Consider the following 144,179-nt stretch of genomic DNA (forward strand, 5'->3'; position numbering starts at 1 on the left):
AAGACCACCATGTTTAGAGTATCTAAGGCTCAGGCCATGGGAGCTTCCTCCCCTAAGAGTAGGGAAGACTGGGAAAGGAAGAAAAGCGTCCCTTTCCCCTGTACCATTAATAATAATAATACCATCTATTCTGAACTGGAAACCACTGAGAATAAGTAAAAAGAAAGAGTAAAAAGAATGAGTAAAGGGGCAGCTAGATGGCACAGTGGATAGAGCACTGGCCCTGGAGTCAGGAGTACCTGAGTTCAAATCCGACCTCAGACACTTAATACTTAACTAGCTGTGTGACCCTGGGCAAGTCACTTAACCCCAATTGCCTCACTAAAAAAAAAAAAAGAAAAAAAAAAGAATGAGTAAAAAAAATGGGAAGTTTAGTGGTGGGGGCAGCTCAGAACTGACTGGGTAAAGCCCAGGATTAAGACAAATGCCATGTCCCTAGATCAGTTTTGTGGGTTGGCCCATTATAACATTGAACCCATGCAGTCCTTGCCCTCCTATCCTGTTCATTTCTCCAAAACTCTCATTACTGTCCCTAAGCAGTTCCATGGGAGAACTGGGGCTCAGGGAGGTGATGAAATTGGTATAAAAACAGTAGCTCAGGGGGCAGCTAGGTGGCACAGTGTATAAAAGCACTGGCCCTGGATTCAGGAGGACCTAAGTTCAAATCAGTCCTCAGACACTTGACACTTACTAGTTGTGTGACCCTGAGCAAGTCACTTAACCCTCATTGCCCCCCCCCAACAAGTAAATAAATAATTAAATAAACAAACAGATAAATAAAGAAATAAGTAAATAAATGAATGAATAAATAAATAAAACCCAGTAACTCAGTTCACTATCACAGCAAAGTTATAGGGGCAGGAAAAAAAAGAAACAAGCATTTGTTAAACTTCTTCTGTGTGTCAGGAACTGCTAATCATTTCACAAATATTATCCCACTTAATCCTCCCAACCACCCTGGGGAGTAGGTGCTATTACTATCCTTATTTTATAGATGAGGAAACTGAGGCAGAGAGAAGTTGAGTGACTTGTCCAAGGTCACCCAGCTAGTGTTTGAGGCCGAATTTGAACTTGTCTTCCTGACTCCAGGCCCAGCTCTTTATCTATTGTACCCCGCCCCTTTACAGATGAGGAAACTGAGACCCAGAAGGGTGGGACAACTTGCCCAGGATCGTACCACCAGTAACTGTTTCTTAGCCCTATGTGCTTTATGCTTTCCTCCATATCCCAGTGCATCAGTTTTTCTGGTGTGACAATAAGGAGAATGGTCTCCAACTCTAAAGACCACAATTTGAATTCCAGGTCTGACCCTTTTACCATCTGGGTTAACTTGGATTAAGAGCCAGCTTCCTCTCTTTGTTTCAGTTTTCTTATTTGTAAAATAAGAATAATGCAATTCATTCTATTTATTTATCTATCTATCTATCTATTTATTTATTCATTCATTTATTTGTTTGTTTATTTATTTTTGCAGGGAAATGAGGCTTAAGTGACTTGTCCAGGGTCACATAGCTAGTAATTGTCAAAGTGTCTGAGGACGCATTTGAACTCAGGTCTTCCTGAATCCAGGGCCGGTGCTTTATCCACTGCATCACCTAGCTGCCCCGATTCATTCTCTTTAACTGACATGGTGATTGCAAGGAAAATGTTGGGTGAGCCTTAAATCTTCCAAGAAATGTCTCCTGGTAATTATTGCTGCCCAGAATCATGCAGCCCGTTGATGTCAGTCCTGGTGCTAAAATCAGCTCTCCTGACTGCCCTATCTTAGGACTGTACCCCAGGAAAGAGAAGAGGTAGTGGAGAGGCAACTACAGAGGGAAGAGGAAGAAGGGTAGGTAGTGCCCGCACCCTCCCCTCCTCACCTTTGGTTATCTTGATGCCTTCGAGAGCGGCCTTTAAATTCTAGAAAACTCATGTAATCCAACAGTTCCTTTTGTTGCCTGTGGGGATCTGAAGTCATATTCATGTAGGTTTCAGAGGGCCTAAGACCCCAGCTTGGACTTATCCCCCTATGTTCCCCCATCTCCCCAGAGCTCAGGAAAGGCTGGACACTGTGATAGAAAAACATCCTTTTACCTTTCTTGCCCCATTTCCTGATCTGGGTGGCTTCTCCCTACATCTGTCCAGGGCCTAGCCCCCTGTCCAGGTCCCAGAGGTGCTCAGGCCCACCCTTCTACCTACCTCCCTTGCCCCCAGGCTTTGTGAGTCTTTCACAAAAACAGAAGTGCACGTGCATGCACTTGCATACACACACCGGGCCAGAATCTGACTTTGATCCCTGGCCCTAGCTCAGTAGGTGAAATGGGAGCTGGCTTACCTTCCTCAGCCCAGCCCCAATCAGCCAGAAGGCACATGAACAAGAAGGTCCACTTGGGGAGCGTCATTACTCCACAGTCCCTGTGTTGCCCCTTTGACTCACATGCTTCAAAGCTGAAACAGATATTAGACATCACCTAGATCAACCTTCTTATTTCACAGAGGAGAAAACTGGCCTGGAGGACAAGTGATTTATCCAAAGTTTCACTACTGGTTAGGGACGCACGTGCTAATTATTTGTTTTTGTTGTCAAGTCCTCCCTCTATTTCCTGCTCAGGGAGCCACAGTGTTTCAGAGTGGGAAAGAATGTCAAGTATCCAACACATTAATAAAGAATCCCCCCCTAGAATAAAGCTAACGAGTGGCCACCCACTCTTTTCTTGAAGCTCCTGAATGAGAGGGAAACCACTACTTCCAGAGGTAGACCACCCCCCTTCCTTGGAAAGTTCTAGCTGCTAGGCAGATTTTCCTAACATCAAGTTCAAATTTCTTTGAAACATTCACCCACTGCTTTTGGTTTTGCCCTCCCACACCCCAGGGCAAACAAAAGGAGTCAAATCCCGCATCCATATGACAGTCTTTCAAATACTTGAAGACAGCTATTCTATCTCCCCCAAATCTTCTCTTCTCCAGGCTAAGCAATCCCATTTCCTTCCACCAATCTTTTTTTTTTTTTTGATGAGGCAATTGGGGTTAAATGACTTGCCCAGGGTCACACAGCTAGTAAGTATAAGGTGTCTGAGGCTGGATTTGAACTCAGTTCCTCCTGACTCCAGGGCCAGTGCTCTATCTACTGTGCTGCCCCATTCCACCAATCTTTTAACTGTCATCATCTTAAGGCTCTCCATCATCCTGGTTGCTCTCCTCCAGATGCACTTCTTCCTAAACTACGGTGAGCAGAATGGAACATAATACCACATAGGTTTGGTATGGCCAGAGTAAAATGCTGGGTAACTATCACCTCCAAGTTCCTAGAATTTTTCTTTTCTTTTTTTCTTTTTTTTTTTAAGTGAGACAGTTGGGGTTAAGTGACTTGCCCAGGATCATACAGCTTGTAAGTTTTAAGTGTCTGAGGCTGGATTTGAACTCAGGTACTCCTGACTCCAGGGCTGGTGCTCTATCCACTGCTCCAACTAGCTGCCCCTAAATTCCTAGAATTTATATCTGTCTTAACACAGTCCAAGATTGCATTAGATTGTTTTGGCTGCCATTTTCCACTGTTGACTCATATTTGAACTTGTATCCCATTATACTCTCCTAAATCTTTTTCTGAAACAGCAGCTATTTAATCATACCTCTTTCATTTTGTCTTCTGATGCCTCACTGTGGTATGAGGTGACTGTATTTCTGAAGATTATGAACCTGGGATGCAAATTCTAGAAGATTCTACAATGCTGGAAAAGCTTCAAGTAATTTCCCAGTGACCATGCTAGGAAAGTACCCCATTCCTCTGCCCACTACTGGACTTTGGAAAAAGTGAAAGCAGTCTTGGGGGTGGGGAAGATAACACTTCTACCCTTCCTGGAGGTTGTTACCTTTCTGGGGACACATGCCTCCTTGATTCCAGTGACTGTCTTTCCCCCAAAGTTCCTTGCCTTCTCAAATTTTCCCAAGGCTGAGTTCCCATGGGAGGAAAGAAAGTGAGACCAGTAAGGATGGGAATAAGGAACAGATTTAAAGTATGGTGGGCTACTACTCTGTTAGGGGAGAGGAAGGGAGAGACTTTCAGGAATCTTAGGCCTTCTGAGACAGGGGCCGGGCCACCCTAGGAATACATAATGTTTCCCTGAGCATAGGAGTTCTCATGACTGACTTCCCTGGGAGGAGTTTTATGGCTCATGGGAACATTTCAGGAAGGACAGAGAAGGGGAGGGAGCCCATTCCTGAGTCTCCCATCTCAGGAACTTTTTCTTTCTCTGAAAGCTTTGTCATCCCCAAAATACTTAAACTTTTCCCAGGAGAAGCAAAGTGGGGCAGTGAACTTGGAGTGAGGGTGTACCTGGAAGAATGAAGGGTCCTCTTCTCTATTTACCTATTTATCTTGAGTCCCAAGATTATCAACTACTAATTGTTGTTCTGAAAGGGCTGGCCACCTTTGTCCCCTGTGAGAAAAGCTAGATTCCAATTACTCAGTTACAAGTGCTCAACTGAAAGAAAAACTGGGTTAGAATCTGGTCTGTGTTCTGACACTAACTCTGGGACTCTATTTTCTCTTGTGTAAAATGAGGGAGTTGAATAAGGTAGACTCCAAGTGCCCCCCAGCTTAAACCACCTGTGAGTCTATAAGTAGACTCCCTTTGACTCTACTTAGCTTATCCTTACCTTCAGAAAGAGATGAATAAAGAACATGGGTAAATCACATTTCCTTTCTGAGGTCCCTCTGTAAAATCAAGGAGTTGGACTAGAGGATCCCTAAACTCTCTGAGGTTGTGGGTGGCAGCAGGGAGATGGCCCACCATCATCACCTTTTCCAAAGACATCCAATTTAACTGATGTTAAACTCTCACCACAATGAAGTGGCCAAAGAAACCTAGAAACTGCCTTACAAGCAAACACGGTCTTCTTGCTAAATGCACAGATAAGGGCATCATTGATTTATAATATAAATTCACTGCAAAACATTATGATATGGGGGGGTATTCCTAGTAATATTCCTTCACAAAATTTGCAAAGCAAAAACGAAACCCATGAGGGGAAAAATGAACCTGAAGAAATCTTGATGTGAGATCAACTTAAACCAGATCATTGATGGCAAGAGCCAGAAGACAGGACAACAAATGGGTGGAAAATAAATTGATTTTACCAGTATTTATTGATCTAATCTTATCACCAGTGACTAGAGCTACCAAATTTAGATTCTCAAACAGCACAACTCAGTGTGCTCTGTGAAGTGAGGAAATACAACTGAATCTAACTATGTGTACAGATATCCTTGCATGCCAAAAGTGGCACAATTTTTAATTCAGTTAAAGAAACAATAAGTGAAAGGCCTTGCTCCATGTTCTGAGGAACAAAGAATTGAAATTAGACAGTCTATCAAGGAACTTACATTCTAAGAATTTCCAATTCAAATTTTTGTTTTTTCTCTCTTTTTGGATACTGACCTATTAGTGGTATTACTAGGTCAAAGAGTATGCATGGTTTTATAGCTCTTTGGCCATAGTTCCAAATTGCTCTACATAATGTTTGAATAAGCTTACAACTTCACCAAGGGTGCATTAATGTCTCATTTTCTCCATATCCCCATTTGTCATTTTCTTCTGCTGTCCTATTATCCAATCCAATAGGTATGAGATAGTACCGCAGATTTGTTTTGACCTGCAATCTTTCCAATCAGTAGTGAATTAGAGTATTTTTCATATGGCTATAATAACCTTATATTTTCTTAGAATAGCAGGATGCTATCAGAAAAATCTGGAAAGATTTACATTTGCTGATGCAAAGTGAAATGTACTATACACAAAGTAACAGCAATATTATAAGATGATCATCTATGAATGAATTAGTTATTTTCAGTAATACAATGATCTAAGACAACTCTGAAGGACTTATGAAAAATGCAGTCCATCCTAGAGAAAGAACTGATTGTATCTGAATATAGATGGAAGCATAATTTTTTAGTTCCTTTTTCTTAGTTTTTTTCTTTTCTTTCAAAAACTGACTAATGTGGAAATATTTTGCATGACTACACATGTATAACTTATGTTGAATTGCTTGCATTCTTAAGGAGGATGGGGAGGGAGGGAGGAAGAGAATTTGGAACACAAAGTTTTAAAAATTGACATTAAAATTGTTTTTACATGTAATTTGGGAAAATGAAATTCTAAATTTAAAAAAACAAACAAAAGAAGAAATTTCCAATGACCATCCTTTTAGTAATAACCTCCTGGCCTATTAATAAAATTATTAAATTACACACAAAAAAACAACCAAAAAGAAAAGGTTATTTAAAGAAAGAGAAAACACTAACAATACAATTGAAAGGATTAGGGAAGGAGTCACCAGAGATGGTAGCACCAAAGATGAGCAGTGAAGGAAGATGAGGATTCTGAAAGGAAGAAATGGGTAGGGAACACATTCCAGTCATTAGGGATGGCTTGAGAACATGAATGGAGGTGGAAGAAGGAATATGGAACTCAGGGACCAGTTCGGTTTGGTTGTAAACTGAAAGTGCATGAAGCACAAGTACTATGAAATAAATAGAAACACAAGTCAGATCCAATTTATGGAGAGCCTCCCTTGCCAGTCTTAAATAATTTGCATTTTATACTAATAGGAACAGGGAATTATTAAAGGCTTTTGAGCAGGAGAATCATGCACATGCCTTAAGAAAATTATTTTGGCAGCTGTGTGGATGATGCATTGAAGAGAGGAGATGGTGGAAAAGAACATTTCAACTAGCTGTCTCCCATACCTTGAATTTTCTTCTGGCTTCCTTCAAGTTCTAACTAAAATTGTACCTTCTGCAAGAAGCCTTTCCAGGGATAGCTAGGTGGTTCAGTGGATAAAGCACCGGTGCTGGATTCAGGAGGACCTGAGTTCAAATTCAACCTCAGACACTAGCTGTGTGACCCTGGGCAAGTCACTTAACCCTCATTGCCCCCCCAAAAGCTTTTCCCAACCCCCCTTAATGTTAGTGCCTCCCCTCTGTTACCTCTATTTTATCCTGTATACATCTTGTGTGTACATAGTTATTCTCCTGATGTCTCTGCTATTAGAGGATGAGCTAGCTCATTGAAAGGAAGGACTGGTTTTGTTTTTCCCCATTTCTTTGTATTCCCAATAAATGCTTATTGACTCCTTGGTCTGGCTTAAAAACATTCTGACAAGGAATTTATGTTTCACCAAACCTTGCATGACCCCAAGAAGTTAAGAACCTCTGGTCTAAACTAATCTTTAGTAGAATTGGTGATCTCTCTGTTGTTCAAAAATCAGTCAATTGGCACTCATTAAGTACCTGCTGTGGGCAGCTAGGTGGCACAGTGGATAGAGCACTGGCCCTGAAATTGAAGGGACCTGAATTCCAGTCTCACCTCAGATACTTACTAGCTGTGTGATCCTGGGCAAGTCACTTAGCCCCAATTGCTTTAAAAACCAAAACAATCAGGGCCATCTCCAGTTTTCCTGATGTATATCTTGTCATTGGACCCAGATGGCTCTGGAGGAGAGAGTGAGTCTGGTGACTTTGCACAGCCCTGCCTCACTTAAATCCAATTCGGTGCAAGTTATGACATCACTTCCTGATGTCATGGTGCTCTTCGAGATCAAAGGACAAACAACAACAAGAAGTACCTGCTGTGTGCTGGGCACTGTGCTAAGGCACTTCAATGACTTTCTGTTGCCTAATATGAAAAGTTTTCATTCCTTTGCCTGGCATTCAAAGCCTTCCACTATCAGGGACTGCTCTAACTTAGCTCATCAGACTCCCTTTCATGCAGTCTCTGCTCGAAGGAAATTATCCTCTGCACCCTATCCACACACACTGGGCTCTCCCACCTCCACAGACCTTTGCTCAAGTCTCCTGCTCCTGGAATGAGCTCCCTCAATCAGTCAATCAATAAATAAACATTTATTAAGCACTTACTATTTGCTAAGCTCTAGGGATACAAAAAATACATAGGAAAACCAGTCCTTTCCCTCTAGGAGTTTATAATCTAATGGGGAAAACAAGCAAACAAATGCATAAAAAACCAACTATATGCAGGATAAGTAGAAAATAATTAAGAGAGGAAGGCACTGGAATTAAGAGGGATTGGGGAAGGCTTCTTGGAGAAGGTGTAATTTTAATTGGTACTTAAAGGACTCTAGGGAAGTCAGTAGTTGGAATAGAGGAGGGATAGCATTTCAGGCATAGGGAACAACCAGAGATAATTCTCAGAGCTGAGACATGGAGCGTCTTGTTCAGTGTCACTGGATAGAAGAATATGTTTGGGGGAGCAAGGTATAAGAAGACTGGAAAGGTAGGAGGGGGCTGGGTTATGAAAGATATTGAATGCCAAGCAGAACATTTTGTATTTAGTCCTGGAGGCAATAGGGAGCCCTGTATTGAGTACAGGGATGACATGGTTGGACTCAAGCTTTGGAAATCTTAGGAAAATCACTTTGGTGACTAAATGGAGGATGAATTGGGGAGAGACTTGAGGCAGGCAGACCCCACAGAAGGCTATTAAATGGTCCAGGAGTGAGGTGAGAAAGGCCTGCAATAGAGGTGTGACTGTGTCAGAGGAGAGAAGGGGGATTACTCAAGAGATGTTGCAAAGGTGAAATCTACAGGCCTTGGCAATGGCTTGGATATGGGGCGGGGGGTGGGGGGTGAGAGATGGTAAGGAGTCCAGATCAATTCCTAGTTTGTGAGCCTGAGGGACTGGGAGATTGGTGTTGTCCTCTACAATAAAAGAGAAGGTAGAAAGTGGAAGGGTTTGGGGGGAAAGATAATGAGTTCTGCTTAAGAAGTCTACTGGGCATCTGGTCTGAGGTGTCTGGAAGGCAACTGGAGATGTGAGATTGGAGGTAGCAGAGAGGTTTGGGGTGGAATAGGTAGAATTGAGAATCAGCATGGAGATGGTAATTAATCCATGGCACTAATCAACTGTGAAAGACTTAGCAACTCTGATCAACATAATGATCCATTCCAAAGGGCTCATGATAAAAAAAAATGCTGTCTACCTCCAGATAGAGAAATGACGGACTCAGAATGCTCTCTTGAGTGGGTGGCAGAGATGAATCATATGAGTCTCAAAGGAAGAGAGCTTATTGAGAAATGAAGGAGGGGGGAGAAACTGGAAGGGCCAGTGGGGAGAAAGGATTTTTCCAACTCCCCAGCTTCAATCAGTTAACCAAGGGATATGAGTGAAGGAGCAGCTAGGATAGGAAAGGGTGGCTAGGGAGGCTGGGTCATCAAGGGGCAGCAGGGTTTCATTAAGAGCTAGTGGATCAGGCGGCAGCTAGGTGGCGCAGTGGATAAAGCACTGGCCCTGGATTCAGGAGTACCTGAGTTCAAATCTGGCCTCAGACACTTAACACTTACTAGCTGTGTGACCCCGGGCAAGTCACTTAACCCCCATTGCCCCACAAAAAACAAACAAACAAAAAAAGAGCTAGTGGATCAAAGGTGCAGGAAAGGAAAAGATTTAAGATGAAGGGATGTTTGTTACCTATGGAACAGGCATCCCAGAGGGCATGGTGGAAGGGCTGGATGGAGTTAGGATGAAGCTTTGGGGTGGGTAGGAGGGCTGAGGGCAATGTGAATGAGGAATCAGGTACGGAAGGGGGTTTGGATTTTGGATTCAGAGTCACTGGGATGTGAAAATTATGACCAGGCATGAGAATTTTCATTACCAGATGAAGGATCCCTGCTCTACCCTCAAAGGACAAATACTGAAGGAGATGAAAGGTCCCACAGCTAAAGGGAAGGTTGCTCTTTTTTTTTTTTTTTGCGAGACAATGAGGGTTAAGTGACTTGCCCAGGGTCACACAGCTAGTAAGTGTCAAGTGTCTGAGGGTAGATTTGAACTCTGGTCCTCCTGAATCCAGGGCCAGTGCTTTATCCACTGCAGTGCCACCTTGTTGCCCCCTAAAGGTTGCTTTTCTTTGCACTGGGGGGTTCTCCACACCCTGATTGGGAGACTGGGCTGGCAGCAGGAAATGCCTTGTGGTGGTACAGGTGGAAGTGGTTAATTTGGGATAGATAACAGACATGCAACACCTTCCCCCCACCTCCCAGCAGCCTTCCTCAGGGGACCCTTAGCACAAAGCAACACCAAATGGAAGGCTCACACATGGTCTGGGAGCAGGAAGCTCTCTCCTTCTTGTTGCCTGTTGTACATTCTCTAAAGTGTAATTTAAATGCCACCTCTTCCAAGAAGCCTTCTCTGTTGCCATTTTAGATAAGACATCCCTCCTCTAGCTAGCCTTGCATACACTTTGTCCGGTACCTCTCTGATACACTTATCATGCAGTATCGTGCATTATTTGTCTAGGTCTCATCCCCTTCCAATAGACTGGGGAAATGATACAGAGCACTCAAAGGTCTGTAAAACAATTTCTCTAAATATATTATTAGATATTATATTAGCATAAATAATATATGATTATATTAATATACAATATATAATTTTATATTAATATAATTGATAAATCGATGTATAATCACCTATTATGATATAATTCTATGTTAATAGATTATATATTTATAATATATCTATATATAATCTCATTTGATCTTCACAACAACCCTGGGAGGGAAGTGCTTTTTTTAGCCACATATGTGACTTGCCCAGGGTCACACAATTAAGTAAACACTTGACTCCAAGTCCAGCAGTCTATCCACTGTGTCACTCTCTGAGGGCACAGACTGTCTTCTCTGGACTTTCCCAACCCCACAGCACAGTACCACGCTTACAGTAAGCACTTCATAAATGCTTTTCAAATAAAATTGCTAGACCTGTTGTGTGTATAGGAGAGTTAGGCCTCCTGCATACTCATTGAGTTTCTACCTGACAAGTCAAAGTCCCTCAAAGCAGGATGCTCCATCCCGTCTGGAGTCTCGGACCTGACTTTGCTTCCCCTGAGAAGTGGCAACTTAAAATCCTAAAGGGGACCGGGGCCTCCATTCCCTCAGAAACAAATTCTCTAACATCCAGTGGAGGTGGAGAATAGGTCATGGGGAGGAGAGCCACAAAGGTCCAAATAGCTTCTTGGCGCTGCCCAAGAGTTTGGGTGATGATGCAAGAGGAAGAGGAGGCAAGGAGCCAGCCCCGGCCCATCCTCAACTATAAGCACCTGGAGTCCATGGATCCCGAAGGGATCCTCAGATAGAATTCAGGGGTTCTTTGGACTTAGATGGGGAAAATGACGTCTCTCCTTTCCTTAACCCCTAAATGGAAGGAACACTTCCTTTCATTATGCCAAAGCATGATTCTGAGATGGTTTCCATAGGCTTCATCAGGATGCCATGGGGGTCCAGGACACAAAAATGGTGAAGAACCCCTAGTCTTAGGAGGAACATGAGCAAGGAAGCAGAAAAATGTGGGGTCTGGTCATGAAAGCCCTTCGGGGAGCAGAATAAGGAGGGGGTTCTTAGGATTGAGAGTGGAAGCTGGGTTGGGGGGGGGAGGGGCTGGAGGACCAGACCTTTGCAAGTTGTGGGACCTGAAAAAGCAAGTCACTGATCCTTTGTCAGCCTCAGTTCTCCCATCTGTAAATGGACATGCTAATAGCAACTCTTTCACTATGCCGTTGGGAGGAGCCTTTGCAAGCCTTAAAATGCTATTTAAACATTAGCTAACATTGTTGTTGTTGTTGTTGTTGTTATTAGAGTAGGGAGGGAACTTTAGATAGTCATAGAACCATAGGTTTGCAGCTGGAAGGGACCAAAAAGACTGTCAACTCTAACCCCTTCATTTTACATAAGGCAACTGAGGCAAGAAAGGTTAGGCGACTTGCACAATGTCACACAACTTGTAAGTGTCTGATGTAAGATTTGAACCCTGGTGGTTCTAACTGGCAGACCAGTGCCCTATCCACTATCCACTATCCTACAATGTTATTCTAGTCGAAGTCTCTAGTTTTCCAGAGAAGGAAGATGAGGATGAGACATGCCCAAGGACACCTAGCTAATAATTCTCAAGGGCGGGAATTCAAATGCATGTCCCCCGATTCCAAATCTAATGCTATTTTCACTACACTGTGCTGCCTGCCTCTACAAGCACCCCCTCCTAGGAAGGGACAGAAAGGAAAGGGAACTCCACCCCCGACCTTGCAGCTGGGGAAATTGAGTCAAAAGAAGAAGTGACTCATTAAGTGACCTCTCCAAATAGAAGCTGTGGTCCTTACCCTTTAACCAGGATCTAACCACAGACCTTCACTTCCTCATGGTGTTTGGAGTTCTAGTTCTCATCTGAGCTAGAATCGTTTCCTGGAAACCAAACCTGTAACAGACCCCAACCTCTTCCTCTGAGGGACTCCTCTCATAGGCATTTTTCTGGGTGACACACTTTCTCATTTTAACTTGTAACCCTTACTTTATGTGTCTCACCATATCCCTTAAGGGAGCAAGAATATTTTCTTCCTTTTACAGATGAGGACAACTGAGGTCCAGAATGGTTGAGTAAATTAGAGTTGTAATGAAGGTCTGCATATTGTCCTGTTGTCGATGCTATTCATTGCTATTTCCCCCTGAGTCTGGAGGAAAAATAGCAATAAGTCAAATAGACAAGAGGATAGTTAGAGAATATTAGAATTGGAGGGCATTTCAGAGACTTTCTAGTCCAATGCTTCCATTTTATAGATGAGGAAACTGAGGTGAAGAGTGACCTTAGAGGGGAAGCTAGGTGGTGCAGTGGATAAAGCACTGCCCCTGGAGTCAGGAGGACCTGAGTTCAAATCCGGCCTCAGACACTTGAAACATACTAGCTGTGTGACCCTGGGCAAGTCACTTAACCCTCATTGCCCCACAAAAACAAACAAACAAACAAGATTGATCTTAGAATATAGAATGTTAGAACATGGAATGTTTTAGGCGGAAGGTACCTCAGAGACCATTTATTCCAAACCCCTTATTTGACAGAATAGAAAGCAAGCTTAAATGAGGTGGAGGTGGGGGGGGGCTGTCTTCTACTCTGCCACTAACCCCATGGGGAATTATGGACCAGGCACTTTTCTCTGGTCTTCAATTTCTTCATCTTTCCAACGAGAATCGATAATCCAATGCCACCCTTCCCATAGGTCTGAGAGATTGTGGAAGTGAGACCACTTTGCCAAACTTGCAGCACAGTGATACAGCAAGGTCACACCCAACAACCACAAGGGTAAAACCTAAACCAGTACCAGAGGCACAAGGAAGTCTTCTCAATGACTGGTACTTATTTGGGCATTTGGCAACTCTGTACCAGCAACTGAGCTGAGTGAGGGGGATTGCTTGGGGTGGGGAGGGGAATTAACAGAAGGTAAAGATGTGGTCCCTCTGACCTGGGGAGCTTTTTAGCCTAGTTGGGTTAGGGATATTAAGTAACAAAATCCAGCTGGAGGACAAATACTATAAGAATTCAGACTAGAGTAGACAGGACTTTCTAGAAGAGGTGTGATTAAAACAAGGCCTTGACCTTGAAGTTTGGTAGGTTTTAGGTAACTTACAAGGTAACTTTACAAGGGCTTTGAGCTAGAAGAGACATTAGGATGTTTCTTCTAGAAAGGATTCCAAAGCACCAAATATTAGACTAGACCATGCCTCAGGGATACTCACATTCAACCCCCTTGTTTTATAGGTGCAGAGGCTGTAAATTGTACTTGAATCCAAATGACTCTAAATCTGTCACTCCAAACCATAGTAGATGAGGAATATTAATTACATCACAAGATTGGCAGCCCATAACTACCCATCAGGCTCAGACTAACCCCACCAAGATCAGTTAGAGGTGTACCAAGGAGCCCCAGGCAACAATTTAGATGGAAGAAAGACAATGAATGGCTTTGGTGTCTAGGGAGCAGGATCTCCCAGGACAGAGCACTAAGGGTGCCCTCTGTCTCCCCAACCCTGAATTATTACCAAGCCCCTGGTAGTTCAGAAAGAGGTGAAGCATAATGAGAGAGAGAGAGGGGGGGGGGAGGGAGAGGGGGAGGGAGAGAGAGAGAGAGAGAGAGAGAGAGAGAGAGAGAGAGTGCAGAGATGGTAGAGGCTAGAAAGATGGGGAGACATGAAACCACACTGACCTGAGTCTTGGGGATGAATGTTGCTTCTCCTGCCAATGCTTCAACTCAACTCTTTGAGTTTTTCAACAGGAAAGAGGAAGTCAGCATTTCAGCTGCAGCTGCTAATTGGTCTCATCAAGCAACATTCACTGTCAAATAGATCCTAGGACCCACTTCTCTTTTTGCCTTGAAGCCGGTAAATGCTTCCCCTAAGAGAGGCAGAGGAAGGGGAAAATTAGAGCATCTGTTCTTCCTTCTCCTTTTTGTAACTTGGATTGGGCTTCCCATAACTTTAACCCTGGTTTGAGTCTATGGGTTCAAACCATCCCTACACGTACACTTGAATGTGTGAGTTTAGGTGTTGTAGTGAAAAGAATGATGGGATTTGGGTGGTAGCAAAGAATAGTAAGCAAATTGGGTAATTATTGATCATTAGAGACGATCTCCTTAAAATTGCATGTCCTCAATTAAAATGACCTAGAAATTGTAGCATGTGAGTATAATGGATTTTTATTGTGCAATAAGGAATTGATTAATATGAAGAATTCATAAAAGGAAGGGAAGAGGAGGAAAGGCAGTGAGCTCCCTAACTCATGACGCGATCACTCCAAAAAAAATCCAAATAACGCCATAGGAAAATGCCTGGAGCAGCAAAACTCACAGAAGAATGTGCTGAAATCATCTTCTAATCAAGAACGGCTTGGAAGGTCAGAAGGAGGGGGCTGCTGTGCTAATACAGGAGTCAAGCCCAACCACACAGTCACCCTGATACAGATCCAGTCCCAGGAAGGCCTCACCAGAGAAGCAGACCCCCAGAACCTCTGAATCAGCTGACGTGCCAGTGTCATCTGGAGCTAAGCTCACAGTCTGGTGAGTGGGCTGAGCCCTGGGCAGGGGGGAGACTACAGGGATCTGTGCTGGTGCTGAAGCAGAACTTGGATTTTACACCCCTACTGAGAACCAGGAGGTAGGCTCGAGTAGTAGTGGCCCAGGTGGGGGAGGAGCACAGGCTCGTTGGAGCTAACAACCACAACACACAAAGCTGGTTGATTAGCAAGTTGGTCTGGGGTCATCTAAGGACTAGGGAACAGGCCGGGCAAGTGAAGAACCTGATCCTCCTTAAATCGTACCACCTGGGACTTCTTAAGCTTGGGACACTGCAGCCTGGAAACAGTGCCCCACTTTAAGGAGCTAAAAGTCAAGTAAAAAGAAAGACAAGATGAGCTGACAGAGAAAGGTGAGGACCATAGAAAGTTTCTTCAGTAACAAGGAAGACCAAGGGGCACCCTCAGAGGAAGATGTCAACGTCAGGGCCCCTATATCTAAAGCTTCCAAGAAAAATATGAATTGGTCTCAGGCCATAGAAGTGCTCAAAAAGGACTTTGAAGATAAAGTTAGAGAGGTAGAGGAAAAAAATGGAAAGAGAAATGAGGGTGATGCAGGAAAGACATGAGAAAAAAGTCAACAGCTTGAAAAGTCAAATTGGCCAAATGGAAAAGGAGGTACAAAAGCTCTCTGATGAAAATAATTGCCTAAGAATTAGGATTGAACAAATGGAAGCCAGTGACTTTATGAGAAACCAAGACACAATAAAACAAATCCAAATGAATTAAAAAATAGAGGGCAATGTGAAATACCTTCTGGGGAAAACTGCTGACCTGGAAAATAGGTCCAGGAAAGATAATTTGAAAATTATTGGTCTACCTGAAAACCATGATCAAGGAAAGAGCTTAGACACCATATTTCAAGATATTCTCAGGGAAAATTGCCCTGAAATTCTAGAAGAAGAAGCTAAAATAGAAATTGAAAGAATCCAACGATCACCTCCAGAAAGAGATCCCAAAAGGAAAACTCCTAGGAATATTATAGCCAAATTCCAGAGCTCTCAGATCAAGGAGAAAATATTGCAAGCTGCCAAAAAGAAAGAATTCAAGTACTGTGGAGCCCCAGTCAGGATAGCACAAGATTTAGCAGCTTCTACATTAAAGAACCGGAGGGCATGGAACATGATATTCCAAAGGGCAAAGGAAATGGGATTACAACTAAGAATCCCCTACCTAGCAAAACTCATCATTATCTTTCAGAGGAAAAAATGGGACTTTAATGAAAAAGAGGGCTTTCAGATATTTGTGATGAAAAGACCTGAACTGAATGGCAAATTTTGCTTTCAAATACAAGACCCTAGAGAACCATTAAAAATTGGAGCTGGGGGACACACCTGGGGTTTTACAGTGGGCGACTGTCTTGCGTCTGAGGCCAGGTTTTGGCTGGGATCCCCCTGGGTCCAGGGGTGATGATTTGTCCACTGTGTCACTTAGCTAGGTGATGACATCTTTAGGGTTAAATTGAGGGATGAAGGGAATTCACTGGGGGAGGGCAGAGGTGAAATCCTACATGAAAGAAACAGGAAAAGGTTTATGGAGTGGGGGAAGAGATGGGAGAGAAGCAGGGCAGTAAATGAATTTTACACTCATCAGAAAAGGCTCAAAGACCTTAAACTCATCAGAGCTGCCTCAAGGAGGGACTAACAGACACACCCAACTGGGTGGAGTAATCTGTTTAATCTGGGCAGTAAATGAGCCTAACACTCATCAGAATTTGCTCAAAGACCTCAATATCATAAGAATTGGCTCAAGGAGGGAATAATGTACACACTCAATTGGGTGGAGTAATCTCTCTAACCCTGCAGGAAAATAGGAGGGGAAGGGGATAAAGAGAGAGGGACAAAAGAAGGAAGGGCAGAGTTGGGGAGGGGACAGACAGAAATAAATCCCTTTTGAAGAGTGATAGGATGAAAGAAGATGGATAATAGAATAAATATCATGGGGAAGGGAATAGGATGGAAGGGAAACACTTAACAATGGTAATCATGAAAAAAGAGAAAAGGGGGGGAAATTGTACAAAAAATATTTATAGCAACTCTTGAGAATTGAGAATCAAGGGAATGTCCATCAATTAAGGCATGATGGAAAAAGCTGTACTATATTATTGTAGTGGAATGGTCTTGTGCTACAGGAAATGACAAACAGGACGATCCCCGAAAAACCTGGAAAGACTAATGAACATCGATGTATAGTGAAGTGAGCAGAGCTGGGAGGACATTGTGCATAGTGACAGCAGTATTGTTCAATGAGCAAATGTGAATGACTTAATTATTCTCAGCAGTGCAATGATCCAAGACAATCCCAAGGAACTAATGAGGAAGCTTACTATACACCCCTATAGAAAGAACTGATAAAAAGAACACTTGTGGATTGTACATTAAAAAAAAAAAAAGGAAGGGAAGACATATATAAGAATGCAAGAGTGAAGTGAGTCAAACCAGGAAAACAGTATACAAAATGACTATGAAAATATAAATGAAATGAACAATAAAACAAAACTGAATGCTATGTTATAATGACCAAGCAGGAACCTGGGGAAGAATTGAGAAAATGAACCTTTATCCTTTTATTGAAGAGAGAGGGAACCTAGGGTATAGAATGTTTCATGTGCTGTCAAGCAAAGTTATTGTAGGTTCCAGTTTTGCTGAGCTAGTTATTTTTAAAATATCTTTGTTAAGGGGCAGCTAGGTGGCACAGTGGATAAAGCACTGGCCCTGGATTCAGGAGGCCCTGAGTTCAAATCCAGTCTCAGACACTTGACACTTACTAACTGTGTGACCCTGGGCAAGTCACTTAACCCTTATTGCCCTGCAAAAAATAAATTAAGTAAGTAAATAAATAAATATCTTGGTTATTATGGAAGGCTCAATGGAAAATGGTAAGGAGTATATATAAAATGAATATGATATAAAAATAGTGAAAATGAAGAAATAAAATGAAAATGAAGAGAGCTAAACTCGGGGTCAGGAAAGACCTAGGTTCTGATCCTATCTCTGACCCTAGCTGTGTGAATGTGAGCTCACTTAACCTCTCTAAGGTTACTTAAGCTCAGAGTTAAGTAACCACCTCACTTGCCCTTGAGTCTTAGTTACCCTATCTTTAAAATGGGAATAATAATATATGGAGTAAATGCCCTTCCAGGCTCTTGTGAAAAAAGTTCCACTGGAACTTAGAGATATAGCACTCTACTAAGAAATAGAAGAAATTACCTCTAGACTCCCCTACCCAACCCCCAAATCCACAGAGTCCTGCAGAGATCCTAGAATAAATAAGCTAGGCAGGTCAAGGGTGAAGAGCAATGAAACAACAAAGTAGGAATCATTAAATATGTGATTAAAAATTAAAAATAAAAATACCATCAAATTAATAAGTAAACTCTGGAATTATTTTTTAGAAACTTCTAATAAAACAAAGTTAGATAACCTGATTTTTTTAAAAAGAGAAGGAAACCAAATTGTTTATATCAAAAAAAGTCAAAGCAGAACTTACAGCAATTGAAGAGGATATAAAGGAAATTATCAGAACCTATTCTGCCCAGCTACATGTCGACAAAACCTTTAACTTAGAGGAAATAGCTGAATACTTACAAAAATATAAAATATCCATAATAATAAAAGAAGAAACCGACTATTTAATTTTTTTTTTTGGCGGGGCAATGAGGGTTAAGTGACTTGCCCAGGGTCACATAGCTAGTAAGTGTCAAGTGTCTGAGGCTGGATTTGAACTCAGGTCCTCCTGACTCCAGGGGCAGTGCTTTATCCACTATGCCACCTAGCTGCCCCCTTAATTTTTTAAATGTCAGAAAAAGAAACCAAAGAATCCACAAACGAATTCCAAAGAGAAACAAATCTCTAGAAGTCAGGAGATTTATAAGTTAATGCTATCAAAATTCAAAGAACGATTGATCCTAATACTCTGTAAGTTGTCTTCAATAAGAAGACACTCTTCTGGGGGCAGCTAGGTGGCACAGTGGATAGAGCACAGGCCCTGGAGTCAGGAGTACCTGAGTTCAAATCCGGCCTCAGACACTTAACACTTACTAGCTGTGTGACCCAGGGCAAATCACTTAACCCCAATTGCCAGAAGAAGAAGAGGAAGAAGAGGAAGAAGAGGAAGAAGAGGAAGAAGAGGAAGAAGAGGAAGAAGAGGAAGAAGAGGAAGAAGAGGAAGAAGAGGAAGAAGAGGAAGAAGAGGAGGAAGAGGAGGAAGAGGAGGAAGAAGAGGAAGAAGACACTCTTCTAATCTCTTTCTATAGCACAAACATGGTCTTGATACCTAAACTAGGGAAAGAAAAAGCAGAAAAAGAAAACTACAGACCAATATCCATAACTAACATTGATGCAAAATTATACACAAACACACACACATTAGCAAGCTGCCTCCATATTAGAAAAGTTGTGTTAAAATATATTAGAAAGGTTATATACTGTGACCAGACATTTATACCAGAAATTCAGAGTTCTTCCAAAATAAGGAAGTTTTCAGTTGTATCCAACTCTTTGTGACCTCATTTTGGGGTTTTCTTGGGAAATATATTGGAGTGGTTTTTTGTTTCCTTCTCTAGCTCATTTTACAGATGAGGAACTGAAGCAAACAGGGTTAAGTGATGTGCTTAGGGTCATACAGCTAGTAAGTATCTGAGACCAGATTTAAATTCAAGGTGTTTTCCTAATTCCCAGCCCAGTGCTCTATCCACTTTGCCACTTACCTCCAAATAAGGAAGATTATAAATATAAGAAGTGTAACGATTGGAATAATGCCACCTGCTGGATACTTACTGTAGAAGAGTTCTGCCCATGAAGGGAAGGTCTTTGAGGGCAAGACCAGGAGTCAGGAAGTGACGCGGACTAGTGGGAGGAGGAAGGAAGAGACTGGCGCTCAGTCTCGCGCTCTTTTTCCTGAGGACGCTGGCGGAGAAGGGAGCTAGAAATGTGCTCTCCCTTTAATAGATAGGAATCTAGGCCTTTTTCTCTCTCTTTACCAAACTCTTATTCTCCTTAATAAATGCTTAAAAGTCTAACTCTTGCTAAAGCTTATAATTTATTGGCGACCATTCATTAGATATTTTAGACAGACTAGCTAGAATTTTAACCCTTAACAGATGGCTGACCACGAAGAGGAAAGCTAAACTTCAGTCTTCTTCTGATCTTCTGGTTGGGTAAGAAATTTCCCCTCCCTTTCCCTTTAACTGCTAAGTACTGGTGTACTGGCTGTGTTTTCCTTTAAATTTTTTTCGAATGGACCTTTTAAACTCCCTAATTACCCTATTTTTGATTTTAGTCTGTTTAACCAGAGAAATGGGAGATAAGATCATGTTAATGCTTTGTTTTTGTGGATTTTCTATTTTTCTTTTTATTTTTGTTAAAAGAGCCAGCAACTTACTCACACAAGGAAATATCTCTCCCTCTCCCAACCATGCTTTTTCAGAGAAACCTGAAGAGATTCCTGCAGCTTTTCCCAGTTCTAACACTAATTGTTGCTCTAATTTTGCATGCCTGGAGGCAATGACCCACCCTCTAGAAGCTTTTAATCCCCTAGCACCTGGAGGCAAAGTGGGGGAAGAGGAATCCAGGCCTGAGTTCAAAATCAAGTCTGATTCAAATTGTGCTGGTCCCTCCCCTCCTCTCCAGACCCCACCCTCTACTCCTCCCATGGCCAAGCCCATTGCTTCCCCTGCCTGGGAAGTCCAGAGATCTAATGCTCATGCGCAACTTTCTCTAACTACATTTGCAGCTTCAGGCTCAGCCCTTCCCCAGCCTGGCTGTGCTTTTGAGACAATCTTAGAAAACTCTTTAAATTCCAGATATGCTCGTTTTGTTCATAATTTTGCTAACCTGCTTTTGTCTTTAATTAGTAATCTTATAAAGCATTTGTATGGTGAAAAGCCCGACAGACAATATAGAGGGGTTAAAGAAGAAAAACTTAAGCTGAATAAGAATGACAATCAACATAGTTCAAGACTCTGCTTCTTTTGCCATGGAAGGGTCTATATTTTACAGAAATGTAGAAGTAAGCAGCAAGGTACTGATATGAGTATTGGGGATTTTAGATACCGGAATCAAAAGTGTTCTGAATTCACTCAGAGTAATAGTATCAGTTCAGAGGTTACATAGGATTTCTATGCTATTACATATACATTTTGAAATTAATGGTATGGGTTTATTTTCATAGAGATTTTCATGCTTTTGAGGTTGTGTTTTATACTTAGTTTTTAAAACAAGGAGAATATTTGTAAAAGTTTTTTATAGTCATGTGATCAAGTTTATATTTTATAATACTCTTATTAAGTTCATATTCATTTATATTTCCTTAGTTTGAATTTCATTGTCTTTTATTGTTCCATGTGTATTTTCTTCTATTCATTTATCTATCTAATTTTGAAACATTGCAAGATGGTTTTGTTTTTATTATACAATGTTAATTCTAGGAGTATTGTGCTCCCATATTCTGAGTTGTTTGTTTTTGTTATTTTTTCTCAACTGATTATTTGATCAAACTCTTTGAAGCATTTCCCTGGCAAATTGGTTGCCATGGCAAGTGTAAAGAAGTATTATTTTTGATAAGCATATTCAAAAAAAAAAAAAGAGGGGAACATTTGTAAAAGTTTTCTTTGAGATTGTGTTGTGCTTTAACTTGTATTTAAATATGTTCAGATTTTTCAAAAAAGTAATTGTATACTAAGTTAAAAAAAAAGGGTATTATTTGAAATTGTTGCATAATTATATATTATATTTTGAGTCAAGACGTATTCGCATTTTTTTGCAATCATTTATTATCCTCATTTTTAAATCCATATGAGACTTGGATTATGGGAATTTATCATTTAAGACACTAATTGCCATTATTCTGAGTTATCAGATGCCAGTTGGCCAAGATGCCATCCAGTCACAAGAGGAATACATGCAAGAGCAGACACTGAACTGTCACATGAGGGGAGACATGCATGAAGTCAAGGTATGGCCGAGAGAATGGCTTTTGACAAATGTTGAGGTTGGATTCTCTTGGTTTAATATTTTATTTTATTTTTCCCCACAATATTGTACAGATGGCTGGAAGTATTCATCCCACCCATCTCACTCCTACACCTGGCTTCTATGCTCCCTCCTATATGCCTGATGCCATGGACATCTTAATCCCATGGATCTGATTAAGTCTGACTCAGTTTCCTCCAATATGTTCGGTGGCATGGACGTATATTCCATCCACCTATTTTAAGCCTGGCATACTGTATGGGCAGTACATATTGCTCAAGTGTGGGAATGCTCATATCCCATCATTTCTCTGTTCTTTTATGGTAACCCCCATAATTATCTCAGGTGTCATGATAAATACAGTGTTGAATTTGGCCTTGACACCTGTTACCAATTATATTAGATTTTTAAATTTCTCATAATGGCATGAGGATAATTAGGCAGATGATGCAAAAAGTGATAAAACAAAGATAAAAATTATTTTTATTAATTAATATTGCAGCAATTGTCTTCTCAATTACCCTCCATGAGGGGGGACTATAGTAAGATTATAATTTTAAAGAATGTTTCAATTTTTGTTTTATTATATGTTTCATGTGTAACAACTAAGATTCTGAATTCCCTTAGACATGTTTTTGAGAACTTTCATTGTTTGATTTGATTATTGACAAAGCTATTTTAAAGTTGTGTTAAGCTCAATTTTGTAGGAAATTTTCCTGGCTGATTACCAGCATCCACACATCAACCCCTGAAAAGACTTCGATTCTATGACTACACCTAGAGGACATCTGAGAAAAGACTTTCAGAGACTTTAAATGAACAGTTTTGATTTGTTGTTTTTGTTGTTTTTTTTCTCTTTCTGTTATAATATACACCATCTGTAACATGTATTCTCTGCAGAGGCCCTCCCTTTGCAAGACTAATGTCAAAGCGTCGGTTCATGAGAAAAAAAAAATTGCCCCTCTGGACAAAACTTTCCTCTCTTCCTTTTCTATATTGTTGTTCACATATTATTAGTTAGCAATAGTTATTATATTCTTTTTACTGTTCCGTCAAGGAAACATTTTGTTTCTTGAGGAACAACAGGGGGGACTGTAACGATTGGAATAATGCCACCTGCTGGATACTTACTGTAGAAGAGTTCTGCCCATGAAGGGAAGGTCTTTGAGGGCAAGACCAGGAGTCAGGAAGTGACGCGGACTAGTGGGAGGAGGAAGGAAGAGACTGGCGCTCAGTCTCGCGCTCTTTTTCCTGAGGACGCTGGCGGAGAAGGGAGCTAGAAATGTGCTCTCCCTTTAATAGATAGGAATCTAGGCCTTTTTCTCTCTCTTTACCAAACTCTTATTCTCCTTAATAAATGCTTAAAAGTCTAACTCTTGCTAAAGCTTATAATTTATTGGCGACCACTCATTAGATATTTTAGACAGACTAGCTAGAATTTTAACCTTTAACAGAAGACATTGTAATAATGTACATAATAAAAACTACTTGATTCAAACAATAAATTCTGACAAGACAAAATCTAATATTTGTTTTTATTAAAAGCTCTAGAAATCATAGGAATGGTGGATCTTTCCTTAATACATCAATTAGTATTTATCTAAATCCTAGAGCAAACATTTTATGTAATGGGGAAAAGTTGGAAGCTCTTATAATAATATCAGAGGTAAAGAAATTATGTTAATTATTACCAATACTATTTAAAATAGTATTATAAATGCTGGCTATAGCAATAAGATAAGAAAATGACATTGAAGGAATAGGTAAAGAGCAAACAAAATTATCCCTTTTGCAGATGGTATGATCACAAAGAATCCTAGAGAATCGACTAAAATTAATTGACATAACTAATAACTTCAGTAAAGTTGTAGGCAGCATCTACCTATAATTAACAACGCCCAGCAAAAAAAATGCTAGAAAGAGAAATTCCATTCAAAATAACTATAGAGGGGGCGGCTAGGTGGCACACTGGATAAAGCACTGGCCCTGAATTCAGAAGGACCTGAGTTCAAATCCAGCCTCAGATACTTGACATTTACTAGCTGTGTGACCCTGGGAAAGTCACTTAACCCTCATTGCCCTGCCCTCCCCAAAATAATAATAATAATAAAATAACTATAAAAACTACCAAATATTTGAGAATGTATACACTAAGATTCTGTATGAATCTAACTATAAAAGCTTTTTACAGAAATAAAAAGAAATCTACATAATGGAGAAACATTAATTGCTCATGAATAAGTCAAACCAGTAGGACAAAAATAAACATATTGCCTAAATTAATTTACTTATTCAGTACTGTGCTAATCAACCTTCCCCCTCCAAAATTTTTATAGACCTCAAAAAAAGGAATAGCAAAATTCACTTGGAGGAACAAAAGTCAAGAATCTCAAGGATGATAATGAAAAATTGGGACAGAATGGGGTGTATTAGTATCAGATCTCAAGCTATATTATAAAATAATAATCATTAAGACTGATACTGGTTGAAAAAGAGAGACCTGGGACAGCTAGGTGGCGCAGTGGATAAAGCACCAGCCCTGGATTCAGGAAGACCTGAGTTCAAATCTGGCCTCAGACACTTGACACTAGCTGGGTGACCCTGGGCAAGTCACTTAACCCTCATTGCCCTTAAAAAAAAAGAAAAAGGGGGCAGCTAGGTGGCACAGTGGATAAAGCACTGGCCTTGCATTCAGGAGTACCTGAGTTCAAATCTGGCCTCAGACACTTAACACTTACTAGCTGTGTGACCCTGGGCAAGTCACTTAACCCCCCATTGCCCAGCAAAAAAAAAAAAAAGAAAGAGAGACCTGTCAGTGAATAAGATCAGGTACACAGGGTACAGAAGCAATCAAATATAGACCTTAGTGTTTGATAAGCTCCCAAATCCTAACTAGGGCAACTAGGTAGCTCAGTGGATAGAACACTGGGCTTGGAATCAAGAAGACTCATCTTCATGAGTTCTAATGCAGCCTCAGACACTTACTAGCTGTGTAATCCTGGGCAAGTTACCTCACCCTGTTTGCCTCCGTTTCCTCATTTGTCAAATTAACTGGGGAAGGAAATGGCAAACCACACTCTAGTATCTTTGCCAAGAAAACCTCGAATGAGGTCATGAAGAGTCCGACACAACTGAAATGACTCAACAACAAACCCTAGTTACTTGGGAAGGACCTACTATTTGACAAAAACTGCTGGGAAAACATGCTAGCAGTGCTTCACTATGCACTTAGAGTTCACCAGTTCTCTGTCTGGAGGTAGATGGTATTCTTCCTCATCACATGCTCAGTGAGCAAAGTCAGGGCTTAGTCAATGCCTATTGACTGATTGATTCAAGTGCTAGAATTCATCTAGCCATTCCCCCAAATAGTGGGCACCTCCTTTGTTTCCAGTTAGTTCTTTGTTGCTACAAAAAGGCTACTAAGAATATTTTGGTGAATGTTGGACTTTTCTTTCTCGAATGTTCATTTTTACTTTATTTTTCTCTGGATGGAAATGTTGGAATTACAAATTACCATGTGTAAGAAGGGAAGCCTCCAAGGAGCAGGAGAAAAAAAATTGTTGTGGAATTTGATAGTGGAAAAGTGATGAATAGTCACTGCAGAAAATGGTGAGTATGCCTGAGGCAAGCCAAGTGAGGAGACATAAGTGGACAAGAATGCAATAAGATAAACTGAAGCTGTCATTGTCATCATCAAAGACTTTGGTGATACTCATTCTGCTTGCGGAGAAACCCAGTCTTGTTAGAGCCATGAGTCTTTTGGAAGAGTTGATTACCCAAACTTCCCTCGAAGAGAATGCTGTGGTACACATTTAGAAAGATGGCTGAGATGTTCTTTACTGTGGTCTTATTATTCATTTCTGGGCTACTGAAATATTTTATGATCAGATGCTATTCTTTCCCTGGCTTAGTTGCTATGTGAACAACCGACTATCCAGAGTTTCGTTAGCTTCAGAAATTCTCAGTTTTCTGTCAGTGTTGGGGCAAGTGAGCCAAAGAGGAGAATTAGCATTAAAAATCCCCGGGACTTGAACCTGAATCCATGAGGGCACAGAATGGGTGGGTCTCTCAGCCTATAGTTCAGTTGAATTGAACTGGACCTGATTTCTAGTCCTGGTTTTCTGACTAACTGAGTAACTTTGGATAAATTGTTTATGCTCAGTTTCATCATTTTAAAAATGGGATGTGGTGTGGGGAGGGGAGGACTATAGTTGGAAGGAGACTAGATTTCTAAGGTTTTATACAGCTCCAAATCTTATGATGCTGCGTCCTTTGTCCTGGCTGTGGACAAGGATCATCCTCCTATTCCTGGATCAGGCTCTAGTGCATGGGGCTTCTTGGTGTATCCCCAACCCCTAGCCTATGGTCCCAGTTCCATGCTCATCCTGATCAGTGGATTTATCACCACCCAAGAAGCTAGGATCTAGGGTTGAGGGTCTAAGCCTTCAGGCATAGGTATCTGATACTTCTCTCTCCACCAAGTACAGAAACCATGCACTTATTACCCAAGCTCTTACCCTGCAATGATGGGCTGTAAAAGAAAGCCTACAGGTCATTCTTTTCTTTTCTTTTTTTTTTTTTTTGGTTAGGCACTTGGGGTTAAGTGACTTGCCCAGAGTCACACAGCTAGTAAGTGTCAAGCTTCTGAGGCTGGATTTGAACTCAGGTCCTCCTGACTCCAGGGCCAGTGCTCTATCCACTGAGCCACCTAGCTGCCCCACTACAGGTCATTCTTCATGCAAAATGGACCAACCTCCTCATTTTACAGATGAGGAAACTGGGATCCAGGAAAGGAAATAATTGATCCCAGATGACACATCTTAATTAGTAGCATAAGCCACCTTGGGAAGTTAAAAGTTCTATAAAAATTTAATCAGAAAAACCTGGAAAGAGCCATATGAACTGAAGTAGAGAGAAATATACTGTATACAAAATAACAGCATTACTGTAAGATGATCTGCTGGGAAGCACGTGGCTATGTTCAGCAAGGCAATGATCCAATATAACTCTGAAGAACTTAGGAAAATTCCAGTACATCTACAGAGGAAGAACTGATGGTATCTGAAAACACACTGAAACACTTTTTTTTTTTGACAATTCCTTAATCTGAAGTTTTGTTTTTATCTGTTTTCTCTCACAACCTAGCTAATGTAGAATTGTTTGCCATGACTACTCATGTATAATTTATGTTGAATTGTTTGAGTTCTTAGGGTGAGGGTGGGAGGGGAAGGAGGAAGAGAAGTTGGAACGCAAATTTTTTTTTTTAATTGATATCAAAATTTGCTTTTACATGTAATTTGGAAAAGAAAAGTCTAAATATTAAAAATTAATAAATAATTTAAAAGACTTTCTTCTGAGTCTTAGAAAGTTAAAAATAAATCCACGATCCCAGTTTTTTTATATTCCCAATTCATCTAGAGCAGACCAGCTACTTCAGATATTGCACATACCCTCAGAAAAACCCAGAGGAATGAGGTATGGAATGAATCTTAGCCTAGCTTGGTTTCATTATCCTTGCCCTGATCTCTATTTTTGTAAAAGAGAACATGTAAGAGCAAGACTGGGGGCTACCTAGAAAACCAGAGAGGAATGTCTTCTCCCTGGGTGGGAGAATAAAAGCATTGAAGAGGAAGAGGAGAAGAATGTGGGGCAAGCCTCAACAGGGCTCCTTTCTTCTCTTTCCAGAACTAGTCAGTTCCGTATTCCACAAGCTTCACTCCTATTCCCTGCAGCTGAATCTGGCCTTTTCTCTCTCCCCTTTCCCACATGTCTGGGAGATTTTAAAGAAATAAGAGTTGACAATGGGAAAGGCGTGAGTGGAGCAGGAAGGGGTTTGTTATGGGATATTCAGGGAGCATCCTGGAGGGGAGGGCAAAAGCCTTGGAACAGAGATTGGTGGAATGGGAGAATGACAGGAATGGGAGGGACCTTAAAAATGGGCTGTTAGTATCACAGAACAAGGAATGTCAGAGCTGAGGAGGAAACTTCTAACCCAACCCCCTCATTTTTACAGATGGGGAGAAAGGAAGCAATTTGTTCAAGGTCATTGTATCCATGGAAATGGCAAAGTGGTTGGGAGCAGATCCCAGAGCTCCTGACTCACAGCCTACAGCCCAGGGCATCCAGTGAAGGAAGGTGTGGGGTGTGTGTGTGTGTGTGTGTGTGTGTGTGTGTGTGTGTGTGTGAGAGAGAGAGAGAGAGAGAGAGACAGACAGACAGACAGACAGACAGACAGACAGACAGACAGACAAGACACAGAGACACACAGAGAGGGAGCTGTCCAAAGGTTCAATGGGCTGCCTGAAGATGAAGCAAATTTCCCCTCATTATTGGAGGTCTTCATGAAACTACTTACTGGCCACTTCTCAGATAAATGGTAGAGAAGGCTTATTTCTCAGGGATGGGTTGGACTGGCTAGCCCCTGAGTTCTCTTTCAACTCTGAGATCTTGTGCTTCTATGGATACTGTGTTTGTTTAAGTGGAAGACTCTTGGGTTTCCCATCACTATACACAAACAAGTCAACTGGATCATGTGGACACTGATTTCCAGATGCCAGGCTGGTACATTTGTTGCTTGGTAGAGAAATGAGTCGGTTCTTTCCTGAGCTGAATCAAATGCCCACAGATGAGCACAAGCACTCCCCCCCACCACCACCCAGGGAAACCCTCAACATTATTTCAGCCTATGGGAAAGCCGGGAGCAGTCCAGTATCTTCTCCCAGGAAGCCTAGAGGTGCTTATATTAAAGCTCTTCACAATCGGACTACTTTGCTCTGCTCTCATTCTTATTCTGCCTTACTCTCCTCCATGTACCATGAATGTCCTGAGGTCACTATCTGGCCACAGGATACACATACACATACATATAATACACACACATACATACACAGAAATTATATATAGAGAGAGAGAAAGAGAGAGAGAGGAGAGAGGACATACATTTTAAAAATCACATACAATTATTTATTTATATTTTCTATATATCCTCTCTCACACATGTGTGCATATATCCACACATACATGTATGTGTGCACACATTCATTCATGCACACACATACATATATACACAGGCACATGCACACATACATATCCACATATCTGGCCACAGTCTGTGGCCAGACTGTAACCTCAGTATCTCAATTTCCTAGTTCATATAACCCGGCCAGTGACCTCCTTAGGGTGGGCTACCCTTCTGTAGTCTCAAAATCATTTCAAAACTTGCTAACTGGGCCTTTTCCGCTCTAATGGGAAAGGTCAAGCCCCCCATTCTCAGGCCTGAGGAGAAGTGTCTGCTGGAGCAGACCTCTAAGGGGCTGCTCTGAACACCTGCGGAATTCTTTCCTTCTACGTTGGTACCTGTTAAGGTCCATTGCTGGACCAAAGTGGGCTTCATAGATGAAAAAGATGAATAAGTCCATGGTGAAAGCAATAAAGCCCCATTATTTGGTCTGTATTATAGTCCCCTAAAAGGGAAGGGAAGACAGGAGCCATACAGGAAGGTCATTGAGACAATCCACCTTCCCCCAGTGTTAGGTTAGGACAGTCCACTGACTCCCTCACTCTTAGGTAGGAGCTGACAGCACCAAAGTAGGACAGGAAGGGGAAAGGGGAGGGATACAAGCAGGAATGCTGCCAAGAAGCCCCTGACATGATGGTGTTCAGGCTCCTGGTTCTGTTCACTTCACCCTGCATCAGTATATATATAATTGCTTAGGTTTCTCTGAAAGCATCCCCTTCATCATTTCTTTTAGCACAGGTAGTTCATTGCATTCATGCACCACCTTTGGTTCAATCATCCTCCATTTGATGGGCTCAGGTGTTTTAGAGGGAAAGAAAGGGCCACTCAACATTTGGTTGTTTTCTTGGCCATGAAGCTCAAAGGGAGGGAGTAAATCTTTTGGCCCGGAATAAAAGATTCCAGATTGGAGGTGAGGGTGGCCCAGAGAAAAGGCAGAGCACAAAGAGAGGGGTACCAAGTAGAACAAGGATATGTGGCTTAGAAATAGCCTTGAAAGGCCAAGTCAGAAAAGAGTTCTGGGCTACAATCTTGTCAATCCTTGATACTGGGCCCAGACACAGAGACAATTTTGGACAATGGACAACTACATTCTTCCCTTGCTCAAGGACCAGTAGTGGCTCCCTGTTGCTCATGAGATCATAGAACTACAGCATTTAGAATGTGATAGTCCCTCTATGATCATCTAATTTGATCCCTCTGTTTTACAAAGGAAACCAAGACACAGAAAACTCATCGGCTAAACTTTCCTGACAACTAATCTCTCTTACCTTACTTTTCTAGGTTAAAGAATGAACTTGAATGCTTAATTCCCTGTTGACTTTAGTCTCTAATTGACCCTGTTTGCCTCAGTTTCCTGATCTGTAAAATGAGCTGGAAAAGAAAATGGAAAACCACTCTAGTATCTTTGTCAAGAAAACTCCAAAATGGAGTCAGATATGACTGCAAATGGAAGAACAACAACATATTTTCAAAGTTTATCTGCCCAACTAAGTCTTTTCCACTTCCCACGGTGCAAAGAATTGGGCTGGTCATGTAGTAGTAGTAGTAGAAATAGTAGTGGGGGCAGCTAGGTGGTGCAGTGGATCAAGCACTGGCCTTGGATTCAAGTGGACCTGAGTTCAAATCCGGCCTCAGATACTTGACACTTACTAGCTATGTGACTCTGTGCAAGTCACTTAACCCCAATTGCCTCACCAAAAAAAAAAGAAGAAGAAGAAGAAGTAGTGGTAGTAGGAGAATGAGGAGAAGATGAGGAAGAGATAGTAGAGTAAAAGAAGTAATAGTTTCATAGTAGTAGTGTCCTCATCATATTGGTAGTAGTAGGTATATGTAGTAGTAGAAGTAGTTGAAGAAGTAGTGAGTGATGTAGTAGAAGTAGTGGTAACAATGTGTAGTAGTAGTAGTAGTAGTAGTAGTAACAGCAGCAGCAATAGTGATAATAGAAGTAATATGGTAGTAGTGTTGTAGTTAAAGTAGTAGTAGTAGAAGTAGTAGTAGTAGTATATTAGAAGTTGTATTGTAATAGTAGTAGAAGTAGTGGTGGTGTATAGTAGTATAGTAGTTTGTTGTAGTAATAGTATAGTAGTACTAGTAGAAGTAGTATAATAGTAGTATAGTAGTAGAAATAGTAATATTATAAGTAATAGTATAGTAGAATTAGAATAGTAGTCGTGTAGTGGTAGTAGTAGTATAGTAGTAGTAGAAGTAGTATAATAGTAGTGTTGTAGTAGTAAAAGTAATAGTAGTGTAGTATGGAAGTATCAGAAGTAGTAGTATATTAGAAGTAGTATAGTAGTAGTATTGTAGTAGTAGTAGTGTTGTAGTAGTAGTGTGTAGTAGTAGTGTAGAAGTAGTAGTATAGGAGACAGCTAGGTGTCAAAGTAGATAAAGCACCAGCACTGGATTCAGGAGGATCTGAGTTCAAATCCAGCTTCAGACACTTGACACTTACTAGCTGTGTGACCCTGGGCAAGTCACTTAACCCTCATTGCCCTGCCCCCCCCCAAAAAAAGTAGTAGTATAGTAGAAGAAGCAGTATAGTAGTAGTGTTGTAGTAGAAGCAGTAGTAGTATGTAGTAGTAGTATTAGTGATGGTGGTGGTAATGATGGTAATATATACATATATATATGTGTGTGTGTTTAAAAGCTTACAAAGCACTTTATATACTTTTACATTTATGTTTCATAACAAGGCTACAAGTACCCATATTTTACAGATAAGCAACCTGAAACTCAGAGAAATACCATAAATGATTAATAAGGTAATAAATGTCAGAGGCAGGATTCAAACCCAGTTTTTCCTGATCCCAAGTCCTACAATATCTGCCATGCCATGTTACCTCTCCTTAATTAAAGACTCAGTGAGTATCTGATTTGATGGGGCAGAGTAGGTGAAAGAAAAACGCACGCTCAAGCCCCAGCATCCCTGGGTTCTGAGCCCATACCCTGGCAGGGGGCAGCAGGCCGTGGTGTTCTAGGGGTGGTGTTCTAGGTTGACAGGAGGAAAGTTCGTCTCCCCAAAGACAGTGAGCACTGACTGAAGGCAATGGACTCATGGGATTGAAGGATATCAGAGCCAGAAATGACCTTAGAGCTCAATTTGACCAAGTCCCTTCATTTTACAGAAGTGGAAACTGAGTCCCAAGGAAATTAGGCAACTTGACCAAGGTCACACATGTGGTAAGTAGAAAAGCTGAAGTCTGAAACCAGCTTTTCTGGGGACTTCCCTATTACAAAAACGATCCCTCAGAGTTCGTGCAGCTGTGAAGTTTTGGTTCCCAGGAGAAATCTGATTTGATACAATGCTACAAACATTTATTAAGGTTCTATTGTTTGCTGTGCATTGTGCTAGGCATTGGGGAGAGAATAAACCTTAGATAAAACACACTCCCTCCCTTCATGGAAGCTACCCAGTCTAACAGAGTCTATATCTGGCAATAGCTAGGTGGCTCAATGGCTAGAGCTCTGTGCCTAGAATAAAAAAAAGAACTGAGCTCAAAACTGGTCTCAGAAACTACCAGCTGGATGACCCAGGACAAGTCACTTAACCCTGTTTGCCTGAGCTCATTAGGAGGCATGCTCTTGCTTGACAACTTCACATCTTGTTTCTTCTGACTTCTTTTCGGGCTGAGCTCAAATCCTACCTTTAGTAGGAAGTCATTCCCAGGCCCTCCAGCTGACAATTACCTTCCCTTCTCAGAATGCTATCCATCTACCCTGCATATACCATATCTCTACCTCTACCTCTACCTCTATCTCTACCTCTATCTCTACCTCTACCTCTATCTCTATCTCTATCTCTATCTCTATCTCTATCTCTATCTCTATCTCTATCTCTATCTCTATCTCTATCTCTATCTCTATCTCTATCTCTATCTCTATCTCTATCTCTATCACTATCTCTATCTCTATCTCTATCTCTACATATCTATCTATCTATCTATCTATCTAGAGAGAGAGAGAGAGAGAGAGAGATTTCTCCTTTTAGAATCACACACATGGAGGAGAAGGATTGGTTTTGCCTCCCTTTTAATCTTTGGTGCTTAGCATCATGCCTAGACTGACTGACTGAGCAGGGGAGAGAAAAAGCTATAGAAATAGGGAGGGAATAAAGAAACCCAGTTCTGTTTGAGTTTCAAGAGAAGATGAGACAGTTCTCCCTATCCCATACCTGCCTGGGGCAACTCTATCCCTTTTCCCAGAAGCACCTGAAAAGTCAGGAATTTCATCTTCTAAAATGCTTTACCATTTTGTAAACTGACAGTCCGAGGATACAGGCCAGTATGATTTAGTGGTGAGAAACCTTGATTCTGATTGCTGTTCTGACTTGCTGTGTGACCTCGTACAAATCTCTTAAGCTCTCTGGACCTCGGTTGTTTTTTTTAATTCAATTAATTCCTGCCCTGTCTACAGATGATCTGACTCAAGGGGTGACAAGATAGCTCCCTCAAGTAGTTCAAGGTTTCTCTCATGCAGGGGATTAGACTCATCCTCTTTGGTCTCAGGAACAATGAGTAGAAGTTACAAAGAGGTCAACTTAGACCTGATTTGGGGAAATTTTCCCTAACAATTAGAGCTATCTAACAATGATTACTTCTAGGAGCGGTGGTGAGTTCCCTGTCCTTGGAGGTCTTCAAGTAGAGGCTGGATGACCATTTGTTAGGGATAATAGAATTCCTTTGGTGGATGAGTTGACCTTAACTGCCCTTTCAGTCCCTTCTAAACTCCCAGACTGTGATTCTGAGCACTCTCACCTCCCGTCATCCTGATGTATATCTTGACACTGGAACCAGATGGCTCTGGAGAAGAGAGTGAGGCTGGTGACTTTGCAGAGCCCTACCTCACTGAAATCCAATTCAGTGCAAGTCATGACATCTGTCATGGTCCTTTTGGAGAATGAGGGACAAAGAACAACAGCTGTCTGGACAAAGGGAAGGGGAATCAAATCAAATATGGGGAGCTGACCAAGAACACTCAGGGAGTGTTAACACACACGTGTCTATTATTAATTAGTTAGTTAATTACTTAATTAATTAGTCTCCCTAACTTCTTTCTCTCCTGCTCATCTGATCATCCCCATCCCCATCCCCATTCACAAATTTGACCTGCTGAAGAAGGTGAGAATACAGGAGACTCATGGGTTCTCATTCAGCCCTTCATCCAGCAGGGGGCACTGCCTGCCAGAGAAACCTTACCTGGTCACTGGAATATAGGAACCCTAGATAGACCCCAGAAAGCCAAAAAATACTAAGAATGGGCGTTTGTATAGATAGCTTCTTAAGGTTTGCAAAACACTTTACGTACAAGGTCCCATCTGATTTTCACGACTGCTCTGTGGCAAGTGCTGTAGAGATCCTAATTCCCATTTTACAGATGATAAAACCAAGGCTCAGAAATGTTAAGTTGACTAGAGTTATACAACTACTACGTGAGTGGGGTTCAAACCCAAATTTTCCTTACTTCAAGTCCCACCATTAATGCCTGGCAGACACACATGGCAAGGCAGGTATGCTCACCCATAGTTCCCATTTCCATCCCCAAGAGTCAATGGCTTCCTTTTGGCAGAAATATATGACAGAAGTAGACATGGGCTCACTCACATGACCAATGACAATGTCACTTAACTCTAGTTAGAAGAAGGGTGCATGGGGCAGCTAGGTGGTACAGTGGATAAAGCACCGGCCCTGGATTCAGGAGGACCTGAATTCAAATATGGCCTCAGACACTTGACACTTACTAGCTGGATGACCCTGGGTAAGTCACTTAACCCCCATTTCCCCTCCAAAAAAAAGAAAGAAAGAGAAGGAAAAGAAAAGAAAAAAGAGAAGAAGGGTGCAGGAGGTTGGATGGGATTTCCTAAGCAGCATGATCCCAGAATCTAGCCTTCTAGTCAGAGAAAAAGGAATGTGCTGGATAGGGTAGTGGTCCGGAGGGAGGGGGGAATTGCCTCAGGGGTACCTCCAAGTTCTAAAGATGATGAATCCCACCTTCTATCCAGAGACAGGAAATTTCTTGAGTAGTGTGCCTCTTGGAAAAAGAAGAGGAACTCATGTATGTCTTATGGTGCTGGGTAGAGAAATGTTAAGGAACCATGATCAGGGAGAACAAGACTCATGGAAGACATAGGGCTGATGGGAAGGGTTACCTATCTATCAGCCCCAAGTGTGTTTCCCTTTCAGGAGAAGTCCAAATCTTGGTACCATGAGTCTTGGTGGGGGTGGGGGGTACTGTTGTATGAATGTTCTAGGTTTATCTGTTATATATGTTTTGTTATATAATCTGATTAATAAGCATTCTTCATCTACTTTGTTTATTCTGGGTGAATGGTTAGGCCGGACTCTTTTTTCATTGTGATAGGTCTCATCCAGGAGACTTCTAGGGCTTGATGTGAATAGGACAATGTCATGTATAAGCAAGAGTTTCAGGGGCACCTCACCCTTTATAAGGAATCCTGCCACACTCCTTCTGTGGTCTTTCTCTCTAAATCATAAGGGGGAGGAAAAAGAGGATGGCAATTTCACCTACAATGAGGAAAGAACTCTATTTGTGAGACTAATATTTCCATTAGTGGTAGTTTCCACATATATGCCTGTAGCTGTAGAGACAATAGAGAAGGTGGCTAAGGAGAGTCCCTAACCTTATAAGAGTTTCATCCCGAGGTAAGCTGGTGGAAAGAGGAAGTAGGTACAGGGGAAGCAATGTGTCTACCCCTAAAGGAATCCAAAGGGAAATCCATCTGGTGCACAGAGAAACAATCTGCTCCTCACCCAACACACACCCCTTTTCTCCTAGTCCTGGCTTTTAAACAAATTGTCTTGTCCTTTATCCAGAAACTATTGATTCACTTCAGGTTATTAACCTCTGTGCTTATACTTTTTCTTGTGAATTAACTTTGAGCTGTCTGAGGAACATGCCCACTAAGTGACCAAGAGGTTTGTTATTCTCCAGGGGTGCAATTATCGCTGGCCACTTCCTTATGCCTCATGGATAGGAAAGCTAGCTGTGTCTCCCCTTTTCCCCAGATTATCCATTCCTCCCAAGTTTCTACTGATGTACTTTCTTCATATGAGAGTGGGAATAAATGGGCAAAGAAGAAGGAGTACAAGGTGATGGGTATAATCTGTGAATAAATGAAGCAAAATCTGGGCACTGCTGACTAAAGCAATAATTCAGTGTTATTTTTTCTGCTTCTTCCAAAAGGAAGGAAGGAAGGAAAGAAGGAAGCATGTATTAATCACTTACTATGTGCCCATCTCTTAAACTTTGGGAAATTCAACTACAAGCAAAAAGAAAGTCCCTGACTTCAAGTAGCTTACATTCTAATGGAGAGAGACAAACAAAAGGAAGCTGCAAAGTGTTGGGGGGCAGTATAGAGATGGGACAGCTTAGGTGTATGATTTTAAAGTCTGGAAAATCAGGATGAGGCCAAAGGGAATGAAGACTGGCCAACTTGAGATTCTGCACAAAATGGAGGCCTTGGGAACACATCACCAATGTGAGAAGCACGTAAGTATTGAGGAGGGATATTCCAGGGTAAGAAGTCCCCAGAGATGGTTGGATATTCCAGAGAAGGTCCCAGGAACTGAGGGAAGAATTGTAGCAAAGCTCCAGAGGAGTGGGAGTAATTAATAGTTGATACTTTCTTTTCTGACTTGGAGTCAACAGAGAAGTATGGTGTGTCTGATGGGTCAGTTGGGTCATCTCAACATACTTGGCTCAATCAGTGCCCCAAACACTCCCATTTGGTGGCAACACCCTTGGTAATACCTTTCAGGGCTGTTGTAGGAAGGGCATAGGAGCAGAAACAAGTTCCACCCTGAAATGTCATATGTTGCCAAGATGGAGGATGAATTCCACACTCTCTAACTCAAGACCTAACTTCTCTTTCAATGTCCTTCTCTCATAAATCTCCACAAAACAGCCTCAAAATCCCTTGTAATGCAACATTAATGACTGGTGGATTCTAGGGAGACATCACTCTTCCTTATAAGGATGGGAATATAGGGTTATGTGGGCATCCCTATGATTTCAGCTATCAACTCTACATAGAAAATTGACAAATTGTATCTCTAGTCTGTTTCTAAAGTGGATCGTGGAATCACAAAGGGGTCACAGAGGTCCTCTAGTCCAACACACAAGTCAACAAGAATCCCCCCCTACAAACAATGGTTCTTCTTAATCCACCTCTCCAACTTCCTAATGGATGAGAGCATCATGATAATAGAAAAAGAACAGACTTTAGCATCAGCAGACCTGAGTTCTAATGCTGTCTCTGCTATATAATAGGTGTATTGCTTTGGTATGGTACAATGGAAATGGTCCTGATTCTGGACTTAGAGGACTGAGGCTCAAATACCACTTCTGATGCTTGCCAACTGTGTGACCTTAGGACAATCTGGGTCTATTTCCCCTTCTGGAAAATGAGCTGTCTGTACTAGATAGATAACCTACGTAGCCCCTTCTAGTTCTCAATCTATGAGCCCATGGGCCCTCTCTGGGCATCAGTTTCCTCATCTGAAAAATAAGCATATGGGATTATGTAATCTCTAAGGACTCTTCCAGCTCTAGTCATATAGCTCCCCTCCTTCCTCCTCTTCCTCCTCCTCCTCCTTCTCTTCTCCCTTGTTCTTCCTCCCCCTCTTCCTATTGCTTCTCATTGCTACGTTGAAATTTTACTTGATTATTGATGACTGATCTGGGAATTCCCTTCGCTTCCAGTAAAATGAAGCACATGCCTCCCACCCCATTTGAAGAGCTGAAAAAGCATCTCTGTTCTTCACCTGAATGTAATTCAAAATCAATATATCCCGAACTGAGTTTGTTATCTTTCCCCCTAAATCTGATGCTTCTGCTGACTTCACTATTCTGTCAATGACACCACCTTTGATCTAGTCTCCCATGATCCTATTCCTGTGGTTATCTTTGACTTCCCTCTCCTTTCTCACCACATCAATCAGGGAACCTGGTTCTGGTAACTTCATTTCTTTTACCCACACACCCTTCTTTTCCCCTCACTGCCACCACCCTAGGTCTAGACCCTTATTCCCACCTTCCTGGAGGACTGAAATAACCTTCCTAACCAGTCTCAGCTCTCCTTTCTCTTCCATCAGAGTCCTAGAACCATTAGGGAATAATCTTTCTTACACACTGACCTTCATATGCTATTCTGCTACTCCCAAGTCTTCTGTGGGTTTCCAATGCTTGCAGAATAAAGTTTAAACTCCTTTGCCTGTCAGTTAAAACCTCCACCAAATGAGATAAACAATAATAACTGATGTTTATACAGTGTTTACTACTTTATAATGATTATTTCACTTGATCCTCACAACAACTCTGGGAGGTAAGTGCTATTATTATCCCCATTTTGCAGTTTGGGAAACTGAGGCAGAAAGAGGTTCAAGTTCTTTTATCCAGGCTCACACAGCTAGTAGTTCAAAACTGATGCCAGATTCAAACTCAGGTCTTCCTGAATGTAGGAATGATGCTTGATCTGCTGTATCACCTAGCTGCCCAAATTTGATTAAATGATCAAATGAGACAATATTTGTAAAATGTTCAGCACATTGCCTGGCATATAATAGGTGCTTAACAAATGCTTAAAAGTAGCTAGGGGGCAGCTAGGTGGCACAGTGGATAAAGCACTGGCAGTGGATTCAGGGGAACCTGAGTTCAAATCCAGCCTCAGACATTTGATCCTTACTAGCTGGGTGACCCCTGGGCAAGTCACTTAACCCCCATTGTCCCACCAAAAAAAAAAAAGAAAAAAAAGCCCCCCCCCCAAAAGCAGCTAGGTGGTATAGCAGAGTCAGGAAGACCTGAATTCAAATCCAGCCTCAGACACTTCCTAGCTGTGTGACCCTGAGCAATTCACTTATGTTTACGTCTGTTTCCTCATCTGTAAAATGAGCTAGAAAAGAAAACAGCAAACCACTCCAGTTCCTTTGCTAAGAAAGCAAATAGGTGAATCATATCACATGAAGAGGCAACAAAAGACCTATTACAATAGAGGGAAAGAAGGAAAGGGTGAATATTATTTCAACCTTACTCTTGTCAGATTTGGCTCAAAGAGGAAAAAACATACACACTCAGTTGGGTAGAGAAACTTATCTTACCCTATAGGGAAGTAAGAGGGGAAAGGGGAAAGAAATAGGTGGGGCACTTATAGAAAGGAGGGCAAAAGGAGGAGGGAAAGGGAGAAAGAAAAGGGATGTGGGGCTGATAGAAGGGAGGGCAGATTAAGGGAGGTGGTGACCAGAAGTGGATTCAGGAGGACCTGAGTTCAAGGGATGGAGCAAAAGGAGAGAGAAAAGTGTAAAGAAGGGGAAAGATAGGATGGAGGGAAATACATAGTTAGTAATCATAACTGTGAATGTGAATGGGATGAACTCTCCCATAAAATAGAAGTGAATAGCAGAGCGGATTAAAAACCAGAATCCTACAATATGTTGCTTACAAGAAACATGTTTGAAGCAGAGAGATAAACACAGAGTAAACATAAAATTCTGGAGCAGAATATGTTATGCTTCATCTGAAGCAAAAAAGTGTGGGGGGTGTTATATAGTTTGGGAGGTAGAGATGCTAGGGGGTTGCTACGGTGAAGCAGGAGTCACTACAGAGAGAGAAGTTAGAAGAGGGGGCTTTCAGTTAGAAGGAAGGGTCACTACAGGGAAAGGGGGGGGGAAAGGAAGAGTGAAAGGGAGCTGGAGTGAAGGAGAAAAAGAGTGAAAAGGAGAGGACTGAGAAAGTTGCAGAGGACTGAAGTTGAACCCATCTAACTGAGGTGTGGCTGCAGTGGCGGCAGCAGCCAGCATACCCTCAGGCAAGAGACATGCAGGTGGCAGGAGAGAAAGTTTAAAACGCAGTCAGGTCATATTTCTTGCTTTATTCTTATTTTTAAGTTTATTCTCATAAATAAACCCTTTGCTTTTAAAATTGTAAGACGCTTCCTAATCTTTTTCTTATCAATTTGGGAGAAGCAGTTGTGGGAATTTATAAACAGCCCATACTAAATTAAAAGCAGTCATATAGTCAGCCAGGAGTTCACAGATTAGGGCCCAGTTAAATAAATTTTACATTGAACGGCAACCACGAAGGGACTTGAGAGCCAGTTATAATTTTTCAGCTATAGATATATATTTTTTCAGATAGCTTACAGTTATACATTTTTCAGATTAGTAGTTATAGTTAATATTTTTTTTACAGAGGCAAACAGGGTGAAGTAACTAGCCCAGGATCACACAGCTGGTAAGTGCTTGAGACTAGATTTGAACTCATGAAGATCAATCTTCCTGACTTTAGACCTAGTGCTGTATGTACTGCACGACCCAGCTGCCCTATTCAATTGTTGTCAATATATACCTAATTAATTTAGTTCTCCTCTCTTCTTTCTATAACACTTCAGGTTTTGTTTTGTTTTTTGTTTTTGTTTTTAAATTAGGCCTCCCTATCTTGCTCAGTCTGACTTCCTTCATTCCTGACCTTAGCCACTCTCCTTGGGCAGCCTGGTGCCCTCCCTCCCCACCCTCCACTCTTAGGGGCCCCAATCATATTGGTACCAAAAATTTTTTTTCTATTAGTGCCAAACTTATTGGATTTCATTTGGACACTCAATTAGCTGATCCATCTGCACTTCAGAACTCCTGGACTCAAGCAATCCATAGCCTTGGCCACACCACTAGCAGGCATTACAGACTTAGAATCTATATTGTGCGATCACCTTAAATTAGAAGCTTTAGCACCAGTCTTTGGGCATTACAGATGAGTAAACTGAGGCTAAGAGGCTTACCCAGTGTCACATAGCTAATAAATGTCCGAGGAAGTATTTGAACTCAGATCTGTCAGATTCTAAGTATTTCTTGACCTATCTAACCAAGAACAAAAAAGAGAATTGTATATGTAACCAAAACTTGTTTTAGTTTTTTCTTTTTTCCTTTTTTTCTTTGCAGGGCAATGAGGGTTAAGTGACTTGCACAGGGTCACACAGCTAGTGTCAAGTGTCTGAGGCTGGATTTGAACTCAGGTACTCCTGAGTCCAAGGCCAGTGCTTTATCCACTGTGCCACCTAGCTGCCCCCCTTGTTTAAGTTTTTTAAAGTGAATATTAAATTTAGCAAGATAATAAAAAAATTTCCCTTTGCATCTATTTCTGAAATTCTTTTTGTTTTCTTCTGTATACTTTTATATTTTATTGATCTTCCTCTCTCTTTACTTTCCTTCTCTCCCCTTCTTTTTTCTTTCCCTTTCTTTATTTCTTTCATCCTTCCTTCCTTCCTCCCTTCCTCCCTGATTCCCTCCCTTCCTTCCCTCTTTCCTTTCTTCCTTCCTCTCTCCCCCCTCCCTCCTTTCTTTCTTTCTTTCTTTCTCTGAATTACTTCCCATTAATTCACTCACTTCCTTCTAACCAATAAGCATAGTTAAGGTTTATATCCCAAACATATCCCCCAAAAGAGAAAAAGACCTATTTCTACAAAAACATTTATAGCAGTTCTTTTTGTCATGGCCAAGAATTGGAAATCAAAGGAATGCCTATCAACTGGGGAATGGATAAACAAGCTGTGGTATATGATAGTGATGGAATATTATTGTGCTATAAGAATTGACAAAGCAGGATTGTTTCAGAAAGATCTGGAAAGACTTGTATGAACTGATGTATAGTGAAGTGAGCAGAACCAAGAGAACATTGTGCACAGAGACAGCAATATTGTTTGATGAAGAACTGTGAATGACTTAACTATTCTCAACAGAACAATGACACTCCCAAAGGACTATTGATGAAGCATACTATCCACCTCCAAAGAAAAAACTGATATTGATGGAACACAGACTGAAGCAGGCTATTTGTCTCTTTCTTTCAATTTTTCTTTTATTCAAATTTTCTTATACAAAATGACTAATATGACAATCATACATAATCATACATGTATAGCCTGTATCTAATTGCTTAATGCCTGAAGGAGGAGGAAGGGAGGGAGGGAAACAGGGATAAAAATTGAAACCCAAAAGTATAAATAAAAATGTTTATTACTTGAAAAAAATCACCATATTAACCTCTCTTTTCCAAAGCTACTTCTTTACTCAAGTAAACAGAAAAAAAAGTGCTCAGACCAAATTCCTGAAAGTAGAAGCACTGTACACCTTGTACATTAAGGACAGACACAGCTCATGACTCTGTTTCATGAAGGCTCTGTCCTGGCTTGGGGCTGCCTACTGATTATCTCCAGGTCCCCCAGGGATGAAGGGGATGAGACACCACCTGAAAACAAAAGAGAAAGGTGCAGTAGGTACAGGAACAACTCGTCCAGCAATGCCCTGGTCTGATGGTACAATGAGCATGACTAAGAGAGGAAGGTAATAGTCATGGAACAGAATCTAATGATATAATCTACATTCTCTCTCCCCCATGATGTTTTTATGTCTGAACAGACCATGGGGCCCCCCCACCCATCCCATCTTGTCCAAGAATGAGATCCCAAATAAGAAACAGGATTGTTCAGTTATAAATCCCACCTGGAGACTTTGGTCTACTACTGCTCTTATGTATTTCTATCTTTCTACTAGACTTTCTTAGATTCCCAGTGTTAGCATAGCCAGAGAAAATTTAGCTAGATGGAATAGCAGAAAGACAGGAGGTCTAGGTGTCCCAGTGAGTAGAGCTCCGGGCCTGAAATCAGGAAGGCTCATCTTCCTGAGTTTAAATCCAGCTTCAGACATTTATTAGATGTGTGACTTTGGGCAAGTCACTTAACTCTGTTTGCCTCAGTTTCCTCATCTGTAAAATGAGCTGGAGACGGAAACGGCAAACCACTCCAGTATCTTTGCCAGGAAAACCCCAAATCGATTAGACACAACAGACATGACTGAACAACAACTAATGAGGTAACCATCTTCTGTTCCATTCTCAGGCTGCTTTAAGCAAGAGACAAGAGTAGGAAGGACTTGGGCCCCTAACTCAAACTATAGCACTGATTGTATTGACAGAAAGGAGAGCAAAAGAGCTGGATGAAACCCTTTGATGGCAAAGAAATGTAGCCCATGGCTACACATGTGGCTTTCTCTTGCAACTATTTTGTGTTCTCTTGTGTTGAGTAGCTCTCTGGGAAAGTTTTGTTCTTTGTGTTATGCTAGAAGCTGCCTAAGGTTTTAGGTAGAGAAAACACCAAAGGCTGGGGCAGTGATGAATGACTGTGATGCAAGATCAGTAGAGCTACCTTCTCAATCACACCTCATGAGCCTTTCCCAATTTTTTCAGGCAAGCTTGGGTCAGAGGTTTCAAGACCCTTGCAATCAATGGTCATGGGACCCTGAGACCCATAGCCCATTGGGGTTGAATTCACTACAGTTTCTTTTCAAGTGCCACCAATATGTCCCTGGCATCTAGGTCTCTCTAATTCCCTGGATACTCTTGGACTTATGAGAAACAGATAGAGGCCTGGCTCCAGAGCCAGGAATATCTGAATTCAAATCCCATATCTGACCCATATTGTGACCCCAGATAAGATGATTGATTAATGGCTCCATGCTTGAGACAGCTCTCTGCAGCCTGTGTTGTAGAGAAGGTGTGGACTTGCAATGGTAGCGGGAGTTTCCTTATCTGGTCTTATGTCAAGTCTAGCACTTAGCACAGTGCCTGGCACATAGTAGGCACTTAATAAATGTTTGTTGACTTAAATAATTATCTTAATCCCTACTCCTAGGCTTAGTGTGAACACTTTGTCCTTCCTAATCTCTCCCCAACTTCCTTTACATTTTCCCGGCTCCATTACACAGTTTACCAACTCTCAAATGAGAATCTCTATAGAACCTTCCAATATTTTGATGCCATCTTCATAGTGGAAGATGAAGGCCTCCCTCACCATTGAGTTTTCTCTTGTCTCTTACAGATCTTGCCTCACTTACTTCTTGTTCCATCTTCCCTTTGTTCTGTGTTTTTAAAAATTATTTGTTAAACTGTAATTTCTAACATTCTTGCTACTTATACATTAATGGCTATTGCACCTATTTTGGCAGTAATCATTTATTACTAAAGTACTGACTATGTGTCTCCCTAACTTCCTCATAGCCTCAGGCCTTCAGGCCTATACATCTACATACCCCTAAGAGACCTCATTCTGAGCCAAGGGAGTGGGTCCAGGAAGCCAAGAGAAAAAGCAGAGAGGGCAAGTGGAGAACAAAAGAGGTTGACCCTGGTGTAGCCAGGGGTTTTATCCTCCTTAGATAGAGAAGAGTCACCATACACTGATCAAAGCTAATTGGTTATAGCATCATTCCATTCCATTGATTGACATGACCTGAGGGTGGTCTAGAGAGTATGGAAAGGATGTGTTTCAGGGGCAGCTAGGTGGCGCAGTGGAGACCCAGGAGGACCTGGATTCAAATCCCGCCTTAGACACTTGCCACTTACTAGTTGTGTGACCCTGGGCAAGTCACTTAACCCTCATTGCCCCCAGGTGGTGGTGGTGGTGGGGGGAAGGTGTGTTTCTTCCCCTAGCTAAACAAAAGAATCAATCTGAATTTCCTTTGTTTCCTTGGGCTCATCCCAGTCAGGAACTAAACTTTCTGGGATTACGGGGAGAGAGTAACTATACTGATGTCTGTATCTTTCCTAGAAAGTCATTATTAATCATTATTTTCTCACAGTTCCCAGCTGATTGATACACAAATCCCTTGTGTAAGGCATGCTTTATATTCCCCAGTTATTCTAATGGGATCAGGACAAATAACCCAGCGCCATTTTAATATTGACTACCTGAGACATTTGATACAGTTATGTTTTATATACAATGTATGTTAAATATATTTATCATTGTTGTTCATTTTTCAGTCATATCCACTTCCTTATCATCCCATTTCGGGTTTTCTAGGCAAAGATATTAGAATAATTTGCCATTTCCTTCTCTGGCTCATTTTACAAATGAGGAAGCTGAGGCAAATGGGGTTAACTGACTTGGCCAATGAAGCTAGTAAATGTCTGGGGCTGGATTTGAATTCAGGAAGATGAGTTTTCCTGACTCCAAGTCCAGCATTCTATCCACTGCACCCCCTAGCTAATAAACTGTGAGATTTAAAATTGGATATACGAGCATTAAACTTCCCCTTTTAACTTTTCCCTTATGTATCTCCCAGACCACTAAGAAAAAGAAGCCTCTGAGCTTTAATCAGTGAGGGATTAGTTTTTATTGTTTGGGAATTAATTAGACAACAAAAGGTGATACCAATTAGGGAAATAGGAAAGTAGAAATACAAATGAATAATCTTAGATCAAAGCTTAGTCTATATTCCTTTATAAAACTCACCGAATACCAAACTGGCTGCCAGGCCGAGAACCAGCACACTCACGCGCCACCACAGCTAAGTTTAAAAAAACCAGAGAGACCCACTTCCGTTCCTTCTCAGTTCGTAAAATGCCATCCCGGAAGTTGGTGCCCTCGGACACGGCGTGCTTGGCCAGCTCTCCGGGCAGCAGCAGGCACAGGGCCATTCGTCGCAGTCTCCTCCCCAAAAGGGCGGTCCTTCAAAAGCCGCATCAGTATCATGAGCTCAACTCTCAAATGATTCAGCTAAAACTTCCATTTTTTTACTACATTCCCCCCTTTGTTTCATTTGAAAAATGAATGAGTTTGCTCAATGAAACAACACACACATAACCATATCTATGTACACACATATTTATATGTATGTATATATGTATGCGTATATGTATATGCATATACACATATATACATATATAACACAATGATGTTTTAAATATAGAGATATGCAACATAATGATGTGTTTTAAATATACCTACAGATATAAAACAGGTTTTTGCATGTTGTCTCTTCCTTCAGAATGGGGGGGGGGTGCTTCTTGAGGGTAGATGCCATGTTTTCAGCTTTCTCTGACTCCTCAGAGCTTAGCCCGGTGCATGGCACACAGTCAGCATTTCATAAATGCTTCTTGACTTGACTTGTTGACTTCAGCTCCCTTTGTTTATCTCCCTTCTCCTCCATTAGAAAAAATATAGGGCTATGAAGGGAAAACACTGGAATTCTAGAAGCATGGTAGAAAAACCTATGGGTGCATTGAGGCAAAGAGAGGTAAGTGGGAGGGGGGAAGGAGGTTTTCTTTGCTTTTGTTGCTTCCATTTTCCCTTGTGTCTGGTCTTTGTACCTTGGACTTAGGCCTCCTCAGGTTTCAAACCCTTTTTCACAGAGTTCCAAGTCATAAACCATGGAGAAAAACTTCATCACACATGATTAACCAATTTATTTTTTCATGAAATGGAACCCAGATCTTCTCACTCCAGCATAAAGAAGTAGAAAGAATGAAGGGGAGGAAGTCAGAGGACCTGGTTTCATATTCTCACATTTTGCCCCTTACTGTCATGTGTGTCACTTATCCTCTCTGAGCCTCAGTTTCCTAATCTGTAACAGGAGGAGGGTTGATAGAGGAGGTCTCTAAGATCCCTGACAGCTTGGACATTTGGTGACCTACCTTGACAAAGAAGCAGCTACACTCTTCAGGGAGGGCTAAGCCCTGTGCTCTGTTCCTGAAAAATAGGAACCATATATAGAGGGGAAATATGGCACATGCTCTGCCCACAAAGGTTCAGAGTCAAGTAGAGTGAGTGGAGCACTGAATTTAGGATCTGGAGGGTTGAATTAAATCCCAGCTCTGGATAAGAAAAGGTTGGGGGGAAAAGGGGGGTTCCCATCAACTGGGGAAACAAACTGAGCTATATAAATGAAATGCAATGAAAATGAATGACTGAGACTATAAACATAATAGGACAATCCCTTCCCTCAAGGAATTTAAGCAATTTAGGTGGCACAGTGGAAAAGAATATTGCACCCGGAAATTGTAAGACCTGAGTTCAAATCCCACCTTAGACACTTACTGGCTCTATGACCTTTGGCAAATCACTTAACTTTTCTGTGTCTTAGTTTCCCTACCCATAATATAGGAATAAGAATAGTCCCTACTTTTCAAGATTGTTATGAAGAACAAATGAGATAACATGTAAAGTATTCTGCAAATCTTAAAGAGCTATAAATGTTAGGCATTAGTATTATTATTGCATGATATTAGGGAGAAGCAATGCATATAAAGGAGTGCTAGGCCCAGAAGAGCGAAGTTACAGAGTTGGAGACTAGTGTGATGGGATGAAGGAATGATGTACCCTTTCCAAAAACAAGGGCATTATTGACTTACTTACTGTTCCCAGAGCAAGAGGTGAAAAATGGGGGAAAGGCTGTTGGTGGAGTTGGGAACTGATCCAACCATTCTGGAGAGCAATTTGGAACTATGCTCAAAGGGCTATAAAACTGGGCATACCCTGGGATAAAGCAACACTACTGCTAGGTTTATGTACAAAAGACATCCAAAAAAGAGAAAAGGATATATTTGTACAAAAATATTTAGCAAAGGAGCAGCTAGGTGGTACAGTGGATAAAGCACCAACCCTGGATTCAGGAGGACCTGAGTTCAAATCTGGCCTCAGACACTTGACACTAGCTGTGTGAGTCAAGTCACTTAGCCCTCATTGCCCCAGGGAAAAATATTTATAGCAGCTCTTTTTGCTGTGGCTAAGAAAGGGATGCCCCTCAATTGGGGAATGGCTAAAGAAGCTGTGGTATAGGATTGTAATGGAATATTATTGTGCTATAAGAAATGACAAGCAGGACAATTTCAGAAAAGCTTGGAAAGACTTGTATGAACTGATGTATGAGGAAGTGAACAAAACCAGGAGAACATTGTGCATGGAGACAGCAATCTTGTTTGATGAAGAACTGTGTTCTTAGCAATACAATGACCCAAGACAATCCCAATGATATTGATGGGACACAGACTGAAGCTTGCTATTTCTCATTTTCTTTCATTTTTTTCTTTTATTTGAGTCTTCCTATACAGAATTAATAATATGGTAATGTTTTACATAATTGACCATGTATACCCTACATCTGATTGCTTACTGCCTCAGGGAGGGGGAAGGGAGAGAAGGAGGGATAGAATTTGGAACTCAAAACTTTACATTAAAATGTTTATTATTTAAAAAAAAAAACAATGGAAAGGGATCCTGAGACCAAAGAGCTTGAGAATCTCTGGGCTAAATTACCTCTGTGGAGCCTAAAATTTTAACTGTGATGTCTAAAAAAATCTAATGTCTGGTTGCCTTAAATTAGAAGCACAATGTCTTTCTCAGCAGAGTGGTGGCACTCTGATTCTCATACCTCAGAGGTCCCTACTCCTGGTCCCATGATTCTATGATTCTGTTGAGATTACTTTGGAGTTTTTATGCCCATTGTTCCCAACCATTAACACAGAATTGGGTCACCATGGGATGGGCTCTATTGGATTCTTCTAAGTGGGAGTTGGAATGTCATGGAGGAGGAACAGCAAGAATACCAATGTTACTGGATTGTTTGGTCTGTGGAGGAGAAGCAAAGTAGAAGACTCAAAGCATAAGGAAGGTTGTGGAGGTCTTTGAATTCCAAAGAAAGCATTGTATATGTGTTTCTGGAGATAATATGTAGCCACTGGGGGTTATGCAGGAAATACCTTCATTCCTGGAGGTCTGGGCATCCAGACCTTGGTAGCATAGCTATGAACAGACCCTGGGCTTCCTGTCTCCCTTCAGCCCTCTTTCCATGGTTCTCTCCCAGGGCAGTCAAGGACTCCCACCTGCTTTCAATTCCTCTCCTCATCCCTGCTTCTACTTAGAGCCTTGGGCCTGGAGAAGATGAGGGGAGCCCTCCAGGCAATATGAGACTGACTTTGGAACCAGAAGTCCTGGGTTTGGTTCCCAGATTGGCTATCAGCTCCCTGTGTAATTCTGGACAAATCATTTCCCTTTACTATGACTTTTCTCAAAATGGGAGGATTGGACAAGATGCTCTCAAAGGTCCCTTTCTAAATTCTAAGTCATCGACCTTCCAAGAAACTGAGGATGACCCTAAAAGTGCATCCAAGTCTGGGACTGGGGTTAGACCTAATGATTAGGATCACTCCTTTCCACCCCCAAGCATATTTCCATAGGGATCAATCTGTAGTCTTCAGAACAGTGCCCTTGACAGGACAGCCACTGCCTGGGCACTCAGCCACGAAGAACCTTTGATCACCACATTGGCTGTACTCTTTGTTACTGACCCATGAGTCACATCCCCTGGAGACTCTAGAGATTTTTATGGCTCCAGACTAATGACAGTCTAGCCTTTGGGACCCTGGAGAGCTAAGCCTCCTGCCTAGGGAATGAACCTCTATGAACAAACATCTCCTACCCTGTCCCCGTCAGAAGGGACAGACCCTTCAAGAGGAGAACTAAACGGATGGGTGGGAGCATCAGATAGCTAGATGTTGGCTTAGAGACCCTATAATTTTACAATTGAGAAAAAAGAGGTCCAGAGATGGAAAGTACCTTGTCCCAAGTCACACAGCTGAGTCAATATTCACTTGTAGGTCCTCTGATTCTAAATCTAGTATTCTCTTTTCTCCAGAGGTTCCTAACCTTTTTTGTGTCCTGAACCCTTTTGGTGCAGCCCTCAGACCTTCCATCATTTCTGGTAGACCACCCATCTAGCCATCCAAGATAATCCTAAAACTCCTCAAAGTTCTCCTGTTCCACCCCTCTTCCTCTACTCCTCCTATTCTTTCCCCTTCACACCCGTTTCTGGTGCTGAACTATTTGATAGTTACCGAGGACCTGGTGGCCAGAATATTCTTTTCTGGGTCTTCAGAACACATGCAGCATATGACAAAGAAACCCATTTATTCAAGTTGATAGTAAAACAGAAATGAGAGAAAGTATACCCAAGAGAATGTATACCAGACAATACAGACCGAACGAGCTCTCCCATTGGGAGTGAATTAACTTAGTTCAGAGAAAAGAGAGAGTCCCAGATTTCACTCAAAGGAAAAATTCCCCAAAGTCTCCATTGTAGCAAACTAGGATAGTGACATAATGGAGACTGCTAGCATGTCTTCTTCTTCCTAGTGTCTTTTTCTCCCTTCAGAAACCTGAAGTGGGATTGATGCTGTTCATCCTCTCTCTTGAAGCTGGAATCCAGAAGAGCTCAAAGAGAAGTCTGAAGAGACTGGATCTCTCTTTCTCATTCTCAGCAATTCTTCCCTGAGCCCTACACAGCCATGGGGCAGGGATTTCCACCAAAAAGGAGAGAGTCCCATACCGATAACCTGTGGGGCTTCAGTTACAATTACATGATAAGTAGAGGCATCTAGATGGTGCAATGGATAAAGCACCAGCCCTGGATTCAGGAGGACCTGAGTTCAAATCCGGCCTCAGACACTTCACAGTTACTAGCTGTGTGACCCTGGGCAAGTCACTTAACTCTCATTGTCCTATTAGAAAGAAAGAAAGAAAGAAAGAAAGAAAGAAAGAAAGAAAGAAAGAAAGAAAGAAAGAAAGAAAGAAAGAAAGAAAGAAAGAAAGAAAGAAAGAAAGAAAACAGACAAAAAACCCAATTACATGACAAGTAAGTCCATCAGAGGAGTGCAAAACAAATGTGAATGCAAAACTATGTGAGATCCAAAGTGGGGAAAGTCACTCCTGACTGATGGATTCCAGTAGGAGAAGCCACTGGAGTCAGACTTTGAAAACAGGTAAAAGCTAAACATGGTGGAGAGGGGGATGTCTAGGCCAGTATAGGACAAGCCCTGGTGGATTCTACTAGTGACAAGTTGCTTTCCCACCATTATCTGCAAACCTTCCTAGCTAAATTAGTCAATCAGCAAGCAAACATTTATTGATCACTCACTACATTCCAGGAACTGTGCTAAGCTCTGGGAATGAGCTCTGAGAAGCTCATCACTATGATGCTGGCAACTAGATGATTATATTTTTATTTTATTGGCCATAGCATCTCATGAAACAACTATCTACTATAAAATCACAGGGCATCACTGGAGAGAGCAACCCCCATCCCCAGTGATGAAGCTAGTGGTTCCTGCAATCATTAACATAACTATTTTTCATACCTGAATGGGACTTTATGATTTACAATAGTGGGTGATTCAGTCCCAGTGAAGTATTAGCTAGATGGGAAATTTAGGAATAGTAGGGGGCTTCACAGTGTGTTCTGGGGAGAGCCACTTCAGACACAACTTTGAGTATCTGCATCCTACTACTGATTTTTTCACCTTTGTGTCACAGAATGCCACCCCCCAACAAATAGTTGCCTAGCACAGTGCTATGCACATAGTGATTTTTTTTTTTGCAGGGCAATGAGGGTTAAGTGACTTGCCCAGGGTCACACAGCTAGTTAAGTGTCAAGTGTCTGAGGCCGGATTTGAACTCAGGGAGTCCTGAATCCAGGGCCAGTGCTTTACCCACTGTGCCACCTTAGCGGCCCCCACATAGTGAATTTTTAATAGATGTTTATTGAATTGAATAAGACTAAATAATATCACCTTGACCAGGACTCTGCTGACAGCCTCAGATTCAGAGGCTTTGGGACTCATAGGAGGTCAGAGCTGAAAAGGATATAGGGATCTTAGAGATGCCCTCCAGAGAAAGCAAATCCACTACCTCCTAAGGGAACCCATTTCATTTTGGAACAACTCTCTTTGTTAGGAAGTTCATCCTTTCATCAAACTTGAATCTGCTTTGTACCATCCTAGTAACACTCCTCTAGATGCTCCTCAACTTATTAAAATCCTTCTTAAAGTGTGAAGTAAAGAGAGGAGAGGGGAGGAGACAGTAGGACAAGAGAGGAGAGAAGAAAAATCGAAACAGGCTTGAGGTGTTTGGAAGATTTCCATACCCTTACATATGGAAATTGCAGTGATCAAAAGGTTGAAGGGACTGAGTCTAAAATTGAAAACTATCATAAAGCTGAATCTCGAAGGAAATTTAAGAGGGATAAAAATCACTTCCAATATGAGTTTAAAAAATTAACTGCATGGGGCAGCTAGATGGTGCAGTGGATGGAGCACCGGCCCTGGAGTCAGGAGTACCTGAGTTCAAATCCAGCCTCAGACACTTAACACTTACTAGCTGTGTGACCCTGGGCAAGTCACTTAACTCCAATTACCTCACTAAAAAAAATTAAATTTTTTTTAAAAATTAACTGCATACATACTCTGGGAACTACACACATAGTTCTGGGAACTCATTTTAGGAAAGACATTGACCAACTGGAATGTGTCCAGAAGGTTACCAAGATGGTGACCTGGGTAAAGAAACCAAGGATATTTAGCTTGGCAAAGAGATTTCAGGGTGGTTGTGGGGGCATAATAGCTGTCTTCAATCATTGATGAGCTGCTTTGTGGAAGAGGGATAAATTTTGTTCTTAGCACAAGAGAACAAAACTAGAAAACTAAGAATTTCAGAGAGACAGGTTTCTGCTCTATGTAAGGAGAAACTTTCTAATAATTTGAGCTAACTAAAAAGAGAATGGACTGCCTCTGGAGACAGTAAACTGGATGTATCCCAGCAAACATCAAATGACCACCTACCCAGGTTGCTTTGAAAGAGATTCCTGTTCAAGCCTGGGTTGCAATAGATGGCCCATGAATGTTCCTCTGCCTCCCACTTACCCCTATTGAGAAGAAAGAAGGACAGAGGAGTAAGAGGGTTCCAAGGTTACTGACCCTTGTAGTACTGCCCAAGGGCAAGTACTGACTATTCTCAAAGTGCCTGACGTTTTTCCCTCTGATGTCTCTATTGCCCATTTTCCCAGAAGCCAGAATGTGTAGCTTGGTGTGCTTTGCCTTGGGCAAGGCTGGCTCCTGGCTGGCTGCTGCCAAGCTAGAAATTCCTCTAGGGCAATTATTCCTCTAAGGTAGTTATAATCTTCTAAGAAATGCCTTAGAGCATCTTTCTTTCTTTTTCTTTTTTCTTTTTTTTTTTTTGCGGGCCAATGGGGGTTAAGTGACTTGCCCAGGGTCACACAGCTGGTAAGTGTCAAGTGTCTGAGGCCAGATTTGAACACAGGTCCTCCTGAATCCAGAGTCAGTGCTTTATCCACTGCGCCACCTAGCTGCCCCCTAGAGCATCTTTCTGATCCCATCCTACAGCCTCTGAGTTTCAAGAAAATCATTGAATATGGACTTAAGGGTCAGCCACCTCAGCTCTCTCCCAGCCACCACTCCTTGGACATGATATAGTGACAAAAATATGAGATGGGAAGCAGGAGATCTTAGCTTTGGTCCTTGCTCTGCCACTGACTGAGTGACCTTGCGTAAATTATATAAGAAATGCTGGGGTCATGGGCTTAGTGAAAGGGTATAAAAGGAGGTCAGGTTGGGAGAGGGGGGCTTTAAACAGAGACAATTGACATAGCCAAGAATTTTCAATTTAGAACCAAAGAAACTGAGTTCAAATCTCTAACCTTGCACCTGGAGGTGGAGAGACAGTTCCCCGAAAACAGTGTCAGGTTCAAGGATTGTGACCCCCCCGTGACAGAAAGAAATTTTTGCTATGTATTCGAGAAAGGTGCCAATCAACCAATCCCCCCAGAGAGCTACAGCCAAAGGGAACTTCATGAGGACTCCATGAGTGGAGGAAAGAACTCTGGGGCCAGGTGTTTGTAGAAAACCTTTGTACTTTAATTTGTACCTACTGCCCCCAGTGGCGGGAGAGTGTGCACCCCGTTTGAGGAATATTTTTGTAACTTCTGTTTTTGCCATGCCCTCTCAGTAAATATCCTTTGTAAAAGTTATTAGGCTTCTGCTGGTTGGTTGATATCAGGAGGCACACTAGACGGGGAGCTCATGAAGAATATTAGAAGCTACAACCCCTTATGGTTATCTCTAGAACCCTACTGGAAGAAATATTATTATCCCCTTTGAGAATGTAACCTGCTAGAAAGAATAAGCTTGGAAGAGGTACTATATTATGATTCTAAATTAATTTGCTTCTCTGGAACTCAGCTACTTCATCTGTAAAAGGAAAGGTTAGACTAGATGGCTTTTAAAAACACTTCCTGCAGGGCAGCTAGGTGGCGCAGTGGATAGAGCACTGGCCCTGGAGTCAGGAAGACCTGAGTTCAACTCCGGCCTCAGACACTTAACACTTACTAGCTGTGTGACCCTGGGCAAGTCACTTAACCCCAATTGCCTCACTAAAAAAAATAAACAAAACAAAAAAACCCACTTCCTGCTCTAAGTTAATGAGCCTATGAGCCTAAGTTACTGGACATCTGTGGGCCTCAATTTCCTCATGTGTAATGAATGAGTGAAAAAAGCATTGAGTAAGTATATTATATGCAAAGCATGGTGCTAAGTTCTAGAAAAGTGAGACAGGAGCTCACATTCTTTTTTCTTTTCTTTTTTTTTTTTTGTGTGAGGCAATTGGGGTTAAGTGACTTGCCCAGGGTCACACAGCTAGTAAGTATCAAGTGTCTGAGGCGGGATTTGAACTCAGGTCCTCCTGACTCCAGGGCCGGTGCTCTATCCACTGCGCCACCTAGCTGCCCCTGGAGCTCACATTCTAATACATATGGAAGACTTCAGCTCCAAGTCAGATGGAAAGGTTTCATGGTCCTTAGGGTACAGACAGAGTCAAAGCTGATAGTCTTTTTAATGTCATTTTCACTGGTAAAATGAGTTCAGTTTCTGATGCTGAATCACTCCATAGTACCAAAGACTTTGATGGCAAGAGTTTTCTTTTCTCATCTTCAGTAACAGCTACAGCACCCTCATAAACAATTTCTAGGACACATCCCCATGGGGTTTGCTGCCCAGAATGAGGGCAAAGATGAAAGCAGGATGTGTGACCTGGGTGATGCCACCACTCCCAGAGTGGCTTGTGTGATTGTTCATGGCAGTTGGTCAGCAGTTGGCATTGGTGGTGGCAAGAAGGCAGGCCCCTTCTCTTCAGTGATTGTTCCCCTCCATGATGGCTGTGGGCCCTGAGCTGGTGACTGAGATGACAGTGGTTTCAGTTACTTATCATACGTCATCTCCTGTCTCTCCTTTGGATAACATCTACCTTTTTCTAGTTCTATAATCCATGATGCTCTTATTCTAAGCCATTTCATCTCTAGGGGCCTCCCCTTCTAGATTTGTAAGATAAGGTAATTAGGTGACCGCTAAGGTTCTTTCCAACTTTCAATCCTGGGTCCTAGAAGAAGGAGAAGAAGACAGGGGAAATAAGATGGACCCTTGGGCAGGGGGTGGTGTAGAGATGAGGCCTAGGGACCTTAGCATTTCCCCTAGTGTCTAGGAAGCTAAACCAGTGGTGGTTTCCTACAACTTTGGTTGAGTAGAGGAATGAAGTTTGGGTGGTGAGAAGAGGACAATGCCTGCTTTGAAGGACTCGGGGAATGGGAGTGGGGATGATGGACAGGACAAGAATGAGTCAAGCTGATGAGACCAGGAAATGGCAGACGTGACGCCCAAGTCACAGCATCAGTCTGAGCAGTGGGAGGGGTCCATCTAGTTCAACCCGTACACAAAAGGAGTAAAAGAAGCAGAGGCATCCTTCCTGGTGTGAGGGCACATTTGCAGCCAGCCCCATGACCTGGGCTTCTTTCGTCTCTTTTCACACTCTCCAGATCACCCAATCAGCAGGAAATAGAAACTAGAGTAGTCATCAGTCAGTCAGTCGATAAGCATTTATTAAGCGCCTACTATGTACCAGGTCTAACTCACAGGCCAACAGTGGTCTGGGGTTCCTGAGGGAGGAAGCAGATATCACCGCAGTAGGAATTACAGCATCCTTTCTGATTATGGCAATCTTTGTCTTCATAACAGGCCAACTTGCAGTACGGGAGTGGGGGCATCTCCTCACAGAGCCTGAGTCTTGTCAGTTGGGCTGAGTAAGACACAGACAAATGGGATTCTAGCTCTTTGGACGTGCTTCTGAAAACCGGCCATGTGCTACTCCAGCTACTCCCCCTAATGTCCCCAAGCCAGCCCTCTGGGATCTGTTCCTCTCTCACCCCTTCCTGGAATCCAAGCCCTCACCTTTTCTCCAGTCTCCCAGATCAGGACCCCTCCGTTCATGCTCTCGCTTGCTCACACTCCCCAAAGCTCACCTTCACTCCTTCTCTGATACCCTAAATCAAGTCTCATTTCCCTCCCACATCCTCAAAGCCCCTAAGCCTCTAGTCACCCCCTTTCCCCATCTTCTCCTTTTAGATACAATGTCCTCCTTCCACCCATCTATCTCCACCAATGGCCCAACTTTCCTACCGGCTTGTTCTATCACCTTCTCCCTGATCTCTCAGATTCACCCAGAGGCCTTCAGCCTTCAGCCTTCAGCTTCATTAGATGAAGTATAGTTAAGCCTCTCCAGGTGGGATGCACTTCCTTCTCCCCACCAGCTGGATTTCATCTCCTATTTAGTCCATCTTTGCATCTCAGGACTCCACATTGTGGTGCCCTCAAAGCCCCATTTGGTATGGCCAGGGGCTTTTAAATCTTATCTTGGCATAGGACTGGGCTTCCTTCCCCACCCCTGCCAATGGATTGGCCTAAGACCCCAACCCCAGGAAAAAAGGAAGGAGAGAAGTCCGAGATTTGGGTAAGAAAGAGAAGGGCTCAAGGATAGGAAAAGAGGGTAGGGGAAGCTGGGACCTAACAATGATAATGATAGCTGGTATTCCAAAGCTCTTTATCAATGTTGTCTCAGTCTGGACTTTGTACAGGGAGGAGGAATCCTACCTTCTCCAGGATTCAGGCATCTCAACCGGCAACTAACAAAACAGCATTTCATCACCCCAAAGCACTGATGATCTGTAGTACAGTCTCCAGGCAGTGTATGCCGGCATCTAATGTGGTCCATGGGGCACCTTCCTGGTTTTCCTTCACCTGAAAAGTATTGGGGTTCAGATGCCATCCCTCCAGACTCTGGGGCTTTCGAGAGATGGCTCTGGAAGTCAAAGGGGAGTCATTCTAAGGGGCAGCTAGGTGGCACAGTGGATAGAGCACCGGCCCTGGAGTCAGGAGTACCTGAGTTCAAATCTGGATTCAGACACTTAACACTTACGAGCTGTGTGACCCTGGGCAAGTCACTTATCCCCAATTGCCTCACTAAAAAAAAAAAGGGGAGTCATTCTAAATCTTTCTGCCCAGCCCCAAGGGCCTCCATCTCTTTCGAGTCCACTTTGCCCAGGCTCTGTTCCTCCCTGACTCCCCTGAAAGAAACCAACTTCTGAACATTCCAGGTCTGTGGCTCCCCTGTCCCTACCTATTAGAACCTGGATATGGGATGACTGGGGAGCAGCTAGGTGCTGCAATGGATAGAGTGCCAGGCCTGGAATCAGGAAGACCTGAATTCAAATCTGGCCTCAGATACTTCCCGGCTCTGTGACCCTGGGCAAGTCACTTCACCCTGTTTGTCCCAATTTCCACATCTGTAGAATAATCTGAAGATGGAAATGGCAGACCACTTAAGAATTTTTGCCAAGAAAACCCCAAATGGAGTCATGAAGAGTTGGACATGAATGAAATGACTGAACAACAACATTGGCAGACCAATGTTCTGGAGTGAATGCCCATTTTCATTGTTGCCACCTCAGTAGGAATGTACTCCTCAAAGATTTTCCAAGTTACCTGGCTGGCAGAGAACAGTACCCAGAGGTAGAGGGTGGGTATCCAAATGGATACAGGGCCGAATGGGGCATGATGGTGCCGGCCCTTGTCATGGAAAAAGTCCTGGAAGTCCCAAGCCTGAGTTATAGCATTGGCTGCTTTCTGTAGGACAATGGACAAGTAACTTTTTTTCTTAATGGCCTACAGAGACAATCATTGGATCATAGATTTGGAGCCGAATGGGATTGTAGAGGCCAAAGAGCCCAACTCTCTAATTTCACAAATGAGGAAACTGAGGCTGAAAGGTTACATGACAACCATGGTCACACAGCTCGGAAGTTAATAAGATTGTGAGCTCCTTGAGGAGGAACTGTCTTTTTCCCCTTTTTGTATTCCCAGAGCTTAGTAGGCAGCACATAATAGGTTTTTTTTTTGTTGTGTTTTTTTTTTGTTTGTTTTTTTGCGGGGCAATGGGGGTTAAGTGACTTGCCCAGGGTCACACAGCTAGTAAGTGTCAAGTGTCTGAGGCCGGATTTGAACTCAGGTACTCCTGAATCCAGGGCCGGTGCTTTATCCACTGCGCCACCTAGCCGCCCCCACATAATAGGTTTTTGATATGTTTATTTTTTTTATTTTTTTTTTATTGTCTACAGTTATTTTATTTTATTTATTTATTTTTTTTAGTTCTCAACTTTTGTTTATACATGCTTTACAATTTCAGATTTTTCTCCCTCCCACCCCTCCCTCCCCCTTCCCCTAGACAGCAGGTAATCTGATATAGGTTATATCTATATATCTCTATACATATACATATATATATATATACACACACACACATATATATATACACATAATAACATTAATCCTATTTCTGCATTAATCCTGTTACAAGAGAAAGAATCAGAGCAGTGATGCAAAACCTCAAAATAGAAAGAAAAAAAAAACCAACAGCACCCAAAACAAAAGAAATAATATGGTTCAATCAGTATCTATACTCCACAGTTCTTTCTTTCTTTTTTTTTTTCTTGGATTTGGAGATCCTCTTCTATCATGAGTTCCCTGGAACTCTTCTGTACCATTGCATTGGTGAGAAGAATATAGTCCATCACAGTAGGTCAACACTCAATGTTGATGATACTGTGTACAATGTTCTTCTGGTTCTGCTCATCTCACTCATCATCAGCTCACGTAAGACGCTCCAGGTTTCTCTGAACTCTTCCTGCTCATCATTTCTTACAGCACAATAGTATTCCATTGTTTTTGATATGTTTATTGACTGGATCCAGCTCTGAACCTAGGTCTTCTTGATTCCAAGTCTAGTCCTCTACCCATTCCACCTCAGAGTTTCTTCATCAATAAAATAAGGGACAGGTGGCCTTCTCTGAGACCCCTTCTATCTCTAACATGATCAGTCTATGAAACTTCAGAAGAGTATCTGTCCTCATTCAGAATCCTAGAGGATCTCTGTCCCCTCTCTCCAACTTGAGATCCCCAAATTGAGTTATTGTTGTTTGTCCTTCATTCTGGAAGAGGACTGTGATCTCGGGAGGTGATGTCATGACTTGAAGTGAATTGGATTTAAGTGAGGGAGGGCTGTGCTAGGTCACCAGCTTCACTCTCTCCTCCAGAGCCATCTGGGTCCAGTGGCAAGATATATATCAGGATGATAGTCCTGTATGTTTAAGTCAATTGGGGTTAAGTGACTTGCCCAGGGTCACATAGCTAGTAAGTGTTTGAGGTGAGATTTGAATTCAGGTCTCCTTAGCTCCATGGCCAGTGTTTTATCCACTGCACCTCCTAGCTGCCCCAAATTGTGTGCTATTTCAGGAAAGCCATTGAAGAATGAGGCCATCCAAGATGGAGGAGAGCCTGGAGACTGTGTCATTCCAGGGTCATTGAATAAACTGGGAATATTTAACCTGGAAAAACAGGAACTAAAAGAAGGCATGATAGCTATGGCCAAGTGTATGAAGAGAGATCGTGTGTGTGTGTGTGTGTGTGTGTGTGTGTGTGTGTGTGAGAGAGAGAGAGAGAGAGAGACAGAGAGACAGAGAGACAGAGAGAGAGAGACAGCGACAGAGAGGGACAGAGAAAGAGGACATGAGAGGAGAGAGAGATAGAGAAGAGAGGAGAGGAGAGGAGAGGAGAGAGAAGAGGGAGGGAGGGAGAGAGAGAGAGAGAGAGAGAGAGAGAGAGAGAGAGAGAGAGAGAGAGAGAGAGAGAGAGACTTAGTATTCACCCCAGATGCCAGAACTAGGAGTTTTGGAGGCATATTTAAGCTTGGCGTGAGGAAAAATTACTTAATTAGCAGCTATCCCAACCTGGATTGGGCCTGCTTTAGAAGTCTCCTGCAGGTTACCAGAGGTCTTTCAATAGAGGCAAGATGTCCACTTTTCTTGAGACCAGGATTCCTGCTCTGCCCAGGGGCTTGGAGACAGGGGAGCTGTCTTCCAAGGTCCCATCCAACCCTGGGATTCAGTGATACTGTAACCTGGCCAGAAAGGGATAATCATGGACCTCCTTTGGGAAAACCCACCTCTGTGATGTCCTTGTCCATCCAAAGCTTCCCCCTCTTTACATTCTCCTTCCCTCCCTCCACCCACCCCAGTCCCAGGCTCATTAAGCACCTAGTTTTTGGCCACATGAAGAATTTAGTCCAGGCAAACTGGAAGCTTTCTGGGATTCCAGGAGAATGGAAAGAAGAGACACTAGGAAACAGAAGGAAGTTGGTTCCTGTCTCCGGGGCACCTGTATGCTCCTTAGGCCTACCTACCTTTTGATGGCTTAGAAAGTAGTTCAGAGGCTCCCTTTAGGGTGAAGCTGAGGATCAGGAAGCCTGAAAAGAGGCTGCTGGGTCCCATGCTGAGGCTGGAAGGCAAGAGTTAGGAGACCAGGAGCGGCTGGTTTTTGTCACCTGTACCTCGGGGGCGGGAGCTATAGGCTGGAGGTGCCCCTGTTGCCTGGGCTCAGCCTCCCAACCTCTGCCACGTCTTCCAAAGGGCCCTCCTCCAATAAATGCTGGACATCAGAACCATCTGAGAAGTAGGGGCCTGGGTGGGGGCCAAAATGTTAGTAATGACTTGTGTGAGCCCTTCCTAGCCCCAGGTCAATTCAGTGTGCTATAATGTGAACAGTCATGATACAGGAGCCAAGGGAGAGGAGATCTGCTCCTCACAGAGTCCTCCTTATCACCTAATCTGCCCAGGACCTCAGTGTCATCCTCTTTAAAATGAGACATTGGTGGGGGTAGTTAGGTGGCGCAGTGGATAAAGCACCAGCCCTGGATTCAGGAGGACCTGAGTTCAAATCCGGCTTCAGACACTTGACACTTACTAGCTGTGTGACCCTGGGCAAGTCACTTAATCCTCATTGCCCTGCCAAAAAAAAAAATGAGACATTGGCATTGGTGAGTTTTGAAATGCCTCTGGTCTAGTGTTCTTTGTTCTGAAGTCTTTCAGATCTAATGCAGCATGAATGCCCAGACTTCACTGTCCACCTGGTGATGGCTTAAATGCATTGGTGGCATAATCATCCCCAAAGAGAACCACCCCACTTCATGGGAGACATTCTCTTACCAACCCAAGCCTATGAATTAGTCATTACTATGACGTCATCATTATCAATTGTCATCAGCCTGTCCCATCCACCACATTCTTCTCCATCCTTTCTTCCCCTTCCCCTCTCCTTTCTTTTCCTCCTCCTCTTCTCTTCCCCTCTTTCCATGGAGATTTGGCCACTAAGGAGACTCTCTCTTCTCTCTCTCTCCTCCTTTTGTTGCTTCTTCTCTCTATTCATCTTCCTTCTCCCTCTCTTTCCTCTGTCTCCTACCCTCCTCCTCCTCCTTCTCCTTCATCTCCTCCTCCTTCCCTTCTCTCCTCTTCCTTCTTCTCCTGCTCCTCCTCCTTCCCTTCTTCTCTTTCTCCTCCTCCTTTTCCTCTTCTTCCTCAATCTCCTTCTCCTTCCTTTTCTCCTCCTCCTTCCCTTCTCTCCTCTTCCTTCTCCTTTTCTCCTCCTCTTTCCTCTTCCTTCTCTTCTTCCTTTCCCCTTTTCCTCCTCCTGAATCTTCCCTTATCCTCCTCCTTTTCCTCATTCTTCTTTTCCTCCTCCTTTTCTCTTCTTCTTTTTCCTCCATATCTCTTCTTTCTCCTTTTCTCCTTTTTAACCTCATCTTCTCCTCCCCCTTTCTCCTTCTCTTCCTTATGCTCCATCTTTTCCTTCTCTTCCTTTATATTTCTTCTACCATTTTGAGTACCTATTTTGTCCAGGTGATGAGCCAATTATGGCCAAGGTAACCAGAGTGAGGCAGGCTGGGGCTTTGAGGTTGATGAGAGCAGGAACAGAGCAGGATAATGGGCACTATCTGGAGGGCAGGCCTGGTGGGTCTGCCAGCAGAGATATTCAGGGACACTATAAAGATTGGGGAAGGGGGAGGGCAGGGCACAGTTCAAGGCACTTTACAAATATTAACTCATTTGATCCTCACAAAACCCTGAAAGGTAGTTGCAAATAGAGGCAAACAGAGGTGAAGTGACTTGCCCAAAGTCAAACATATAGTGTCTGTGGTTGCATTTGAACTCAGATCTTTCTGACTCACAGCAATATGGCATTACATTTACATAGCACAATTTATTTAGCCATTTTCCTCTGGCACTGAGCATCCAATGGATTCCCTGTACTTTATTACCACAAAAGGACTTAATAAAAGCACTTTCCTAGCCATTTTCCAACTTGATTCTTACAATAGCCCTGTGAGGAAGATAGGGTACAGGTTATCCCTAATTTATAGATAAAGAAACTGAGGAGGAGAGAGGGGTGAAGTTAAATTTCTCATGGTCACTGCAAATTGCTAGCAGGACCATGACTTAATCATGGCATAGCACCTGGCACATAGCGGGCACCTGGCAAATGTTTATTGGTGGACAAATAAATGCTTATTGACTGACTATATGACACCATCTTCAGCATGGGGCTGGAAGGAGTGGAGAGAGGGAAAGTGGAAGCATCTAGATAAATGCATAAAGGTCATTGCCAATACTGCTGGCCTCCACCTGGGCTTTGCTGCCTAGCAGACACTGATGGTCAGTATCTCTGCCTGTAGAGATTTGGGGCAGAGGCCACGGTGGAGGGAGAGATGGATGTCCGGGGCAGGGAGTCTGAGTAGACACTGACATCTATTCCCAGGCAAACCATCCTGTTTAATGTTCTTCACACACAATCAGGCAAAATGCCTTTCCCCTGATTGTATCCCATACCTAGACTTCTGTCCCTGGTCTTCTCAAACATTTGAAATCCATGCCTTCCCCAAGAGTCAGGTCAAGGGGCACCTTCAGCAGGGAACCCATGAGGCCATTACTGCCCTCCCCTCCAAGATTACCTTGTTTTTCTTTAGTATAAGTCTTATATATACTTATATAGTGAGGCTACCCTGCCACATGTAGCCTGGGGATGTCAATGTGGGGTGCAAACAGAGGCAGGATCAACACTTCTAACCTCTTCTCCTCCCACCCTTCTCCAGAGGAGACTTTATTCCCTGCCAGGAGGAAACTGGAAGGCACTACTCTGTTTTCCTCATAGAGAGGGATTACCGGGCTCGAATCATATCTACCAACTCCCTTAAACGTTATTAAGCTAGGAGATATAATCAGGTTCAATCTAACTCCTGATGTTCATTATTGGGGGGAAGCAGGATCCCAAACTTTATATCCAAGACTTTACCCCATTCCTTGCAAATACCAGTTCCATGACGAATGCACATAGCACTTAACCAAGAAAGTCCATTTCTCCAAATGGGTAGCAAAATAGAAATCAGAGATGTAGATGAACAAATGCCATACAATACAGAGTGAAGGAATCTCCCATTGGGAACAAGATAACTCAGCTCAACCAAGAGAGAGTCTCATGGCTCCCCGGAATCTTTTCCTTCAGTAACTTGAAGTAAGGTTGACTCCCTTCATCTTCCCTTTGGAAACTAGAAGTGCCCAAAGTCCTGAGAGACTCAGCAATTCTAAGACAACTGGCAGAAGACTCCTAGGACTCCTGATCTTTTCTCTAACCTCTGTCATGCTCTGAAACAAATCTTGAGGGTTGTTGGGAAGGAAAATGGAGAGCATTGGAAGCAATGGAAAGACGTATCTTGCTCTTCCTGATCAAGATCTCAACACACCAGCTAGGGAATGGGGTGACTTGGCAAGTGAAGGGGAGATCCTATGGGGTTGGAGGAGAGTTATATGGCCAGACCTTTTGCAAAGACTCACACTATACTATATTAGAAGGACTTGGGGACAGAGAAGTTCAGAGATGGAAGGGAAGGTTGGAGTCCAATCCCCTCATTTTATAGAAGAGGAAGTCCAGAAAGATGAAGTTAGTAACAGACCAAGAATCTTGAAGCCTAATTCTCTTTGTCCTCCAGTAGTTCCCTCCCACCTTCTTCCTACACTCATGTACCTTCATCCTCTAGGGCTATAGGCTCCATCCAAATCCAAAGCTCTATTCCCTCCCCCAGTAACTGTTCTCAAACAGATTGACATTTGGGAGTAGCTGACATAAATCTGAGCAAAGTGTGGACCTTGGGCATCAAAAACCATAGGGAACAGAGATATGAGTATCCTAGAGCAGGTGCAATGAATAGTGTACCTGACCTGAAGTCAGGAGGACCTGTTTCTTGAACCCACTTTTTATTGTTGGCTCATTCTTAGGATATTTTAAAGGATCCTGGTTGTTGGCAAGAGGGGGCATAGATCTCTCTTCTCTCTAGCCTAGGGAATCTGCCCTGTGGACCCACAGATACAGAGTCAAGTGATTTGCCTCCTCACCCCCAACTCAGGAGCTATGTGATATGACAGAATGGGATGGGGAAGTTAAATGCTGTCTTACAGACCCTGCCTTCTCTCCCTTTATCTCCTCCTCCTCTCTTTCCCCCCATCTGTGGGTCCTTTTCTTTCTCCCCTGAACAGAAGCTTCTCCTCTCTGTCTTTCTCATCCTTGGGATCTTCCCTTCCAAGATTCCTGGACTCTCCCTCTCCTCTCTGATCCTCAGTATATCTCATCCCTCTCCCGCTTGGAGTGTCTTTCCCCCATCCTGCCCTTCCCCAACTCCAAGTTACTTACCCAGGGTCTCCCCCTCACAGTCACCATGGTAGCCCTAACCCCTTGTGATCCTGGCTCATCTCTTCCTGCTGACTCCTAAGCCCTGCTCTCTTCAGATCCATGCCTGCTCCCTTTGGACCTGGGTTTCTGCATGACCTTCGCCCCTGGATAGTACTTGGCAGCCAACTACACTTACCAGCCCCTTTTCTATAGTGGTTGCAAAGGCAACACTAATAACTTTACCCCCAAGGAGGACTTCCAGAAACTCTGCAGGAGTACAACCCCAGAGGACCCTGCCAAAGAGAAATGACCCAACCCCATAACTTAGAGTCTGGATCTTGGCTAAGTGGCAGATCATCCTCACCAAAGATTTCTTCCTCCATCTTGAATGTCCTCATCCTGGCTATGACACTGGCCAGCTGTGTGACTTTGGACAAATCCCTCTCTGATCTCATTTTCTCTTCTGGGAAAAAGAGAATTGGGGAGAATGGTAACAATCCTCCTCCTTATTTCAGAGTTGCTGTAGAAAACAGGTTCTTACATTGTACACAGTAATAGCAACATTGTGTGATGATCAACTGTGCTAGACTTAGCTCATCTCAACAATACAATGATTCAAGACAATTCCAAAAGACTCATGATAGAAAATGCTCTCCACATCCAAAAAAGAACTATGCTGTCTGAATGCATATGAACCATGCTGTTTTCTCTTTGGGGTCTTTTTTCCTTCTTTCTGGTGGTTTTTCCCTTCTGTTCTGATTCTTCCCTCACCACATGACGATTGTGGAAATATGTTTAACATGACTGTACCGTATAATCTATATCAGATGGCTTGCTGTCTTTAGGAGGTGGGGAGAAGGAAGAAAGAAAGATTTGGAACTCAAAATCTTACAAAAATGAATATTGGGGGCAGCTAGGTGGCGCAGTGGATAAAGCACCAGCCCTGGATTCAGGAGTACCTGAGTTCAAATCCGACCTCAGACACTTGACACTTACTAGCTGTGTGACCCTGGGCAAGTCACTTAACCCCCATTGCCCCGCAGGAAAAAAAATTAATATTGAAAACTATCTTTACATGCAATTGACAAAAAATAAAATACTATTTTAAAAAAGAAAACAGTTTCTTAAAATGCAAGAGAAAGATGAACTGTTATTATTCTTCCCTCTTCTGCCCCAATCCATGATTCTTCCCTTTTAAAAAAAGTGTTCTCAGGGGCAGCTAGGTGGTACAGTGAATAAAGCACTGGCCTTGGATTCAGGAAGACCTGAATTCAAATCCAGCCTCAGATACTTGACACTTACTAGCTGTGTGACCTTGGGCAAGTCACTTAACCCATATTGCCCCCAAAAAAAGTGTTCTCCCACCTTCATCTCCCTAGCCTACCATAGAGTTGACCCAAAATACCTCATCTGAACCATATAACACTCCTCCAAAGTAGCACTCTTATCCTTCTTTTCTAAGTGGCCCCCAAAAGAGAATAATACATCCAACATGCTTTACTGGAAGATTAAAGAGGGCCTTTAGTGAGACCCCTTGTTTTTACAGTTAAGGCAACTGAGGAGAAAAGAGGACAAATGACTCAATTATTGTTAAAACACCAAGTGTCCCTCATACTACTCAACCTCTTCAAGGGTTTCCCCATGTGTGGTTGAGCCAAGTACATTTTGCTATTTGCTTTTTTTAAAAAACTTCTTATTAAATTAACCCAGCACTGAAGTGACTTAACTAACCATTTTTTCTGTGCAAAAATGAAAACCAATTCTAGAAAGGCTGTATTCAATGAGTTTTGATTAAACCAATTCACACTAAAGTGTTACTATTTTCCAAATGTGTGGAAAATTCTATGGGCTTTTGTTATTAAAGTCATAGCAGTTAAATTGGCCATTCTCTGGGTATTTTTAATCTCAAAGAGGGACTTTCACCCCTTCCATGAACATAACCTGGCCCCTTCGCTGTTGCCCTGTCCAGTGACTCAGGCAGAAGGGTTGGCACAGGTTGATGAAACAGATCAGATTGAAACATGCTTCTGGGGCAGTTTGCTGCTGTAGAAGCAAAGTGTTCAGCTCGGGGGATGGGAAGTTGATAAAGTCACCTGGAAGCCAGTCCCTTTGTTCTGAAGAGCCCAAGACTCAGCTCCCAGGGACTTGTACTTCAACTTTCCAGATCACCTGCAGGCAGGCCTGACACTCATATATGATGTTCTTCTGGCTACTTCATACAATGACTGCTAGCATCTGGGGAAATCGAGCAAAGAGGTAGGGAATAGAACCAATTAAACAATCATAAAATAATACCATTGCAAGGGACCTTAGACTAGAGAAGTTCGAATGTTGAGAACTGGGAAGGACCTCAGAGTAATAGAATGTCAGAGGTCTAAGTGATACCAGAACCTAGAATAATAAAGCAATACAACTTTGTCATTAGGTAGTAGAGTACTATATAAATGTTATTCTTCTTCTAAAGACCTCTTCTGATGCTTTATCATGGTATAGATAGGACACTGGTTTCTTGAAGGCTGCATAGTGGGACTTGGGTTGAAAAGGTATCCTAGGATGGGCTCAGAGATTCTCCGAGGGATGAGCCTGGGTAAGAGGAAGACCCCTTGCCAAATGGCAAGCATTGAGCTATTCCACAAGCTATTCATTTTGGGGCATGGGGATGGCTTTACTTATATGTATAGCCCCATTCCTAGCACATAGTAAATGTTTATTTGTTTTGGTTTGGTTTGGTTTGGGTTTTTGTTTTTTGCGGGGCAATGAGGGCTAAGTGACTTGCCTAGGGTCACACAGCTAGTAAGTGTCAAGTGTCTGAGGCTGGATTTGAACTCAGGCCCTCCTGAATCCAGGGCTGGTGCTTTATCCACTATGCCACCTGGCTGCCCCCTTAATAAATGTTTATTGATTGATTAATACCAAGATATAGAAAAAATACAACCAGTATTGATGAAAGGAGCATACACACCAGCCAATGAAAATACAGAATTTTTTGTGTGAAGGTGATAGGTGATAGGTCGAGATCTATGATTTCACTGGCAATTCCCAGTGCAGAGATTCCTTCTGCTAGTGCAGATTGGCAACCTGTCTATAGCTAATAGTCTTGAGAATCCCAGAAACCATAGATTTACAGCTGGAAGAGACCTTAAAGGTAGAAACTGGGAACTAGAGAGGTTGACTTGCTCACAGCCTCACAAGCAGGGTGATGGTGATAGATCTTCCTATTGCCAATTGGGCCTCTGTCCAGGAGTTCTATGCCAGGGGTTCTTTTTTTAAAGCATTTATTAAGTACCTACTATGTGCCAGGCACTGTACCAAGTGCTTTACAAAAATTATGTTATTTGGCCCTTATATATTATCCCCATTTAGCAATTGATGAAATTAAGGCAGACAAGTAAAGTGACTTGCCCAAGGTCACATAATCTGAGACTGTATTTGACCTCAGCTTTTCCTCCAGACCTGGTGCTTTATCTACTGCATCAACTAACTTTGGAGTCAAAAGGCATGGGTTCAAATCTTACTTCTATGTGACTTTGGACAAAACACTTAGTCTTTCCAGGCCTCAGTTTCCCCATGTATAAACTGAGGGAGTTGGATTATATGACATTCTATATTTTATGATTCCATTCAGCTTGAACACTGCATACTCTATGGGACAAGGGCAGTAACAGAACCAATTCTAATATTCTGTGTCCTAAGAAAGAGAAATGTAGTAGGTCTTCTTTTGGGGATGCCAAGAAGGCCTAGCCAAGTTTAGGTAGTGTGAGTAGGACCACACTGGCAATCTGAGCCAACAGAGGGAAGAAAATCTAGGATGAGGTTTCTACGTCAACTGCAGAAGATGCCTCAGACCTCTGAGGCATGCCTGCCTCATCCAATGGCAGAGTATGAAATTGTCAATGGCGTGTAACCTTCTCCATCCTAGTCTACCCTTGATTTGGAGAGCTCCTTACTATCTTCCTGCTGGGCCTAGAGGTTTACCATTAGATATTCTGCCTTTGGGCTGTGCATTAACCCAAGACTCCCTTTTGAAAATGCTAACCCTGAAGAGGTAGAAACAGTCTTAGACAGAGCAGGTCACTCACAGAAGAGTCTGGATGGGTCTGAATGGACATCAGAATGAGTAACGATTTGGAGGCAAAAGTCACAACCCATAAATAATGATGGAGTGAATCAGGAGGGACCAAGTCAGGTGGCACCAGGAGAAATGCTAGGGGAATCAAGGATGACATATCACAAACAAGAGTTGTCCTTTGTGGAATCACTTCCTCCTAGGAAAAGTTTTGTTGACCCTACCATTTTGGGGAGGGGCCTTCTGGAGGTGGGCTTTCCAATACTTTAAGAAAAGTAAAAGTACCCAGAAGCATCTGGGGCAGCATAGTGTCATGAAAAGAGCCCTGAGTTTGGAGTCAGAGAAACTGAGTTCAAATCTTGGTTCTTGCCCTCTCTATAACTTTGGACAACTCACTTAACCTCTCCAGACTAGGCCAGACTCCAGGGGTCTTTACATTAAAGCAGGGGTTCTAACCCTGGAGTTTGTGAACTTGAGGGTTTTTTAATTTTGATAACAACTTCATTATAATTGCTTGCCTCTGTACTGTCCTATATATTATTTTATACATCTAAAATCATTATTCTGAGACATTTTTCAGCTTCTATAGGCTTCACCAGCCTACCAAAGGGCACAAAAAGGTTAATAACTCCTATACTAAAGGAAATAAGTGGTGCAGGGGGTAGAGCACTGGGTCTGGAGTCAGAAAGATCGGAGTTTAAATCTGGCCTCAGACATTTATTTACTAGCCCCATAACCCTGGACAAGTCATTTAACCTTTATCTTCCTCAGTTTCTCCAATTATAAAATGGAGAATATAACATCCCCTACCTCTTAGAGTTGTTGTGAACATAACATGATAGAATATTTGTGAAGCATTTAGCACAGTGTCTGGCACATCATTGAAGTGTATTCCCTTCCCTTAATTGACAAGGTTAATCAGGAAAGATACCAGCTCAGTAACTTTAGTCAAAATTTCCCCCCTTCTTCTCAGTTTAGAGTAGGCCTGCAAGGTCTCCAAGATCCCTTTCCGCCCTCAATCATCTATGATCTCTTTGCCATCTTGGCACTGCAGGCCCTCACCTCCCAAGAATCCCGTGGGCAGACCCTCAAGGTCAGCCTGTTCCTGGCAAGTATCTGTGATCTGCCAAGCAGCCCTGACAAAGTTGCCTTGAGGTCTGGCCATGGATCTTAGTTCAGCCTGTTGAGTGAAGGAGGTGGGGGCAGGGCTCTGGGGGAAAGCAACCCACTGAGGAAGATTCATTTGCCAGCTCAAGGCCCAGCCAGCTCTGACTCCCCATAGGACCTTAGGAACTGATGCTTCAGAAGACCCTGGATTTCATTCAGTACAACCCCATTTTAGAGGAGAGAACAATTAGCCACAGAAATCAAGTCACCTACCCAAGGTGGTTTAGGTCATGGAGCCAGCAGGTTCTTTGACCACACATTTAAGGTTCCTTCTAGTCTTTTTCTGGATGATCCCCCAAGATGTTGAGCCCCAGTGACTTCAAGGTTTTTCTCATCTTCTTAGAATCCCTAGTTTTCCTGGAAGATCCAGCTCAATTACCACCTTCTGTGTATAACCTTTCCTGAACCCCCAGATGTTAGGGCCAGCCCTCCAAATTGACCTTGTACCTATTTTGTATATCTACCTATGTTTCTACATTAAAATCATTGGCTTGACCGTAAGCTCCATGAAGGCAGAGAATTTTTCACCTTTGTCTTTTTATCCCCAGAGGATCTAGGTGGCACATAAAATGAGAAAAGTTTCTAGAACAAAGAATTTTAGACCAACCCAAGTTAAAATTCCAGCTAGGGCATTTACTCACTGGGTGAATCTGCAAAGCACTTACCTTTGTTGAACACTAGATTCCTTATCTATAAAATATGGATAATAATAATTTCATGATTTCTATTGTTAACTGTTTCCCTTCCATCCTATTCCCTTCCCCATGCTATTTATTCTATTATCCATCTTCTTTCATCCTATCCCTCTTCAAAAGATATCTGCTTCTGTCTGTCCCCTCCCCCAATCTTCCCTCCCTTCTTTTGCCCCTCTCTCTCTTTTTTTTTTGGGGGGGGGCAGGCTGGGCAATGAGGGTGAAGTGACTTGCCCAGGGTCACACAGCTAGGAAGTGTCACGTGTCTGAGGCTGGATTTGAACTCAGGTCCTACTGAATCCAAGGCCAGTACTTTATCCACTGCGCCACCTAGTGGCTCTGCCCCTCACTCTTTATCCCCTTCCCCTCCTATTTTCCTGCAGTGTTAGAGAGATTACTCCACCCAATTGAGTGTGTATGTTATTCTCTCCTTGAGCCAATTCTGATGATATTGAGGTCTTTGAGCCAATTCTGATGAGTGTTTGGCTCATTTACTTCCCATCTTAAATAGATTACTCCACCCAGGGGTGTGTGTGTCTGTGTGTGTGTGTGTGTGTGTGTGTGTGTTAATCCCTCGAGGCAACTCTGAAGAATTTAAGGTCTTTCAGACTTTTCTGATGAGTGTAAAATTCATTTACTGCCCTGTTCCTCCCCCATCTCTTCCCCTGCTCCATAAACCTTTTCCTGCTTCTTTCATTTAGGATTTCACCTCTGCCCTTCCCCCTCCCCCAGTGCATTCCCCTCACCCTCAATTTAACCCTAAAGTTGTTATCATGGGGCAGCTAGGTGACACAGTGGATAGAGCACCCACCCTGGACCCAGGGGGATCCCCGCCAAAACCCCCAAAACCCAGCTTTAGACATAAGACAGTCACCCACTGCATGACCCCAGGTATGTCCCCCAATTCCAATTTTTTATGATTCTCTAGGGTCTTGTGTTTGAAAGTCAAATTTGCCATTCAGTTCAGGTCTTTTCATCACAAATATCTGAAAGTCCTCCTTTTCATTAAAGTCCCATTTTTCCTCTGAAAGATTATGATCAGTTTTGCTGAGCAGGTGATCCTTGGTTGTAATCCCAATTCCTTTGCCCTCTAGAATATCATGTTCCATGCCCTCCAGTCCTTTAATGTAGAAGCTGCTAGATCTTGTGCTATCCTGACTGGGGCTCCATAGTACTTGAATTTTTTTTTTTTGGCAGCTTGCAATATTTTCTCCTTGACCTGAGAGCTCTGGAATTTGGCTATAATATCCCTAGGCATTTTCCTTTTGGAATCGCTTTCTGGAGGTGATTGGTGGGTTCTTTCAATTTCTATTTTAACTTCTGCTTCTATAATATCAGGGCAATTTTCCCTCACAATTTCTTGGAAGATGATGTCTAAGCTCTTTCCTTGATCACAGTTTTCAGGTAGACCAATAATTTTCAAATGATCTCTTCTGGACCTATTTTTGAGGTCACCAGTTTTTCCCAGAAGATATTTCACATTGCCCTCTATTTTTTTATTCATTTGGATTTGCTTTATTGTGTCTTGGTTTTTCATAAAGTCACTAGCTTCCATTTGTTCAATCCTAATTCTTAGGCAATTATCTTTGTCAGAGAGCTTTTGTACCTCCTTTTCCATTTTTCCATTTGGCCAATTTGACTTTTCAAGCTGTTGACTTTTTTCTCATGTCTTTCCTGCATCACCCTCATTTCTCTTTCCATTTTTTCCTCTACCTCTGTAAGTTTATCTTCAAAGTCCTTTGTGAGCACCTCTATGGCCTGAGCCCAATTTATATTTTTCTTGGAAGCTTTAGATATAGGGGCCCTGATGTTGACATCTTGCGTTTGAGGGTGCACCTCGATCTTCCTTGTCATTGAAGAAACTTTCTATGGTCCTCACCTTTCTCTGTCTGCTCATCTTGCCTTTCTTTTACTTGACTTTTAGCTCCTTAAAGTGGGGCACTGTTTCCAGGCTTCACTATGCCAAGCTTCAGAAGTCCCAGGTGATTTAAGGAGGATCAGGTTCTTCACTCACCTGGCCTGTTCCCTGGTCTTTAGATGACCCCAGATCAATTTGCTAATCAACCAGCTTTGTGTGTTGTAGTTGACAGCTCTGATGAGCCTGTGCTCCTCCCCCACCTGGGCCATTGCTACTCAAGCCTACCTCCTGGTTCCCAGCAGGGGTGAAAAACCACCAGCATAGACCCCTGTAGTCTACCCCCTTCCAAAGTCTCAGCCCTCTCACCAGACTGTGATCTTAGTTCCAGATGACACTGGTGCTTCAGCTGATTCAGAGGCTCTGGAGGTCTCCTCTGATGAGGCCTTCCTGGGACTGGATCTGTGTCAGGGTGACTGTGGGGTTGGGATCTACTCCTGTATCAGCACAGCAGCTCCCTCCTTCTGACCTTTCAAGCCGATCTTTGTTAGAAGATGATTTCAACACATTCTTCTGTGGGTTTTGCTGCTCCAGGCATTGTCCTTTGGCATTATTTTGATGTTTTTTGGAGAGATTGTGTCATGAGTTTGAGAGCTCACTGCCCTTCCTCTGCCATCTTTGCTCTGTCTCGGAAGATCCTCTGGATAATAATAATTTCACAGGCAACTCTCCAAGACTCGATATTGCAGAGAAGTTTTTGCTTTTATTGGTAATGGAAATTCCTCACCAGGAGTAATCTACAGTGATGAAATCAATGGTGCAATCAAAATTATTATAATCATAATAATTACTATCATCATCTTCACCGTTGCTATTATTTCCACACTTCACAGTATTGTCTTGGAAAAATCAATCTGTAAACCTTAAATACAAGATGAATGTGATATTGGTGTTATTATTAGTGGGGGCTAGTCTGAATTAAAATTTTACAGTGACTGCTACACAGTGCAGCACAATAAATATTTTATTAGCCACCTTTTGTAAAGCACTGCATTAGGCTACAATATACAATGTTCCATGGTAGGCTCTAAAGGGATAAAAAGGTTTTAAAAAATTGCCCAGTCCCTGCCCCAAGGAGGTTGTACTCCATTAGAATATGAGATAATGTCTACAAATATGTATACAAAATGCACACAAATAACCATGATGCAAGTTAGAAGACAGGATGGAGAATAGATAGAGAGCTGGTCTTAGACTTAGGAAGACCCGGTTTCAAATCTTTCCTCTGATATATAGTGATGCTGTGATCCTTGGGAAGTGACTGAACTAGATGACCTCCAATGTCTCTTCCATCTATAAATCAATGATCATTTAAACTTAACCTTTCAGTGTTCCAGATAACTATTAATCACAAAAACAATCAATTATTTACATTGATAAATAATTTTATAAATAAGTTTGCTATAACAAGAAAAGCAGGAACCCAGTCCCATCCTGACTTCCCCATGAGCATAGGATACTGTCAAAAAAAAAAAAGTGAGATGAGATACCTGGGACAAGATCAAATAAGAGGCACCAATTTGGGCCTGGAAGGAAGAGAAGCATCTCATGTAGAAGAGATAAGGAGGGAGTGCATTCAAGGCAAGGGAGAAAGCTTGCACTAATTAATAGAAGTGGGAGGCAAAAGGATAAAGTCAGCAAAATGGCTGGAACATTGGATTCATCTGGGAGACTAATAGCAAATGAGGTGGGAAAGGCAGATAAAGGCCATACAATTGAGGGTTTTGAATGCCAGTCTGAATCACTGCTATTTTATTCCGAGGGTAATGGAGAGGGCTCATCACATCTTCCAATTATTATCTTTACAAAAATACACCATGGCCAGATGCCTCAGACTTTGTGCCTCCTCTTCCTAGTCCCACCTAGATCCCATTCCTCTTTCAATTAACACCTGGTGCCTCTCTCACTAAACATCCAGGATCACTGGGCCCCAGACTTATTTTTCATAGGATCAGAGAAAATCACAGATGGAAGAGACCTTAAAGAACAGCTCATCTTACAGATGAAGAAGCAGAGACCAAGAGTGTTTAAGTGATGTTTGCAGTGTCACAAAATCTCTGACTTTAACTTTTGTGCTCTTTTCATTATATCAGTCTTCCCCCTTGTGACACATAGTAACAAACAGTCACCAACTACCCAGAATAAGTCATGCACGTAGAATTCTCTCCACTGGGACATTTTCACAGACTCAGAAATGCTTGAGCCTCTTCCTAACCCTGTTCTTTCTATTTTATCCTCAGCTCCAGCAGCACATGGCTTTGGAGGCCTGTCATCATCACCTTCATGATCCTTACTCTCTCCTTGGAATTGACACCTAGTTTGGCCTTTAGGAAACCAAGAAGTAGGTACAGGGAAGACAAAGCTTATCCCCTGCACTGCCCCGAGGGCATTTCCCAGGGACAAGTCATGCTGGGTGTGGGTCCAGGACTGGGCTGTGGTTGAAGATTATGGGTAGAAGACTTGCTCATGGACAGGTCAGATAGCAACAAGGGCCTACAGCCTATGAAGGAACACCAACAGAAAGAAATGTAACATACCATATACATGAGAAGTGACAAAGGACCAAATGAGATCTGAGGGGAGAGGTTGTTATTGCCCAAGCCAGAAACCAGAAGGCTTGAGTTTGATTCCTAGAATCAGTCACAACTAGGTAAAATTTCATCCAAAGAAAATTGTGGGGAGGGTGGTATGGTGAAGCACATTTGAGATGAAAAACTACCCAAGCCAGGGAGAGCTAGAGTGACACAAGACCTTCCCATTGCCAAGAGAGGGTGACCTAGCACCCAGAGAGACCCACAGGACAGTTGAGTTCCAGTCTTCTAGAAGGGGAATGACTAGGGAAGGGAATAAGCATTTATGTAGAACCTACTGTGTACTAGGCACTGTGCTAAGTGCTTTACACATATCTCCCATGATCTTTATGAAGACCCTGTTATTATCCTCATTTTATAAACAAAGAAACTGAGGCAGAGTTCTATAAAATTTTTGTTTTTATTTAATCTCTTTGGGGTATAGACTTAGTACTGATATTGTTAAGTCAAAAGGTATTCACAGTTTTATGGATTTGGGGGGCATACTTCCAAATTGCTCTTCATAATGATTGGACTAGTCCACAATTTCACCAGCAGTTCAGTTATATAACAAAGATTAGCCATTTTACTTTCTGTGAACCTCTCTATCTCTTCTTTCATCATAAACTCTTCCCCTAACCATAGATCAGACAAGTAATTTCTTCCATGCTTCATTAATTTACTTAAGATAGCCTTATATCTAGATCATGTAATCATTTTGATTTTATCTTGGTATATGGTGTGAAGTGTTGATCTAAGCTTAGTTTCTGCCAGACTATTTTTGAGTTTTCCTAGAAGATTTTGTCAAATAGTGAGTTCTTGTTCTAGAAGCTGGAAACTTTGGATTTATCAAATATCATTAGTGTGCTCATTTGTCTCTGTATGTTATATACCTAATCCATTTCATTAAACATCTACTAGATTTCTTATATAGTATGAAATTGTTTTGATAGTTACAATTAAATAGTATAGGTTGAGATTGGGTACAGCTTCCTTCATATTTTTTCCATTGTTTCCTTTGGTATTCTTGACCTTTGTTCCTCCAGAAGAGTTTTATTATTTTTTTCCTAGCCCTATAAAATAATTATCTGCTAGTTTGATTGGTATGACACCGAATAAATTAATTTAGGAAATATTGTCATTTTACTATAATGGTTTGGCCCAGCCATGAGCAATTAATATTTCTCCAGTTATTTAGTTACATTTAGTTGTGTGGAGACTATTTTGTAATTGTGTTCACATAAAAATGTTCAAAGACCCTTTATCAAATGTAATTTTATTGCATTATGGTCAGAAAAGATGCATTTAATATTTCTGCTCTTCTGAATTTTCTTACAATGTTTTTATGCCCTAATACCTGATAAATTTTTTGTGTCATGCACAACTGAGAAATAGGTATACTTCTTTCTTTTCCCTTTCAATATTCTCTAGAGGTCTCTCATATCTAACTTTTCTAAAATTCTATTCATCTCCTTAATTTCTTTATTGATTATTTCATGGTTAGATGTATCTAGGTATGAGGGGGTAAATTGAGGTCCCCATTAATACAGTCTTACTGATTATTTCCTCCTGTAACTCATTTAAATTTTCCTTCAAAAATTTGGTTGCTATCAGTATTTTGTAAGCAAAATGTAGTCCTCCTGATTATCTTTTAATTAGATTTATTTTTTCTTTGTCTGAGATCATGGTTGATACCCCTGCCTTTATTTTTACTTCAGATGAAGCATAATGGATTCTATTCCAACTCCTTATTTTAACTCTGTGTACTTTTCTATTTCATGTGTGTTTCATGTAACAACATGTTTTTGGCTTCTGGTTTCTAATCCATTTTTTTATCCTCTTCCATTTTATGAATGAGTTCATCTCATTCACATTCACAAATATGAGTGCTAACTTTGTATTTCCCTCCATCCTGTTATTTTATATTTAGCCTTCTCTTTTATTATCCTGTCCCCTCCTCAAGAGTCGGTTTTGTTTCTGAACACTGACTCCCTTACTGTACCCTCTTTCTTATCCCCCACACTTTCTTTGAGCCTCTTTTCCCTCCTGGTTCCCTACTGGGTAAGAGGAAATTCTCTTTGCAACTGTGTGTAGGTTTACTCTTTCCTCTTTGAACCAGTTCATATAAGAGTGAGATACAAGTATTTCCTGCTCCCATCTTCCATTCTCACCTCCAAGGTATAAACTCTTCCATGTACCCCTCATTTATTCTCTTTCTTTCTTTTTCTTGGTGAGGAAGTTGGAGTTAAGTGACTTGCCCAGGGTCACACAGCTAGTAAGTGTCAAGTGTCTGAGGCCGAATTTGAACTCAGGTCCTCCTGCTTTATCCACTGCACCACCTATGCTCTTTTCCTTCCTGGGGATGCTGTCCTGTCCTAGGGACCTCTTGCTCCATCTTTCTTTTCTTTCCATCAGAACCCATAACACCTGCTCTCAGAGTCTTTATTCACACTTAAGCACCAACAATTGAGAACAGCATAAAGATGAAACTGTCTCAGAGCTGTTTACTTTTCCACAAAGATGAAGGTCTTCAGCTAGAAGCTAAGTGAAAATGGCAGGATTTCAGGTCATCCTGTTGGTGAAAAGGATTTGAATGATTATCAGGACCTTCCTAAGGCTTCTGAAATTGCACCCTGTAAAAATAGTCCCCTTTTGAACCTGGGAGGTGGTGGGGAGAAAGGAACACATAAGGAGTGAAGTTTGTAGGTGATTTAAATTTTCTGGCCTAGGTGGGTGGATATTGAGCAACTGGGATGGCCCCATGAGCCAGAAGTCCCAGCACTTGAGAAAGAACTTGTCTCCCAAAGCCAGGACTCCCATCTCTAACTCATAGAATATTAACAAAATGCCAGTCAGTCAATAAGCATTCATTAAATGTCTTCCATATGTAAGGTACTGTGCTATGGGTTGAGGCTACAAAGAAAGGAAAAAATCAACATAAAACCCCACAATCCTTGACCTTGGGACATCTGCATTCTAATAGGGGAGTCAAAATAGAAATATCCAGTTACACACAAGATATAGTCAGAGTATATGAAGTTAGCTTGAAAAGAGAAGGCATTAACAGGGTGAGGGGAGGACTGTGAAAGGCTCCCCTGCAGAATGTAGGATTTGAGACAATTCTTGAAAGGAGTCAGGGAAATCAGAGGCAGAAAGGAAATAGAAGAACATTCCAGGGTATGGGGGCAGCCAGGGAAAAGTCAGGAAGACAAGAGATGGATTATCCAGTTTGAACAACTGTAAGTAGGATAGTAGTTAGATTAGAAAATTCATGGAGGGGAGTAAAATATAAGAAGACTACAAAGGTAGAGAGGGGGCAGTTTATGATAAGCCTTAAACAAAAGTTTTTCTACTTGATCCTAGTGATAATAGGGAGTCACTGGAGTTCCTGGGGGTAGGGGAGAGTATGGCATAGTCAGACCTAGGCTTTAGAAAAATCCCCTTGGCGGCTGAGTGGAGGATGGATTGGAGTAGGAAGAGGCTTGAGGCAGGGAGACCAATTAGAAGGCTATTGCAATAATCCAAATGAGAAGTGATGAGGGCCTTTTAGCAGCATAATAAATAAATAAATATATATATATATATATATATATGTGAATTAACATTCATAAAGCCCTTTTCCATGTGAATGCTAGCTATCATTTTTGCTATTATTCAGCTACTATCTAGCTATTCTCTTTTCTGTTATTTAATGGAGAGGAGGAGATGCATTGATAGATATTGTGAAGGTAGAAATGACAAAAGAAAGAATGGAACTTGGATATCATTAAGTTCAACTAACTCATTTTAACAGAGGAGGAAATTGTAGCCCAGAGCTAGCCAGTGACTTACTCAAGGTAGCTGGTGAAGAGCCCAGCAGGGACCCCAACCCAGGTTGTCTAGTTCCCAGAACTGGGCTTTTTTTCCCACATTGTGCTTCTGGCTTCTTGACTTTGAGTTCATGTTCACCAATTTAATACCGGGTGGTTGATTCAGCCTGGGGACAGAAATTCCTAAGCAATATGAAGGGATGGGAAAGGTTCTAATTAGAGGCAAGAGGTCCTGCTCCCAATGGGGAAAGGGCTGGGTTTGGGATCAGAAGGAATGGGTTGTTTCCTACCTTTATCTCTTACTAGCAGCATGATGTTGGCCAACATCACTAACTGTCATGAGTCTTTTCTCATCTGTAAAATGGGAATAGGACTTCCTGTACTGACTTTGCCAAGGTATAGGGAGGAAATAGAAATATAATAGAAATGGTGGGGGGGGGGGCGGTGATAGTGGTTATACATCCAGGGGACCTTTATCCCAATTGTTCTCAGCCCAGACCAGGTGGATTCCATGGCTTGAATCTGGGACTATGAGAGGTTTGCTTTGTTGCTCTTGTGGATTCTTGGACCCCTGGGTGGTCCAGGACCCAATATAACAGTTAGAATTCTGTCTTGGGCTGAAGCACCTCAATCAATCAATATTTACTAAACACTGAGCGTATGCCAGGCTCTGTTAATGCTGGGGATATGAAAAGAGGCAAAAGACAGTCCCTGACCTCAAGGCACTTACATTATAATGCTCCTTTCTTCTCCACCCATTCCCTACTCCCAGGAATACTCCCCTGAACCACCCAAGATGGGCTGATATCTCTGAAAGAAAGAAACAACATTCTTCAAAACTCCCCAGGATCCAACTAAGTAGTTGTGGGGGGAGGGCAGGGAGATTTTCCTTCTGCATCTCCACTTCTAGTCTTCCCTTTCTCTATCTCCTATTCTGAAGTCCCTTCTAGTGATGGCAATTGCATGTTCTAAGATTGCTTCCAGCTCTGACATTCTGTGTTCATAAGATCATGGATTTAGAGCTTGAAGGTACCTAATGGGGTCATGTGATCCAACGCTTTCATTTTATAAGAGAGCTGAGGCCCAGAAAAGCTGAGTGATTTTCCCAACATCACACTGTTAGTAAATGGAAACAAATAGGATTTGAACTCTGTTCCTCTGACCCCAAATTCAATGCCTGTTCCACTATATGACAGTACCCTTTCAAAGATCTCCACCAGTTCTTCTTTGTCATGTAATATTTTCTCCCTCATCTAATTAAGAACCTAGTGAGAAGCCAGGAAAATGTCCACACCAAAACATAACATGTAACTTTGTCGAAAAAAGCCAGTGCTACACAGATTTCAACTGCAAGAAAGCCAAGAAGTGCTGCTACTACAGCTGTGGAAAGAAATGCTTGGACCCAAAAGAAGGTAAAAAAAACCAAAACCCCTAAACAGGATTCATTCTAGATTTTCTCCCAACAGATTGTTAATGTTGCTGTTCATCCTTTGTTCTCAAAGAGGACCAAAGACAGTAGGAGGGTGATGTCTTGACTTGCAAGTGAGTTGGATTTGAGTGAGACTGGACTGTGAAAAGTCACCAGCCTCAGGGCAGCTAGGTGGTGCTGCAGTGGATAAAGCACCAGCCCTGGATTCAGGAGGACCTGAGTTCAAATCTGGCCTCAGACACTTGATACTCATTAGCTGTGTGACTCTGGGCAAGTCACTTAACCCTCATTGCCAAGCAAAAAAAAAAAAGTCACTGACCTCACAAGGCAAGGCTTGGATGCTTTACATGCAGCTGGCCCCAGAAAGTCTGGGGGTGCTGAGCTGGAGCTGGTGGGTGCTGAGCTGGTAAGTTGCAACACTGACAACTGTTCTTTGGAAACTCCTTCTCCGGAATAGTCAGCAGAGTGTCTGTGATGTCAACAGATATGTTATCATGGGAACTTGGAGTTAAAAAAAAATTCCCTTGTTCCTTTGCCATTTATGCTATAAATCAGAGCTCATCTCCCCCTGCACTCACTCCCTCCTTGCAGGAGAGTGTGCCCCAGGTTTGGGGAATGTTTATACTATTTCTTACTCAACACCTTGGCAAGTCTCTAGACCTCATAAAATGGTCACATAATAAACATTTATTAAATGCATATCCAGGGGCAGCTAGGTGGAGCAGTGGATAGAGCACTGGCCCTGGATTCAGGAGGACCTGAGTTCAAATCCAGCTTCAGACACTTAACACTTACTAGCTGTGTGACCCTGGGCAAGTCACTTAACCCCAATTGCCTCACCAAAAAAATAAAAATAATTCTTAAAATGCATATCCAATTGAATATGTCATCAGTGTAAAGTTAACAAATACATATGTATATATGTGTGAACAAATAGTATGTATTTACACTCTGCAATGAATAATGGACATTAACTGGCTAATGTTTGAGGGAAGGGTTAAGCCCCTGTAATTAAATATTTAGGATGAAAACATGGGTCAGAAAATATCTACCAGATAAAGTTGGAAAGGATCTTTAAAAGCAGCTTTTCCTACACCCTGATCTTTCTGATGCAAAAACCAAGATTCAGAAAGGGAAAGTCTTTGTTAAGTTTTCCTTGCTGGTATCTTTCCTAACTAACTTTGTTAATGGAGGGAGACACTTGTTTCCTTTAGAGGAAGGAAATGAGTACTTATTAAGTACCCACTGTGTGCTCGATCATCATAACTCCAGAAGGTAGATGCTATTATTATCCTCCTTTTACCATTAAGGAAACTGAGGCATGCAACGGTTAAGAGACTTGTCCCGGGTCACATGCATATAAGTGTCTGGGGCTGGATTTGTACTTACATCCATCTGATTCTAGGACCAACACTTTATCCAATATAGCACTTACAGGGCCCCAGCAAGTGTAGGTCTGGAAGTCAAGAGATATGGTTGAAATCTTCTCTCCACCTCTTATTGTATGGCTCAGATGAGACACTTAATCTCTCTAAGTCTCAGTTTCCTCTTCCATCAAATGAAAAGAATAATACCTGTTTTGCTAGTCTCACAGGGTTGTGGGTATTAAATGAGATCATGGATATGAAAGTACTTTTGTGATAACATAAGTAATTGTTATAATTATTATTGTTAAATATCCATTTTTCTATTCCTCCCTGAAAACGGAACAGATTCCCTTGTGTCATGTTGGCTATTAATTGTCACCTGCAACTACAAAAGGAGGACATTTAACTAGATGGCCCCTAAGGTCCTTTCCAACACTAAGTGAATAATACAAATAGCCCCCTCTCTTTGCTGGGTATTTTCAATTTCATTTCAAAGATCCTCTGTTATTCCATCCAATCTCTGGAAGACATCTGCAAGAGAAAGAAAAAGACAAGTATAAACCTATAGGTTTACACTAACTCTCAGTTTATATGGATACCTGTGGAGGGAAAGTGATTTGCTTAAGACTATAGGAGTAGGGAGTAGCTGAGTCCAAGTCTCTAGATTCCCAGGTCCAAGTACCACAGCCCTGACTGAGACTGGGCAGCTATAGCAAGGAAACAGTAGAAAGGGATCTGTTCCCATTCTTTCTCCCTCATTTTCCATTCTCCACCCAGATTTATGTGAGATGGTACCAGAAGTGGGCAACTGTGAGGACTTTTACTTACGTTGGTTCTACAGCACAGAAGCACGTGCCTGCAAATATTTCTTCTATAGTGGCTGTAAGGGGAATGTTAACAATTTTCCCAACAAGAAAATCTGTGAGCAGACCTGCGCTGGAACTGGTGAGATACTAAGCATGGGAATGGAAGGAGTAACCTGCCTGGATCTTTCAAAATACCATAGAGGTGACCTAGTTCAGCCTTTTTATATGATAGGCTGCCTTGGCAGTGTGGAAAATATGACCTCCTCAGAATAAGGGTGGTGTCATTTTAATTCATTATTTAAGGAAGTGCTACATTTCAGCTGGAAGTTACTAAAATGAAGAAGTCAATTTTTTGTCATCCAAGTTCACAGACCGTGTGAAATCTATTTGACACCTAGCGATGTCTTATAGCTGATTCTTTTATAGAAGGGGAAAACTGAGGACCAGCAAGAGGAAAATGTTTTGACTGAGGTCATACAGTTTATAAGTGGTAGAGGCTGGCTTAGAACCTGGTACTCCCTATGTCATTTTGATTTCCAGCAGGGCATCCTAAAGGGCACCTTCCTTAGACACTGGGTCTCCTTGGGCTATCCGTCCTCCCTGAGGTTTGCTACAGATCCATCTTAGTCCTTTCCTTATCTCCAGTAGAAGATGCAGGGCCAGGAAAACAGATTGAACCAGCAATAGAGGATATGGAGAGATTAGAAACCAGACCAGTCCAGTAGATGGGAAGGGAAATGACTGGTTATTGCCTACATTTAGGTCACTGTCTATATTGAAACCCTAGTCTTGGTCATGATGGGGAGCAGAGTACCAAAGAACATGGATGATGCAGTCTTCTGTAATCACATATGATAATGTCTATGAGCTTAGAAAAAGAATAAAAGAGTAATCAGTGGATTAAAGGAGGGAAGGTGTCCTGAAGAAGGGTTAAGGCCATGATTTGAAGGAAGAGAGGGATATTATTTTGGTGAAATACATTTTGGTGGGAAGCAGTGGTGGCCACATCTAATGGGAACTGTCTGTGTCTTCTCTTTCAGTCAGGGAAGGGCGTTGTCCACCCTTCCCTTTCAAAGGCATTACAAACTGTTCTGCAACCTGTCATAAAGACCCAGAGTGCCCTGAGACATATAAATGCTGTGATTCTAGCTGTGGCTTTGTGTGTACTCCACCCTGGAAAGGTGAGATCTGGGGCTGAGATTTGTTCCTCAAAGCTGGCCAGACACATGACCATAATTAGAGATTTGGGACACCTAGGTTGGCCCTAAGTAAAAATTCCTAACTATCCAAGTTGTCATAAACAGTATCTAATCTCAGAAAGGGAAACAAGTAGTCTCATTTTGTTGATTGAGGACACTGGGGCTCAGGAGAGTTCTGACTTTTTGAGAGTGTCTCAATTTGATTTAAAGGGCCATCAGGGGATTAGCCAAACTTTTGGAATCAACCTCTAATTCAGGCTTAATCAAAGATCAGTTGGTGCTACTACAATAAATGTGACCCCTGGCAGTAGAGAAGAGAGTCAACCATGGATTCAAAAAAGAATTAGTCTTGGCAGTCAAAAATTGAGTTGCATAGAGGAACAGGGCCATAGAGACCAGCAGAGAAACATTCTTAACAGAGACACCATACCCAGTGAGGAAATAAGAAGAGGCAGGATATCAGGATCCTGCACCATCAGAGGCACAAATCATCTTGACACCTGTACTCACCTAAGTGTGTACTTTTTTACTAGCACATATGTGCTCACTCTCATTACTGATGCTGTGTGTATTTGTGGGAAAGTATGCACCAGATTAAAAAGGGAGTGTTTCGTAGCTATTCTTCTTGATGCCATTACATTTTTTTACATTTACATTACATTTTTTGAGATAATTATGTCAACTGACTGAATATGAAAGGTAAATGCACCAACATAGGTTCATAATCTATCACTTTAGGAATCAGTACTCATAAAGCACTTTGAACCCGAGATGGCAGATTTTTGCCATTATGAATTTTCGGGCACTTTATAGCTTTAACATTCTGTGTTCCATCATATAAGCTCCCTTTGAACTCCAACATTTTGAGTTCTGTGCTCTAAAGTTCTTTTTAGCTACAACATTCTAGGAATATATTATCCAAAAGGATTAATAATGTAAGCAAATCGGCTTCTTGTGACAGATTGATTAGGGATACTTTAGGAGTATGTAGACATTTAAGCTTACTAAAGGACCCAGAGCTATTCTTCTTGATGATTCCCTAAGAGAATGAAGGGAAGGGGAAAAAAGAGAGAAAATAAAGGGAAGAGCATAGCCTGAAGAAAAACTTGGCAGTAGTTTTTTAGTAGTCTATCAGATATTTGTCCAGTTCTTGTGAGGGGGGAGCCTGAGCACTGGTTAAGACCACTGAGGGTTGAGTCCCATATCTACATCATGGAGTTGTCAGCTTTTTTGTGTTGCTCTACAGTTAAGCCCTGGGACTGCCCACCTCAGCCATCTTCTTGCAATACGATTCAGAAACCCATGTGTCAGAATGATGAAGACTGTGAGCAGAATGAAAAGTGCTGTTCTAATTGTGGCTTGATGTGCATTGAAAGTTAGTAATGGGTGAGGTTGGGAAAGGTGGGAGGAAAAGGAGGTCAATGCCCTTGGAATTAATGCCAAGTTCCCTCCTGACTGGCTGCCTGACTGTGGGCCTGGGGATGGCAAATGGAGCCCAGCTCAGAGGAAAGAGAGATGGAGCAAATTATCTTCTAGTTAGAAAGTCCAGAGTAACAAAAGTTAGGCTGGACTAGGAGAACTCCCCCTTCCTCAACCATATCCTCCACTAGTGTTCCAGGGAAATGAGCTAATTCCAAGGCCTTAACAGAAGCCCCTGGATCTTGGGATGTTTCTGAGAGCCCCATTACTATGTAGCTCTTGGATCTTAGGATGCTGGACAGGAGTTCTCCATCTTCATAATATTTTGTATTATGGACCCCTTGATCATCTTGTCCATTCTAATGAGCCTTATGGACCTCATCTCTGAATGCTTTTTTTAACTGCATAAAATACAATATAAAAAATTACAAAGGAATCTAATCATATTGAAATTCAATTTTCAAAATACTTTTCAAAAAAATTCATGGACCCCAGGTTAAGAACCCCTTATATAGAGTTTAATTGGATTTTGGAGATTATCACTATATTTTACAAATAAGGAAACTGATATCCAGAGTTCAAATCACTTTCCTGAGATCATATGGGAAGTAGATGGTGGTGATGGTGGTGGAGATGACGATGATGATGACGATGATATCTAACACTCTGAAAATGCTTTTACATTTGCCAAGGCTTTACATATGTTATCTCATTTGATTTAGAGCCAGGGACTTAACACAAGTCCTTATAATCTAGCGGTCATGGTGCCTTTCAACTGTATTGGCTGTATTGGCTGAACCTTTGAATGAAAAAGACCCAAATGAGAAAAGAACTTCAATCAGGAAAAGGAAAGAATCCTTCCCAATTCCTGGGAAGGGCCTAACTTGAAGGACATTGTCGTCATCTTTCATGCCTTTTCAGGTTGGCTCCTACTGCTGTCCTCCATGTATTATGCGACACTCTCTATCCTCTACAACTTCCTGCCCACCTCTTTCAATTTCTTTGTTCTATTTCCCCTTAAGTGGAATGTTTTCCCTCTTCTTTGTCTATTAAAATCCCATTTGTCCTTCAATTTCCAATTCAGATGCTCTCTCCTCCATAAAACCTTCCCTGTTCCCCTTAGTGAGCAACGGCTTTCCCTGATACCACACTTTGTTTGCTCTCCATAGCATATTCATCATGTAATATTAGGAGACAGGCAGCATGGCATCACGAACAGAAACCTGATCTTGGTGTCAGCAAGACATGGGTTGGAGTCCTGCCTTTGATACATATGGCTCTGTGAGCCTGGGCAGATGTCAGTGCTCTAGGCCATTGATGCCAAACTCAAATAGAAATGGGACCATACATAAGGATCCCTGCAGGCAACATATTGATGACTTAGAAAAATCACAAATAAACATTGTCTATGTTTTATTATATTTTCACTCATTTTGTTAAATGTTTTTTTCAATTAAATTGAGGGCGTGCCCATCAATTAGGGAACAGCTGAACAATTTGTGATGTATACTGTGATGAAATATTCTTGTGCTATAAGAAATGGTGAGCAGGATGGTTTCAGAAAAACGTGGGAAGACTTATATGAACTGATGCAAAGTGAAGTGAACAGGACCAAAAGAATACTTTACACCATGACAGCAACATTGTGAAGATGATCAAATGTGAAAGACTTAACTACTCTGTTCAAGACAATAATATAAGACAATTCCAAATGTCCCATGATGAAAAATGTTAGCCTCCTCTAGAGAGAGACTTGATGAACTCCGAGTGCAGATTAAAGCATGCTTTTTTCCACTTTCTGTTTCTTGCTTTTGTTGGGTTTTGGGTTGCATAGCCAATATGAAAATGTTTTGTGTGATTTTCCATGTATAATTGATACCATATTGCTTACATTCTCAATGAGTGGGGAAGGAGCAAGAGAATTTGGAAGTTGAATTTTTAAAATGAATGTTAAAAAGTAAATTAATGAATTTAAAGAAAATTTCCAATTAGATTTTAATCTGTTTCAGTCTGCACTTGAAAGTGTTGTAGCTATATATTTAACTCCTTTGCTCTAGGTAATTCTCTCAGATGATAAATTGTAGAGAAGTTGTCAATTTGCATTGATAAAGTGGCTTTCTTTATTTAGGAGTTCTCTAAATTATTGAAATCACAGATCTGGTCTCTATCCTGATCCTTGATCTTAGATATTTTAGCTTTCTGGGTTGGTTTCTCATCCCCTTGTGGACAAGAATTATGTAATACCCAATAAATGATGGAAAGAGATGAGACAAGAGATAAATGAACACCAGTATTGGAGTTGTCAGAGAGGAAGATGATAATAATAACACATTTATTTATTTATTTTTAAATTATAAAAGTATTTTATTATTTTCCAGTTACATGTAGAGATAGTTTTCAACATTTGTTTTTATAAGATATCCAGTTTCAAAATTTTCTCCCTTCCCCCTCCTTCTCCCCTCCCCAAGACAGCAAGTAATCTGATATAGGAATAACACATTTATTTAGCCCTTTGAGTTTTTATAGTTTTGCCCTCACAGGAGCCCTCTCAGTAAGGTAGTATGAGAATTATTCTCTATATGTTATCAGGCATAAGCTTCAGAGTTAGGAAAAAAACCTTGGAGATTATCATTTCCAATGGTCCTCAACTCCTGGGCTGTAGACCAACCTGGAGGACATTTGCAAGGCCACACACTGAATCCTAGTGATCTGGGAGATCAGATGGGACCTTGGAGGCCAGCTATTCCAATGCTTTCATTTTACATATGAAGAAACTGAGACCCAGAAATTTTAAGTGATATGGCCAAGGTCACACAGATAATAAGTATCAGAGGTAGAATGACTCCAAACCAGTCCTCTGAGAATCCATGAGCTGTGGGAAACCATAACAGCCCTCTCATCAAATGAGTCAGCATAATAAAAATAAGTATCAGAATCAAAGAAAAAAACAAAGCCTTTGGAGCTGGGGGAAATGACATGTTTTACACATTATAAATTATTACTTTTCCATCAAAAGTATGGCTACATTCTTTTGTCCTTATGATCTTTTCAATCTTTTAATTAATAGATACTAATAATAAAACTGGGACAGCTAGGTGGCACAATGGTTAGAGCACCAAACTTGGAATTAGAAAGATACATTTTCATGAGTTCCAATATGGCCTCAGACACTTGTTAGCTGTGTGACCTTGAGCAAGTCACTTCACCCTGTTTGCCTCAGTTTCTTCAACTGTAAAATGAGCTGGAGAAAGAAATGGAAAGCCACTCCAGCAGCTTTGCCAAGAAAACCCCAAATGGGATCATGAAGTCAGACACAACTGAAACGACTGAACAACAAAAAATAATACAACTATTACTACAGTGAAGAGAAGGGAGGTCTGAGAAATTTGCTGTTAAAAAGGTTAAAACCCCTGAACTCATCCAACCTTTACAGTTTATAGATGAGAATACTAAGGAAGTGAGTTGTCCAAGATGATACTGATGCTAAGAATCAAAGCCAGAATTCATTCTGGGATCTCTTGATTTCAAGATCCATATGCTTTCCACTAAATGGGAAGTAACTAAGTCTAAGGGGTAAAATACCTGGAGAAGTATCAGTGTACAGGCATCCCTCAGAGATATTGCAGGTTCAGTAGCAGACCATTGCAATAAAGCGAATACACAATGATCCAAGAGTCACATGACTTTTCTTGTTTCCCAGAGCATATAAAAGTTATGTTTACACTGTACTGTGGTCTATTAAGTGTGCAATAGTATTATGTCTAAAAATCTATGTCCATAACTTTATACCATTATTAATAAGCAGGTAGACAAGGAAGCAAAGGGTGATTGAGGGAGGCAATTTTCATTCGTGTTGAGGAAATTATGAATTTTTTTAAAGTTTTATTTATAGGGGCAGCTAGGTGGTACAGTGGATAAAGCACTGGCCCTATATTCAGGAGGACCTGAGTTCCAATCTGGCCGCAAACACTACTTACTAGCTGTGTGACCCTTGGCAAGTCACTTAACCCTCATTGCCCCACAAAAAAGAGTTCTGTTTATCTCTTCATTCCCCCCACACAAACACGTATGCCAAACAACCTTAGAGATCTTCTGTTCAAAGGTTCTCCACCCATAGACCCTGTAGACCCTGGGGGGAAGGGGAGGATCCATTAGGTTACTTGGAATGATCGGAGATAGGATCATACACTCAGAGGATAGAAATGATTGTCTAATTGTGGGATTAGAAGGCTAGGGGTGTCCAAAAGTCTGCTAGAATTATAGGGTTGATTGTTAAATTTTCAGTGTGGGGGCAGCTAGATGGCACAATGGATAAAGTGCAGGCCCTGGATTCAGGAGGACATGAGTTCAAATCCTTTCTCAGACACTTGACACTTATTAGCTGTGTGACCCTGGCCAAGTCACTTAACTCTCATTGCCAGGCCAAAAAAAAAAAAGTTTTCCTAAATTTTCAGTGTGAACATATCAGAAATCAGCAGGTGCTACAAATCACAGCTTAATTTCTTGTTTTGTTGATTGTCTAGACCTAAACTGAAGGTCAAAATGTTAATAATGAAAATAAAACTTTAAAAGGTGCCATGGTACTTTTTTGCCCTCTGAAAACCGGTTGTTAAAATCAGCACCCAATAGCTCAGTAAGGAATTCACAGAGGACACAGGTCTGAACTGAATACAAAGAGATGATATGTGTAAAGCATTTATGTTTTATTCTTTGTGGGGCAGACAGGGTGGGGTGTCTTATGTCTGGGGCCGGATTTGGGCTTGGGGCCTCCTGGGTCCAGGGCTGGTACATTGTCCACTTTGCCACCTAACTAACCCATGATGACATCTTTAAAATAGGGTTGAGGTGTAGGAGAAATAGATTGGGGGAGGGGGAAGGGGAGAGATGGTTTGGGGAGAGGTTGTTCACATGAAGGAAACAAGAAAAAAGCTTATGGAGGGGAGGGGAAGAGGGGGAAGGAATTGGGGAGTGAGTGAACCTTAATATCAGAATTGACTCAAAGAAGGACTAACATACATACTCAAGTAGGTATAGTAATATATTTTGTCCTGAGGGAGGGGAGGGAGATAAGGGGGGGTCGGGAAGGAGGGAAGGGCAGATTGGGGGAGAGAGCAGTAAAAAGCAAAACGCTTTTGAGGAAGGTAAAGATGTTCTGCATAACTGCACAAGTATGACATATTGAATTGCTTGATTTCATAGGGAGGGTTGAGGAGGGAGGGAGGAAGAAAATTAGAACACAGAATTAGCTCAAAGACCTTAAACTCATCAGAGTTGGCTCATGGAGGGAATAACATTCACACCCAGCTAGGAGGAGTAATCTATTTAACCCTACAGGAAAGTATGAGGGGAAGAGGATAAGGAAGGAAGGGTGAAAAAAAAGGAGTGCAGAGTAGGGGCCGGGACAGTCAGAAGTAAAACATTTTTGAGGAGGAATAGAGTAAAAGAAGATAGAAAATAGAGTAAATATCATGGGAAGGGAATAGAATGGAGGGAAATAGTTATGATGATTGATTATAATGGCAAAACGTATGGTACCTACTTGACTGGGCTAATATGAAGAAAATTCTTTGTTAAGTTGAAGGTACTTTATTCAGGTTATGATGAACAGGATACTATCAGAAAAACCTGGAAAGACCTACATGAACTGAAGCAGAGTGAAATGTACTGTATACAAAATAACAGCCATAGTGTAAGATGATCTGCTGGGAAGCATGTGGTTATTTTCAGCAAGGCAATGATCCAATATAACCCTGAAGGACTTATGAAAATGGCAACCCATCTATAGAGAAAGAACTGATAGTATCTGAAAACAGATGGAAACACATTTTTTGAATTATTTTTTTTCCTCTTTGACAATTCCTCAATCTGAAGTTTTGGTGGTTTTTTTTTTACTGTTTTCTCTCACAACCTAGCCAATGTGGGAATGTTTTCCATGACTACTCATGTATAACTTATTTTGAAATGCTTGAGTTCTAGTGGGTGGGGGTGGGAATGGAGGAGGAAGAGAAGTTGGAACATAAATTTTTTTTTTTTTGGTGGGGCAATGGGGGTGAAGTGACTTGCCCAGGGTCACACAGCTAGTAAGTGTCAAGTGTCTGAGACTGGATTTGAACTCAGGTACTCCTGAATCCAGGGCCAACGTTTTAACCACTGCGCCATCTAGCTGCCCCCTTGGAACATAATTTTTAAAAAATCGATGTTAAAGTTTGTTTTTACATATACATTGGAAAATAAAACTCTGTTCAATAAAAATGAATAAACAATAAAATAAAATAAAATAAATCCGCACCCAAGTGGCAGACCAAGGTCTGTGAGTAAATCTTTGTGAGACCCATGAAGTCTTAGTGTCCTGACATTTGCTACCCACCTTCCCCCACCTCAAGACAACTGGAAGTTGTTCAGATTCCAGTTCCCATAGTCCCCCCCCCCAGCTGGCCCCAGGGGGGGCTTATCTTCAATGGGGCCAGCAAGAAGCTGAGGTGTAGGGAAAGAATGTCTTTATTAAGTACCTAATATATGCCAGGCACTGTGCTAAGGGCTTTTTCACAAATATGATTTCATTTGATCTTCACAGCAACCCTGAGAAGCAGGTGCTATTATTAGCCCATTTTACAGTTGAGGAAACTGAGGCAAACAGCCATAAAGTGACTTGACCAGGATCACACAGCCAGTAAATGTCTGAGACCATATTTGAACTTAGATCTTCCTGATTCTAAGCCCTGCTCTATCCACTGTGCAACCAGTTGCCTGAAGAGACTATTGAAGAGAAACCTTGTTATTCCCAGGAAAAAGGGGGACTCTGGATTACACAGTGGCTCACTCCAGGGAAGGGACAGACACAAGGAAGGGAGAGTTTTTCCTAGACATTTTTACCTTTCCCATTGTATTTTTCCTTATTTCACCTTATTTTGCTTTTTTTTAAAGCTAATTAAAAAAAAAATGAGACCTCGTAAACCAGGTGTGGTGGTACATGCCTGTAATCCCTGCTCCTAGGAAAACAAAGGTTCATGAATTCCTTGAGCTCAGAGCTAAAGTCAATAAAGTGTCTTGACTAAATCTGACAACAATAAGGTCAGCCTCTTGGTTGAGGGGGAGGGGCACACTAGGCTGCCCTGGGGGGGGGGGTAAGCCAGCTCCAGTATCAGCAGCGAGACTGGACCTATAAGTAGTCTCTGCCTGGGCAAGATGGAGAAACCTGGATGGATGGATAGATAGATAGATAGATAGATAGATAGATAGATAGATAGATAGATAGATAGATAGATAGATAGATAGATAGATGATAGATGGATGGATGGATGGGTGGATAGAGGGATAGATGAATAAATAAATTAATGGATAGGTAAATGAATGAATAAATAAGATGAATGAATGAATGAATAAATGGTCAGTCTCAGTGAAAGCCCAAGGTGCCCTCATACTAAGCTGAATGGTAGAACATGATGGTCAAAAAATAAGCAACACCCAACCCTCCAACATATGAAAGGTTTAATGCCCAGATTGATTGATGAGCTGATCTGGCAATACCCTGCCCTTCTCAGACCTAGCCTAGAGTGTTGTGGTTACTTCAGGGTAGGGTATTTTAGGAAAGACATTGATAGATTGAAACACATTCAGAGAAGAGTAACTAGGATGGCGAGAGGGTTGGCAATGATGGCATAAGATGGTTCAATCAGAAGAACTGGGAATTTTTAGTTTGAAGAAGAGAAGACTTGGGGAGGACATGATCACTGATGTCAAATGTTAGAAAGGAATTTAGAACAATTCTGCTCAGCCTCTGAACATAGTATTTGAAAGAATGAGGTGTGAGATTTTCCCCACCCCTTAGTTACAAGAGACTTAAAGGGATTTAATTATGATAATAATCAGCATATTAACTAAAAATTGTGATTTATTATATTTAGATATCTTGTTTTATTGTATTAGTAAATACAATAAGTATTTAACAATGTCAGATGATATTTTCCAATATTAAGCAATCAGTAATATCAGATGATATTATAGTCAAGGCAGCAATAGGATATTATAGTCAGCAATATGGTATTTTAGAAATCATGAGTGATATGCTTGACTGAAGGGTCATGCATTAAAGGTATGACCATATATTCAATGAAGGGGTCATGCATCAGGGTCATGACCCTGTTGCTGAAAGAAGACTGATAAGATTATTGGAAAATGATGATGACTTTGTCAAGTAGGCAGTTTAAATATTTCCTAAGATGATTTAAAATTAGACTTTCTAAAATTAATATAGTATATAAGCATTTAAGCCCTGTAGGGGTATAAAACCCTGTGGAGTCCTTAGCTCGAGGTCTTTCAGGTCCCACCCCTGACTGGCCGGCTTTATTGTGAGATAGGCCCACTCTCAATAAATCTATATTCTATGGCCTGGAGACTTTTGCTGTGTCTTTCCTTTGTCAGACTTAGAAATTTTCACCACAGGAGTAAAGTTGCATGAAGAAAGATTTCTGCCAGATTTCTGTTTCTCTGACAGATAGATGAAGACATAGGTAGGAAGGCAGTTGGATAGAGAGATGAACAGATATGATAGATAGATAGATAGATAGATAGATAGATAGATAGATAGATAGATAGATAGATAGATAGATAGATAGATGATAGATATGGGGCAGCTAGGTGGCACAGTGGATAAAGCACCAACCCTGGATTCCAGAGTACCTGAATTCAAATCCAGCCTTAGACACTTGACACTTACTAGCTGTATGACCCTGGACAAGTCACTTAACCCTCATTGCCCCACCTCCCCCAAAAAGATAGATAGATAGATAGATAGATAGATAGATAGATAGATAGATAGATAGATAGATAGATAGATAGATAGATAGATGGATGGATGGGTGGATGGGTGGATGGGTAGATGGGTGGATGGGTGAATGGGTGGATGGATGGATTTACAGATAGACAGGTAGATGGATGGACAGTCAAATAGATATGAGAGAGAGAGAGAGTGCATGAATTTAATATGCTATATGGATGACACTGTGCTAAGTTTTGGGGATATTAAAAAAATAAGCAAGACAGTCCCTGATTTCAAGAAGTTTATGCTCTAATGGGAGACAACATGTAAAGGGGTGCCAGAAAGTTGACTCCAAGGGAAGGGTCCACTCACATGGTAACATGGTCTAGAGAAGGTTGTGAGATGAGGTGAAGGCCTGGATCTAGGCAAGATAAGGCAATGGACAAGCATATACCCTGAATGGGTTCCAGGGAACAGAGCACAAACGTTCAATGAGGTTGAAGGTTGAAGTGAAAACAAAATGATAAGGGAAGTCAGTCTTCTGCTCAGAAATATAAAGTGATTTCCTATTGCCTGCTGAGTAAATTTTAGACATTGAAGGTTCTCCACAATCTCCCTCCATGATGACCTATCATGATGGAGATCTCAGTACCCTTCCAGGAATCCCTCTCATTTTCTAACCTCGAGGGCAGCACGAACATCTTGGATGCCACCACATTGCTCTTTAGCCTTTTTGCCTATTGCTATTCTCTTCTATGTGATCTCCACTCCAGCCACAGTGGTCTGTCTATTCCCAAGCCCTGAACTCTGCCCTAATGCCTTTCTTCAGTGTTGTTATTCCACATTCCCCATAGAAAGGATGCCCTCCCTCCCCTCCTTTCCCTGTTGAAATCTTATCCATTATTAAAGCTTTCACTGAAGCCACAGTGATGCCCCTGTGATCCTTGGACTGTGCCCATGAGACCTTTTGCTCCCTTTCTCCTTAATTGACAGGGACATCTCTACACCCCATTTTTTGGCATTGAAGAAGCTACAGAATATGGACCTTTGCCCCTTTCTCCCCAGAAATAAGGAGAGGGGGAATGTTGGTACACAGTAGGACTCCAAGAAACTTAAAGATCCCAATTCCCAAGGAATCCCAGCTTTCCCAAGGGTGTCTCCCACCTCAGGAATAGGTGTTGCCAAGCATGGCTCTGGTATGCTGATAAGCAATACCAAGGTCTGCAAGATGATATGAAAGATATGGATGGGTGCTGCATATCTTACTGATGCCCCATTACTCCAAAATCCCCTCCTTGCATTTCCCTCCCAGTTCTTTGTAATGCCCTTCCCTCCTCTTTGTTTTGTAAAGATACAAGAGACCATGTCTTCTCTTACTCCAGTGAGACCAATGAAATCTGTTGCCCAGCCATTATTCTTATCTCCTAATAAATTTTTATTTTACAAAAAAAAAACCCTATCCATTCTTGGAAGCCCAGCTTGGATGTTCTTTCTTTCATGAAGCTTCCCCCACTCCCCTTGGTAGGCAAGGACCTTCCCTGGAACCTCACTTGGTTTGTACTGACACACCCTACCCCCTCCTTTTCCCATTCTTGTTCCTTTCCATTGTGTCATATTATATATCAGAGTTTGTTTTTCATCCCCTGTCTACATTGCTACCTCCTTTAGGACAGGAATCATGTCTAATATAAATCTTCCTTTATTTTACTTCAACCTCAGGATCCCACACTACCAAGCACCTAGCACTGTGTTAACTAAACAGCCCAGAATGTGTTTGCTTGTTTTGTGTTTGTATCTTATATTAGAGATTTAATTTTTCTTTGTAAGAAGGGAAGTTTCCATGGAGAAGGGAGAAGTGAGGAGGAAGGAAGAGTAGCCTGTGATGCTGAAATGACGGATGTAAAAACAAAAGGCATCAATAAAATATTTTTTTAAGTTGGAGGATGAAACTCGTCCTCTTATTTTAAGTTGAGGCAAAACTTTAACCAGGGGAAATGTGAAATGAGAAAGGTGCTGTGGTTTCCAGCCTGGTCAGGATCCTGTGACATACATAGGTACTTTGTGTACTTATAGGAGATTGGAAGTCATCGAATGGTGCTGGACAGCTTCCAGCCCTCCCAGTCCAGAGAGCCAGACTTCAGGGCCATCTGCCTTCCTAAGAAAGCAGTCAGAGGATCCAACTTAAGAGGCTGCATCACCTGTGAGGTTCCCTGGCTCTGGCCCCCAGGCCCTCAGCTCCATGAGGTTCCTCAATTTCTTCTTGTTTCTGATGCTGATCACCCAGGGTGCCTTCAAGAGAAGTAGGTGTTCCAAAGGGAGCCCGGGGGAAGCCTGTCCTTGGCCCTGGCCAAGAAGAGGCAGGAGGGAAGGGCAGAGGGAGGAAAGACAAGGGTGAGGGATAGAAGGTGGTGAAGGGTAGCTGTTCCCTTGGCCCCAACTTCATTTCCAAGGGGAGTTCGCCTCTCCCTCCTCTCTCCCTGACTGAATAGGGATGAGGGATTAGGGTGGGGAAATCTGACTTCTCTGGAACAGAGGATTCATCTCTGTCTTTTTTTCATTTTATATCAGGAGACCAAACTAATCTCTGTCCCAACCCTTCCTTCCCCATAGAGATAGAAACCAAACCTGTGATTTTATTGGTATAGGGAACTCCCAGGGTAAGGACCTCCCCTCTACCCATGCAAGTCAGCTCCTTTTCTGCAACTTAGCCTCAGAAAGGTGCCCAGACCACTGCCATACTGCCTTGCTGGGCTCCTGGAATCTGCCCTGAGAGTTAAGACCCAAGGTGAGGGGAGCCAGGGGACATGATCTGGCTGCTCTCTCCTGCTTTATCAGGGCCCAAAGGGTAAAGTGGAGGGAGACTCAGGAGGCTTTCTTTCACTGACTGCATTGAGGGCTCTTAGGTTTGGATCAGAAATGGACAAGTGGAAAAAGCAGGTTGAGGACACTAGCCCCCTTCCTCCCTAATCCACTTTGTATTAATTCAATTCATTTTGATTCAGGGGACAGCTAGATGACTCAATGGATAGAGCACCAGCCCTGGATTCAGAAGGACCTGAGTTCAAATCTGGCCTCAGACACTTGCCACTTATTAGCTGTGCAACCCTGGGCAAGTCACCTAACCCCCATTGCCCTGCAAAATAATAATAAAAATAATAATTAATTAAGCCAGTATTTGTTACAAGCCAACTGCTTCCAGAGCGCTGTCCCAGGTGCTGGGGGAGGTACAAGGTTAAGGTAAGGCATGATTTTTGCTCTCATGGAGCCCTACTCAAGAGGTTGAGCCACAAACTTAAATAGCTAAATTTGTTAGTTATTTTACAATAATACATGAGAAGAAAACATATAATGGGTATACTAGAGAGTCAGGTCAACAAGCATATGTTACGTGCTTGCTATGTGCTGGACCCTGTGGAAAGGGGGCAAAGTGCTATACAAGGTCCCAGAGAAGGCTTTCTGAAGGAGGTGGCATTTGAGTTAGTCTTTAGAGAAAGGGTAGGAACTCAACAGGTGGATAAGATGAGGAAGGACATTCTAGGCAAAAGAAACAGCCTGAGAAAAGGCACAAGGGCAGGAGAGCAGAGGATGTATTCTGTTTGAGGGAAAGAGAAGGCAGATGGCAATCCACTTTGGTTATGTACCAGGCACTTACAGAGGGGAGTTCTGTGGAATGGTAGAGTGACACTAGGGAAGAGGGAAGCCTTGACTTCTGGGAAAACAGGCTTAGACTTCATACTATAGAGGTAATAGGGAGCCATTGAAGATATGGGAGCTGGGAAGGAATCTACAGGATGTTAGAATTGGGAAATTTGTATTCAAATCCCAGTTTTTCTGCTTCCCTGTGTAACTTTGGGAAGGTCTCCTCATTTCTTGAGATCTCACTTTCCTCATCTATAAAATAAAGACTTGGATTAGCTGACCCCATACAGTCACTCCTGTCTCTGCTCTATGATCCCACCTACTTTTTGGGGGGGCAATGAGGGTTAAGTGACTTGCCCAGGGTCACACAGCTAGTAAGTGTCAAGTGTCTGAGGCTGGATTTGAACTCAGGTCCTCCTGAATCCGGGGATGGGGCTTTATCCCCTGCCCCACCTAGATGCCTAGATTCCACCTACTTCTAAGCCTTCTGAAGGTCAGTCTCTGATCATCCACAAGCCTTGGATCTCCAAATTTAGCTACCCTGAAATCCTTAAATCCCCCAGCATTGAATCTATCCATTTCCTTCTAAATCAGGTATGCTTTGTAAAGGATAAGTGTTTCATCAATATCTCTTGAGCATGTGGGTAAGTTTGCTTCACAAAGTCAATAGCAGCTGCATCCTCAGGAAGACCTGAGCCCTTCCCTTATTCTATCTGGCAGGCCCACTGCAGAAGTCAAAGAATCTGGCCATCCATCCACCACAAGCCATGGACTTTCTCTCTCTTGAACATACACACGCATACACACATGTATACATATACATTCATTTTCCCTAAAATAATAGGTATCCTCACCTACAGCTAAGCAATGGAGCATGTCTATCCATGCCCACTCAATGCCTATCCATAAGAAGGAAATAGTCACTCTTTTCACAATCTCTTCCCCCAGAGAAATGTCCCCACATCAAGCTCAAATGTACCTTCAAAGAGAGGAACTATTGCACCAAAGACAGCCACTGTGAATATAATGAGAAATGCTGCATGCTTGGCTGTGGGAAGAAGTGCTACAACCCCTCTGAAGGTACTGCCAAGAGCCCCTTCAGATGCCCCCAGCCCTCTGCTCACAGTCTACCTCCCCATCACATTTCTGAGCATAGTACCACCTGGCCCTTAGAAGGGGTGGCCTTGACCTATTTTTATCTCACTTTGACAATTGTATCTGATCCATTTCATAGCTTTGGGAATCATGGAAAGATCCCTGAAATGAGTAGGGTAACTGGGTTCCAACCTCAGTTCTTTGCTGTATGATATTGGACATGTAACTCTAGCTCTCTGGATCTCAGTCACAGAGTCTGAATGACTTGATAAATGATGTACAGAAAATTAAGGGGGAAGCCAAGACTAGCATCTGGGTCATTGAACACCTGGGGCCAGGTCTCTTTCCCCATTCAGGATATCCAGGAAGAGTGGTGGGTGATGAGGAGTAATGGAGACCACTGAGGCCTGGACCCATATCAACTATTTCCTTGGCTGGGGCTGGGGTGGGGGGTGTTTCCCTTCAGCCTTATGTAAATTGCCCATGGAAAAAGGCCCCTGTGGCATGTCATTACTCCACTGGTGGTACAACTCCACAAGCCAGACCTGCCAGCAATTCACCTACGGTGGCTGTTTTGGAAACAACAACAACTTTCAGACTCAGGAAATTTGCTGGGGGATCTGCAAAGCTTTGAGTAAGTCTGTGGGACCCTCCCAACCCTAACCCAATTCTTGGCATTGACACTGGTAAGAGGGGTGACAGAGGCCCAAAAGGGGGAAGATGTAGGGACTAATATCAATTCCAGTTCAGGAGCAACTCAGATGCCCATAATCTCTATATCCCTGTGGAACTGGGAAGAAGGCAGCCAGTCCATCCCTTCTATTTTCTTTTTTTTTTTTTTGTGAGGCAGTTGGGGTTAAGTGACTTTCCCAGGGTCACACAGCTAGTAAGTGTCAAGCGTCTGAAGCCAGATTTGAACTCAGGTACTCCTGACTCCAGGGCGGGTGCTTTATCCTCTGCACCACCTAGCTACCCCCATCCCTTCTATTTTCATGAGAGCATAAAGCCACCCTACTGTCTTTATGTTATGCCCTTAGCCTCCCCCATCCCCACTTGCTAATTTTCATAATGAACTGCAATTTAAGGCATTCAACTCCCAGATCCCAGGGATACATGACCCTTGTTCCTTTGTGTGTGTGGGGGGGGAGGGTGAGAGGGTGGGAGGGAATCAGACTTAGGTCCAGGCTGAGCTAGATTGTTCCATGGAAGATCATATCACTACCTATTTTCCAGATCATTGATGAGGAGCCTTGAACCAACAGTCCATCCTTGGATACCAGAAAGTTTTGAGAACCTTGAGCTCTTTATCCTGTCACCTCAAGACCACCCCCAACCTATACCATCCCACTTTACCTGCCAATATTTTCCCTTGGTCCTTGCTTCCAGCCTCATCCCAGTGGGGACCCTTTGTATTCATTCTTCCTCTTCCTCACATTAAAATATTGAGCTTACCTGTACTGGAATGACTCTCCCAACTTTGTCTAGGTCAACAAGCATTTATTTAGAACCTACAATATGTCAGGAACTTGTTTAAGCAATGGAGATATATGGAGGATAGTTTTCCTGGGTCTCTGGAGATGTCTAGACTGAAGAAGAGGAGGTATCCAGGGAAGTACAATACACGATACACTCTTAAAACCTCTGGAGACATGGTGTTCAGAAGTTGACTTGTTCTGAATAGGCCCAAAGAAGAGTATTAAGCACAATAGATAAAACTTACAGGGATGTCAGTCAGTCAACCAGCATTCACTCATTCATTCATTCATTTGTATGTTCACTTCTTCATTTGCTTATTAATTTGCTTTCTTATTTATTATTTTTATTTATTAAGGACATACAGGCATTTGTTTATTTGTATGTTCAGTACTTCATTTATTTATTATTTATATGTATTAAACACCTACTGGCATTTATTTATTTAGTGCCTACTGTATGCCAGGCATTGTGCTAAGCATTGGGTTTTGTCTCAATATAAGGAAAGGCTAAAAATAAATAATTAGATAGATAGATAAATAGATAAATGAATGAATAGATAGATAGATGAATAAATAGGTGAAATATAAGAAAGAGCTTTCTAATAAGTATGACTGCTCTGTAGTGGAACAGGCTTCTCTAGAAGGAAGTAAGAGAAAGATTCCATCCACTGAAGGGGTCCATATAAAGGGATCAGTTAGTCAGCACATGTTTATTAAGCACCTGCTCTGTGCCAATCACTGATATATGCACTGAAGATTCAAAGACAAAAAACAAGCAACCAAATGAACAAATAAATGGATGAATGAATGGATGGATGAATGAATGGGTGGATGAATGAATGAATGAAACTAGTCCCTGTTTCCAAGGAGTCTGAATTTTACTGGGGGAGAAAGGACCCCCAACAAAATGCAGGATGTCCCAAAAGTCTTAGAGTTGTTTCAAGATTTATTTTAGGACACCCTGTATATAAAAGATAGTTTGGCAGATTAGGAAAGGCTTCATGAAAGTGGACTTGAGCAGAGTCCTGAATCGAGGGAGGAATTCCAAGATTTGGAAGTGAGCATGGGAGAACATTCCAGGCATGGGGAATACAGGCTGTGTACAGAAAGGTACAGGGGAATGAGATGGCAAATAGTTGATGAGGAACAACAAAGAGGCCAATTTTAGATAAAGTGGAGAGTGTGGGAGCAGGAATAGTGGATAAGCATCTTGGAAAGATGGGTTGGGGAACTTAAGAGCCAAATAGAGGAGTTTGTACTTTGCTTAGGAATAGCAATGTAACAATCATTCAAAGGAGGAAGATTCTACCAAGCTTCTTACAAAGTATTATTGAATCATCTGAAAGAGATTCTGAACCAATCAAAAGAGTTTAGCCTGACCATCCACACAGGAAAAGACAAGTGGACACAGAATGTTTATTGCCTAGATGATGTTTCTGTAATTGGATGCATGACCTAGAGAATTAGTCTATTACCAGGTGGATTGGGGACAGATAGGACAAAGGAATGAGTTGAAGTGCCCAGAATCAAACAGGATATATGGCTGCATTGCCTCCGGAAATTGCAAAGCTCCTTTAATGACTCCCAACTTCTCCCAAGAAGAAAGACCTTTAAAGAAATCAATCATTCTTTGGCATTGTGAAGCTGCAAGATTCAGGACACTGCAGTCTCTAAAAATAGAAATGAGTATCACAGAGAAGGTAATGGAGAGGTGTGGGGTGAATATGAGCACAGTTTGTGACATCTAATCAACAAGAGACTGAAGAAAAATGGGGGGAGGGGAGAAATGTGTCACCAGGAAAACATTTTAGAAAACAAAGGATCAGGGCAACTAGGGGGTGCAGTGGATAGAGCACCAGCCCTGGAATCAGGAGGACCTGAGTTCAAATCCAGCCTCAGACACTTGGCATTACCAGCTGTGTGACCCTGGGAAAGTCACTTAACTCCAATTGCCTCACAAGAAAGAAAGAAAGAAAGAAAGAAAGAAAGAAAGAAAGAAAGAAAGAAAGAAAGAAAGAAAGAAGGAAGGAAGGAAGGAAGGAAGGAAGGAAGGAAGGAAGGAAGGAAGGAAGGAAGGAAGGAAGGAAGGAAGGAAGGAAGGAAGGAAGGAAGGAAGGAAGGAAACAGCAGGGAAAAAGGGAGGGAGAAGGGAGGGAAAAAAAATTTATTAAATACCTTCTGTGTGCCACACTCTGTACTAAGTATCTAGGCAATGTTATTATGCCCATTTTACAGTTGAGGGCACCGAGGCCAACAGAGGTGATTTGCCCGAGGTCACCCAACTAGAAAGTGTCTAAAGTCAGATTTGAACTTGGGTCTTCCTGACTTTAAGCCTAATATTCTATCCACTGTATTACCTCTTGCTTTCCAAAACCTGATGCAGCTCTGAATTAAGGGGTTTGTGGGGGTGCATAGAGAAAAAGGGACAGATGTGGAAGATGTCATGGAGGTGTCATCCACAAAACTCTGCATCTGAATGGACATGGAGAGTGAGGAGAGGGGAGATTTAAGGATAACTCCTTAAATCAGGATGGGGTAGGAGATGAGGAATAATATTTATGTTTGGGAGAATGTTGAGTTTGAGATGTTCGTAGGACAGTGGGGCAGTCACTGATGCATCGCTGGATCTGAAGAGATGGGGACTAGATTTGTAGATTTGGGTGGCATCTGGCTCAGTGGTTAGAATGTTGGAGCTGGATTCAAGAAGACCTGACCCCGAATTCAAGTACAGCATCAAAGCCTTATCAGCAGTGTGACTCTAGGCAAGTCACTTAACCTCTGCTTCAGTTTCCTCACCTTTAAAAAGGAGACAAAAACAGGACCATCTCCCAGAATTGATGTCTGGCTAACATGGTATAATATGTCTAAAATGCTTTATAAATTTTAAAGTACTATGTAAACACAAACTACTATGACCCTCCTTGCCTGAAGGTCATTGGATGTGTTCGATTGTACTTTCCCCCCAGGGTTTTCCGGTTCCATTAAGGGGGTTAGGGGTATCTCAGCTCTCTGCTACTGGCTTCAGCCCCTACCAATGGTATTCCTCCAAGTGCAGGGGTGGTCCCCTGTACCCTAATTCCATTTAGCCACTAATAAATTAGTTTCTACACAGAAATATTTACTTCAAAATGGCAGCTAGGTGACTGCAGTGGATAAAACACTAGGCCTGGAGTCAAGAAGACTCACCTTCCTGAGTTCAAATCCAGCCTCAGACACTTATTAGCTATATTAGCTTGGACAAATCATTTCACTCTGCTTGCCTCAGTTTCCTCACCTATAAAATGAGCTGGAAAAGGAAATGGCACACCATCCTAGTATCTTTTTTTTTTTTTTTTTTTTTTTTGCGGAGCAATGGGGGTTAAGTGATTTGCCCATGGTCACACAGCTAATAAGTGTCAAGTGTCTGAGGCCGGATTTGAACTCAGATCCTCCTGAATCCAGGGCTGGTGCTTTATCCACTGTGCCACCTAGCTGCCCGCCCCCATCATAATATCTTTGCCAAGAAAATCCCAAATAGAGTTATGAAGAGTCAGTCACGACTGAAAAATGAGGGAAGGAATGGGAAAATGAATGAAATTCAGAAGGCATCATCCCAAATATATAAATTTACTCCCCCCAACACATGGGAAAACTTCCTTCCTTCCTTCCCCCTTGCACCACCTCAGTCTCTGGGGAAGGGAAGGGCATTAGGTTAACAGCTCAGTTCCCATAGAGCACAGTTTCAGTTCCATGTCTAAAACCCTTCTCAGGTTCCGGTCCCAGGCATCCTGGATGCTCATGGCTTCCACATCAGGCTGACTGGCTACACCATCCTACCAGCAAACTTGGTTCCAAAGTTGTCATCATGGCTTGAACTCCTAGTCCAGTGGCAATCACCTCTAGCACCTAAAGCTGAAGAAGACAAGCAACAGGCGGACATAGAACAGAAACAAGCACTCCCAGGTCCATTTCTCAGAGCCAAGGGTTAAAAAAAGTGTAGGTAAAATAGAATCTGCCCCCTCTGGACACAGCAGAAAGGAAAGAGGCAGAAAGAAAACATTGTGGAAAATAAAGTGAATGGCTCAGGCCTAACAGTGTTAAAGATATAGGCAATGGATCAAAGAAGGCGATCCCTACACCCGTGCTGGGGAACACAGTGGGCTCCACATTGGGCAAATTGGGCATGCTCAAAAGCTCCCTCAATGACATCTCCATGTTAGGAGAATTGGGTATACCCAAGTTACCACTATGTAAATGCCATAATAATAATTATTATCATCAATTGTTGTATCATTATTATTGTTGTTATTATTACATGATGATTGGCCCCATGGAAGTTAATGAGATATCCAAGAAAGAGTCCTTAAGGGTAAAATGCTGGGCTAAATAAATCTGAAGTCTTTTCTAACCAAGAGAGTGAAAAAAAATCTAAGTTTCTAAGATTTTACCAGGACTAAGGGATTTCCCAGAACCCCTTGTTTGGTCAGCCTGTAAGTATAGCCTTGTGTCTAATAACAATAACAATGCAACAATAATCCTTGTTTTTATAATGCATTAAGGTTTACATTTTTCCTACAATGTAAGATAGGTAATATAAATATTATGCCTACCTTATAGATGAGGAAATAGAACTTCTGAAAGATCAAGTAAATTGCCCAGGGTCAGACAGTGTGTAAATATGTCATGGTCCAGATTCAAATCCAGTTCTGTTGACTCCAAGCCTTGCAGTCTTTCCATTATCCTATTTAAAAAGCAAGGGTTCTTTCTTTCTTTCTACCTGGAGTATTGAGAAGCTAGACCCTAGGACAAAGGGCAGTGGAAGCAAGTTGGGCATCTATCTCCTGGAAAGGAGAGAGGGTGGGGCAGTCAGCAGCCCCAGTTCAGAAGAAGCAAGGCTAGAAAGAAGATGATTTAGGTAAAGGTTGTTTTCATCACACCACACTCCCCAATTCTCTTCTTATGATCAGTGTCTTTATGAGGTCCTTGGAGGTCCTGGTTCATACTAGGGAACCATTAAGATCTCTATCAGAAGGGCAGCTAGGTGGTGCAGTGGATAGAGCACTGGCCCTGGAGTCAGGAGTACCTGAGTTCAAATCTGGCCTCAGACACTTACTAGCTGTGTGACCCTGGGCAAGTCACTTAACCCCAATTGCCTCACTAAAAAAAAAAAAGATCTCTATCAGAGCATCCTTCTTACATCTAAGGAGAGGGGAAATTCAGAATGCCAGGTATAGGGAAGAGCACCAGAAAAGGGATGGAAGTGGGGGGACACTGAGTGTATTTCTTGATAGTTTAACTACAACAGAAAGTACAGGAAAGGACCATATTGGTTGATAAGGCCACCAAGGTAGATTGGAATCAGATAAGCACCAGTTGCACGGGTCATTTTTGTATTACTGAGAATGCAATGGGAGGAAGTGATTGAGGGCTGTGTCCCTGGAGTGGGGGAGAGATAGATTTTAAACTGCGGTGTTTTGCCACTGCCTTATATTTGACTATGGGCTCAAAGCTGTAAAAGGGAGCTATCGACTCCTTTTTACACCTTCCAGAGACATAGAGAATGCTTCTATTGGGCTTCTCCTAGACAATGAGTTAGAGGTAGTTAAGGCTATTGCAACTCGCTGGGCTGGCACTGGGCAGGGTCTCTGCCATCTTCCTCAACTGGTCTTGAGAGAGAACCCACTTCCAGAAGAGAGGGGCAAAAGCAGTGGTTGAAGAGAAAGTCATGCCCAAGCTGAGGAGTGGTCCAGCCCAAATAAAAGTTAGCAGGGGGAGGGTAAGAGTACCCAACAGTTCTACTTGCTTGTTCCACCTCAGCAGAATGACCACATCACTTCCCTAGATACCAGAGGGTAACCCTTTGAGTTCACTGAATGCCAGATTCTCAACATTGGAAGGGATCTCAGGGGCCTCCTGTTCCAACCCATAACTGACCAAGAATCCTTTATATTAAATTACCAGCAAGCTGTCAACTGCCTTCTGATTGAAAACAACATGCAGCGAGGGGGAACCTACTCATGAAGCAGCCCCTTCACCTTAGGGATAGATCTTGTTGTAAGTTCTCCTTACACTGAGGGGAAGTTTCTTCTCTGCATCTTTTTCTCATTTCCCTTAGTTCTGTCTTCTGACATGCAGCCTATTTGTTCTTCTAAAGCCTCTTAAATACTTGAGGAGAGTGATCGCATTCCCCCTTAAATCTTGTCTTCTTCAGGATCGATGTCCCCACTCCCTTCAAGTGATCCTGTGATGGCAGGGTTTCTAGCCCCCCTAATCATTCCAACATCTGTCTTCTGGACTTGCTCTAAATATGTCAATGTCTTCCATAAAATGGGGCATCCAGTACTCAATACAATACTCAGTATGTGGTCTGGCCAGGACAGAGTAGATCAAGTCCATCCATCGACTCCCTATTCCTGGATAATATGCATTTCAATGCATCCTAATACCGTGCTATCCTTTTTATATACTTCCATGTCACACTTTGACTCATATGTATCTTTTGGTGGTGGCGTTCAGTTGTGTCCAACTCTTCATGACGCTCTTTGGGATTTTCTTGGCAGAGATACTTGAGTGGTTTGCCATTTCCTTCTCCAGCTCATTTTATAGATGAGGAAACTGAGGCCAACAGGGTGAAGTGACTTGCCCAGGGTCACACAGCTAGAAAGTGTCTGAGATCAGATTTGAACTCAGGAAGATGAGTCTTTCTGGTTCCAAGCCTAGCGCTCTATGCACTATGGTGACACTCAGCTACCCCCTAGCAGAGTAGATGCTTAATAATGTTTACTGATTAAATGATTGCTTGATTCCCTTGGTCCACCAGTATCCAGTTACCCTGACAGATTTTGGAAATAGAATGAATTTGCATACTGTTGCTGATTTTAGTTTCTCTCAGGAGTTCTTAACCTAGGGTCTGTGAATTGGTTTTAAAAATATTTTGATAACTATTTCACTATCATTGGTTTCCTTGTGTATTTTATTTTATGCCATTAAAAAGAAAACCACATACATTATTCTGAGGTTTCACCACACTTCCAAATAGAATGATCACAGAAAAATTTAAAAATGATCATTCTAAATCCTTTTAAAACCCAGGGAGAGTTCAAATCCGGGGCAGCTCATGTCATCTCCATATCCTTTCAACTGGCGCCACCGCCCACCAGGGGCTATGGATGAATTTGGCCTCAAGCCCCCAGGTCCACACCTGTGTGGGGGCACCTGGCATCTTGAGCTGGGGAAACCACAAAGAGCTGAACATAGTTCAGTTCCCACAGTTCTCGAGCCTGCCTGGACCAAGGGAGATTTACACACAAGGATAAGAGGAAAGGCGGTCAGGCTGGAGAGACCATTCCTGAGAAGGTGCCCCGACTCCTAGGCATCATGCGTGCCCTGATCTTCCTCCTTTTCCTATTTCTGCTCTCAGTGTGTGTGGAGACCCTGTGGCCCCAGATCATTCCTGCAGGCTTGAATAACAGTAGGTATTCCTACAGGAGGCCCTACCCTTACCCTTAGACAGAGAGGGGGGGCAGGGGGTAGGGGGTAGAAGACAAGAGGGCCCCCTTGGGAAAGAGGTTTTGGGTAAGGTAGTGTTGTCTTTGTTTAAAAGGACAGACCTGGCCAAGGGGGAGAGGAACCATGAGAAGTCAACAAGATTGCTTTGAGGACTGTTTCATGGGATCATAGGGTTTGGAGCTAGAAGGAGCTTAGAAATGATCTAATCTAGGATTCTTTGACCTTTTGTGTGTCATGAACCTCTCTGACAGTCTGGTGAAGCCTCTGTAGCTCTTCTCAGCTAATAAGGTTTACAAATGCATACAATAAATCATGGACTAATTGTATTGAAATAATTAACAAAACAGTAAACAAAAAAACAAGTTTAGAGACCCCCCCCCCAACTTCAGAACTCTAAATTCTGCTCCAACTCCAAAGTCTGTGTCCAAAGTTCCCACAATCTCCCTCCCATCCCTCTTGGTGATGGCTCTTCCCACATCCCCTTTTGCTTCTTCCCCATTTCCCTCAGCTTCCCTTTCCCCCCTCCCCACTAATTCTCATGAATGCTGTGTTTTAATGTGACTCTGCTCCTTTCCAGAATCTTTTTCTTTCCAAACCCTACCCTTAAGTTCATAACTTTAAAAATAGGAAACCCATGTTACCATCTAGATGGCATGTTGGAACATCCATCAGGATTGAATAACTCGTAGGATGGGGTGGGGTGGGATAAGGCCCATAGGAAGAGGACACTGAAGGCAATCTTCAGATCTGACTTCTGAAATTGGGTGGGGAATCAAAAGACTTGGGTTCAAAATCTACCTCTGACACTTTCTGTCAGTGTTACTTTGGGTAAAACCCTTCCCACCTCTGGGCCCAGCTATTCCCCTGTAAAATGAAATCCTTGGGCCATATCTAATTCAGTTTGACATCTCAACAAACATTTATAAACACCTACTATGTGTAAGGTGAGGGAAGGCATAGAGGGGAAAGGCAGACATAGAAGAAAAAGGAAAATGATCATTGCCTGTCAAGGCATTTAAAACTGAGTTGTCCTCCAGGGAGCTGCCCCAAGATCAAGGTTCATTGTATCTACAAGGAGAATGATGTTTGCAATGAAGACAGCAACTGTCCAGCCCCTCAGAAGTGCTGCTTGTTCAGCTGCGGAAGGAAATGCATGAACTTCTCCAAAGGTGCAGACCACAGCTTGAGAGCCCCATGAGGAAGCCCATCCCTGGCCCATCCCTGCTCTTGTTACATCTTCAGTCCACTAAAGACTTAGTCATTAACCATCTTTCGGTCTAGGGAACTGATACAACAAATCCAATCGCCATCATTTAAGGCAATGGGTGTAATGGAAAAACATTAACCAGTCAGGATATATGGGTCCCATTTCCAACTCTTTCCATGACTGACTGTGTGATATTACAAAAGACATTTCCCCTCTCTGGGCCTTAGACTGGCATTGAGATTCTGTGATTCACAAGGTGACCTCTATAACCGCCCAGGCTAACCATTCATTTATTCATCTTTGCCTTGAGGTGTTAAGGAATTGATTGGCAAAGATACTTACTCAGCAAGATGGTGGAAGGGTGAGGCCACAAATCCAGGTCCCAGGAAGCTTATTTACCATTGTGAGGCTCTTCCCTGAAGTAATACAGACAAGGGCCATGTACACTGGGGAGGGTGAGAAGGGAAGGGAGAGGCCATTGTTATTTTGCCCCCTTGGCTAACTCCCTGGTCTGGGATGGTCTCTCCTCAGTCATATGTAAGCTGCCTGCAAAACCTGGACCTTGCCTAGCTTCCATGAAGCGCTGGGCATATGACAATAAAATCAAAGACTGTGCCAAATTCATCTATGGGGGCTGTGAGGGAAACGACAACAACTTTCAGACCCAGGAGATCTGTAGGAAGACATGTAAGGCACTGGACAAATATAGAAAACCCTGTTGTAATTAATCCATCCCCAGTGAAACTTTGAGGTTGCTGGTGATTGTCTCTGAGGGAAGGGTCCCTTCTCACCCATGGTCAGGCACCTATCTGAATAAGCGAATGAATAAATAAATAAACCATTTATTAACCACTCACTGTGTGCCGAGCACTGTGCTAATTGCTTGGAATACAAGTAGAAAAGACCATCCCTACTCTCAGGAAGCTTACATTCTAATGGAGAACACAACCTGTATGGAAGAATCCAGTTACAAGTCAATTGAAGAGGTCCCATTGTCCATAGAGTGCAGCACCTGGAGCCCCATCTCCACAACAGTTGTTTCCCAAGATGGTGGCTGTGGACACTGGCCTGGAAACATAGAATTCCCGGGGTCATAGGTTCATGGTGCTGAGCTGTTTCGATCAGAGTCTGAAGGGAGGCAGGATCAAGGTGGCGGTGGCCGGGAAGGTTTGGCTTGCCTGGCAATGTTACCTTCTGGTCCTGCTCAGAGGGTTCTGCTGTTTCAGCTAGGTTGGCTCATCTATTTGAAGATTCATGGCCCTCTACATCCATGGGTGGTACGACTGGCTATTGGAGAAAATGAGGTAGATGACTCTTCCTACTTTCCCAGAACATCTGAAAACATCCCCTTGCCTAGTGGAGAGCTGAGCAAATGACCCATTGTACAGATGAGGAAATAGAGTCAGGGAGGTTAAAAAAGTGACTTGCTCAAGGTCATACCTTAATGAGGAGCAGAACTGTCTAGTCTCACCTCCAGATCATGCCAAACTTCCCTCTACAGACCCTCTTAATGGAGAGCATTCCCTCTCCATAACAGGCTATCAGTGAGTGTCACTTGCAGCCCAAATCTGGTAGGCTTTCTAGGATTAAAGGAGCTGAGGGAATGACTCTTCTTTTGGACTCCTCCCTTGCCACAGCTTGCTCTTCATTAAACTTCCAGGGAAGGGTTGCTGGGAGGAATTTCTCCAGCCCTCCCCCAAGCCCCCAGCAGTAAAGAGGCTTTGCAGTAGAGATACATGGAAAGATTGAGCTTGCCCAGGGGAGCTTGAGGCTAGGGGTGCTTGAACCTCAAGTCCCTAACTGCTTTCTCTTACCTTTCTATCCACAGGACAGTCAAGGGCAAGCCTGAAAAATGGAAGTTCCCAGACTTGGTGGTTATGTCTTGGCTCAAGAGCTGCTGCCTTTCAGATTTGGAATTGTATCACTTGAGGGAGAAGTTCCCAGCATGCTTCTTAGAGGACAAGGGGATGAAGAGGAGAATCCTGTAGCTGAAGAGCAAATGTCAGGCCATGGCTGGCCAGGAGATGTGCACCTTGGCAAGGTTTCCAAGTGGGCTCTGGCAGAGCAACTCTGCAAAGAATTAGACAGGGGACAAGGCCAACCCAAGGCTGGGATGCACAAAGGACCTCAGCCAGCTGGACATCAGATCATTTTCTGTCCCAACAGGAGGGAAATAGTGTGCCTCCTCCCTGCCCCTCCTCCCTCGCCCTCCACCATCCTGGGAGAAGTCCCATTGTCCCTTTCCTTCTTCTTCATTGGCCAACACAGAATTGAGATTCAGGGCTTCTTTTTTATATGATTTATTCACAGGAAAATGAGCACATCAGTCTAGGAAAAACATAATTGTTAAAGCACTCGAGAAAGCTAGTGTGGAAGAGGGGAAAGAACATTGGCTTGGGAATGAGAAGACTTGGGTTCGTGTGTTCCTCTGACCCTTACTGTGTGGCCTTGGTCATATCACATAAAGAGAACAGCTCTTTTTCCCTGGAAAATGATTGACCTTGTGCCCCATTCCTCCTCCAATTCCAGGCTGGTTTTCAGTCATACTGGAGAGAGGCTCACAAATGTAGGCATGAAGGGACCTTGAACACCCTCAAGTCCCACCCCTTAATCGCCAGATGAGCAAAGCCAAGCTAATAAAAGGGGAAGGAAGGCCCTTACCCATGGTCACACATCTAAGAAATATCAGGAGATGAGGGGCTGGAGTTAAAGGTTCTGCACTGACTTCCTGGGGGACCTTGTGTATAAGATCAAACTTCCTAACAATGAGGGCTATCCAAGAATGGGATGGCTGCCCTCAGAAGGGAGTGAGCTCCCCATCACTGGAGGCCTTCCTGTGGAGGCTGCAGGATGCTTGCAATGGGGTATTGGGGAGGAGATCCTGGAGAAGTAGACTTGGGGCCAGATGACCCCTGAGGTGGCCTCTAGCTCTGAGATGCTGCTATTCTGGGAAGCAGGGAGATTCTGGAAGCTTTGCAGAGGGAGGAATCTGCTTAAAATAGCAGAGTAAAGGCTTCACTATTAAGCCCAACCAGCATCACTCATATCGTTTCCTATGGAAGAAAGAAGAGAGTCCAGACTTCCTCCTCCCACCCCTTATGTCCAGCCTTATGTCCCCCTCCTCTGGAGCAGGAACTGAACGTCCCTGGGAACATGGACATCTACACATGCCACCTACTCATTCTGCGTTCTCGCCTCTGTGCCTTTGCTAACACTGCAGATCATGTCATTCCCCCTCCCTCCCACCCTTGGCCTCAAGAAACATCCATGGTTCCCAATCAGCTTCAGGATCCAATATCAAATCCTTTGTTTGACATTCAAAGCCCTTCCTGACCTACTGTCTAGAAGCTCCTCTCCAGTCTTCTCACCCCTTGCACTCCCCCATGGGTTCTTTGATCCAGAGCCAATGGCCCTTGGCTCTTTCTCACACAAAACCATCCATCTCCCAACTCTGGCTCTCCCCCATGCCTAGAATGATCCCCTTCCTCACCTGTCTCTCCTGCTGCCCTTTAAATCCCAGATGAACCCCCACCTTTTATAGGCAGCCTTTCCCCATGACACCCATGACAGTGCTTCCCTCTGTTGACTCTAATACATAGCATGTTTATATGTAGTTGTGAATAAAACATCTCCCCATTAGACTGTGAGCTTCTGGAGGGCAGGCCAAGAACTTGCCTTTTGCCCTTTTTGCCTTCTTCATCCTTAGCATGGGTCCTGGCATGCACTAGCCATGCTGTAAATGTTTGTGGGCTGACTGATACTTTCCCTCTTTCCTAGAATGGACTTCCTCACTCCCTGCCTCCATCCTCTCTCTGGCTGCTGACATCCTTCCCCTCCTTCAAGCACCAGCTAAAGTGTCACCTGCTCTAGAAACCTGATTGGATTTCACACAGACATAGACCCACAGAAGGAACTAAGCTAGCCCTCCTGGGTGACAGCTCCCAACCCTGGCTTTGTTTGCACTTAGAGGCATTCATCTTATTCTGATCAGTATTAGACTTGATGGCAAAGGAGGAGTTTGTTCATGGGGAGCCATCTGGTCCCCCACAGTGGTTATCATCACACATTCTGAAATGTTAATACATTAACAAAATGTTCACACCCAGTGAGCCCCTTAGGAAATCCACAGAGGTGTTCATAAAGGACACCACTGTCTCCTCTGCAAATTGGCCCCATCCCTGCAGGCCTTTGCAAAGCTAAGCTTGGCAGACAGTCCAATCTGAGTCAGCACTGGCCTTGAGACAGAATCAACTGGTCAGAGAAAGAACAATGTTCCCATGTCTGTGTATCTGAGCCCTTTCTGAGAACATGAGTTTGTTCATGATCTCCAGCTGGTTTAGGGAAGAGGCTGCCCTTGGTAGTTCCCAAAGCAGCTGCTGTCCTCTGTCTACACAGTGGCCAGGAGCTAATTGGGGTCACAACCCAATTGAAAGCCTGATGCCTTGACTCAAAGCCTGGGGCTCTTACCATTAACCCACACCACTGCCTCTCCAATTTCTTGGACTCACCAAATGCCTTGCAGGCTACTCTGCAAGTGTGTTGAGACTGGAAGTGGTTGAGGGTGTCACTGCATGGGTTGTATTCATAGATTAAGCAGTCCTTGTGTTCAATGTTGTAGTAGAATCGGGTCACAGAGTGGTAACATGGCTTAATTAATTTAGGTTCTGTACATGGGTCTGAAAAGACATTGGAGAGTTGGGGAATCAAGGAAAGAGTTGGAGGGTAACCTTGGCCTCCCTCTCCCTATCACCATCCATCCCCACCCATCACCAATGCTGACCATTTTATCTAGAAGAGTTGCCCTCTCTTGGCAATGCAGAATCCCAGGTATCAAGTCTAGCTGGGTGCCCTTGTGGTTACTGTCTGTGACCCCAAAGTTCCATTGCTAGCCTTGGCCCAGTGAAAGAGCTGGAGCCAGGATGGGAGTGTCTTCCTCCTTCTCATCTGAGCCCCTTCCCACCATATCTGCTTCCTCAGCTGAGAGCACAAGATCCAGGAGACCCTGAAGGTCCTGAATGCTGGACATGGAGCAGTGAGGGGCAGTGCTCTCAGCTGGGGCCATGAGCAGAAGCAGGCATCCTGGGGCATTGCCTAAAACAGAGTGCCTTTCCCTCTTTTCCTTGCAATTCCTCCCTCTCTTTGAAAGCCAACTCAAGGGCCACCTCTTCTGTAAAGCCTTCTCTGGTTCTGGGACCATCTTCTCTCTTGGTTCTTAGGCTGCATTTTGCATTGGCTGAATTCACAGCAAATGTTTATTATGGGGCTGTTTGTATTTTTACCCAATGGACTGTAGATTGTAAGCTCCATGAGGACAGGCACTTACCTAAATTTCCTGTCACTTCTAGTGCTCATCCCAGCTCTCTGGGCCTAGTAGGTGCTCAATAAATGCTTGTTGGCTGGCAGAAGGAAGGAAGGAAGGAAGGGAGGGAGGAAGGAAGGAACGAAGGAATGAAGGAACAAAGGAAAGATTGTTGCCTACTTTCGTTGGGGTTTATGCATCTCCTTGCACAGCTGAAATAGCAACATTTCTTTTGTTCCTCACAATCTCTGTGTCTTTTGCATTCATTGTCCTCTCTGTAAATACATATCGCTCTGATTCCAGGACACCTCCCTAGGGGAAAGCACAGCATGACTCCTTCTGTTATCACCCTCTCTTCCCCTTCCCCACCTTTCCCTTCCCTCTCCCATGCTATACTTGCTCCCGTAGCAAACTCTTTGGGGAAATCTTCTGAGCTTTAACTGAGTGGGGGGTGCTAATCTCTCTTCCCATCTGGCTTTGCTCCCTCCTATAGTCCTCCCTTCACCCCCTGCCCCCAGACTTAGGAGTGTCCTCCAGGGGAGGGTTCCTTCTCCGTCACCTACTTCCACTCCAGCTCATATGAACAGTCCACAGCCAATTGTGGTCCTGACTGAGGATGATCAGCAACAGCTGCAGCATCAAGAGGCATCCTCGAGAGCCCATGGTGCTGAGGACTGGCAGGAGTCAGTGCGCTTCTCTCCCACAGCCCCACCCACCTCACTGGCCTGGCTGTCTGCCTGCTTGGCTGCTTCTTAATCTGGCCCACCCCTAGCGCCTGACTCCCCAGCCAGTCTCCAGCCTGCTTATCCATGCCTAACTCTCCGTGGGCTGTGTCAGCTCCTCAGAGCCACCCCCTATCCCAACCTCCCTGAAGAGTCAGACTTGGCAGTCCTTCATATTCCCTCAGTCTGTGGCTAGGCATCAAAGGGGTTGCTCTAATCTGGGTCAGACCAGGAGCAGGAGGGCAGGGGGCCTCTTGGACCCCTTATTTCCTTGGCTCCTGGGGCACCAACATACTTCATTCATTCCCACCTCCCTTCTGGTGCTCATTGGGGCAGCTAGGTGGTGCAGTGCATAGAACACTGGCCCTGGAGTCCAGAAGACCTCAATTCACATCTCGCCTCAGAACCTTACTAGATGTGTGACCCTGGGAAAAATCACTTAACCCCAATTGCCTTAAACATCCAGGGTCATCTCCTGTCATCCTGATATATGCCTTGCCCCTAGACCCAGATGGCTCTGGAAGACAGTGTGAGGCTGGTGACTTTGCACAGCCCTCTCTCCAATTAAATCCCATTTGCTGCAAGTCATGACATCACTGTGATATCATGGTCCTCTTCCAGCATGAAGCACAAACCCTGACCATCAACAGCTTTTCCTCATTCTCTTCCCTTTGCTTGAAACAGCTCCCCCTTCCCCTTGCTGAGCCCATGCCAAACATCACCTCTTCCAGGAAGCATTCCCCTGATTGCCTTCCTATTGTTTTGACTTGTTCCATCCTCTGAACATAGTAAGTCCTTAATAGATGTTTGCTGAGTCCCAGGAATTAAATCTTTGGCCACAAGAGTTTTCAAATTTCACTCCTGAAAAAGGGCTTAGCTTCTGTCTATCCCAGCCTCTCAGCCCAGGCATGAATCCTCTCCCCATCATCACTGACAGGTCCCACCTCAGCTCTAACACTCTCTGTGACAAGAATCTCTCTACTTCCTGAGTTAGCTGACAATTAATTTGGATGGCTCTGCTCTCATTATTTGAAAGCCCTTTTGTCATTCGGTCATTCAATCTTTGAGTGGAGAAGACTCCAAAGAAAAGGAAGGGCAAGCCTTCCTTTCCCTTCCCTTCCCTTCCCTTCCCTTCCCTTCCCTTCCCTTCCCTTCCCTTCCCTTCCCTTCCCTTCCCTTCCCTTCCCTTCCCTTCCCTTCCCTTCCCTTCCCTTCCCTTCCCTTCCCTTCCCTTCCCTTCCCTTCCCTTCCCTTCCCTTCCCTTCCCTTCCCTTCCCTTCCCTTCCCTTCCCTTCCCTTCCCTTCCCTTCCCTTCCCTTCCCTTCCCTTCCCTTCCCTTCCCTTCCCTTCCCTTCCCTTCCCTTCCCTTCCCTTCCCTTCCCTTCCCTTCCCTTCCCTTCCCTTCCCTTCCCTTCCCTTCCCTTCCCTTCCCTTCCCTTCCCTTCCCTTCCCTTCCCTTCCCTTCCCTTCCCTTCCCTTCCCTTCCCTTCCCTTCCCTTCCCTTCCCTTCCCTTCCCTTCCCTTCCCTTCCCTTCCCTTCCCTTCCCTTCCCTTCCCTTCCCTTCCCTTTTTTCCTTTCCTTCCCTTCCCTTCCCTGTCTTATCCACTCAAATACTTTATTGAGTTCCTGCCATTTTTCTTTTAGATTTCATCCCTCCTTGTTACCTCACCTTGATAGTAGGAACTTGGGCCCTAGGAGCGGGTACTCTTAGCATGAATAAATGATACAAAATTGATGAGGCACTCAGATGTGCCAGGTACTATGCTAAGCACTGGAAATCCAAATAAAAGCAAGCAAGATAGTCCCTGCTCTCAAGAATATGATATTCTTTGTTGTTATTATTATTTTCATTAACACTTTTTTCAATGCATTCATGTTTAAAATATTGTTTTATTTTATTTTCAATTCAGGGAACAGAACAAGCACTTCCATAAGACACTGTAGTAAAAAAGATGGTTATACATCAAACTGCAAACCTACCATGTACATCTTACTATTCCCTCCAAATATACGACAAAGTTATCGTGGAAATTTCTTTTTTTCTTCTCCCCTCCAGATATGACTCTTATTAGACACAAATAGGTGTGTGTGCATAGATATAGATATAGACATAGATACATACACATATACGCATATGTGTGTGTGTGTGTGTGTATGTGTGAGGCAAAATCAATCCTCTTCTCAATAATCCTCAGGAACTCAGCAGGGAAGTGAGAAAAGCTCTTTGATTTCCTTCTTGTGAAGAGGCACCCTAGTGTGCAGCTAATGGGTGCTCAGAAAGGGGGCTGGGGGGGCAGCTAGATGGCACAGTGGATAAAGCACCGGCCCTGGATTCAGGAGGACCTGAGTTCAAATCCGGCCTCAGACACTTCACACTTACTAGCTGTGTGACCCTGGGCAAGTCACTTAACCCCAATAGCCTCACCAAAAAAAAAGAAAGAAAGAAAGAAAGAAAGAAAGAAAGAAAGAAAGAAAGAAAGAAAGAAAGAAAGAAAGAAAGAAAGAAAGAAAGAAAGAAAGAAAGAAAGAAAGAAAGAAAGAAAGAAGGAAAGAAAGAAAGAAAGAAAGAAAGAAAGAAAGAAATGGGGCTCACAGGCCCTGTTTTATACCCTAGTCCCTAATGCAAATGCACCCTCCCCTTTGTCATCATTGGTCTGACTGCTCAAGGGTTACAATGTAAGCACAAAAACTAGCTAATTGGAATGCAGTATTCCCACCCCTCTTCCTTGTATGAGCATACCTCAGGAATGGACCTCATACTTCCTTATATGGACACAACTCTGGAGTGGACCTTATTGAGACCAGGGCTCCTTGAACCATGTGACTTGCTACCCTGAGGGGAAGAAGGGGATCCGAGATCTTTGTCCTACAAACAGGTCAGGAGACATATGGCTGACTGTTATATCCACTTTGAGAGGAGACAACTACCCATCTTCTCACAGTATGTAAAATTGTTCTTCACATTCTTCTATTTATCAATTCTTACTCTGGATGCAGATGGTGTCCCTCTTTGTATGGCTTTTATTTTTTAATTTGTGTATTTATAATAGTCAAAATGACTTAGGTGTTCAAAGTCATTCTCTAAACAATATTGCTATTACTGCACACAATCTTCTTTTCATTCTCCTCACTTCCCTCTTTGTTTCATACCAGTCTTTCTATACCTTTCTAAGATCAGTGAGCTCCTCATTTCTTATCGCAAAGTAGTACTTCATCAGAACTGTACACCACAAGTTGTTCAGCCATTCCCCAACTGATGGGGATCCCTGCAATTTCCACTTGTTTCCTGCAATACAGAGCTTCTATCAACATTCCATTCACTTTTGGCCAGCCCAGTAAAATTGGGGCCAGGGAGGAGCTAGTGGCAATTATTAGATAGAGGAATAAGGGATATTGTGTATTAAAAAGGAAATAGTAAGGAACTGTTAGAATTAAAAGTTTTCTTCTGCTCCCTTCTAACTTATAGAATTTCTTGCTAGAGTGACTCTAGGGGAATCACTGTGATCTGTGGACAGGTTCTAGGGTCAAATCCTGGCTCTGAAATTTCCTGCCTGTGATCTTGGGGCAAGACACTTAATCTCTTTGGCCTCAGTCCCCTAATCTGTAAAGACTGGATAACATCACTCATCTCTTCCAGCTCTAGAGCTATGATCCCATAATCCCAAATTAAAATGATTAGTCTGGGGAAGAGAATATTTAGGAGGACCTTAATCACTGTCTTCAGTTGAAGCACTGAGATGGGGAAGAGGGATAAGATATGTTATGTTGTATCCCTAGAGTGGAGAATTGGGGATGATGATGAGAAGCTATCTGGAGGCAGATATGTTATTAATAGTAATAGCTAATATTTTTGTGCTGCTTTAGGTGTACAAAGCATTCAGGAAGAAGGAAGAGTAGAAAGGAGAGAGAAGTTTTTCTTAAATGAGTAAAGCAAAGAAATAGAAAACAACAGAATGGGAAAGATAAGAGAACTCTTCAAGAAATTAGAGATATGAAGGGGATGTTTCATGCAAAAATGGTCATGATAAAATGCAGAAATGGTAGGCACTTCATAGATGCAGAAGAATTTAAGAAGAGGTGGCAAGAATACACAGAAGAGCTATACAAAAAAGATCTTTTTTTAATCACAAAAGTATTTTATTATTTTCCAGTTATATGTATAGATAGTTTTCAACATTTGTTTTCATAAGATTTTTAGTTCCACATTTTTTCTCCCTCCCTCCCTTTCCTCCACCACCCCAAGACAGAAAGCAATCTGATATGAGTTATATATGTACAATCACATTAAGCATATTTCTGCATTAGTCATGTAGTGAAAGAAGAATCAGAACAAAAGGAGAAAAACATCAAAAAAGAAAAGAAAAACAGCCAAAAAGTAGATACAGTATGGTTTAATCTACATTCAGAATCCACGGTTCTTTTTTCTGGATGTGAAGAACATTTTCTATCATGAGTTCTTTGGAATTGCAAGAGAGATCTTAATACCACTGATAGCCACCATGCTTTGGTTACTGATCTAGAGCCAGGCATCTATAGAATGAAGTCAAATGGTCCCATGGGAATGTAATATCGCCATCTATAAGGAAGCTACAATTCTAGCTATGATATCTAAAATCTACTGAGTGGTTGCCTCAAATTAGAAGCTTTAGCAAGAGTTTAGACTTTTAAGACTTTATTAAAGAGCAATCAGAGGTAGGTGAGCAGAGAGAGAGAAAGGTAATAGATCTAACTATTTCTAAGAGACCCCATCATCCAACCTCTCCAAACTGAGGTCAGGAACCCAAAAGCCCCCAACCCTTCCTTCCTCCTCCCAGAAACCTCCTCTCTAACAGGAAAGAGGGCCATCCCCACACACAGCTCCAAGCTGTGTCAGGGGCTAAAATTCCAGCTAGTCTGTCTAAAATATGTAATGAGTGGTGGTCAATAAATGATAAGCTTTAGCAATAGTTTAGACTTTTAAGCATTTATTAAGGAGAATAACAATTGGGTGAAGAGAGGGAGAAAGGTCTAGTTTCAGCTGTCTATCAAAGGGAGAGCTCATCTTTAGCTCTGCTCTCCACCACAGTCCTGACGAAAAAAGAGCGAGAGCACCAGCCTCGCCCCTTCTTCCTCCCATAAGCCAATGTCACTTCCTGACGCCAAAGAAAAGCCATATGTCTTGTCCTCAGGTACCTTCTCTTCAAGGCAGAGCTTTCCTACAGTAAGTCTCCAGCAGGTGGCAGCATTCCAATCGTTACAGCTGGTAGCTCTGGTTGACAAGCTACACAGATGGTTCTACAGAAGTAACTTCCAGATGCCGGGCTGACCTTCAGAATCCTTGAAAAGTTCAGTTCTGGACACTAACATCACATGGATTGTCCTCACCTATGTTCTCCTCATGGCAGAGCTTCTCTACAATATCTCTCCATCAGGGGGTGCCACTCCAATTCTCACAGGAAGCACTGCTAACAATAAGGCTGGTGATGATGATGGGATTCCAAGTGAACTATTTAAAACCCAGAAGATGGTGCTGTTAAAAAACATGGCACTCAGGGGCAGGTAGATGGTGCAGTGGTTAAAGCACCGGCCCTGAATTCAGGAGTACCTGAGTTCAAATCCGGCCTCAGACATTTGACACGTACTAGCTCTGTGTCCCTGGGCAAGTCACTTAACCCCCATTGCCTGCAAAAAACAAAACAAAACAAAACAAAACATGGCACTCAATATGCCAGCAAATTTGGAAAACTCAACAGTAGCCACTGGACTGGAAAAGATAAGTTTACATCCTAATCCTAAAGAACAGTGATCCAAGGAATGTCTGAATTACCAAAAAAAAAAATGCCCTTATTTCACACACCCACAAGGTTATGCTTCAGATTCTGCAAGCTAGGCTTCAGCAATATGTGAAGTGAGAATTACCAGAAGAGCAGGCTGAGGAACTAGAGACCAAATTGCCAACATTCACTGAATTATGGAGAAAGCAAGGGGCATTGTGGAAAGATGGCTGAGTAGGTCAGAAATTTCCACGCCCTCGGGATTTCCTCCACAGACAGAAAATCACCATGAAATGAACATAGAGAAACAAAAATAAAGGGGTAAAGCAGTTCTCTTGTTGGGATAACTTTAGAGGACCTGAGAAAAGACAGGTCTCCAGGGGCTGAGATTTGTCTTGATACTTCCAGGTCAACCTGACACCACTGAATCAACAAACAATAGGTCCAGGGAGAAGCTCCACTGGGAAGTGCACTAGGCCTCAAGAAATTTCATTTTCTAAACTTTCACATCACCACTTCAGGAATTTTCACCTCATGAACTTTTACCTCACAAAGAATAGAAGATGGCTGAGTGGGGGAAGACTGAAGGACCCCCACTATCTGCAGAAGGCTGGCCAAGCAGTGCTGACTGGAGGTGATCCCAGCTTATGGCTATGGTCAAGGAAGAGTGAGTACAAACTTGGTGAGTACAGTACTGCAGAGAGCGAGAACATTTTCAGGACAGTGTGGCTGGGCACCCTAACTGTGGCTATGGGGAGGAAAGGAGTCCCTGAGGTTGAGCTCTGAGACAGAATTCAGAAAATAACAGTAAGGAGGATCTGAGGCATAGGGCAACATTATCCACAACTCAGGAATAAAACCTGATTATAATAAGCTAAGGGAAAAGAACCTGGCCATAGATAGCTACTTTGGTGTAAAAGAAGGTCTGGGTTCATATTCAGAGGAAGATAGTGAGGTTAAATAAAAGCCCCTCCCACCACAAAAAGCAACATCCAATGGTCATGTGCCCAAAAAGAGTTCTTGAAAAACTTTAAAAGTAATTTTAAATCAATTAAGAAATATTGAGAAAAATTAGGGGGAAAATACAATCAATTTAATAAGATTATGAAAAGAAAGTTAACCATTTGGAAAAAGTGGTCCAAAATCTTAAGTAAGAAAATAACTCTTTGAAAACTAGAATTGGGCAAGAGATCTCAAATGATGTTATAAGACACCAAGAAATAATAAAACTAGAACAAATAGAAGAGAATCTGAAACATCTCATTAGAAAAACAACTTATCGGGGCAGCTAGGTGGCACAGTGGATAGAGCACCGGCCCTGGAGTCAGGAGTACCTGAGTTCAAATCTGGCCTCAGACCCTTAACACTTACTAGCTGTGTGACCTGGGCAAGTCACTTAACCCCAATTGCCTCACTAAAAAAAAAAAAGAAAAGAAAAGAAAAAAGAAAAAGAAAAACAACTTATCAGGAGGAGAGACCAAAGAGAGACAATATAAGAATTATTCTGACATGTAGGAGGGCATGTGGGAAAGCTGGGGCACTAATGCCCTGTTGGTGAGGTTGTGAAAAGATCCAACCATTCAGGAGAACAATGTCGACCTATGCCCAAAGGGCTATAGAACTGTGCATATCCTTTTATCCAGAGTGGGATTGGGATTTGGGGAGAATTGGGGTAAGAGGGGATATTTGGAGGGGTCGATAAAGTGGGTGGTTGGAAGGTGGGGGAAGAAGAGAAGGTAAAAGGAGAGACTAAGAAAGAAAATAGTAAAAACAAGTTGGAGGGGGGCAGCTAGATGGCGCGGTGGTTAAAGCACTGGCCCTGGATTCAGGAGTACCTGAGTTCAAGTCTGACCTCAGACACTTGACACTTACTAGCTGTGTGACCCTGGGCAAGTCATTTAACCCCCACTGCCTGCAAAAAAACAGAAAAAAGAAAAAAAAACAAGTTGGAGGGAAATTCACAAACAGTAATTATAACTTTGAATGCAAATGGAATGTTGATAAGCAGCTCTGTATTGCAGGAAACAAGTGGAAATTGCAGGGATCCCCATCAATTGGGGAATGGCTGAACAACTTGTGATGTATATTTGTGATGGAGTACTACAATGCTATAAGAAAAGAGGAGCTCACTTATCTTAGAAAGGTATAGAAAGACTGGTATGAAATGATGAAGAGGGAAGTGAGGAGAATGAAAAGAAGATTGTGTGCAGTAATAGCAATATTGTTTAGAGAATGACTTTGAACACCTAAGTCATTTTGACTATTATAAATACACAAATTAAAAAATAAAGGCCATACAAAGAAGGACACCTTCTGCATCAAGAACAAGAACTAATAAATAGAAGTATGTGGAGAATAATTTTACATACATACACACACATATATGTGTATGTCTGTGTGTATGTATCTATAATTATATCTACGCACACACACCTATTTGTGTTTAATAAGAGTCATATCAGGGGGGGAGGGGAAAAATAAATTTCCACAATAACTTTGTTGTATATTTGGAGGAAATAGTACAATGTACATGGTAGGTTTGCAGTTTCCCGTATAATCATCTTTTTTACTATAATGTCTTATGGAAGTGCTTGTTCTGTTCACTGAATCGAAAACAAAATAAAATAAAATTTTAAACATGAATGCATTGAAAAAAAGTGTTAATGAAAATAACAATAATAATAAAAAGAATATCAGCTCCTTGAGAGCTTGCTTTTATTTGGATTTCCAGTGCTTAGCATAGTACCTGGCACATCTGAGGGCCCCATAAATTTTGTATCATTTTTTCATCTATTCATGCTGAGTACCAGCCACTAGGGCCCAAGTTCCTACTATCAAGGAGAGGTAACAAAGAGGGATGAAATCTAAAAGAAAAGTAAAAGAAAATGGCAATGGGTGGCTAGGTGGCGCAGTGGATAGAGCACCGGCCCTGGATTCAGGAGCACCTGAGTTCAAATCCGGCATCAGACACTTGACACTTACTAGCTGTGTGACCCTGGGCAAGTCACTTAACCCCCATTGCCGTGCAAAAAAAAAAAAAAGAAAATGGCAGGAACTCAATAAAGTATTTGAGTGGATAAGACAGGGAAGGGAAGGGAAGGGAAAGGAATGAGCAAACACTGTTGATGGTCACTATTTGTGCTTCATACTGGAAGAGGACCATGATATCACAGTGATGTCAGAACTTGCAGTAAATGGGATTTAATTGGAGGGAGGGCTGTGCAAAGTCACCAGCCTCACACTGTCTTCCAGAGCCATCTGGGTCTAGGGGCAAGACATATATCAGGATGACAGGAGATGACCCTGGATGTTTAAGGCAATTGGGGTTAAGTGATTTTTCCCAGGGTCACACATCTAGTAAGGTTCTGAGGTGAGATTTGAACTGAGGTCTTCTAGACCCTAGGGCCAGTGTTCTATGCACTGCACCACCTAGCTGCCCCAATGAGCACCAGATGGGAGGTGGGAAGGAATGGAGTATGTTGGTGCCCCAGGAGCCAAGGAAATAAGGGGTCCAAGAGGCCCCCTGCCCTCCTGCTCCTGGTCTGACCCAGATTAGAGCAACCCCTTTGATGCCTAGCCACAGACTGAGGGAATATGAAGGACTGCCAAGTCTGACTCTTCAGGGAGGTTGGGATAGGGGGTGGCTCTGAGGAACTGACACAGCCCACGGAGAGTTAGGCATGGATAAGCAGGCTGGAGACTGGCTGGGGAGTCAGGCGCTAGGGGTGGGCCAGATTAAGAAGCAGCCAAGCAGGCAGACAGCCAGGCCAGTGAGGTGGGTGGGGCTGTGGGAGAGAAGCGCACTGACTCCTGCCAGTCCTCAGCACCATGGGCTCTCGAGGATGCCTCTTGATGCTGCAGCTGTTGCTGATCATCCTCAGTCAGGACCACAATTGGCTGTGGACTGTTCATATGAGCTGGAGTGGAAGTAGGTGACGGAGAAGGAACCCTCCCCTGGAGGACACTCCTAAGTCTGGGGGCAGGGGGTGAAGGGAGGACTATAGGAGGGAGCAAAGCCAGATGGGAAGAGAGATTAGCACCCCCCACTCAGTTAAAGCTCAGAAGATTTCCCCAAAGAGTTTGCTACGGGAGCAAGTATAGCATGGGAGAGGGAAGGGGAAGGTGGGGAAGGGGAAGAGAAGGTGATAACAGAAGGAGTCATGCTGTGCTTTCCCCTAGGGAAGTGTCCCCGAATCAAGGTGACATGTATTCGCAGAGAAAAAAATGAATGCAAAAGACACAAGGATTGTAAGGAACAAAAGAATTGTTGCGATTTCAGCTGTGCAAGGAGATGCATAAACCCCAAAAAAAGTAGGCAACAATCTTTCCTTCATTCCTTCTCTTCCTTCCTTCCTTCCTCCCTCCCTTCCTTCCTTCCTTCCTTCCTTCCTTCCTTCTGCCAGCCAACAAGTATTTATTGAGCACCTACTAGACCCAGAGAGCTGGGATGAGCACTAGAAGTGACAGGAAATTTAGGTAAGTGCCTGTCCTCATGGAGCTTACAATCTACAGTCCATTGGGTAAAAACACAAACAACCCCATAATAAACATTTGCTGTGAATTCAGCCAATGCAAAATGCAGCCTAAGAACCAAGAGAGAAGATGGTCCCAGAACCAGAGAAGGCTTTACAGAAGAGGTGGCCCTTGAGTTGGCTTGCAAAGAGAGGGAGGAATTGCAAGGAAAAGAGGGAAAGGCACTCTGTTTTAGGCAGTGCCCCAGGATGCCTGCTTCTGCTCATGGCCCCAGCTGAGAGCACTGCCCCTCACTGCTCCATGTCCAGCATTCAGGACCTTCAGGGTCTCCTGGATCTTGTGCTCTCAGCTGAGGAAGCAGATATGGTGGGAAGGGGCTCAGATGAGAAGGAGGAAGACACTCCCATCCTGGCTCCAGCTCTTTCACTGGGTCATCCTGGGCCAAGGCTAGCAATGGAACTTTGGGGTCACAGACAGTGACCACAAGGGCACCCAGCTAGACTTGATACCTGGGATTCTGCATTGCCAGGAGAGGGCAACTCTTCTAGATAAAATGGTCAGCATTGGTGATGGGTGGGGATGGATGGTGATAGAGAGAGGGAGGCCAAGGTTACCCTCCAACTCTTTCCTTGATTCCCCAACTCTCCAATCTCTTTTCAGACCCATGTACAGAACCTAAATTAATTAAGCCATGTTACCACTACATGATGAGATTCTACTACAGCGCTGAAAACAAGGCCTGCTTATTCTATAACTACAACCCATGCAGTGACACCCTTAACCACTTCCAGTCTCAACACGCTTGCATAGTATCCTGCAAGGCATTTGGTGAGTCCTAGGAATTGGAGAAGCAGTAGGGTGGGTTAATGGAAAGAGCACCTGGCTTTGAGTCAAGCCATCAGGCTTTCAATTGGGTTGTGACCCCAATTAGCTCCTGGCCACTGTGTAGACAGAGGACAACAGCTGCTTTGGGAACTACCAAGGGCAGCCTCTTCCCTAAACCAGCTGGAGATCATGAACAAACTCATGTTCTCAGAAAGGGCTCAGATACACAGACATGGGAACATTGATCTTTCTCTGACCAGTTGATTCTGTCTCAAGGCCAGTGCTGACTCAGCTTGGACTGGCTGCCAAGCTTAGCTTTGCAAAGGCCTGCAGGGATGGGGCCAATTTGCAGAGGAGACAGTGGTGTCCTTTCTGAACACCTCTGTGGATTTCCTAAGGGGCTCACTGGGTGTGAACATTTTGTTAATATATTAACATTTCAGAATGTGTGATGATAACCACTGTGGGGGACCAGATGGCTCCCCATGAACAATCTCTCCTCCTTTGCCATCAAGTCTAATACTGATCAGAATAAGATGAATGCCTCTAAGTGCAAACAAAGCCAGGGTTGGGAGCTGTCACCCAGGAGGGCTAGCTTAGTTCCTTCTGTGGGTCTATGTCTGTGTGAAATCCAATCAGGTTTCTAGAGCAGGTGACACTTCAAGCTGGTGCTTGAAGGAGGGGAAGGATGTCAGCAGCCAGAGAGAGGATGGAGGCAGGGAGTGAGGAAGTCCATTCTAGGAAAGAGGGAAAGTATCAGTGAGCCCATAAACATTTACAGCATGGCTAGTGCATGCCAGGACCCATGCTAAGGATGAAGAAGGCAAAAAGGGCAAAAGGCAAGTTCTTAGCCTGCCCTCCAGAAGCTCACAGTCTAATGGGGAGATGTTTTATTCACAACTACATATAAACATGCTATGTATTAGAGTCAACAGAGGGAAGCACTGTCATGGGTGTCATGGGGAAAGGCTGCCTATAAAAGGTGGGGGTTCATCTGGGATTTAAAGGGCAGCAGGAGAGACAGGTGAGGAAGGGGATCATTCTAGGCATGGGGGAGAGCCAGAGTTGGGAGATGGATGGTTTTGTGTGAGAAAGAGCCAAGGGACCATTGGCTCTGGATCAAAGAACCCATGGGGGAGTGCAAGGGGTGAGAAGACTGGAGAGGAGCTTCTAGGCAGTAGGTCAGGAAGGGCTTTGAATGTCAAACAAAGGATTTGATATTGGATCCTGAAGCTGATTGGGAGCCATGGGTGTTTCTTGAGGCCAAGGGTGGGAGGGAGGGGGAATGACATGATCTACAGTGTTAGCAAAGGCACAGAGGCGAGAACGCAGAATGAGTAGGCGGCATGTGTAGATGTCCATGTTCCCGGGGACGTTCAGTCCCTGCTCCAGAGGAGGGGGACATAAGGCTGGACATAAGGGGTGGGAGGAGGAAGTCTGGAGATGAGAAGTCTTGACTCTTTTCTTTCTTCCATAGGAAACGATGTGAGTAATGCTGGTTGGGCTTAATAGTGAAGCTTTTACTCTGCTAATTTAAGCAGATTCCTCCCTCTGCAAAGCTTCCAGAATCTCCCTGCTTCCCAGAATAGCAGCATCTCAGAGCTAGAGGCCACCTCAGGGGTCATCTGACCCCAAGTCTACTTCTCCAGGATCTCCTCCCCAATACCCCATTGCAAGCATCCTGCAGCCTCCACAGGAAGGCCTCCAGTGATGGGGAGCTCACTCCCTTCTGAGGGCAGCCATCCCATTCTTGGATGGCCCTCATTGTTAGGAAGTTTGATCTTATACACAAGGTCCCCCAGGAAGTCAGTGCAGAACCTTTAACTCCAGCCCCTCATCTCCTGATATTTCTTAGAAGTGTGACCATGGGTAAGGGCCTTCCTTCCCCTTTTATTAGCTTGGCTTTGCTCATCTGGCGATTAAGGGGTGGGACTTGAGGGTGTTCAAGGTCCCTTCATGCCTACATTTGTGAGCCTCTCTCCAGTATGACTGAAAACCAGCCTGGAATTGGAGGAGGAATGGGGCACAAGGTCAATCATTTTCCAGGGAAAAAGAGCTGTTCTCTTTTGGGGCCAAGGGAGGCTGAAGACATGTAAACAAATGGGCTCAAGTCTAAGAAATCATGAGGGGGCCCAAAGACCCAGCCCTGGGGACTCTTTGTTGGTGTGGATTCATTTCAGTTGTGTCTGCCTCTGCATGACCCCATTTGGGTTTTCTTGTCAGAGACACTGGACTGGTTTGCCATTTCCTTCCCCTGCTCATTTGACAGCTGAGGAAAGTGAGGCAATCAGGGTTAAGTGACTTCCCCAGGCTCCCACAGGTAGGCATTGTCTGAGGCTGGATTTGAACTCAGGTCTTCCTGACTCCAGGTCTGGAGCTCATTCACTGCTCTACCTAGCTGCCCAGTGTCACTATGGTGTATGGTAAAGGACAGAGCATTAAAGAGCCACTGCGGACCAATATCCCCTCTTCTTCCCAAGCTGCAGGGGACAGACTGAACCTGGTGGATGAGGGCCAAATGGAAGGGAAGGGATCATGCAGGAGCTTCCAATAGGGCCAGACATAGCACCCTAAGATTGTAGAACTGGGCATTTTTGCCACTCCCTACTCACCCCCCACGTACTTCATGTTACCCAAGAGAAAGTATGGCCCCCACATGGTTATGTGATATGACCAAGGCCACACAGTAAGGGTCAGAGGAACACACGAACCCAAGTCTTCTCATTCCCAAGCCAATGTTCTTTCCCCTCTTCCACACTAGCTTTCTCGAGTGCTTTAACAATTATGTTTTTCCTAGACTGATGTGCTCATTGTCCTGTGAATAAATCATATAAAAAAGAAGCCCTGAATCTCAATTCTGTGTTGGCCAATGAAGAAGAAGGAAAGGGCAATGGGACTTCTCCCAGGATGGTGGAGGGCGAGGGAGGAGGGGCAGGGAGGAGGCACACCATTTCCCTCCTGTTGGGACAGAAAATGATCTGATGTCCAGCTGGCTGAGGTCCTTTGTGCATCCCAGCCTCGGGTTGGCCTTGTCCCCTGTCTAATTCTTTGCAGAGTTGCTCTGCCAGAGCCCACTTGGAAACCTTGCCAAGGTGCACATCTCCTGGCCAGCCATGGCCTGACATTTGCTCTTCAGCTACAGGATTCTCCTCTTCATCCCCTTGTCCTCTAAGAAGCATGCTGGGAACTTCTCCCTCAAGTGATACAATTCCGAATCTGAAAGGCAGCAGCTCTTGAGCCAAGACATAACCACCAAGTCTGGGAACTTCCATTTCTCAGGCTTGCCCTTGACTGTCCTGTGGATAGAAAGGTAAGAGAAAGCAGTTAGGAACTTGAGGTTCAAGCACCCGTAGCCTCAAGCTCCCCTGAGCAAGCTCAAGGTTTCCATGTATCTCTACTGCAAAGCCTTTTTACTTCTGGGGGCTTAGGGGAGGGCTGGAGAAATTCCTCCCAGCAACCCTTCCCTGGAAGTCTAACGAAGAGCAAGCTGTGGCAAGGGAGGAGTCCAAAAGAAGAGTCATTCCCTCAGCTCCTTTAATCCTAGAAACCCCACCAGATTTGGGCTGCAAGTGACACTCACCGATAGCCTGTCATGGAGACGGGATGCTCTCCATTAAGAGGGTCTGTAGAGGGAATCTTGGCATGATCTGGAGGTGAGATTAGACAGTTCTGCTCCTCATTCAGGTATGACCTTGAGCAAGTCACTTTTTTAACCTCCCTGGCTCTATTTCCTCATCTGTAAAATGGGTCATTTGCACAAAATGTCCTCCAAGGTTTCTTACAGGTCTAAATCCTCTGTTTATACCTGGGTTCAAATTTTGTCTCAACTGAGTGCTGACAAACTTAGCAAACCTTTGGGACTGAGGCTGAGACCCATTCAGAGGACTGGGAGTGAAGCTGCGTCTCTTGTTACTCCCCTTGGGACCTCAGGCAGATCACATCTCTCTCTGTCTCTCTGTCTCTCTGTCTCTCTGTCTCTCTGTCTCTCTCTCACACACACACACACATACACACACACACACACACACACACACACACACACACCAACTTCCAATTGCCCCTCTGTGATTGGTTAGGTCACCTCTAAGGCTTCTGCCACTTCTGAGAAGCTAAAGGTCAGTGAGTCCCCAGGGGTGGCCTGGGAACAGGGAGGAGCATCCATTAGGATCAGCCCTAGCATCATGAGATTTGAGACCTGAAAGAGACTCTGGAACCTCGATCAAGAAGCTTTGCTGATGTCTCTCAAATCACCCATCTCAATCCTCAGTCTAATCCTTCTGACAGCTGTGGTTACCTCTGCTCCTCCCTGGGGCATGAGGCTGGGGAGCCTCTGGGGCAGAAGGGGCCAATCTAGTGAGCTCCCTGAACATGGATATATAAAGGGCAAAGGGGAGGAGGAAGGAAACTTCCCTTCCTTCAAGGCCTTTCTGGGACAAGTCATTGCTCCCTTCCAAGTGGCTGACTGGTGCCCTTGAACCTGTGGCTGAGAAGGCCAGCTTCTTCTGGGGTTCAAGGGCCCTCTTGCCCTCTCCCTTTCATCTGAACAAAACCAGTTTGGCCTGCCATTGGTTTCTGGGAATCAAGAACAATTTTAGACCTTAGAAATCACCTTGTCCTTCCTTCTGCCCTCTGGGAGCAGGAACTGTGTGGGGACTCCATGGAGTCTGCAGTACAAGGATGACTGGCCAAGGGTAAATAATATCCAACTCCCACAGCTGAGCAGCTGAGTAAGGCTCGTTCAGGGGAAAACAAGGAGGCTGGAGAAAGCCCAAGCCCCTGACACTCAGCACCATGAGGTTCCCCAGTTCCACCCTGTTCCTGCTTGGTCTGGATTTAGATCCTACAGGTTGCTGCTTCTCACCCCAAGAAGTTTCTACTTTGGGTGCAGGAAAGAGAGGGGAGGTGCTGTCTTGGCTCTATGAAGAGTGGGAAGAAGAAACGGGGACATGGGAAGGGGGAACAACTGTGACACTAGAGATCTGGGTCCTAACTTGGGTTCTGTCACTTTCTATCATGGGATCTAGAGCCAGGCTTCCTTCTCCCCCAAACCACAAGGGTCATAGGTTCTAGACCTGCAAGAGGCTCTTATGATAATTCAGCCCATTCTCCTTATTTTAAAGAGGAGGCAACTGAAGCCCAGAGAAGGTAAGGGACAGTCCCAAGGTCACCCAATGTGTTGGGGGCAGAACCAAACCTGAATCCCCATTCCAGTTCTCTTACTCCAAGTTCAAGGTCTTTCCCACTCTTCCATCTCCATCATTCTTGTTGGTCAAATATTGGACATAACCCTTTTCCTTTCTGAGCCTTAGCTTCTTTATCACTGCCCAGAGACTTGGAATCTGGCCAAGAAAATGCAGAAAAGACCATGCAAACCATGGCACCAGCCCAGGCTTACCTGACTTCTCCCAAGTCACTTGGCGAGGGTTAGGGATTAGAAGAGTGGATAGCTTGGGGGTGGCTAGGTGGCACAGTGGATAAGGGCCCTGGATTCAGGAGTACCTGAGTTCAAATCCGGCCTCGGACACTTGATACTTACTAGCTGTGTGACCCTGGGCAAGTCACATTGCCCCGTAAAAAAAAAAGAAGAAGAAGAAGAAGAAGAAGAGTGGATAGCTGAAGAGTATTATGTTCTCTCCAGCCAGATTTCTTGGAGATCAAGAATGCCTCATGTAAGTCACATGAGAGATAACAAAGAAGTCTCAGCCTTATGTAGTTTCCAGAAGTGACTAGTAATATACTGACAGAGACAAAGGCTGAATTCCCTTAAACTGCAGTGGTTACTTGGCAATCCTCAATAACTTTAATATCAAGGAAGTCTTCAGAAATACACACAAGGCATTGGGTTCAGACCAGGGACGCCCCTTAACCTAATCTATGCAGCAACCTAGCAGGATATTGATTTTACCAGACCATCTTGGATGCTAGCAGGGGCTCCCCAGGAGACAAGAGGAATTATGAGGGCACCATGGAGCCAGGTATTAACCTGACCCCCTTTCCCCATCTATATTAGAATCAAAGAGGAAACAAAGAAGCCATCCCATTTCTCCTCCAGATGGTCTGAGCCTATCCCACTGTCTTCTTATGGTGGCCTGGGTTTCATCCATCCCCACTTCCTAAATTCCTCTGTGAAGAATTTGTAATGTGTTCTTCCTTTTTTCAGTAGTTTAGTACAGAAAAGGCATAAAAGAACTTTTGTGTAAAGGAAAAGAGTCAAATAAACTGGTGAAAGATTAGAAGATATTTCTGTTGTCACAGATGCACATTTGGATGCCTGAAAGAATCAGGAAAGAACTTCAGTTTAGTCAAATCCATTAAAATACGTATATGAGGAAACACTTCTTTAAGATGGATTTGAGTGGTATTGGACAGAAGGTGAACTATGATATAAGTACAAAGATTCACATCATTTACTGAATGATGAAAGTCATTGTCTTGTGAGCATGTGAACAGTTTGATGGCTTGAAAGAAAAGAGGATGGACTTTTATATATGCCCAAACTAGGTAAATGAAAGAATAAAAAGTACAATTTCAAGGGCACAAAATTGGTTGGAGCACTGTGTTGGGAATTTTGAGCTGCAGAGCAATGTGGTCTCTGAACTATTTGGCATATGATGGTTTTATACCTGAAGAAAGGAAATTTTTTTTATTAAGAGAGAAATCATGTGAACATTTAGAGACTCAGATATCTTTCCCCTCCTTTTTTTTAATGGGGCAATGAGGGTTAAGTCGCTTGCTCAGGGTCACACAGCTAGTAAGTGTCAAGTGTCTGAGGCCAGATGTGAACTCAGGTCCTCCTGAATCCAGGGCCAGTCCTTTATCCACTATGCCATCTAGCTGCCCCCAGACTCAGATATTATTTTGAAAAGGACTATTGCTTTCATAAAGAAATTGAGTGAGTTATTAACTTTATAAGTGAAAAGTTAGTTATTGAGAGCCAGGTTTTGACTTAAACTATTAAAAGATAAAAGAGGGGGCAGCTAGGTGGCACAGTGGATAAAGCACTGACTCTGGATTCAGGAGGACCTGAGTTCAAATCCGGCCTCAGACACTTGACACTTACTAGCTGTGTGACCTTGGGCAAGTCACTTAACCCTCATTGCCCCACCCCCACCCCCAAAAAGATAAAGGAATGGAAGAGGAAGGAAAGAAGGAAGGAAAAGAAAGGATAGAAAAAGGTGGGGAAAGGAGGAAGGGAGAGAGGAAGGAAGGAAGGAAGGAAGGAAGGAAGGAAGGAAGGAAGGAAGGAAGGAAGGAAGGAAGGAAGGAAGAGAAACCAGCCTTTATTTTTAAATTTTGGGGGGAGCGGGGCAATGAGGGTTAAGTGACTTACCCTGGGTCACACAGCTAGTGTCAAGTGTCTGAGGCTGGATTTGAACTCAGGTCCTCCTGAATCCAAGGACAGTGCTTTATCCACTGTGCCACCTAGCTGCCCTCCTCCCTGACTTTTTGTGAGGTTCTAGGGTGGAAGAAGTCCCCTACTATGATTTCTCATTGGATTTCTTCATTCAATCTAGTATGAATTTCAGGGTTTTTCAGAAATGGATTTGCGGGTACTAGGCAGCTTGCTCTCTGGCGAGGCCCAAAGTCTATGTACCTATCTATTTTTCTGAGAAATTTGAGACTATCTAATGGGAGCTCTGTCACCTCTCAAAACCCCTTGATATCATCCCCCACATGCTTTTTTCCCCTCCAGTTTCTGACAAAGAGGTGGCCTTATTCCTTGCCAGTGCTGACTCTTCTACAGCTACCCTTGACTCCATCCCCTTTCATCTTCTCAGGAATACTTCATCTTCACTCATCACCACCCTCCTTTCATGAATTTTCTTTTTTTTTTTTCCTTTCATGAATTTTCAACCTCTCCCTATCTACTAGTTCCTTCACTGCCTTCAAACATGCTCAACTCCTTAAGAATATCCTTTTAAAAACCTTCACTATACCCTCCTATCCACCTAAGATAATGTCTTTGTTTCTCCTCCCATTCTCAGCCAAACTCCTGGAAAAAAAAAGTTATCTATGCCTCTTCCTTGGGCAGCTATGTGGCACTGTGGATGGAGAAAATCCTCTGGAGCTTCATGATACTACTGTTTCCTAGATCTCTTTTTGACCTATCTACCCATTTCTTTCTACCTTTTGACCTCTCCTTCTCAATTTCCTTTTCTGGCTGGTCATCCATATCATGCCCCCAACTGGGAGAGTTATCCAAGGATCTGTCTTGGCACCTCTTCTCTTGTCTCTGTACTCTCCCTCTTGGTGATTTCAACAATTCCCATGGATTTATTTATCACCACTAGACTCCCAGATCTATATATCCAGACCCAGTCTCTCCCAGTCTCTGAGCTTCAGTCCCAAATCACCAATTGCTTACTGGACGTCTTGAAGATATCTCAAACTCAACCTGTCCAAAAATGAATTCATTTTCCACCCCGACCTTCCCTCCAACCCCTGAAAATCTCCCCTCTTCACACTTCTGTCCCACAGAATTCTTCCTTCAAGACACTGTGCAGGTACCACTTTGTACATGAAGCTCTTCCTGATCCCCCAGCTGCTGGTGCCCCCTCTCCCCAAATATCTTGTACTTTAACTGCTTTGCATTGATTCTCTTTATGTTTATTCTTATATACATAAAGCATTATACATATAACCTTTCTTGTTGTCTCCCGCATTGGAACATGAATCTCCCTTAAAGTAAGTATTGTTTCAATCTTTGTCTTTTTATCTTCAGCACCTAGATGAGTGCAAAGCACTTAATGATGCTTCACTGACCGATAATATGAATGGAACTAGAAGAGGGTTGGCTTGGTGGTAAGGGCCAGAGGGAAGCCAGGAGCAGAGTTAATCCCTTACCACAAAGGGATTGGGGGCTGCTTCCACAATAGAGGGAGCAGTAATTCCAGCATCCTCAGGGGGGACTTTTTCTTGGGATTCCAGGGCTCGGGAATCTTGTGGACCCTGAGATTGTAAAGCAAGGTCTCTGAAGCCCAAGTCTTCTAGAACTCAGAGCTGCCACTGCCGCTGTAACTTCTGCTGAGTAAGCTGGATGTGGTGGGCAGACAGGAGGTAGAAGTAAGCCTTGTAGCCATCTTCACTCACCCCATAGGAATGCAGTGTGCCCTGATCACAGGGCAGCCCCTGGCCGATGACCCACCTCTGCAGGCTTGGGTGGAAGCCATAGTCCAGAAAGACCATATTTTTTCAGAGAAGCCACGTTGGCCACACAAGTCATGTCGGGCCGTACCATCAGCCAGATGTGAAGAGTGTGCATCTGGGTGTCCTCCACACCTAGCCATAACTTGATCTCTTGTTTGGGGTAGGCCTCTGATCTAAGCTGCAGTGTCAGTAGAGCCCAGTCCTTTGCCAGCCAGGTGGCACAGATCACTGCATTCTTCTCATTCCTACCAGCCACAGACCATGCCAGCTTCAGGGCCATCTCCTCCACTTTTTTGGCCTTCTCTTCCACCAGGCTGGACTGTGCCCATCCCACCAAGATCCAATCAGCATGCTCAGTCTGGGGAGGCAGAGGTGCAGACCTGGTTAGGGTCAAGTAACGATGCTGGGTACGGGCTGCCCCTGGTAGAGGTTGCAGGGCCCCAGGTCAAAACTGGTACTCAGTGGATGCTTCCTCTCGGCACTTTTTTTAAATTGGGAAATGAGGGTTAAGTGACTTGCCATGGGTCACACAGCTAGTAAGTGTCAAGCGTCTGAGGCTGGATTTGAACTCAGGTCCTCCTGAATCCAGCCTGGTGCTTTATCCACTGTGCCACCTAGCTGCCCCATGGTAAGTATTTTTAAAATGTATATCGAGTAACAGGTATTAAGTCTTTGGCCACAAGTGTTTCATTGAATTTTTGAATTTCATTCCTGAAAAAATGTCTAACCTCTATCCATCCCAGTCTCTAAGCCCAGGTATGAATCCCCTCTCCATCACCACTGACAGGTCCCACCTCAGCTCACCCTTAGTGTCAGGAAGCTCTCTACTTCCTGAGTTAGCTGACAATGAAGTTCAATGGAACTGCTCTCATTATTTGGAAGCACTTTTGTAATTCAGTCATTTAGTCACCTCCAGTTCTTGTGATCCCAACCAAGGGCCATAGTACTCCAGGTCCTTCTGTCCTCCGCTATCTTCTCAAGTCTTTCCAAATTTGTGTTCATTGCTTCTATGAGACTCCCCATCCATTGCATCCTTTGCCATCCTCTTTCCCTTTTGCTTTTAATCAATTCATGTCAGTGTCTTCCCACTATTGATTATCTCTAAGTTATCCTATATCTCTGTTGTTTGTACAGAGTTGTTTGCATGGTATTTCCCCCCTCAGACTGTGAGGTCCATGAAAGCAGGGACTGTCTTTTCCATGACTGCCCCTACACTTTTTTTTTGTATCCCTAGCACTTAGCACAGTGCCTGAAACAAAGTAGGGACTTAATAAATGCTTGTTGACTTGACTTGATTTGGTGTAACAAGAAGAGATTTTCTCTGAGAGGGCAGTTGGGTCATTTCCCCATTTTGGGATCAATCAGACCAGCAAGCACATCACCATCACAATCACCCCCATACAACCAGGAAGACTCATAAAAGCAATGACTTTTAGGGTCTATGTAGGGAAGAGGAAGAGACCTTTTAGCCCTGCCTAATTGCTTCACTTTGGACAATCCTACCAAGATGGATGACTTCAACTTCAACTTCAACTTTACACTCAGTTTTTTTCTCCCAGAAATCTCAGCAGAAGTTTTAGAAGGACCAGTTCCCAAATGTCAGTGGCTGGTAAATTCTGGCATAGGGGATGTAACTTGAGTGTAGGGACTGTTTTTGAGTGGGGTTTGCCTTTCTTTGAATTCCTAGAGCTTAGCACAGTGCCCGGCACACAGTAGGCACTTAATAAATGCTCATAGATTGATTTATTGATTCAACTGTTCCTTGTTTGGTATAGTCTCTCCAGTCCCCTCCTCACCCTGTTTGCCAGCCTGTGGACATGCACTTGTTTGCCAACATCTTTCCTAACATATAACCTCTGAATTGAACATAATACTTCAGACACAGTCTGACCAGAGCAGAAAACAGAACTTTCCTGGGTTATTAATGAGAGAAATAATAGACAGCAAACAATGTAAAATGTAGCCAGGGACAGTAACCACCAGTTACCACGTATTAGCCCTGGAGTAAACCTGGCTATTCCTTGGGTGATGCACAGTGCCCCCTTCCTCTTGTCCCATTTCCTTCCTTTGGTCTTAAATATCACGCAGTACAGAATACCCCATCTCTCCCTCCCACCATGTGATAATGGGATGATGGGCTTTGGAGCTGGGAGTGACCGAAGACATCATTTAATCTAATCCATTCAGTCTACAATCCCAGACTGCCCCCCTTCCTTTGGGCTCTCTGTTCTTTCCCTTGCTACAATTTCTGTGCTCCCACTGTTCTATCAAGAAAATAGCAGAAGCTAGCCTGCTCACGGTGTCCATGTTGTCTGTATTGACAGCTATGAAGAGGAATGAGAATGTTGGGAAAATCAGGTGGCATTCAGGTTGATTTTCAGGAGAGAGTGTGATCAGAGAAAGAGATGAATAACTTGCGAGTTAGTCCCTGGATGCAGTAGAAATTCCACAAGCCATCTGGATCTGGGAAAGAAGGTTGCCTTCTGTGTGAGGGTTTCCTTTGGATTTCCCTGCTGTTTCTTACCTGGGACTTTCTCAATAATATTCCCCTCCAGCAAGATATTGGTGGGTGAGAATTTATAGGGTAAAGAATTTCTCTCACCTATGCTCAGTATCAGTACTTACCTCTACCCAATACATAGATACATACACACATACATACACATATATATCTACATATACATACACACATACATTCACTATACACACACACGTGTGTGTGTATAGGTTGTTTTTTGTTTTTGTTTTTGTGAGGCAATTGGGGTTAAGTGACTTGTCCAGGGTCACACAGCTAGTAAGTTGTCCAGTGTCTGAGGTCAGATTTGAACTCAGGTCCTCCTGACTCCAGGACCAGTGCTCTATCCACTGCACCACCTAGCTGCCCCTGTATAGGTTGTTTGAATGTGTACTGTTTGTGAATTTCCCTCCAACTTGTTTTTACTATTTTCTTTCTTAGTCTCTCCTTTTACCTTATCTTCTTCTCTCACCTTCACACTAGCCACTTAATCATCCCCTCCAAAAATCCCCCTTTGCCCCCATTCTCCCAAAATTCCAATCCACACACCTTTCTAAGGCCTTGCCTCATCCTGTCCCCTATTTGTCTCACCTCTCTGCATGTTCAGAAGACTTCTTTGATCTTCCACATGTTCATATTGTTTCTTCTTCAACCAGGTTGAGACTAAGGTTCAAACATCACCAGCCCTGCACCCCTACCTGCCTCCTCTGTATTAGTTCTTCCTTTCACACCTCATTTTTATAATACAATCCTCCCTTTTACCTTTACCTACCAAATTTTGTTTTTTTAGGCTCACTCCATCATATACAACTCAGTCCAACAATTTTTATCTCAGCTGCCTTAGTAATGATGACAGTTTTTAGAATGCCGATAACATTTTCATATATGTAGTAAGTAAGCAATTTGACCTTAATGAGCTCCTTATAATAAGTCTTAAATGTTTTCCTTATATTTCTTCCTCATCTTTTATGGTGAATTTTCCAGTGAATTCTGGTCTTTTTCTTACAAATACCTGAAAGTCTTTCAGTTTGTCAAATATCCTTTTTTTCTCATTCAGAATTATACACAATTTTGCTAGATAAGTTATTCTTCGACACAACCCCAGCTCTTTTGCTCTTCAAAAATATAATGTTCAATGACCTATGGTGTTTTTCAGTAGAAGCTGCTAAGTCTTGTTAAATTCTGACTAAATTTCAGCAGTATTTAAATTGTTTTTGGGGGGCAGCTAGGTGGCACATTCGAAAAAGCCCCATCCCTGGATTCAGGAGGACCTGAGTTCAAATCTGGCCTCAGACCCTTGTCACTTACGAGCTGTGTGACCCTGGGAAAATCACTTAACCCTCATTATCCCACAAAAATGAATGAATGAATAGATAGATAGATAGATAGATAGATAGATAGATAGATAGATATAGATAGATAGATAGATATAGATAGATAGATAGATAGATAGATAGATAGATAGATAGATAGATAGATAGATAGATAGATAGATAGATTTTTTCTCATTGTTTATAATTTTTTTCCTTAACCTGGGAGTTTTGAAACTTGGCTATGGCATTCCTGTAAGTTTTCCTCCCAGGATCTCTTTCAGTTGGTGAATGGTAGATTTTTTCTTTTCCACTTTATCCTCTTGCTCTAGAACTTCTGGGTAATTTTACTTTATAATTTCTTGTACTATTGTATCCAGATTCTTTTTTTTGATCATAACTTCCAGGTAGTCAGAATAATTCTTTGTAAGTAATAAACATTTTTACTTATAGTTTTGAGTTCCAATCTTTATCCCTCCTTCCCTCCCCCTCTCCTCCCTCCCTTAGGTGGTAATCAATCAAATATGGGTTATACATGTATGATTACATAAAACACTATCGTATTAGTCATTTTGTACAAGAAAACTTGAATAAAAAAATGAAAGTAACTGAAAATTAGCATGCTGACATACATACCAATACCACCAATATCAGTTCTCTCTTGGGAGTTGGATAGTATATTTATCAATGGTCTTTTAGGCTTGTCTTAGATCATTGTAATGTTGATAACAGTTAAGTTATTCACAGTAATTCATCAGACAATATTGCTGTCTCTGTGCACAGTGTTCTCTTGGTTCTGCTCACTACACTATACATCAGTTCATACAAGACTTTTTTGGCCTTTCTGAGATCACCCTGCTTTTCATTTCTTATAACACGATAGTATTCTATCACCATTACATACCATAGCTTGTTTAGCCATTCCCCAATTGATAGGCATTCCTTTGATTTCCAATTCTCAGCCACCACAAAAAGGGCTGCTATAAATATTTTTGTACAAATAGGTCTTTTTCTCTTTTGGGGAATCTCTTTGGGATATAAACCTAGCAGTGGTATTGCTGAATAAAAGGATGTGCACAATTCTATAGCCCTTTGAGCATAGTGCCAAATTGCTCTCCTGAATCTTTGGATCTTTTCACAACCTCACCAACAGGGCATTAGTGCCCCAGCTTTCCCACATGCCCTCCAACATGTCGGAATAATTCTTATATTGTCTTTCTTTGGTCTCTCTTCCTGATAAGTTGTTTTTCTAATGAGATGTTTTAGATTCTCTTCTATTTGTTCTAGTTTTATTTTTTTCTTGGTGTCTTATAACATCATTTGATTCCTCTTGCCCAATTCTAGTTTTCAAAGAGTTATTTTCTTACTTAAGATTTTGGACCTCTTTTGTTTCTTTTCATAATCTTATTGGATTGATTGTATTTTCCCCCTAATTTTCCTCAATATTTCTTAATTGATTTTAAAATTCCTTTTAAAGTTTTTCAAGAACTCTTTTTGAGCACATGACCATTGGATGTTGCTTTTTGTGGTAGGAGGGGCTTTTATTTAACTTCACTATCTTCCTCTGAATATGAACCCAGACCTTCTTTTACACCAAAGTACCTATCTATGGCCAGGTTCTTTTCCCTCAGCTTATTATAATCAGGTTTTTTTTTATTTTTATTTTTTTATTTTATTTTATTTATTTATTTATTTTTAGTTCTCAACTTTTGTTTATACATGCTTTACAATTTCAGATTTTTCTCCCTCCCACCCCTCCCTCCCCCCTCCCCTAGACAGCAGGTAATCTGATATAGGTTATATCTATATATCTCTATACATATACATATATATATATATACACACACACATATATATATATACACATAATAACATTAATCCTATTTCTGCATTAATCCTGTTACAAGAGAAAGAATCAGAGCAGTGATGCAAAACCTCAAAATAGAAAGAAAAAAAAAACCAACAGCACCCAAAACAAAAGAAATAATATGGTTCAATCAGTATCTATACTCCACAGTTATTTCTTTCTTTTTTTTTCTTGGATTTGGAGATCCTCTTCTATCATGAGTTCCCTGGAACTCTTCTGTACCATTGCATTGGTGAGAAGAATATAGTCCATCACAGTAGGTCAACACTCAATGTTGATGATACTGTGTACAATGTTCTTCTGGTTCTGCTCATCTCACTCATCATCAGCTCACGTAAGACCCTCCAGGTTTCTCTGAACTCTTCCTGCTCATCATTTCTTACAGCACAATAGTATTCCATTGTATTCATATACCACAACTTGTCCAGCCATTCCCCAATTGATGGGCACCCCCTCAACTTCCAATTCCTTGCTACCACGTAAAGAGCAGCTATAAATATTTTTGTACATGTGGGTCCCTTTCCCCCTTCCATGATTTCTTTGGGCAAAAGACCTAAAAGTGGGATTTCTGGGTCAAAGGGTATGCACAGCTTTATCGCCCTTTGGGCATAATTCCAAATTGCTCTCCAGAATGGTTGGATCAGCTCACAGCTCCACCAACAATGCATTAGTGTTCCAATTTTCCCACAGCCTCTCCAACATTTATTATCTTCCTTTTTTGTCATTTTAGCCAATCTGATAGGTGTCAGGTGGTACCTCGGAGTTGTTTTAATTTGCATCTCTCTAATCATTAGAGATTTAGAGCATTTTTTCATATGGGAATAGATAGCTTTGGTTTCTTCATCAGAAAACTGCCTGTTCATATCCTTTGACCATTTCTCAATTGGGGAATGACTTGGATTCTTATAAATTTGATTTAATTCCCTATATATTTTAGAGATGAGGCCTTTATCAGAAGCACTGGCCTCAAAAATTGTTTCCCAGCTTTCTGCCTCCTTTCCAATTTTGGATGCATTGCTTCTGTTTGTACAAAAATTTTTTAATTTAATATAATCAAAATCATCCATTTTGCATTTTATAATATACTCTATCTCTTGTTTGGTCAAAAACTGTTTTCCTTTCCAAAGATCTGATAGGTACACTATTCCTTTCTCTCCTAATTTACCTATGGTATCACCTCTTATGTCTAAATCATGTATCCATTTTGACCTTATTTTAGTATAAGGTGTAAGATGTTGGTCTATGCCTAATTTCTGCCACACTATCTTCCAGTTTTCCCAGCAGTTTTTGTCAAATACTGAGTTCCTATTCCAGAAGCTGGAGTCTTTGGGTTTATCAAACACTACATTACTAGTGTCATTTACTACTGCATTTCCTGAGCCTAGCCTATTCCATTGATCTACCACTCTATTTTTTAGCCAGTACCAGATAGTTTTGATGACTGCCGCTTTATAGTAAAGCTCCAGGTTTGGTACTGCTAACCCACCTTCCTGTGAATTTTTTTTTATTATTTCCCTGGATATTCTTGATTTTTTGTTTTTCCAGATGAATTTTGTTATTATTTTTTCTAGCTGTATAAAATAATTTTTAGGTAGTCTGATTGGTATGGCACTGAATAAGTAAATTAATTTAGGCAGTATTGTCATTTTTACTATATTAGCTCTGCCTATCCATGAGCAATTGATATCTTTCCAATTATTTAGATCTGATTTGATTTGTGTGAAGAGTGTTTGGTAGTTGTGTTCATAGAGTTCCTGGGTTTGTCTTGGCAAGTAGACTCCCAAGTATTTTATATTATCTACCGTTACTTTAAATGGAATTTCTCTTTCTATCTCTTGCTGCTGGACTTTGTTGGTCATGTATAGAAATGCTGATGATTTATGTGGATTTATTTTATATCCTGCTACTTTGCTAAAGTTGTTAATTGTTTCAAGTAATATAATCAGGTTTTATTCCTGAGTTGTGGATAATGTTGCCCTATGCCTCAGATCCTCCTTACTGTTATTTTCTGAATTCTGTCTCAGAGCTCAGCCTCAGGGATTCCTTTCCTCCCCTAAGCCACAGTTAGTGTGCCCAACCACACTGTCCTGAAATTTCTGACCTACTCAGCCATCTTTCCACAATGCCCCTTGCTTTCTCCATAATGCAGTGAATGCTGGCAATTCGGTCTCTAGTTCCTCAGCCTGCTCTTCTGGTAATTCTCACTTCACATATTGCTGAAGCCTAGCTTGCAGAATCTGAAGCATAACCTTGCAGGTGTGTGAAATGAGTGCAATTTTTTTTGGTAATTCAAACATTCCTTGGATCACTTTTCTTTAGGATTAGGATATAAACTAATCTTTTCCAGTCTAGTGGCTACTGTTGAGTTTTCCAAATTTGCTGGCCTATTGAGTGCCATGTTTTTAACAGCACCATATTTTAGGGTTTTAAATAGTTCAGTTGGAATCCCATCACCTTCACCAGCCTTATCGTTAGCAAGTCTTCCCAAGGGCCCATTTGACTTCATTCTATAGATGTCTGGCTCTAGATCCGTAACCAAAGCATGGTGGCCATCAGTGATATTAAGATGTCTCTTGCAATTCCAAAGAACTCATGATGGAAAATGTTCTCCACATCTGTGGATTCTGAATCTAGATTGACCAACACTGTTTCTATTTTTTTGGTTACATTTCTTTTCTTTTTTGAAGTTTTTCCTTTTTGTTTTGATTTTTATTTCACAACATGACTAATGCAGAAATATGTTTTATGTGATTGTATATATATATATATAACCCATATCAGATTGCTTTCTGTCTTGGGGAGGTGGAGGAAAGGGAGGGAGGGAGAAAAAATGTGGAACTAAAAATCTTATGAAAATAATTGTTGAAAACTATCTTTACATATAACTGGAAAATAATAAAATACTTTTATGATTAAGAAAAGATCTTTTTTGTATAGCTCTTCTGTGTATTCTTGCCACTGTAACGATTGGAATGACGCCACCTGCTGGATACTTACTGTAGAAGAGTTCTGCCCATGAAGCAAAGGTCTTTGAGGGCAAGACCAGGCTTCAGGAAGTGACGCGGACTAGTGGGAGGAGGAAGGAAGAGACTGGCGCTCGGTCTCACTTTTTTTTTCCTCTGGACTCTGGCGGAGAAGGGAGCTAGAAATGTGCTCTCCCTTTAATAGATAGGAATCTAGGCCTTTTTCTCTCTCTTTACCAAATTCTTATTCTCCTTAATAAATGCTTAAAAGTCTAACTCTTGCTAAAGCTTATAATTTATTGGCGACCACTCATTAGATATTTTAGACAGTTTAGCTAGAATTTTAGCCCTTAACAGATGGCTGACCACGAAGAGGAAAGCTAAACCTCAGTCTTCTGATCTGCTGGTTGGGTAAGAAATTTCCCCTCCCTCTCCCTTTAACTGCTAAGTACTGGCGTACTGGCTGCGTTTTCCCTTTAAATTTTTTCGAATGGACCTTTTAAACTCCCTAATTACCCTATTTTTGATTTTAGTCTGTTTAACCAGACAAATGGGAGATAAGATCATGTTAATGCTTTGTTTTTCTGGATTTTCTATTTTTCTTTTTATTTTTGTTAAAAGAGCCAGCAACTTACTCACACAAGGAAATATCTCTCCCTCTCCCAACCATGCTTTTTCAGAGAAACCTGAAGAGATTCCTGCAGCTTTTCCCAGTTCTAACAGTAATTGTTGCTCTAATTTTGCATGCCTGGAGGCAATGACCCACCCTC

The 144,179-nt window shown here is 42.7% G+C and overlaps 3 protein-coding genes across 3 annotated transcripts in view; 2 read left to right on the forward strand and 1 right to left on the reverse strand.

Annotated features, from left to right (window-relative positions):
- ADGRG5 (adhesion G protein-coupled receptor G5) overlaps nt 1–14,069 on the reverse strand; it is a 25,190-nt gene extending 11,121 nt beyond the window's left edge. Inside the window, exons 1-3 of the mRNA XM_043987357.1 lie at nt 14,026–14,069; nt 2,318–2,430; nt 1,863–1,950 (exon numbers count right to left, since the gene is read on the reverse strand). Of these exons, the coding sequence (XP_043843292.1) occupies nt 1,863–1,950; nt 2,318–2,384 (155 nt within the window). The 5' untranslated portion in view covers nt 2,385–2,430; nt 14,026–14,069. The remainder of the gene's footprint in view (nt 1–1,862; nt 1,951–2,317; nt 2,431–14,025) is intronic.
- A 31,844-nt stretch (nt 14,070–45,913) lies between these two features.
- On the forward strand, nt 45,914–86,015 carry LOC122739508 (WAP four-disulfide core domain protein 8-like). The gene is made up of 8 exons (XM_043981232.1): nt 45,914–45,952; nt 69,473–69,654; nt 74,514–74,614; nt 79,915–80,064; nt 82,226–82,393; nt 83,295–83,435; nt 84,700–84,828; nt 85,996–86,015. The coding sequence occupies exons 1-8, from the start codon at nt 45,914–45,916 to the stop codon at nt 86,013–86,015; spliced, it is 930 nt and encodes a 309-aa protein (XP_043837167.1).
- An 8,802-nt stretch (nt 86,016–94,817) lies between these two features.
- LOC122739509 (eppin-like) lies at nt 94,818–99,027 on the forward strand. The gene is made up of 4 exons (XM_043981233.1): nt 94,818–94,826; nt 95,858–95,930; nt 98,218–98,349; nt 98,831–99,027. The coding sequence occupies exons 1-4, from the start codon at nt 94,818–94,820 to the stop codon at nt 99,025–99,027; spliced, it is 411 nt and encodes a 136-aa protein (XP_043837168.1).
- The last annotated feature ends 45,152 nt before the right edge of the window (nt 99,028–144,179 follow it).

Source organism: Dromiciops gliroides, chromosome 2 (assembly GCF_019393635.1).
Source record: "Dromiciops gliroides isolate mDroGli1 chromosome 2, mDroGli1.pri, whole genome shotgun sequence".
Lineage (NCBI taxonomy): Eukaryota > Metazoa > Chordata > Mammalia > Microbiotheria > Microbiotheriidae > Dromiciops > Dromiciops gliroides.

Excerpts from the sequence above, each read along its gene's own strand:
- LOC122739508 (XM_043981232.1), top strand. The coding sequence starts at position 45,914 with ATGGTAGAAAAACCTATGGGTGCATTGAGGCAAAGAGAG. Across the intron at positions 69,655-74,513 it reads CCTGACAAAGTTGCCTTGAG|CTCCAGCAGCACATGGCTTT; the intron begins GTCTGGCCATGG and ends TTTTATCCTCAG. Across the intron at positions 84,829-85,995 it reads TGGCTTGATGTGCATTGAAA|TGAGCAACGGCTTTCCCTGA; the intron begins GTTAGTAATGGG and ends TGTTCCCCTTAG.
- LOC122739509 (XM_043981233.1), top strand. Across the intron at positions 95,931-98,217 it reads CCAGGGTGCCTTCAAGAGAA|AGAAATGTCCCCACATCAAG; the intron begins GTAGGTGTTCCA and ends CTCTTCCCCCAG. Across the intron at positions 98,350-98,830 it reads GTGCTACAACCCCTCTGAAG|CCTTATGTAAATTGCCCATG; the intron begins GTACTGCCAAGA and ends GTTTCCCTTCAG.